The 144,179-nt window shown below is 40.6% G+C and overlaps 6 protein-coding genes across 6 annotated transcripts; 2 read left to right on the top strand and 4 right to left on the bottom strand.

Moving 5' to 3' along the window:
• Positions 1-5,126: 5,126 nt before the first annotated feature.
• LOC124274477 (cell wall protein DAN4-like) lies at positions 5,127-9,611 on the top strand. Its single transcript, XM_046709837.1, has 3 exons — positions 5,127-5,999; positions 6,596-7,961; positions 9,295-9,611. The coding sequence occupies exons 1-2, from the start codon at positions 5,127-5,129 to the stop codon at positions 7,949-7,951; spliced, it is 2,229 nt and encodes a 742-aa protein (XP_046565793.1). The 3' UTR covers positions 7,952-7,961; positions 9,295-9,611.
• Positions 9,612-29,158: 19,547 nt separating this feature from the next.
• On the top strand, positions 29,159-69,733 carry LOC124274513 (nuclear pore complex protein Nup155-like). The gene is given in 38 exon segments (XM_046709879.1): positions 29,159-29,282; positions 30,108-30,274; positions 31,372-31,509; positions 31,860-31,956; positions 32,282-32,352; positions 33,466-33,524; positions 33,527-33,560; positions 33,937-34,097; positions 34,599-34,698; positions 35,128-35,201; positions 35,314-35,405; positions 35,689-35,786; positions 36,658-36,810; positions 37,695-37,795; positions 38,450-38,614; positions 44,844-44,954; positions 46,192-46,254; positions 46,795-46,918; positions 48,061-48,159; positions 49,535-49,688; positions 50,086-50,152; positions 50,624-50,736; positions 52,091-52,164; positions 52,681-52,814; positions 54,142-54,201; positions 54,339-54,470; positions 55,185-55,262; positions 55,646-55,842; positions 56,557-56,707; positions 57,276-57,380; positions 58,903-59,057; positions 59,383-59,512; positions 60,839-60,961; positions 61,824-61,944; positions 62,902-63,012; positions 63,959-64,095; positions 65,237-65,343; positions 68,537-69,733. Coding segments are annotated over 37 exon segments (4,167 nt in total). The 5' UTR covers positions 29,159-29,282; positions 30,108-30,135; the 3' UTR covers positions 68,676-69,733.
• A 3,861-nt stretch (positions 69,734-73,594) lies between these two features.
• On the bottom strand, positions 73,595-76,503 carry LOC124274514. The gene is made up of 3 exons (XM_046709881.1): positions 76,389-76,503; positions 74,856-75,637; positions 73,595-74,705 (listed from the first exon to the last, which is right to left on the bottom strand). The coding sequence occupies exons 2-3, from the start codon at positions 75,631-75,633 to the stop codon at positions 73,822-73,824; spliced, it is 1,662 nt and encodes a 553-aa protein (XP_046565837.1). The 5' UTR covers positions 75,634-75,637; positions 76,389-76,503; the 3' UTR covers positions 73,595-73,821.
• Positions 76,504-79,177: 2,674 nt separating this feature from the next.
• On the bottom strand, positions 79,178-84,663 carry LOC124274478 (apolipoprotein L1-like). Its single transcript, XM_046709838.1, has 4 exons — positions 84,638-84,663; positions 80,371-81,083; positions 79,605-80,087; positions 79,178-79,194 (listed from the first exon to the last, which is right to left on the bottom strand). Exons 1-4 carry the CDS (start codon positions 84,643-84,645, stop codon positions 79,178-79,180), a joined length of 1,221 nt encoding a protein of 406 aa, XP_046565794.1. The 5' UTR covers positions 84,646-84,663.
• A 10,893-nt stretch (positions 84,664-95,556) lies between these two features.
• On the bottom strand, positions 95,557-98,156 carry LOC124274479. Its single transcript, XM_046709839.1, has 3 exons — positions 98,059-98,156; positions 96,571-97,355; positions 95,557-96,440 (listed from the first exon to the last, which is right to left on the bottom strand). Exons 2-3 carry the CDS (start codon positions 97,349-97,351, stop codon positions 95,557-95,559), a joined length of 1,665 nt encoding a protein of 554 aa, XP_046565795.1. The 5' UTR covers positions 97,352-97,355; positions 98,059-98,156.
• Positions 98,157-111,258: 13,102 nt separating this feature from the next.
• Positions 111,259-114,323, bottom strand: LOC124274480 (apolipoprotein L1-like). Its single transcript, XM_046709840.1, has 3 exons — positions 113,579-114,323; positions 112,390-112,541; positions 111,259-111,297 (listed from the first exon to the last, which is right to left on the bottom strand). Exons 1-3 carry the CDS (start codon positions 114,321-114,323, stop codon positions 111,259-111,261), a joined length of 936 nt encoding a protein of 311 aa, XP_046565796.1.
• Positions 114,324-144,179: the final 29,856 nt, after the last annotated feature.

Consider the following 144,179-nt stretch of genomic DNA (forward strand, 5'->3'; position numbering starts at 1 on the left):
TATAACCGGGTTGGTGTTATGAAAGTAACAGGGAAGTGCTGAAATCCCTTAAACAATACACGTGGCATTATAACCAGGTTGGTGTTATGAAAGTAACAGGGAAGTGCTGAAATCCCTTAAACAATACACGTGGCATAATAACCAGGTTTGTGTTATGAAAGTAACAGGGAAGTGCTGAAATCCCTTAAACAATACACGTGGCATTATAACCAGGTTGGTGTTATGAAAGTAACAGGGAAGTGCTGAAATCCCTTAAACAATACACGTGGCATTATAACCAGGTTGATGTTGTGAAAGTAACACGGAAGTGCTGAAATCCCTTAAACAATACACGTGGCATTATAACCAGGTTGGTGTTATGAAAGTAACAGGGAAGTGCTTAAATCCCTTAAACAATACACGTGGCATTATAACCAGACTGGTGTTATGAAAGTAACAGGGAAGTGCTGAAATCCCTTAAACAATACACGTGGCATTATAACCAGGTTGGTGTTATGAAAGTAACAGGGAAGTGCTGAAATCCCTTAAACAATACACGTGGCATTATAACCAGGTTGGTGTTATGAAAGTAACAGGGAAGTGCTGAAATCCCTTAAACAATACACGTGGCATTATAACCAGACTGGTGTTATGAAAGTAACAGGGAAGTGCTTAAATCCCTTAAACAATACACGTGGCATTATAACCAGGTTGGTGTTATGAAAGTAACAGGGAAGTGCTGAAATCCCTTAAACAATACACGTGGCATTATAACCAGGTTGGTGTTATGAAAGTAACAGGGAAGTGCTGAAATCAATTCAACAATACACGTGGCATTATAACCACGTTTGTGTTTTGAAAGTAACACGGAAGTGCTGAAATCCCTTAAACAATACACGTGGCATAATAACCAGGTTGGTGTTATGAAAGTAACAGGGAAGTGCTGAAATCCCTTAAACAATACACGTGGCATTATAACCAGGTTGGTGTTATGAAAGTAACACGGAAGTGCTGAAATCAATTCCACAATACTCGTAGCATTATAATCAGGTTGGTGTTATGAAAGTAACAGGGAAGTGCTGAAATCCCTTAAACAATACACGTGGCATTATAACCAGACTGGTGTTATGAAAGTAACACGGAAGTTCTGAAATCCCTTAAACAATACACGTGGCATTATAACCAGACTGGTGTTATGAAAGTAACAGGGAAGTGCTTAAATTCCTTAAACAATACACGTGGCATTATAACCAGGTTGGTGTTATGAAAGTAACAGGGAAGTGCTGAAATCCCTTAAACAATACACGTGGCATTATAACCAGGTTTGTGTTATGAAAGTAACACGGAAGTGCTGAAATCCCTTAAACAATACACGTGGCATTATAACCAGGTTGGTGTTATGAAAGTAACACGGAAGTGCTGAAATCAATTCCACAATACGCGTAGCATTATCACCAGGTTGTACTTAACCATCGTACACTAATGTCCACGTACTGTGAACATTCCGTTTTCTCATAGTCACCGAAAAATGTTTACGTTTATCGAACTTTAATTGTGTCTGCCTGTCCATTTATATAGAAGTTTAACATAAATCAATTAATAAAGTGTTCTGCAAAGGGCTATCGTTCTGGTGTTTTAAAAACATTGAACTATTCAAAGGACGATACACTGTCCGTCTTGTAAAATGAGTGAGTGAGGTTTTACGCCGATTTTAGCAACATTCTGGAAGTATCACACCAGAAATGGGCTTCATACATTGTACCCATGTTGAGAATCGAACCCGACCGCTTTAACCACTAATATACACCAACCTCTTCCAGAGGTTGGTTATGCCATATTACTGTTATATTACTGTTATATTTCCACAATTTTGCGCTCATTATTGAGTGGTTATCTGATTTGTTAGATCTAAACACCACCCGATCCATCTAGTGGAACCAGCGAACGGTGCACTGTTAAATTCCTACAAATTTTGGTTCTCTATAGAATCGTTATCTTTTATATTAGATCTAAAGAACTAGCCAACCCAATGAAAGTCGCAGTTCATAATAAGCATTTTTATGTTTCTGGAACTTAACATGTCTTGGCAAAACGACGGAATATGGGTCAATCTTCTGATTCTGATGATTTCATTGTCTTATACTCAGTCACTAGCAACCTTCACGTGTCGTAGGCGGGGGATGATTGGTGAGATGGACAGGCTTCAAAACGGACTATCTAAAAAAAAAATTATTTTTTTTGATATATTTTTTTATTGTTCCCAATGTGATGAGTACAAAAACATGATGAGTACAAGCATATAGAGGAATGTGTGCACATACAAGCTAGTGGGCGCAAAAGCGATATAGTACACTAAGTACATTGAATATCAATATCAGTCATATGTTTTTTGTTTAATAGTCATTCAGGGTTAAATTCAGGGATGAGAGGAAACCATTTGGATGAAAAGCTTTGAACATTATGACTATCTGAAACTTGGTTTCCTTTTCAATATCGTATACACCCGTGAAAATCAGGGTTAGAATTGGTCTTCAGCAATAGTAACGCCCTTTCATCATCAACATCGAGTAACACCCTTTCATCTATATCCCAGAGAAACTAACTTATTACCAACTAGGCGTAACACCCTTTCATCATCAACCCCGAGTAACACCCTTTCACAACCAACCTTAAGTGTTTATATGTTTCACCAAATCCGATTGACGGTGTTTCACCTGTCTTGTAGGCCGGAATAAAAATCTGAAACAACATCAGCCATCAATTTCTATGTAACCATATATCATGGACATATAGTGAGTGCTTAAGTGAGTCTAAGTATATAGGTATACTTACCCTGGTACCCGTGAAGATCAGGGTTAGAATTGGTCTTCCGTAACCCACGCCTGCCGTCAAAGGCGACTACAGGAATCGGGTGGTCAGGCTCGCTGACTTGGTTGACATATCATCGTATCCCAATTGCGTAGATCGATGCTCATGATGTTGATCACTGGATTGTATTACTGAAATATTGCTGAGTGCGGCGTTTGACAACACATAAAGCAGATGGGGTTTTAAATGAAGGAAAATTATGAAGAACGTACATTTTCACTCGACTTAAGGTCGTGAGCTTACATAACACACAGAACAGCATTCTCACTACCGTTGATCTGTATGACTGTGCTTTTTTCTGTATGGCATGTTTTTGAATATGTAACATCTCTGCTTTCTTTCCACGGTGACAGGGGCGGTGGGGTAGCCTAGTGGTTAAAGCGTTCGCTCGTCACGCCGAAGGCCCGGGTTCGATTCCCCACATGGGTACAATTTGTGAAGCCTATTTCTGGTGTCCCCCGCCGTGGTATTGCTGGAATATTGCTAACAACGGCGTAAAACCATACTCAGTCAGTCAGTCCACGGTGACACCAAGCAGACACGCTTTGACAGAACTGATAAACTGCTGAATTTGTTAAATCAAACTAAACAAACGAACAAAGGATATCTGTCGTGTTTCGGCAATACAGGCTTAATGTTTGTGACTTGTAAGTCACAATCCAAACACTTTCAAATTCCTGAGGGGTGGTGCGGTGGTCTAGTAGTTAAAGCGTTCTTCGTCACGCGGAAGGGCCAGGTTTGATTCCCACATGGGTACATGAATGAAGCTCATTTCGGGTGTCCCCGCCGTGATATGGCTGGAACATTGCTAAAAGGGCGCAAAACAAACTCCAACGCACTAAGCGTGAACTTTCTGTTTCAGATCACCGAGGTGATGATTAGGCAATTTGAGAATTATGGACGAACGAGGAACAAGTATGGATTAATATGCCCCGAGCAAATGAACAGAGCCTCTAAGAGCAAGGACATTTGTTTGCTGGAGTGAGTGAGTTTAGTTTTACGCCGCACTCAGCAATTTGGTAGCGGTCTGTAAATTATTGAGTCTGGACCAAGTCAATCCAGTGATCAACATCATGAGCATCCATCTACGCGATTGGGTCACGATGACATGTGTCATCCAAGTCAGCGAGCCTGACCACCCGATCCCGTTACGACCCTTACGATCTTACGACAAGCATGGATTACTGAAGATCAGTTCTAACCCGGATCTTCACGGGTCTGCTTCCTGGAGACAATATGTGAAATGCTGGACTTTCTCAATACAAATGTATAAATATATTCGAATCTCGCACAGAACTCAACCCCCTAAAGTACTCATATTTGTAAATACAATTCTGATAAATTGTGAGTGAGTGAGTTTAGTTTTACGCCGCTTTTAACAATATTCCAGCAATATCCCGTCGAGGGACACCAGAAATGGGCTTCACACATTATACCCATATGAGGAATCGAACCCTGGTCTTCGGTGTGACGAGCGAACGCTTCAACCACTAAGCTACCCCACCGCCCCACTAATAAACTGTAAAATTTGACACATGTCACAAAACATATTCTGTGTATGCATTAACTTTCTGATCTTAAGACCTGTCTTTGCTGAACACTGAAAATTGTTTCGGCAGAATGTGTTCTTGCACTTGAGTAATATAAAGATGTTATTTTACTCGAGGGAGATACCGATTCATAATTTCACCACTAAAGACCTACAAATATAAATTACTCTATGTAGATTTACCTTGCTGTTTGGGGAAGTAAGTATTTCGAAAATTGTCTGTTCTTTGCTTTACGCCGCATTCAGCAGTATTGCAACGGCCTGATAATTATAATTTCTATGGAAAAGTATAGCCGTATGTAAAAGGTGAAACTAGCACACTCGTGTTTTAATTACTTTAGAGTAATAATTTAAAAACCATTCAAATCTCCTACTTTAGCAATCAACAAATGAATTTAGTTGATAGCCGCACTACTCCGTCATGCCTGAGAAATACTGTTAAAAGCGTGATCCATTAGCGGTCACGCGGTTCCCCTTGATCTCTGTCTAGTTTCGTAACAGTTCATAGAGAGCGGAGGTATCAATTATTGATGGAGATCAATGATTGTAATAGCAGGGTATTAAATACCTGACCAACCCCGTGCGTGTTTATTAATACATTATTGGAAAAACAGTGTTATGGTGCTGTAGCCTGTGCGTAGGAATATTTCATGGGTTTGGCTCTTCAGAAAGAGATTCATGTAGTCATAGACACCAATAACAGGAACACTGTGGGGTCACCAACCTCACCATGGCATCTAACAAGCTGGGTGTAGTGTCGATATGTATTGTCATCATTGCTGTGACATTCTCTATGGCCCTCAATGGATCGGGAGATAGATCCACAATTTCAAGCAGAGACAATGTAACTAAACCCAACGTGTCAGCCACAGTCCCTGTAACCAGATCCACCATGGCAGTCACAGACCCTGTAACCAGATCCACCATGGCAGTCACAGAACCTGTAACCAGATCCACCATGGCAGTCACAGAACCTGTAACCAGATCCGTCATGGCAGCCACCGCGTCTCTCACAGATGCTCCAGACAGAACATCCACCGTGTCTCCCACAGATGCTCCAGACAGAACATCCACCGTATCTCTCACAGATGCTCCAGACAGAACATCCACCGTGTCTCCCACAGATGCTCCAGACAGAACATCCACCGTATCTCTCACAGATGCTCCAGACAGAACATCCACTGTGTCTCCCACAGATGCTGCAAACAGAACATCCACCGTGTCTCCCACAGATACTCCAGACAGAACATCCACCGTGTCTCCCACAGATGCTCCAGACAGAACATCCACCGTGTCTCCCACAGATTTTCGAGACAGAACATCCACCGTGTTCCCCACAGATGTTCCAGACGGAACATCCACCGTGTCTCCCACAGAAGGTAATCCTACAGCCTTGCTTGTCAGTAATCCCGTACCATTCACTACAGATTATGTAAGGAGAACGTTTCTCCCTGAAACAACCCCCAAAGAATGGTGGGTCAACACACCTTCAACAACTCCACTCTATCAGACCACGGTTGGTGGAAACTCATTGGACAGATTCTTGGGTATACACGACCACCACGGCAACCCTTGTCCCTTTGGCCAAGTCTACTACTACGGGGTAAGTTAACATTTACTTAACTGGTTACTTATGCAGATGCATATTTGTTATGGTATAACTCCCGCGTTGAAATATCACCTGAACTGCAAAGTAGATGTTAAGTTAAGGTTATCATTTGATGTGAAATATAATGTCCCGTGGAACTTCTTGGAGCAAATCACCCTAAATACCAATAGTTGGTATATATACCCCAGTAATTCACTTTCTGAGGGAATGATCAGATGATGTGTGGGATGAGGTTTGGGGTTCTGTATTGATACTACATATAGTTTCAGAAGCAAAGCCAGACATTTTCTTCACAAACAGTGGGTTCCCCTCAAAAAACATCTTGTAAGAATGCATTCTAGAGCCAGGCCACTTTTCTAAAATGTCTGGAGCATACGTTTATATTTTTGTTGATATTTTAGTCTGAAATCTTGTTTCACCGTGTAAATTATATACATTGACTCATGTCATATCGCTGAGTGCGGCGTAAAACTAAACTCATTATCTGTATGTCACTTTATCTGTATGTCTGTACGTTCAGATCGGTGATGTTCTACGGATAAATGTGCATCATATGACGAGAACAACCCCAGCTTTGGTCACTGTTTCAGAGTTGTCACGTGACATGGCAAAACACAACGCCACGACCATTTACTTCAACACAGGAATACATGTCAGCACCTCATACTGCCGGAACAAGCATCCAACCACGTTTTACAACAAAACCCCACGTGGAACCACCTCCTACCACAAGAACATACGTGCAACCACTTACGACAGGTGTTGTGGACGAGGACTTATCACACGAGCCTTCAGCAGTCACAGCATCAACCAACACATCTCCTGACCACGTCCTTAAAACAGCTGATACACAATCAACAACTTCACGGTTGCAGTGTAATCATATCACCCTAAACAACTCAACATTCAACATATATCCCAATGGATCTGTAGTTCTGAAAAGTGGTAGGGTCATAAATGAAAACGATTTTATTCTCACACCAAAAGGACAACTCAAAGTATGCGTGACAGCTCTTGGTTCACAAGGTTCAAACACAAAGTTCAAAATTGATCTTAACCGCCCAACTGTGGTGTTGACGAACATCTGTCTGGTGTCTAGCCAAGTGTTCCTGCTTCTGACTTTCATCTTTCACTGTTTCTTCTCTAGTCTGAGGAATCTTCCTGGAGTGATTCTTATGTTCTTGTCGGCATCTTTGTTCTTGGCACATGCCACCTTCTTCTTTGGGAGTGCCCAGGCGTACAATCGGACTGCTTGTATAGCGATCGGAGTAGTCATCCACTTCTTCTGGCTTGCATCCTTTTGTTGGCTCAACATCTCTTCTTTCCACACCTTCAGAGTCTTTAAGGACGTATTTGCATCTCGGAGTTTTGAATCCAACAAAATGACAATCATCCTCAAATACTGCATCTTTGGCTATGGCACTCCTGCTGTTGTTATTGCTGCAACGATAACAGCAAACTATTTCGTCTCTGGGTCTGAATCCTTTGGTTATGCTGATACCTCAAATTTCTGCTTCGTCTCAAATGGAACCAACAGTATCGTTGGCTTGCTGGTCCCAGCAGGAGTTACCATCCTGGTCAGTTTTACTCTCTTCATCTTGACCGTCGTTTATCTGTGTAGGGCCTCAGCCAACAGACGACAGGTCGGCAATGGTGACAAATGGAACATTTTAATGTACATCAAACTATCTAGTATCACTGGTTTCTCCTGGGTCTTCGGTTTTCTACAAATGGTTGACAGAAGCAGTCAGGTTTTCACATACCTGTTTATTTGTCTGACTGGGGCTCAGGGCGTGTTCATCTTTCTGGCTTTCATGGCAAACAAACGCACTTTCCTTCTCGTTAAACATGTTTGTCGAAAACAAAGCAAGGGTGGCAAATATTCCACAACTTCATCTGACACAAAGCCTGTCCCATCTGATGTGGAGGACGCAAATAAGGTATAGAGACTAACTATATATACTAGGCACAAACATTAAAGGAACCCCTTGACTTTGTGAGGTATGTATAGTTTAATCAGCACAACTGTACGTTACGAATGTTAGATATACTAAATAACGAGTGTGTCCACAATGAGCGCAATACACGCACGACATCTTGCAGGCATGCTGGACACCAACCGCTGAATTGTCGCCCTTGGAATCAAGTGCCACTCTTGCTGTAGTGGTCTGCCTAACACATCAAGATTTGCTGTTGCAGGGTCCCTGAGACGCACGCGACGCCCTTACACACCCCACAGATGTTCGATGGGGGGTAGATCTGGTGATATAGCCGGCCAGTGTAAAGTTGTAACACCTTGTTGTTGCAAGAAGTTCACGGCAACACGAGCTCTGGGAGGACGTGCATTATCTTCTTGAAAAACAAAGTTACCACCTGTCCTTTGTGCCATTGGAAGTACGTATGCCGTAAGATCTCGTCCATATACCGCTGGCCTGTCAAATTACCCAGTACAAGAATCAAATCAGTCCTCCTATTGAAAGAAATTCCTCCCCAGACCATGATAGAGCCGCCTCCATAAGAATCATGTTCCTGTACCGTAGATCTCACATAACGCTCTCCTCGGCGTCGCCATACACGCAATCTTCCATCCGTGGATCGCAAACAAAAGCGGGATTCATCACTAAACATCACATGTCGCCATTGCCGGTTCTCCTACCTCTGACGTTGCTGAGCCCACTGATAACGAAGACGTCTGTGGTTAGCTGTCATCGTCACGCCTTTGAATGAACATCTTGTGGTAAGACCTCTGCTACGGAGCCTCGTACGGTAGAGTTCGAAATCCGTGTTTCTGTGGTTCTGAAGAATTCCATCTTCAAATCCGCGGCTGTGACAAATTGATTCCTCAGAGCTATAGATCTCCGGAAGTTGTCTTGTCTTGGGTTGTTTTTAGGGCGTCTTCCTCGACCGGTCCTCATTTTAGCGCCCCTGTCTGGCGGTAAAGGTTGATGAAACTGGAAATGACGCTTTTGGACTTCCTGAAGAACCCGGCAACACTATTCTGAGATTTTGTACCCTCTATCATGCCAATGGCCTGCCATTTCTGTGTGTTTGTCGGGTACTGTCGAGGTGGAATTTTCACAATAGATTACTGTCATTTGTATATCCTAGAATGCACGTGTGGTGCATGATGCACGTGTATCATGTAAAGGTAACAGGGTGCTGACTGTGGTGTCACCCATAAGCGATTCCCGCTCTGGCTTCGAATGCAATAAGCTTGCAACGTTTATGTAGCATTGTTTCTATTATAAATTCCACTCGGGGGTTCCCTTATTTCTTGTGCCTAGTATATCTAGTTATGTGTCGTCTAACCCAAAACAAGAATAAATTATATCCATGAGATTTACATAGAAACAATGTGAAGTGATAGGCATATGGCCCTATCTATCAGTAAATTATTGAAAAGGACGCCAGCCTAGTATGAAAAAGGAAATGTTTTTTGTTTGTTTTTTTAAAATTATTTTCATTGTTCTCATCAGTACAAGTTTCGAGTATCTGTATAGTTATATGCGAATATACATTGCTGATACAGAAAAATATCTGTATATTGCACATCAAATTTCAGCGGTTGACAATGGTTTATTCTGGATCAGATAATGGGAATAGAGGAAAACATTTTTGAGAATTTATCAAAAACTTTGTTTCTTTTGGACATAAAATTTTCAACAATGAATATGTCTTTAAAATCTTTATAAAGTTTTCTAAGTTGGGAATTTTCAGGGTGAAAATATAGATGTGTGTTTTAGCGGAAAATATTGTATGATAAAGTAGTGGATTAGTACTTAGAGTACCAAACCAAATTTTGTCAATTGCACTTCTTGTATGTTTTGATTAATCCAAATTTGAAGTTCATTCCAAATTGTTTTTGTGGTATAACATTATCAAATAGCAATTAATCATAAAATTTTCTTGAACCTTCAGCTGAAAAAGGAAATGTTGTTCGAAGGGTAGGTACGTGGCAGTAAGCTCGTTTATATTATTGCCAGCTGAAGCTGTTATGGCTTCAGAGTGCGATGTGTTTAAGCTATGGCTTACTTTAAGCACACCCATGGGACACTGAAAAATGGATATCATTGTGTTTCACACTGTACGTCATTGGAGGTGTAACTTTTCAGTTGTTGTAAACGTGTCATCTTGTTTGTCCATTAGACCTTGTGGAAATCGTTGACATTACGGCTATTATAGCGCCATTACACGTCGGTTTTCATACATAAGTTATAGTATTATACAGCGAAACGCTATTTGACGAGAGCAGATCTGTTGTAAATACCGTTAGCATTGTTTGTATAGATCTGCTGGGGATTTATGTCAATATTGCAAATACAGAGGTAACAGTCAGTCACGTAGCCAAACATTTAGAACCGAAATTATTATTTGTGCTCTATATATTACTGTGAAAGGGCCTTTTTGTTATTTGTTTAAATAATACGGATTAATTATTGTACGAAGCTTTGTAAGATGACGAAAATAATGAAAGGTTAAATGCCTCCAATAACTCTACGATGTCTTCAAGCTAATGTTTATTCAGTAATATACCTTCATATCTAGTTGTATTCCAGTAATGACCAGTTATGACCTGTCGGCAGAGGCCATTTAAGCCACAGAAACATTATTTTACCTGGAAGATGCTACCTGGAATATTCAAATTCGTATCAGGCAACAGTGGCGGATCAAAGCAGAAAGTTTAACCTCGGGAAGTTCATTTAATGAATTCTATTTTCAGCTAAATACCTTGGTTTTCAAGACAGCAAATCTCAACTTTTCCAGTATTGTTTCTTGAATTTGCAACTAAAATTCTTGAAATTTTACGCCTATTAATATAATCAAACTTCAAGCATGGCCCGAATCGTTTTTTCTTCCTTAATGTTGTGTACACTGCTCCATAGTCAATTACATATATGACTTGACGTGTCCATTTTAACCAGGCTGGTGTTATAAAGGTAACTTGGAAGTGTGTAATTCCGTTCCACAATACACATCGGCTGGCAATGGCAAGGACGGCATTGTAAATTATAGTCTGTTTGCACTGAAAAAGTACCGATGAATTTCAATTTAAACAATAAAGTAAATCAAATAAAGTGAAATTAAAATTGCGAATCCTCATAATTTTACCTTGCCAAATGGTCATTTAAATTTCTGAATTTTGTTCAACTAAGGCTAAAAGTTGTTTTACAAACGATCATAGTTTCAAATCGCTGTTATGGGTTTGTATTACAAGGGGGATACGAGCAGTAGTTGGAATAGACTAATGCTAAGTCTCTGAATATAGATAAGTTTGATAGTAACAAACAAGCCCATTTAAATTGGAAAGGAGCCACAGGGAGACCAGAGATTCAGAACCTGAGGAAATCTAGACTTGCTATATTTAGGGCTTTAGCACTGCAGAGAGGGCTAGGCAGTATAGGGGAAATAATGTGGTTCAGGGGCTGTGAGACAGACTATAGTTGGAACAGCGAAATAATGCACGTGCGGTCCGTGATGAGCGTTAACTTAGACTACCGTAGAAACCAACCCTTCTTGTTCTCGGGGTTTCATTTAATGTGAATACCCCCTTGTAATAAAAAAACAATAATAGCGATTTGAAACTATGATCGTCACTGCAAACAGACTATAGTTGTACTGATTTATCGTGCAGTAATATCCACGTACTGTGAAACATTCTGTTTTAACGTATTCACTTTAAAACGTTTCACATTTTGGAAACCATATTTTTATCTGCATGTCCAGGACATAACATGATAAATAATAATTAATAAAATGTTGTTAGAAATTGGTTTCTATAATTTCATGTTAATTCTACCAGCTTTGAAATTATTCGTGACACGTTTTAAAACTACCAGAGATTATTTGTGTTTGTTTTGAATATTAAAGTTAATTGTTTTTCATTATGGAGTTATTTTCACTGTTGACGCAAGGACACATTTCAGGAGCAATAGCTTCCAATATTTCAATGTTAATTCTATTACATTTTGAAGTTCTTCATGGCATATCCAAAAAAAACAGGATATTGTTTTATAACCTTTGAAAAGAACGTTTATTCTTCTTCATTTTGGAATTATTTTCAATGTTGACGCAAGGACATATTTGGAGTTAATTTGATGTTTTGATCATATGTGATTTATTATGATATATGTTTCGATCATACATTTATATATTGCGTCGTCACAGTTTAACCGGGTTCGAATTATTTTCTTCATCAGATTACTACATATTACAGTATTTTTTTATGAGAGGGAATTTGATGTTAAAATTGCTAAGGATATTATGAATCGCTGGCGCCTGGTTTATTCCTTGCCACATAGCAGTCAATCTGTCTACTCATTTGTTGTATTTGATTGATGCTTTTAAAATAAAATGTAGAAATGCTATTGAATTGTATCAATTTGTTTCAAGAAATCGATCATATGTGTTCGTTATCAAAGTAAAGTCAAACCTTCTGTAAGGTAAACAATGTTTGTTGACATTTAATTGCCAAGGGTATACAAAGGAAAACATTAGTTTCACAGCCCAAAATACAACAAAGAAATCACGGGTGACATTAACCTCAAAGAATGATGATAACAATGCTAATAACCAACGAAGGGTCATTTGTTTTCATACGATATGCACCCAGTAAAATATCACTTTTGCATGGTGAAATGACATCATGAACAATGTTATGACGTCACGTTCCTTGTTAACGACCTAAATATCAGCATATCCCTTGCCCTGGTTCAGAAAATACCAAGATATAGGCAGTTGTGTCGTAAACATGATAAGACAAGGGCACTCATATTTATCTTCTATAAAGTCGGCTATATTCCAACCACGAGAAATGTCGTCAAATAATGTCTTATAAAAGTTACCAACGTCCCAATAATATCCATAGATTTTAGAATGTATAATAAAAATGCACAACTTCACTACTTGTTTGATAAGTGACAACCAAATTAAAAGATCTTCAGGCTTCATCGCTAGCTTTTCTTAGGGGCTGATGGAAGGTTCGAAAATGTGGGTCATAAATACATGATAGTGTTTATTGTTGTATGTTAAATATACTTCTTAGAACCACCACCCTCTACGTCTTTAAGTATGTTAGATATACCCGTTAGACCTAGCCCTTCTACATGTATGTTAGATATACCTGTTAGAACCACCACCCTCTACGTCTTTAAGTATGTTAGATATACCCGTTAGACCTAGCCCTTCTACATGTATGTTAGATATACTTGTTAGAACCACCACCCTCTACGTCTTTAAGTATGTTAGATATACCAGTTAGACCTAGCCCCTCTACATGTATGTTAGATATACTTGTTAGAACCACCACCCTCTACGTCTTTAAGTATGTTAGATATACCCGTTAGACCTAGCCCTTCTACATGTTTGTTAGATATACCTGTTAGAACCACCACCCTCTACGTCTTAAAGTATGTTAGATATACCCGTGAGACCTAGCCCTTCTACATGTATGTTAGATATACCCGTTAGAACCACCACCCTCTACGTCTTTAAGTATGTTAGATATGCCCGTTAGACCTAGCCCTTCTACATGTATTTGAGATATACCCGTTAGAACCACCACCCTCTACGTCTTTAAGTATGTTAGATATACCCGTTAGAACACCCCACCCAACCACCTCACCACCCCAACACCAGCCCGCCCCCACCCCTCTACATGTATTTAAGATTGTTTGTTTGTTTGTTTAAACATACATAAGTATTTTAGATATACCCGTTAGACCTAGCCCTTCTACATGTATGTTAGATATACCTGTTAGAACCACCACCCTCTACGTCTTTAAGTATGTTAGATATACCTGTTAGACCTAGCCCCTCTACATGTATTTGAGATATACCTGTTAGAACCACCACCCTCTACGTCTTTAAGTATGTAAGATATACCAGTTAGACCTAGCCCCTCTACATGTATGTTAGATATACTTGTTAGAACCACCACCCTCTACGTCTTTAAGTATGTAAGATATACCAGTTAGACCTACCCCATCTACATGTATGTTAGATATACTTGTTAGAACCACCACCCTCTACGTCTTTAAGTATGTTAGATATACCTGTTAGACCTAGCCCCTCTACATGTATTTGAGATATACCTGTTAGAACCACCACCCTCTACGTCTTTAAGTATGTTAGATATACCAGTTAGACCTAGCCCTTCTACATGTATTTGAGATATACCTGTTAGACCTAGCCCTTCTACATGTATGTGAGATATACCTGTTAGACCTAGCCCTTCTACATGTATGTTAGATATACCTGTTAGAACCACCACCCTCTACGTCTTAAAGTATGTTAGATATACCCGTTAGACCTAGCCCTTCTACATGTATGTTAGATATACTTGTTAGACCTAGCCCTTCTACATCTTTAAGTATGTTAGATATACCCGTTAGACCTAGCCCTTCTACATGTATGTTAGATATACCCGTTAGAACCACCACCCTCTACGTCTTTAAGTATGTTAGATATACCAGTTAGACCTAGCCCTTCTACATGTATTTGAGATATACCTGTTAGAACCACCACCCTCTACGTCTTTAAGTATGTTAGATATACCTGTTAGACCTAGCCCTTCTACATGTATTTGAGATATACCTGTTAGAACCACCACCCTCTACGTCTTTAAGTATGTTAGATATACCCGTTAGACCTAGCCCTTCTACATGTATTTGAGATATACCTGTTAGAACCACCACCCTCTACGTCTTTAAGTATGTTAGATATACCCGTTAGACCTAGCCCTTCTACATGTATGTATTTGAGATATACCTGTTAGAACCACCACCCTCTACGTCTTTAAGCATGTTAGATATACCCTGTTAGACCTAGCCCTTCTACATGTATTTGAGATATACCTGTTAGAACCACCACCCTCTACGTCTTTAAGTATGTTAGATATACCTGTTAGACCTAGCCCTTCTACATGTATGTTAGATATACCTGTTAGAACCACCACCCTCTACGTCTTTAAGTATGTTAGATATAACCGTTAGACCTAGCCCTTCTACATGTATTTGAGATATACCTGTTAGAACCACCACCCCTCTACGTCTTTAAGTATGTTAGATATACCTGTTAGACCTAGCCCTTCTACATGTATTTGAGATATACCTGTTAGAACCACCACCCTCTACGTCTTTAAGTATGTTAGATATACCTGTTAGACCTAGCCCTTTTACATATATTTGAGATATACCTGTTAGAACCACCACCCTCTACGTCTTTAAGTATGTTAGATATACCCGTTAGACCTAGCCCTTCTACATGTATGTTAGATATACCTGTTAGAACCACCACCCTCTACGTCTTTAAGTATGTTAGATATACCCGTTAGACCTAGCCCTTCTACATGTTTGTTAGATATACCTGTTAGAACCACCACCCTCTACGTCTTAAAGTATGTTAGATATACCCGTTAGACCTAGCCCCTCTACATGTATTTGAGATATACCTGTTAGAACCACCACCCTCTACGTCTTTAAGTATTTTAGATATACCCGTTAGACCTAGCCCTTCTACATGTATTTGAGATATACCTGTTAGAACCACCACCCTCTACGTCTTTAAGTATGTTAGATATACCCGTTAGACCTAGCCCTTCTACATGTATGTTAGATATACCTGTTAGACCTAGCCCTTCTACATATATTTGAGATATACCTGTTCGAACCACCACCCTCTACGTCTTTAAGTATGTTAGATATACCTGTTAGACCTAGCCCTTCTACATGTATGTTAGATATACCTGTTAGAACCACCACCCTCTACGTCTTAAAGTATGTTAGATATAACCGTTAGACCTAGCCCCTCTACATGTATTTGAGATATACCTGTTAGAACCACCACCCTCTACGTCTTTAAGTATGTTAGATATACCTGTTAGACCTAGCCCTTCTACATATATTTGAGATATACCTGTTAGAACCACCACCCTCTACGTCTTTAAGTATGTTAGATATACCTGTTAGACCTAGCCCTTTTACATATATTTGAGATATACCTGTTAGAACCACCACCCTCTACGTCTTTAAGTATGTTAGATATAACCGTTAGACCTAGCCCTTCTACATGTATGTTAGATATACCTGTTAGAACCACCACCCTCTACGTCTTTAAGTATGTTAGATATACCAGTTAGACCTAGCCCTTCTACATGTTTGTTAGATATACCTGTTAGAACCACCACCCTCTACGTCTTAAAGTATGTTAGATATAACCGTTAGACCTAGCCCCTCTACATGTATTTGAGATATACCTGTTAGAACCACCACCCTCTACGTCTTTAAGTATGTTAGATATACCTGTTAGACCTAGCCCTTTTACATATATTTGAGATATACCTGTTAGAACCACCACCCTCTACGTCTTTAAGTATGTTAGATATAACCGTTAGACCTAGCCCTTCTACATGTATGTTAGATATACCTGTTAGAACCACCACCCTCTACGTCTTAAAGTATGTTAGATATACCCGTTAGACCTAGCCCCTCTACATGTATTTGAGATATACCTGTTAGAACCACCACCCTCTACGTCTTTAAGTATGTTAGATATACCTGTTAGACCTAGCCCTTCTACATGTATTTGAGATATACCTGTTAGAACCACCACCCTCTACGTCTTTAAGTATGTTAGATATACCTGTTAGACCTAGCCCTTCTACATGTATGTTAGATATACCTGTTAGAACCACCACCCTCTACGTCTTAAAGTATGTTAGATATACCCGTTAGACCTAGCCCTTCTACATGTATTTGAGATATACCTGTTAGAACCACCACCCTCTACGTCTTTAAGTATGTTAGATATACCTGTTAGACCTAGCCCCTCTACATGTATTTGAGATATACCTGTTAGAACCACCACCCCTCTACGTCTTTAAGTGTTATGTTAGATATACCTGTTAGACCCTTCTACATGTATTTGAGATATACCTGTTAGAACCAGCCCACCCTCACGTCTTTATGTATGTTAGATATACCTGTTAGACCTAGCCCTTCTACATGTATTTGAGATATACCTGTTAGACCCACCCCTCTTCTTATGTGTATGTTAGATATACCCGTTAGACCTAGCCCTTCTACATGTATGTTAGATATACCTTGTTAGAACCACCACCCTCTACGTCTTTTAAGTATGTTAGATATACCTGTTAGACCTAGCCCTTCTACATGTATTTGAGATATACCTGTTAGAACCACCACCCTCTACGTCTTTAAGTATGTTAGATATACCTGTTAGACCTAGCCCCTTCTACATGTATTTGAGATATACCTGTTAGAACCACCACCCTCTACGTCTTTAAGTATGTTAGATATACCTGTTAGACCTAGCCCTTCATTTTACATATATTTGAGATATACCTGTTAGAACCACCACCCTCTACGTCTTTAAGTATGTTAGATATACCAGTTAGACCTAGCCCTTCTACATGTATGTTGAGATATACCTGTTAGCCCTTCTACCACCACCCTCTACGTCTTTAAGTATGTTAGATATACCCGTTAGACCTAGCCCTTCTACATGTATGTTAGATATACCTGTTAGAACCACCACCCTCTACGTCTTTAAGTATGTTAGATATACCCGTTAGACCTAGCCCTTCTACATGTATTTGAGATATACCTGTTAGAACCACCACCCTCTACGTCTTTAAGTATGTTAGATATACCTGTTAGACCTAGCCCTTCTACATATATTTGAGATATACCTGTTAGAACCACCACCCTCTACGTCTTTAAGTATGTTAGATATACCTGTTAGACCTAGCCCTTCTACATATATTTGAGATATACCTGTTAGAACCACCACCCTCTACGTCTTTAAGTATGTTAGATATACCAGTTAGACCTAGCCCTTCTACATGTATGTTAGATATACCTGTTAGAACCACCACCCTCTACGTCTTTAAGTATGTTAGATATACCCGTTAGACCTAGCCCTTCTACATGTTTGTTAGATATACCTGTTAGAACCACCACCCTCTACGTCTTAAAGTATGTTAGATATACCCGTTAGACCTAGCCCCTCTACATGTATTTGAGATATACCTGTTAGAACCACCACCCTCTACGTCTTTAAGTATGTTAGATATACCAGTTAGACCTAGCCCTTCTACATGTATGTTAGATATACCTGTTAGAACCACCACCCTCTACGTCTTTAAGTATGTTAGATATACCCGTTAGACCTAGCCCTTCTACATGTATGTTAGATATACCTGTTAGAACCACCACCCTCTACGTCTTTAAGTATGTTAGATATAACCGTTAGAGCACCCCACCCAACCACCTCACCACCCCAACACCAGCCCGCCCCCACCCCTCTACATGTATTTAAGATTGTTTGTTTGTTTGTTTAAACATACATGTATTTTACTCAGTAGTGAAATGGACTGGGCTCAAGTTATTCAACTTATTAAATCCCGGTTCCGACAAGTACATGGAAAAATACATGTGATGGACAATGAACAGAGGAAAGACATATTACACATTAATTGAAACGCTTACTACGTACAATGAATTTATGGACTTGACTAAAAACATTTTCATTTATAGTTTGTGGCAGACTAAGGCTGCCGTCCAGAAGGGTGTTAATATCTCAGCTAACTTTTAGGATTTCAAAGCCTTCTATCAAATCAAACCGGCAGCTGACACAGTTTAGACATTTTAGAAAGAAATGCTTGGCATATTCCACAAGAGCACCACAATGGCAAGCTTTACTTTCAGATAAATTGACACAAAAAAAGATCACGATTTCAGAAACTACATGAATGTCTTTACTTAGTGTGTAGAATATTCATTTTCCTTTCACCAAATTGGAAATCTTTAGGAATTTTATCATTTTTTCAGATAATTTCAATTTAAATGATGGAAATGAATTGGTATATTGTATTGTGGAGGAGAGATGATTCTATAAACAAGCACAATCATATATAAATGACTTTTGTAGAACTGTTGTTCGAAACGTTGGAATAGCCAAATTAGACTTGTTACACAAATTGTATTGAGACATAGTTTCAGTAGATGGTGGATGTAAGTCTGTAAGATAATCAGGCGCTTGCATGTTAACAATTTTGTAAAAGGTTCAAAGTTTCTTATGTGTATGTCTAACTTATAAAAGTAACCAACTTGTTTTACTATACAAACCAGCTCTTGAAGCGAATTTTGGCAGACTGGTAAAAATTTTTGCAGCTTCAAGCTGAACCGTTTGACGTTCGTCACAAAAATCTGCGGGACAATAATTTATTATCCCAGACCTCAAAGCAATATTCTAAGATAGGTCTAGCGTACATTTCATATATGTTTGATAGACTATTTCTAGACAGGACGAACTTTAACGATCGTAATGAGGAAACTATTTTAGAGGCTTTTTCTATTACAGCAGTTACATGATGAGACCACATTGTATTGTCTGATAAGATAACACCAAGATGTTTATGTCGATGTTTATGTACGCACTCCAAATGTTCATTATTGAAGATCAAGTCAGGGACTTGAGGCCAATGTCCATGGTTTTATAGCATAAATTTAGTCTTATTTGGTATGAACTTATGTAACAACTTTTCTGCTCATTTATTCAATTCTACTAAATTATAGTTGAGAGTAGCTTCTATGGATTTTACATCTTTTCCCGCAACACCGATTAATGCGTCATCGGCAAACATTCTTGTGATATTTTATAAATTTCCAGTTAAATCATTGATATATACAAGGATCACAAATGGACCAAGGGCAGATCCTTGAGGAACCCCTGCAGTAACATTTAGTTTTTCATAATGTTCCATTAACAGAGACACACTGTTGTCTATCAGATAGATAGTTAGTTAACCCACTAAGTACGTTTCCACGAACACCATGATTTTCTAATTTGTGCAATAAACCTTTATGCCAAAACCTGTCAAAAGCTTTTGAAATGTCACAAAATACCATACAGCAAAGGTGGTGATTATCTAGGACTGAGCATATATTATGGAATTTACTTAAAATGCTATGTTCATGGAAATGGTCATGCACATGCTTTACCATTATTCTTTCAAGAATTGTCCCCAGGATAGAAAATAAACTAATAGGTCTGTAATTAGTTGGGAGGGATGTATCTCCTTCTTTCAAAATAGGAGTAACATTACCCGTTTTCCACATTGTCGGAAATACATTCACAGTGATATACATGTATTATACAACAAAGAGGTTCAGCTATAACCTTTTCGGTTACAATGACATTTGTTATACCGTTAACACAGCGATGGCTAACAGGTGGCAACGTCTTGCCGCCATCATTAACATTTGAAACATATACAACATATTCATTTCATGTTTGAGGTTTATCAAAAACTGTAAAAACTGAAGGTGTCCCAGAATCATCAGTTACAAGTGAGTGAGTGAGTTGGGTTTTACGCCGCTTTTAAGCAATATTCCAGCAATATCACGGCGAGGGACACCAGAAATGGGCTGCACACATTGTACCCATGCGGGGAATCGAACCCGGGTCCTCTGCGTGACGAGCGAACGCTTTAACCACTAGGCTACCCCACCGCCCCATCAGTTACAAGAGGGGGATGGGTCCCGATGAAGTACTACCTTTCAACAAAAAATTAAAAGATCATCCAATAACCACCTGATTGAGTAGATTGAGGTGATAAACGGTTATCAAAATTAGAATAAAAGTTTACTTTGGCTATTCTCTTCAGATTATTTACTTTATTTCTTTGCTTTTGGTATCTAAGTAGGTCAGAAGTATTTAGAGATCGAAATACCTTTTTTCCTTTGGCGTTCTCTTTTCTTTTAAGTATGTTACGAGGGGCGTTGAAAAAGTAGCCAGCCTAACTATATTCTCGATGTCCAATGTTTGAAAAGCTTCCATTATTTTAAGGAATTGTTAGCAAATTCATATCCGAAATTTCACATATGGGGGTAATGTGGTTAAGAATTTGCAGAACATGGAAAATGATCTGTCATTTGGTACCTCTTGGAAAATGGTATGCCTTCAGGTAATATCATATAAAATATGTTCAGTATAGTAAATGATGACTTCCAGTCATAATCAACAGTCAGAGATTTGGATTGCTTGATTTATATTTAGACGGGGACTGTGTTTTTAAGGACACCCCCATTTTAATCTTTCAAAAACATTGTGTCCAGATATTCAAGCTGGTACTGTTTACAATATATTGTGAGCTGACACTTGTGTGACCATTCAGTATTTAGTTTGAACCCCTGGCATCATGTATGAATATAGTGAAAACATCAGTATAAGTTATGTTTTTATGATTACGTCATTCTGAAAGGGGGGTGGGTAGTGTCTCCAAAACAAGCTCTTTCAGTAGACATGAAGGGGGAGTCACTTGAACAAGTGCTTGTAGTTTCAAATTGCCTTTTTTTTGCACTTTAATATCTAAGTTTGATTCTAGCGGACTTCTACCAATCTCAAACATACAAAATGTTTCATGCACATTTTGAACCTAATAACTGACATTCAATGTGGTTTTCGTAAAAACAGAACTATCATTGATCACTTAGTGTGTTTAGAACCATTTGTCTAAAACGCTGTAATTAATTAACATCATGCAGTGTCGATCTTTTTCGATCTAGAAAAAAGCATGGAAACGGGGTATTATCAAAGATTAACATGACTTTGGATTGAGAGGCCGTTTGCCCCAATTTATAACCAATTTTTTAAATGACAGGCAAATTCAAGTGGGTTCTACCCTGTCTGATCATTATAGTCAGGATCAGGGTGTCCGACAAGGCAGTATTTTGTCTGTCACATTGTTTAGTATAAAGATTAACAGTTTAGCAAAGGTTTTAAATGATTCAATTGATGGATCGTTATTTGTGGATGATTTCAACATTTCTTGTCGTGGAAAAAATATGCATTCTATTGAAAGACAACTGCAGCTTTTAGAAATTAAGATTAAGAAATGGTGTTTGGATTTAAATTTTCAAAATAAAAAACTAATGGTATCCATATTTGTCGTAAATATAAACCTCACAAAGACCCATACTTATATTTAGATACCACACCTATTAAAGTGGTTAAAAAAGCTTTGATTTTTTAAGAGCACTTGATCTTTCGACCTCATATTAAATATTTAAAAAATAAATGCCTGAAGGCTCTTGATTTGCTAAAAGTTATCTCTAATGCAAGAGCACTTATACGCTCCAAACTGGATTATGGTTCCATTATCTACGGTGGAGCCTGCAAAAGCAACCTTAAAGTTTTAGATTCTATCCACCATCAAGCTCTGAGACTTTGTCTTGGATCTTTTCGTACTTCTCCAATCGACAGTCTATACGTCGAGGCTGATGAGCTATCCTTAAAACATCGCCGTATCAAATTATCTTTGCAGTATGTCCTTAAACTTTTTTTCCGAATCAGTCCAACCCTGCTTATAACTGTTTATTTAATCCTCTTCATGAGGACCTGTACAATAAAAAAATATGCCCTTATTCCACCTCTTGGAATAAGAATAAAACCGTTCTTTCTGCTTCTAATATTGACCTAAATAATATATCTCCTTCCTGCCTGTTTTATTCTCCTCCTTGGCAATTGGTGAGGCCACAAGTAGACTTAATACTAACCACATTAAAGAAATCTGAAACAAATGAATTACAATACAGGCAAGAATATAATCAATTAAGAAATAAATATAAAACTTACAAATTCTTATTTACAGATGGATCTAAGGATGGTGGCGCGGCTGCTTGTGGCTTTGTCATTGGATCTAGAACAATAACTTCTCGATTATCCGCTAACAGCTCAAATTTTACAGCTGATTCCTATTTACAGCCTTAAAATATATTAATGAACACCCTGAACATAAGCAATACATAATCTTTTCCGACTGTCTTTCGAAATTTGTCTTCTCAACATCCACTTTTAATAGAAATTATTGAATTATACAATGATCTTCCTTCTGGCCAATACGACATACAACGGTCGATGTAGCTGCCAAGGCAGCACTCAACAAATCTGTGACACCACTTGTTATTCCATACTCTGATTATAAAGCTATCATCAAGTAGGTATCAATGAATTACATCAAATAAAACCAAATATCGGTTACACCTACTTGGGTTGTCAGTCCAGATTTGAGGAGGTCATTATGCGACGATGTCGCATTGGCCATATGCGATATGCACATGAATACTTCTTAAAAGGTGAAGTTCTTCCGTTTTGTATCCCTTGTGATGAAATAATCATGCGCTGTCTGGCTATAAAAGCCAGATTACTTTCGGAAATCGGCATCCGTTTTGAAGCAGTTTCAAGGTCAAATCACTACGCTAGGTCTTGACGCTGCGACACGGAACATCGCCATTGAAAGAATGCACGCTGGAGATTACCAATTTCTTGTTGCCAGGGGTCTGAATGTTAGTCTGAGCACGATATCACGGTTTGCAGCTCGTTACAACCAAACAGGTATAACAAATGACCGTCCCCGTACAAGCAGACCTCGAGTCACCACTGCAGCCCATGATCGGTACACCCGGGTACTACATTTGAGTGATTGTACTGCTACGTGTGAGAGCACAGCAGCCAGGGTGGCTGGACTCCGGAGGAAATCCGGTCAAACTGTACGGAACAGGTTGAATGAGATTGGTCTGAGAGCCAGGAGACCCGATATCGGGACCAAGCTACGTGGTCACTATCGCGCTCAACGTCTCCGCTATGTAAAATTATCCACTTGGTTGTAAAGACATTACCTTCTTCTAAACTTATGTAAAAGTCATTTCTTAAAGTCTATTTGTGGACGAGTTATACATGTTTGAAAATACAACATTTTCGCAACAGATTTCCGGGTTATGCGTTTCTTTTTTGGAATACTATATATTCTCTAAATTTGTTTTCTTATTCATTTATAAATTTTACAACTTTTTTAGTCACGATATGGCTGAAATACTGCCGATGTGACTTTAAATTATAGCTCATTCACTCACTCCTAGTTAATCACCGAGGACGGCGAATAGAAAGAAAACACTTACTTTAAATATATTATCCTAATTAATAAAAATATATGCAAGTTTATGTAATCGTAAACGTCAGACATTAGAGACATAAAATTTGGGTAATGTTTGTGTCGCTTTTCTTGTTGAACAGTAATGAATCGCCACAATAGTTGCGGTTAGAAATGCAATCTATTTATCTCGTCATTTATGACGTCTGAAGGCGGCTTCTTGGAAAAGACCACTGTTCATTTGGTTGAACTTAATGATGCAACCACTGGCTAGGTTAACATGAAACGTATGGTAAACATACCTACACAATCACTATCTTATATTAAACGACGACCTCTCAACATTTTGTTATTTATCATGTGAGCTAGTTTACGTAATTTGAAAACATCAAACAATTTATGTAATGTTTGTGTCGCGTCTCTTGAGGCTCATGAGGCAGAACCGTAATGGATCATCACAATAGATCTGTTCAGAAATGCAGTCTATTTATCTCTAATGTTCAGCAGTTAACAAAGTCGAGGTAACCCAGCCCCACCAGTGGGACACGCAACAAACTCCCTCCTTGCCCAAAGTAATAACAGGGCCTATCGTGTAGAATCTGTCAGCCACAACATCAGTACGACATCTTCAACCCACCAGAAACTCTTGTCGCCTTGGAACTAGTCACAAAATGTCCAGGTTACTGACAAAAAACAAGGTTTACCCATACTGCTTGTCTCGCACAGTCCACGTCTAAGATATGAGGACGCTGGTCAGAGGTGAGGTGAGGTGAGGTGAGGTGAGGTGAGGAGGTGAGGTGGGGTGGGGGGTGAGGTGGGGTGGGGTGGGGTGAGGTGAGGTGAGGTGAGGTGAGGTGAGGTGAGGTGAGGTGAGGTGAGGTGAAATTGGGTTTATCGTCGTGCTTGAGAATATTTCGCTCATATGACGACGTGCATGCATGTGTATGTGTGGCTGCTTGTACTAGCCCAGACTGAAGCTGGTTTTATAGTGCTAGCTCACTGAGATACCATGCCGCAGTGAAGCATGAATACCCCACTCAGACACATTATACTGACTCCGAGCCGACCAGTCCTTGTTGTACCCATTAATGCCGAGCGCCAGGCAGGGACCAACAAGTACCATATTTTAACGACTTTTGGTATGATGCGGTTGGGGATCGAACCCACGACCTTCCGCTCTCCGGGCGGACGCTCTAACCACTACACCACGGAGGCGGTCTGGTCACAAGTATTCAGATTGACATTAACAGTATAAACTGCAGGAGAATGGTGCAAACTGTAAATTTACTGTACATAAACAAAGCACGAGCTTGAACATGAACCTTGGAAAGTTATAAACTACTATATTACGGCCAAAGAGAGCAGATATATATTCCCTTTAGATGAACATTTTTTAAATATGTAGCTGATATAACAATAAGTATGGATAAGTCATCAGAGGAAACAGTAAAGAGCAACAATGGCGAGTAACTTCATGTAACAACCATTCTCTCTCAACTCTGATCGATCATGTACTGTAATTAATACGTTCTTTATAAATTTGGTCGAATGAATACATAACTATGATTGCTCGTGGTTGCACATTCGGAGGGGGTTGACGCCAAAATTCGTCAAATCCAGATAGGGGCCATGCAGGTAACAAAAGTAACGTACGTCCCCATGGTCCCTAGCATGGTGATCTACCTTCAGTTGCTGGCGATCTATAGCCCGATTTTATATTGTGTTGTTTTGAAATGATTTAGCATTTTACACTGAACTCAAACTAGTTTTTATTAATGTGTGATAATATTGTCGTTATACTGTCCTTCGCTGACAGTTTATTAAAAAGTATATAATAGTCTATACATGTATATATCTATTCTTAGTACATACCTTTTTTTGTCGTCGCGATATGGCTGAAATATTGCCGATGTGACGTAAAATTTTAACTCACTCACTTGCACATTTTGTTTCCTGAAGTTTGTGATGCATTTATAGCAGATTTTGCGTTTTGTGCGAGTACCAAGATAAATAGTGAAACAAAATTGGGATCGTGAGGCTGAAACATAGCAAAACAAATTTGCTTGTGGTTGACAGATAATATGTAGAAAAATAAAACCTAAGAACAGCTGCATCTGTATCATATTCTAGGTGAGTGTGACTACTTTTTGGACGCCCCTCGTAGATATACCCGTTAGAACACTGCACCACCCCCATCTCTACATGCATCAGTGTGTTAGATATACACGTTAGAATCCCCCCCCCCCCACACACACACACACACATACACCTCTGTATTTGTATAAACCTCAACAGATATTTGCCAAAAAAAACATGATACAGAGGACATTTGGAGATTTTATATCCATTATATATCAGAATGAATATCATGTTTCGTCATTTAGCTAAGAGCACCCTTGATACTACGGTTGTTATATTTTCCATAAGTATTTATCAATCTGAAGGTCGCCCAATTCATCTTGCGTCCGCACATCGTTCAAACGCACCTGGGTACCACTTTTAAGCAAAAATTCTCAGTACTTGCTTGAGTTATCGCGCTAACAATCTTTATATTGGCAAAACCCTGAATTTTTTGCTGTGACCTTGCAAGTTATCTCAAGGTCACTAAATTCAACTGGTGTCGGTGAATCTCGCCACGACACCTTGGTACCAAATTTGAACAAAATCCATCATTTCTTTCTGGAGTTATCGCCCTAACAAGTTTAAATAATGTATGAAATGTCAACGAAAAACGAACACACGCGTATTTACGAATGATTAAAACTGTTATTACAATTTACGTAAATATTTATTACATTTTACCGCAACTAAAATTATTACAATTTACGTCAATATTTATTACAATTTGCGTATTACAATTTACGTCAGTTTTTATTACAATTTACGTTTTTATTACAATTTACGTCAAGGTTTATTACAATTTGCTGCAAGTATTACAATTTGCGTTTTTATTACAATTTACGTCGTAACAGACGGGGACGGTGATGGGGGTAACGGTGGATTGGCGGGGTCGGGGATGGGAGGGTAGGAAAGGAGACGGATTTTTCTTGCGTTTTTTATTGGATTTTTTCTAATATATTATGAGTGAGTGAGTGAGTTTAGTTTTACACCGCACTCAGCAATATGGCGGCTGTCTGTAAATAATCGAGTCTGGACCAGACAATCCAGTGATCAACATCATGAGCATCGATCTGCGCAATTGGGAACCGATGACATGTGTCAACCAAACCGGCGAGTCTGACCACCCGATCCCTTTAGTCGCCTCTTACGACAAGCATGGGTTACTGAAGGTTCATTCTAACCCGGACCTTCACGGGTCCAATATATTATGCCAGAAAATGCTAATGCAACAGATTGTCGAAGGAAATCAACAATTCAGGCTTCATATGTTCAATCTGGCTTTGTGGTTGCAGCTGGGGAAGAACATCCAGTCTGCATACAACATCCCTTCCACGGCTTCGTCGCCAAAGGAATCAACTCCTCCACGGCTTCGTCGCCAAAGGAATCAACTCCTAGATTTTTTACTTTCTACAAATGATTGACAGAAGCAGAGACGTTCTCCCGTACCTGTTTATGTTTCTGACAGGGGCTCAGTGTATCTTCATCTCTCTTAGCTTTTGTGACCAACATACGTACACTTACCTTGGTACCCGTGGAGACCTGGGTTAGAATTGGTATTCAGCAACCCACGCTTGCCGTCAGAGGCGACTAACGGGATCGGGTGATCAGGCTCGCTGACTTTTCTTCCTGAATGTCATCGTATCCTGACTGTGTAGACCAATGCTCATAATGTCAATCACTTGATTGTCTGGTAGAGGGGCGGTAGGAAGGGATCCAACGACAGACCACCGGCAATATAAAGACAACTCAATACCCTTCCATCACCGAGTCACACCCTTTTATTACCAACCCCTAGTAACACCCTTTCATCATCGGGCGGTGGGGTAGCCTGGTGGTTAAAGAGTTCGCTCGTCACGCCTAAGACCCGGGTTCGATTCCCCACATAGCTACAATGAGTACAGCCCATTTCTGGTGTAGCACCACCCCACCCCCGCTGTAATATTGCTGGAATATTGCTAAAAACAGCGTAAAACCACACTCACTCACCCTTTCATCATCAACCTCGAGAAACACACTTTCATCTTCCTCGAGTGTTTATATTATCAACCAAATCAGATGGACCGTTATTTATCTGTCTTTAAATTCGAATTATAAATCTAAAACAACATCAAGCAACAATCCTTATTCCAAAACACTTTCCATGAACCGTACGAAACGGACGTAAAATATATGCTGTCGGTATCCATGGCGTGCTTGAAAGGGTGATTCTTATCACCGTTGTGGATTGTCATCAACGGATGCTGAACTCATGGATTCGATCCCGCTGAAATGTAAGTAACATTTGTGGCTTGATTAAACATCGTCAGCTTGACAGATTAACTAGAGTAACATGAAAGAATCAGATGTTCTTTGCCATCTCTTATGTAGTATATAGATATGTTTTGATTTCTTTTCTTGTCAATTCATTAATCGTTATTTAATTTGCATCACACATCAACGAGCCACTGTGAATTATGACGTTCGCATTCATGAGTCGTGCAGGACAAAAGATTTGAAAATAACAGGATAACTGTTCTATTTTTATTTATTTATTTATTTTTTTTGACTGGCTGGCGATTAGGATCCTGACTCTGAGAGCATGAGTGTTACATTTGACCACTTTCTTAATGGCAATGTGCATTCAAATGTATTATAGCATTGTCTTAATGATATTCCTTTGAAAACCGCGTAGTTGTATGGGCAAATTTTAAATATAGTCATAAAATGCATTTCACTCGACTAAAATATCGGTTGTAATTTTTCATATAGAAGGAAGGTTTGCCACTATATATATAATAACTATGTTGTATCACGACGCAGCGAATTACTACTTTTGGTTTAAACAGGGATACTCTACAACCTTATATAGCCTTATATAGTCTCTTTGGTTTAAATCAGTGTGTGCGTGTGCTTATATGCAGAAATGGGGATGGCGAATAGTGTGTGAGTTGTTTCATGCTTATCCTAGTCTGAACTTTATAATACGATGGCAATTTTATAATACCACACGATTCCACAACTAAGTAGTTTAACATAGACACATCATGTTCAATTGTCTGTAACAATTATTAATGTTACGCTTCAGTCATTTACGGATTCAAGAGTTATCCTCATATGACTGACTCCGCAAGACGGCGCTGGAGAATTCGAAAATGGCGGCATTCAAAAGGAAAGCATGAGAATTTGATTGATATATCTCGACTACACAAACTACGCGTTATTAACACGTAAGAATGATTAGAAATACTTTGCTTAAACACCCTTTCCGTATATTTAGAGATACCTGGTGTTTTCTTGTCGATGATTGTGTTTTCATTACCGCCACACCGTTATTGTCCTGTTTTCGATATAGTATAGGCGTCCACATTACTTGAGTAGTATAAGATATTGGCAATGGCAGATCTGTTATATGGCATGAGAATATCTTAAAACTGAGGACACATTTCCGCAAAGAGACCACCCCCACGGAGTTCCTGGGTTGGGGCACTCTAACCCTGCTTCGACACAATTGACTCTGCCGGCACTTACCGTCGACTGTGAGAATGTTCGCATTTTCCTCACTTGACTGAAAAACGCAATATCGCTGTTTAATAAATGGAAAAGATTTCCGCCCGCAACCCCCGTATTTTTTAATCATGATATGCCTAAGAATATACGCCCATGGTTTTTTTATAAACAGCCTGTACCTAAACCCTAACCCAAAAATCTAAGCCCAAACCTATCCCTAAACCCTCGAAATAATCCTAATAAATAGAATACATTTCAAGCGGAAGTTACAGGCGGAAGTCTTACCAATAAATGTGGCGACTAGACTCAGGCAAATTGGCAAATCTCAAGAAATCTAAGTCTCTTGATACCCTGCTTGGCTCTCAGCATATTAGGGGCAAACAAGGACAGATCAGTGTCTGTGACTCGAATACTGTGTCAGAGTGGGGTATTCATGTTAACTGTGGTACACCAGCACTGTAATACTGTCATTAGTCCAGACAGACATACTCAGCAATGTTTCATAATGAACAGGTACATGGTTAAATAGTAACTTTTTGTCTTAGAAACCAAAGTAATTGACTGCCTGCCAACATGGTGTCCATGATGGGCAGCATTCCCCCTCTGACTCTCCAAGATGTACTGGACAGCGCTGGACGCCAAGTCGACAAACATCTGCAGGAAGACAAAAACTACCTTGACTTGTCTGAGCTGCTGAGAATTCCCTCACATAGTAAGTTAATTTATTCAGGCCCCAAAAATGGGAATGATGTTTCAACATGAGCCTGATACCATATTTGTTTGTTTCCTTTCTTTTCATTCAAATTGATAGGATCCTATTCACCTTAAAAATCTGTAGGTTTATTTTAAGAAGCAGATCGTTAGTATGCATGTGTTTATATTCAGTTATAATGTTTGCTCAGATTACTTTTTCTTGAGAACTTTTGTCACTGGCTATATATATAATTATGATAATACATGTATACATAAAAACTAGGTATATTTAATAAATCAGTGTGCCTTTATTTGAAACCATGTTGTTGGCACTAGTCTCACAAGGGTTTTTTAGTCTGAGGAATGTTTAATTATGATAATATGCTGAGCTCCAGATAAGATTTAGCTCATGTGGGTACTGTACCCACTGTATTTTTTTGGAGTGGGTATTATGAATGTTGAGTGGGTATTTCATTTTCCGTTACCCAATGCTTTCAAATATGTGCGTATTTCAGTCATTTTACTCACCTAAGTATTATGTCATTGAGTAAGTTTACTAAGCAGTATGTCCTGCCTTATATCATACCTAATCAAAACCAACTTAAATATAATGGAAATGATTTCATAAAAAAAAATCCCTTATCCTATACTGACAGTACAACACTAGTCCTATACTAACAGTACAACTTGATAGCAATCAATGTCTTTTTCATAACGCAAGCGATTTTTATGAATATATTCTGTACGCATTTGTTTTAAAGTTTTTGCGTATCTAACATTTTAAATGCGTAATTGGTACGCAACAATTATTTTTCAATGCGTAATTGGAAATTTTCTATGCGTATTTTACCCGGATACGCAGCTTATCTGGGCCTCTGATATGCATAACTACAGGGTATATTTAATAAATCAGTGTGTCTTTCAGATACCAGGATCTTTTTTAACTGTTTAACCTTTATTTGAACCATGTTGTTGGCACTAGTCATACAAGGGTTTTCTAGTCTGAGGAAAGTCATCGGTGACAGAGTGAATCAGATTTAAGTCAAGTACATGTTGGAAGTCTGGAGATGCTAAATGAGCATGGTGGCCAACAGCTATGACATATTATCATTCCAGGTCAGCCAACCCAGAGTGGACTGATGGACATTGACTATCCAAGCCTGCTGGAGGCTGGGATGGGGCTTGAGGGGCTTACTGAGATGACCAGCATCAAGAGGGTGCCCCTACCCCCAGAGCTCGTTGAACAGTTTGGACGTATCCTTTAATAGGCAGTACTGCTGATGTGATTAAAGAAAATGGTGTGAACACCTCTTTTAGGGACAGTTGTTTTTCCATGTCTGGAATTTATCTACACCTGCTTAGAGGCCCTTCTTGGACCCTAATACAGCAGGAAATATCTGCAACAAGTTTGATTGACTTGATGGTGTTATATTCCTAGCTTATGTTATGTCTTCTTAGACACGACTTGAATTTCACTAATAATTTCAAAATAAATCAGAAGTCATATATGCATAGTTAACATTATTGCGTTGAACATGTTGAATGAAATGTTGAAATTGAATGATTTCCAGACAGTTCCAATATTTCTTAACCATATAACACAGGCATGCAATGTAACTGTATGATGGGCTTGTTCCCGGACATTGAGAGGGCGTGGCTAACCATCGACAGCGACATCTTTGTGTGGAAGTATGAAGATGGGTAAGTGATCTCATTATCTGCTGTTAACTTCTGTCCTGACATCAAATTTATGAACAAGCACAATTTTGTTTTAAATATTCGATCCCTTCCTTGAAGAATGTCTGCTGTGTGACTTCTTGTCACCCCTTATGTCAAGACAGTTTTTGTATCGAGTCCTTCAACAATATATCCCTTCAATCCATCATCAATCAGTTTAATGCAGGCTGAAAATCATAGACTAAAAGTAAAATCTTCAAAGGCTGGCTGTTCTGTTTCAGATATGTACCTTTGATATAAATTAGGACCATCAATAACCTGGTTGTTTATGACTGTTTCTTATTTCCAGCACGGACCTTGCTTACTTTGATGGTCTGAACGACACGATCCAGTGTGCAGCACTTGTGAAACCCAAACCAGGTACATCTGCATGAGAACATTGATCAAGTGATCACGCTTTTGAATGTGTGCTAGACGTTGCACCCTAACAACCAATCGGAAATGTAGAGGGTGTCGCAATGCATCAATGCTGCTATTTTTAGCCTGGAGTTTTCCAAAACTGTTATTTTTTATTTGGCAACACCTCAATGTCATTGTGAAAACGTAATCTTTTTCGAGGAGAAATAAAATTGATAGATTTAATTAGAAAATTGATTTTAAAATTTGCTGCCCCCCTCCTGCCCTGCCCCTCCCTCCTGATCACTGCCCTCCCTTCCCCACCTCCTGATCCCTCATCCCCTGCCCTCTCTCCTCCCTGCCCCTCCACCCTTCTGATCCCTGCCCTTCCACTCCTCCTGATCCCTCCATCCCTCCTGATCCTGCCCTCCCTCCCCTCCCCACCCTCCTGATCCCCTGCCCTTCCCCATCCTCTCTCCTGATCCCTGCCCTCCATCCCCTCTGTCCCTGCCCTCCCTCCTGATCCCTCCCCTTCCCACTCCTGATCAGTCCTGCCCTTCCCCATCCTGTTTCCTCCCCCCTTCATTCTCTGCCCTCCCCTCTCTCCTGATCCCTGTCCTCCCCTCTCCTCCCACCCTCCTTGTCCCTATCCCTCCCCTCAATCCTGATCACTGCCCCACCCTCCTGATCCCTGCCCTCCCTCCTGATTCGTCCTGACTCTCCCCCTCCCTCCTGATCCTGTCCTGACCCTCCCCTCCCTCCTGATCCCTATCCTTCCATCATCCGTCCCTCCAGTCAGTCCCTCCTGATCCCTCCTCCTGATCCCTGTCCTGACTCCCCTCCCTGTCCTCCCTCCTGATCCCTATCCTTCCAAGCATCATCCGTCCCCCTCCAGTCCCTCCCTCCCTCCTGATCCCTGTCCTGACCCTCCCTCACTCCTGATCCGCCCTGACTCTCCCCTCCCTCCTGACCCTGCCCCTCCCTCTACCTCCTGATCCCTGGCCTCCTCTACTTGCTCCCCTCCTCCACCCCCTCCTGATCCCTGGCCTCAACCTTCCCTTTCCAATGTTTAGTTTCTTGAAGTTACATTGCCGATGGTAAGGAAGCCCATGAGTGACATGTTGGCTGTGTCGACAGGTATCTTCCAGCCGCACATCCAGTACCTCCTGTGTCTGGCCACAGCAGTGGACATCGTCCTCTGCTCGGGGTCAGCTTCGCCAGACCCTTTGAAGGTTGGTATGAGTGATTTCAAGGTTCCTTGCAGGCAATATGAGGTTCCTCAGTACTGAAATGGTGTTAAGTACATTATGTTTAGATAATACAATTAGTATTTAATTGATATTGTACCTTGGCGACTGTATTTCTCTTATAACAGGGCCGATTAAGACATTGTTAATGTAGACAGCTTTAATGGGGCATAAATGCTTCAAATTTCATGTTAATATGCAATGTTAAAACACCTAAGATAATATAAGAAGCTGATAAAAAATCCCACTTTTGACCAAAATGTGATTGTTTCCCAGTTTGCTTGGAAGGGCGTGTAGTTCAGATCCAAGTTAAATCCCTACGGGTGAGGTTTCCAATCCCATACTGATTGTGTGTCCCCAGGGAGCAGTGGTGAGCTAGGTGTGGGGGAGATGCACCTCCTCCCTGACCCCCTCTTCTCCATCCCCACCGACAACACCGGCATCTTCAACATAGCCGGGGCAGACAATGGCCGAATCTTCATGGCAGGGAAGGACGGTTGCCTCTACGAGCTAGCCTACCAGGTACAACTTCATGATTTGCTGTGTTCAGTCTTACAGTGCCATCTGGGACAGTAGTGTAGCCTTGTGGTCCAGGTGTTCGCTTGCTTTGTTGAGAACTGTTGCTATGAATGTCTTAATGCACTTTCTCTGTCAATATTTGTTTAGTTTCTTTTTTAAATATGTTGCATCACTTTGAAGAAGCTAATAAGTACAACGCCACTTCTACCTTCAACCAATGAAACTCAAAAATAATTTTGAGAAATTTTGAGCTGATGGTGTATTGGACTTTCAATTTGGAAATGAAACGAAACAACACTTGAGGTGTAAAAAAACAAGTTATGGTACCTTGTATCACTTTAACTAAATTTTCTTTAATGATTATATAGGTGATTCATAATGCCGAAGAAAGTGTTATGTCCAGTGCAGAAATCTGGTGTCTAAGGATCAGTTAGGATGAGGAAGTATCAGTTAGTTTCTGTTGTCATCAGTATTGGTGAGTATAAGACACCATGTTTATTGCAGGCTGAAGACGGCTGGTTCAGTCGCAAGTGCCGCAAGATCAACCACTCCACAAGCAAGCTGTCTTTCCTTGTACCCTCCATATTTAACTTCAGTGAAGATGGTAAGTGTTGATTCTATAGAGACACTTGTTCATTGTTGTCTTGGGGCGGTGAGGTAACCTAGGAGCCTTTGCTCATCATAACGAGGACCCGGCTTGATTCCCGACATGAGTACAATGTCTGAAGCGCATTTCTGGTGTCCCCCAGTGCTGGAATATTGCTAAAAACTATGTAAAACTAAACTCCACTCACTCACTCACTCACTCACTCACTCACTCACTCACTCACTCACTCACTCACTCACTCACTCACTCACTCACTCACTCACTCACTCACTCACTCACTCACTCACTCACTCACTCACTCACTCACTCAAACAATCATTTGTGTAACAGTCATCTGTGTTCCAGCAGCTAAAAACCTTCTTAGCTGTCATGATATAGGATGCCCTGTATGCATAGAATAGTATGGGTAAATTTCAATCTTTCCAGATCCATTGGAACAAATCTGCATAGACAACTCCAGGAACATCCTGTATGCTCGCTCTGAGAAGGGAACCATTCAGGTAAGTGATGAGTTGCATTTGATATGGCATTGAAAGAGTAAAGTTTTCCAAGCTTTAAATAATTTTAAAATGTCTGATTGAAATTATGGGCAGTAACTTTTGTTTCTGTCAGGTGTTTGATCTCGGTGACGACGGAAGGGGAATGGGGAGGGTGGCAGCACTGTCCCAGAACACAGTGATGACTCATGCTGCGGCAGTGGCCAGGTAATGTCCCAGAACACAGTCATGTCCCAAAACGGTCTTAATACATGCTGCTATGTCCAAATAATGTCCTATTAAACACACTCATGCATGCTGCAGCCATCACCATGTAACGACTGTGCCGGAGAAACAGGAGGAGGATGACCTGTTCTCTGGTCTTAAGTATTGGTGCAGTACAAGCAATTTATGCACTTCCTCTTTTAATGAAGCAGTGAACAGTATAAGCTGATACATAATCTGTGTCAGGAAATGACGTTAATGTTGGTGTGTTGTTGATGTTTTCTAGAACTGTGGAGAGGTCCAACTTCAAGCAGATAGTTCACCTGGCAGTCATCACCAAGTCAGAATCCTACAACATACACCTTGTGGCAGTCACTCAGTCAGGTAGGCAGCAGCAGCAGGGATATAGGTGATAACAACAGGGCAGATAACAGACAGGACGGTAGAGTAGCCTAGAGGATGAAGCATTCACTGAAAAACAGCTAAACACCTGAGTTCCGTTCCCTGAACATCCGGGTTCAGTAACCCATGCTTGTCATAAGAGGCAACTAACGGGATCAGGTGGTCAGGCTCACTGACTTGGTTGACACATCGTATCCCAATTGCGTAGATCTTATGTTCATGATCTTAAACACTGGATTGTCAGGTCCAGACTGCTGCCATATATGCTGAGATGTTGCTGAGTGCGGCTTTAAACAAACAAATCCTGACTGATAATACAAGGATATAGCTTAGCTTGGTATAGTCATCCACTTTGGTGTTGGTATTCTTAACTAACAGAGTCATAGTGGCATAATCTACTTGTAGTTTGATTCATGGAGGGAGTAGGTGGTCAATACCTGCATGTTTGTTGTAAGACGGAACTCAAATAAAGATTAGTTGGTCTCACTATACAATGTAGCTATTCGTCTTTGTTGGGCTTGGGCTTGCATCATAGTGTAAAACAGCCTTTAATTGGGGACTCTCCCATCGTTGATGCTTCCAACACATGAGGCTGTTAGCGAAATGCTTTCTTCACTAGACAAAGACTTTGCGACTTTGTGACTTTGTCTCTGTATTCGACTGTTTAAGACAAATAAGAAGTAAGTATGAAGTGGAGTGTAATTCAGTGCAAGGATTTTTGTCAAAAACACTTGACACACGTCTGAACTCTCCATCAAATAACCTTGATGAGGTTCATGCTTTGTAAAGTAACGCCCTGCGATTTAACCCTGAGTCTCGTGAAGTCAGAGATTATCTACATGTGTTCTTCCAGGTGTCCGGCTGTATTTCACAACCAATCAGTTTGGGTCCAGCAAAGGTCGTCCGAGCCTCCTGACCCTGGTGCATGTGCGCCTCCCCCCAGGGTTCTCAGCCTCCTCCACCACACAGAGACCCAGCAACATCCACATGGCCTACCATCACAGAGGTACTCAGATTCCTCCATTGTTACAGATGGATTCCTCCCTCATTTATCTTCAAATTCCCAGCTTATGATTACATGTGTTGTTGCTACTTGTGAAGTTCTCGGACTTATGCAGCTTATCCTTCTTGTGTTTTTCTGTTCTGTCCTTTTGAAACTATGCTGTGAATAAGAGTTTTTGCCATGATACGTTTTGTGGTACTGTTATGTCAGTAAACTTTTGTCACCTTGAAATCGGACATTTTGCAGACGCTAATTTCGGAAAAGTAAACCCACTGATTGACAGGTGTATATGAGTTCAATATAGTGATGGGAAAGAGAGTTAACTTTTATGGCTGGTCAGTATGATTTTCAGAGCAGAATTCTACCAGCAAACTGTGATTGTCAGCTTGTGCTGTTGCTTTGTTGCTCATTCTGTCAACCACTGGTCCTGATTTCTTTCTTGGGAGTAGAGTACCTTTCACTCACTCCTGATGTCTGAATCATGGCTGCTTGTTGTATGTACTGACCACTGGTCCTGATTTCTTTCTTGAGTGTAGAGTACCTTTCACTCACTCCTGATGTCTGAATCATGGCTGCTTGTTGTATGCATCAGCTTGAGCCACTCTGTTGTCCTGAGAACCAGCTCTTGGAGAGTAGAGTAGGTTCACTCACTCCTGATGTCTGAACCATCATGGAGACACAGGTAGGTTGACCACTGGTCCTGATTTCTTTCTTTGAGAGTAGAGTACACTTTCACCAACACTCCTGATGTCTTAATCATGGCTGGAGTTGTACGTACTGACCACTGGTCCTGATTTCTTTCTTGAGAGTAGAGTACCTTTCACTCACTCCTGATGTCTGAATCATGGCTGCTTGTTTGTACCTGACCACTGTTGTCCTGTGTCCAGACACTCTGATGTTAGTGGCCCCCAGAATGATGACAACGACATGTTGTGGGCCATCAGCAGCCGACTCCTTCCCCTTCCAGAACCAGCTCATGGAGACACAGGTAGGTTCACCAACACTTCCCCTTCCAGAACCAGCTCATGGAGACACAGGTAGGTTCACCAACACTTCCCCTTCCAGAACCAGCTCATGGAGACACAGGTAGGTTCACCAACATCTCACTCCACTTAAACTGCATTTGGATCACAGATTTATTGATGTTTTGTAAGGCTGGAAAATGTCTTCTTGATTGGAAACGAAAGCGAATAGTGTTTTGGAGGGGCTGCCATATTAGTTTTTTCCAAAAGCTGTACCATTCATTCAGGAATCATTATTTTCTTTCAATGAAAAAACATTTGAAACAATAGCAAATAGTGTTTTTGGATTGGCTGCTATCACAGATTTTGCCAATTGTTGTACCATGTTTTTTCATCACATGAGGCCTTCTTTCAATGAAAAAATGTGTATATGTTTGAAATTTTAAAACAATTATTGAAATGTAGTCATTTGGAGATGTAGAAGTCTGCTATAAACCCAACATGGTTGCTCATTTCTCAGTGATCTTTCGGCCTAAGTTATGAATGGGACACAGTCAAAATGCAGCTAAGAATCCTGTGCCCCATGTTCCTGTGTCTTCTCATAGCTGTGGTTGTTGCATCCTGATGTATGTCCGATAGAGGAGCTGTTAAATATGAAGCTATGTATGATTTGTCCACAGATGACGCTGCCGGTTGATGGTAAGACCTGGGCAATGTGTGAATCCACCACCCCTCTTTTACCCTTGCCAGAAGCTACAAAGTCATTGTCATCTCGGCCAGACCCTCCTTCAGTGGTCACCCAACACGTAAAACCTCCACGAAGGTTCATTGTTCTTAGTGCACAGGTGAGATAAAGAGGTTTACACAGAAGGATTGATGTCATTGTGATACGTTTGCCTCTCTGTTGAAAAACACAACTTACGAAATTACTTAAAAGTCAATGGAGCGTATGAACTAAAAATAAAAGATTCAAACAATAGAAACATTGAAAAATGCTTGTATGAAGATAACTTCACACATTCTTTTTCAGAAAAAGTCCTCCTTGGGGTACATGTAAGGATTAAAATGTCCATTTTAAAATACCTATGACAGTTGTAACAATATTTCAATAAAATATTTTACCAAACAAAAAACATGTTTTGTTTAGTGAAACCACCCCTATAGGGCTCCTCACAGGGCCCCCCTACAGCCAAGAGCAGGTAACTCGGCTGCTTACCTCATACCTCACTTTTCATGCTGTCGTTGACTAGAACGGTCGAGCATGGTCTAGAGAAGACACGTCTTCGCCTGATACTACGAGAGAAAATGAGTGAGAAAGAGTCAAATCCTGTATGTATGGTTCCTTCTTTTTCGCATGGAGCTAGCTGGAATCTTTGTATGACATTTTTCATTCATGATTTGTTGTAACTTTGCCGGCGTGTTCGCTGTCTCCAGCATTGTGGCAGGCAAGATAGCGGACCACGGGGTCCTTTTGTTATCCCTTCTGATGGCTTTCAAAGCCTTGTAGTCGGGTTGTAAGGGTTTGATATTTCATTATGTAGACTATGCTTGCCTAAATTCCTCTTTTTCAGCGATTTTTTGTTAAGTTTTGCTTGAGTGATTTTGTAGCGTGTTCGTTTTGTATCACTCACAAATGTTGCTCTTTGTTAGTTATGTACACAATTAGGCTTCACAATTGTGGCTTTATGCTAGTATTTAGCTATGCTAGTATTTAGCTATACAGCATTGCTGTAGCAGTTAAATATCACCCGTGCGACATTTGGGGGCAGAAGCCTCCTTCTAAGGATAAGGATAAAAAGCCTAAGGAAAAGAAGGTTTCTTCTTCGTCTGTATCAGGGGATACAGCGCCTTAACAGGCGAAGGGTGCGGGATCTTCGGTCACTTCACAAGCCATCCCTTCCACATCACAGGCACCTTCACCTCCACATGTCCCAGTTTCAAATACTTTAACTTTCGAATTAATCTTCAATCTCCGATCAGCAAATGGCATCAGTTCACTCGCTTATATCTGACGTGATGTCCAGTCTCTGTCAGGAGATTGGCGTCCGGGCCAGGTACTGGGGGTGTTCCGTTTCTGTGGCGGGCAGTGTCCCCAACCTTAGCTCAGGCTCTGGTGTGGACATTTCTGTCGGGAGTGCGTCTGCACCAAGCCTCGTCTCGGTTGCCGGCCACCCCTCCGCTACGGTGGCTACCACCAGTCCGAGCCTCGGCTCTGGGTCTGGGTCGGTAGTTGGTGCCGGTTTTACAGGCTCTGTCCCAGTAGTCTCTGCTACCTCCTCGGTCGCACCGTTTGCGCCGGCTTTCCGGGGCCATTCGGTGTTGGGGCCATTATGCTTGCCGTTGGGGAATCCCGTGTCGGGCTCTTCCTCGTCTCGCCACCGTGACTCAGTTTTGAGTCTTGGGTCGGGCGTACCGGGCAACTCGGTTCTGCTTGAGCCTCTGTCACTCTCCCTAGACCCCTCGGATGAACCCTCGGAGCTTTCCCTAGATACAGAGACTTCGCTCCAGGAGGATAGATTCGAGGAGGCTATGGAGGAGGATGAGGGTCGGGGAGGGTCGGGTACACCTTTTGTATCCATCGGTGGGTCCCGGAGACGGGTGCGGGAGCGTATTGCCTCTGTCCTGCCTCAGGTAGTTGTCAGTGCTGGCGCACCTGACCCTAAGGAATTTTGTCTCCCTCCACCTCGGCAAAACAATTGACGGAGGTCCAGTCACATCTGGCGTGTGACTCTATCAGGTCGTCGGCCTGCCAAATGATGTTGGCGGTTATGGGCCTCCTTCGCCTGTGGCTTTCTTTGGCTAGGTACTCTCCTGCCACACAACAGGCTCTACTGGCGCTGCCGTTCCAGATGGGTTCTACCCTGTTTCCTGGGTCAGCTACAGTAGTCCGGGAGGCCGCGGAGGCTGTATCAACCTTCAAGGACTATAAGCCCTTGTTGGAACAGCCTCACATGTCTCGCGCGCGAGCCACGGTACTTACCTCTGCATATCCTTCTGCCTCGGCAAAGGAACCTGTTAAATGGGCTCAGCCATTACAGTCGCTGAGGGGTAAGGGCAGAGGCAGGGGCAAGGGCAAAGCCACGGCGCCCCACCAGCCATTTCAGAGAAAGGGGAAGTCAGCCCCAGCTTCCCAGTTATAATTCCGGAGCCCTTGTCGGTACCAGATCCAGCAGTCAGAGTACTGCCGATGTATGGTATCCATTGCCTCATGCCACATATCCCTGTGGGTGGCCGACTTTCTCTCCTCCTGTCAGAATGGAAAAAGGTCACTTCCAATCCCTGGGTCCTGTCCACGCTCAGGGACGGCCACATGCCACAGTGGAAGCGAGACCCACCTCCCTTCTCCGGGATCCGTTGTACTTCAGTGCTGGCTGCCCTAGAGAAGGCAGAGGTGCTTCGTGCCGAGGTCCAGTCATTACTGGACAAGGCAGCCATCGAGGTGGTTCCAATGGGACAGGAAATGGCGGGGTATTACTCGACCTGTTTCCGTGTCACCTAAAAGTATGGAGGGTTCAGGTCTCTTTTAAACCTCGAATGTCTGAACGACATGATAGAGGTACCATCCTTCAAGATGCAGACACTGCGTTTAGTGATCTCATCTGTGGAGAAGGGAGATTGGCTCACGTCAAACGACCTCAAAGACGCGTACTTCCATGTCCCAATGCACCCCGAGTTCAGGAAATACCTAAAGTTTTCCTTCGACGGGAGGTGCTATCAGTTTCGTGTGCTCCGCTTCGGCATCTCCACAGCGCCAAGGGTGTTCACCAAACTCATGCTAATTCCAGCGCAGGTAGCCAGGTCACAAGGCAGGTGCTGTTACCCGTACCTAGACGATTGGCTCCTTCGTGCGCTTGCCACTCACTTGAGTTGAGTTGCGACACTTTCTGTGATGAGTATACTCACCAAGTTGGGCTGGATTATCAATCACAAGAAATCAGAACTGTTCCCACCCAGGATCTGGTTTTCTTGGGAGCGAGATTCGAGACAGCGCGAGGGGTAGTCTCCCTGTCTCTGGACTGTGTCGCCAAAGTCCAGAGAGTTGTGTTACAATTTCTCGAGTCCCCCAGGGCCTCAGCTCGGACTTGGCTCCAGTTGCTAGGCAACATGGCGGCAACGGTGGACATTGTTTGGCAAGCGCAGGTGAGGATGCGACCCATACAGCAAGCTTTGGCTCGAATGTGGGTTCACACCCGGGGTTACGAGTTAATTCTCCACTCTCCAGGGTGGGTAATTCCTCATTTACGGTGGTGGACAATGGCAGGGAATTTGTCCAGGGGGATCCCCTTGGACATCCCGCCGCCAGATCTCTTGATTCAGACAGATGCCTCCCTCACAGGGTGGGTGTGTGTGCTCGGCGATCTGTCAGTCTCAGGCCTGTGGTCACAGAGCGAGGCGCAACTGCACATCAATGTGCTAGAACTGAGAGCAGTCAGGTTAGTGTTCGAACGATTTGGGAGCGGGTTTGACCCCGTGTAGTTCGTCTAGAGATGGACAACCGAGACGGCGATGACCTATATCCTGAAGCAGGGGGTATGGTTTCCCCGTCTCTCCTGCGGGAGGCGTGGCAGTTTCTGCTCTGGTGCGACCAGTTCGACATACGGGTTATGCCTGTTTATCTCCCAGGGGCGGACAACGTTCGAGCAGACACGCTCTCTCGACGTATCCTGGCCCTGCACAAGTGGATGCTCAATCGGGAGATATTTGGGACTATCTCCCAGTTGTTCGGGTCGTTCCAGGTGGATCTGTTTGCTTCTGGGGGGACGAACCAGATTCCGGTGTTTTGCTCTCGGATACCAGATCCGAGACCCATCGCCTCAGACGCTTTCCAGCTCGACTGGATGGGCAGGGTTCTATGGGCGTTCCCAACACTACCCCTGATTCCCAAAGTCCTCTCGCAGCTTGCCACCCAACCAGCTCAACTTCTTGTGCTCCTTGCACCTCTTTGGTCGGCTCAAAGCTGGTTTCTGGTACTACTCTGGTTTCTGGCTCAGCCTCCTGTACTATTACCCTTTCGACCGGACTTACTATCCCAGAACGGAGCGCCACACCCGAATCCCAGGATTCAGTGGGTGGCCTGGCCACTGTCCGGAATCGCCTCCAAGCGAGCAGAATTCCTGCACCAGTTGCAGACACAATTCTGGCTTCGCGGAGGGATTCGACAAGCGTTCAATATGAGGATAGATGGGCCTGTTATACGCGCTGGTGTCGGCAGAGGGATTCTTGATCCCTTTTCTTCAACTGTAGTTGGAGTACTGGAGTTCTTACAGTCTCGGTTAGAGGCCGGCTTAGCTGCGTCTACTATCCGGGGCTACTCCACGGCAATCTCTGCCTTCCATGTACCTGCCGACGGTGCTCTCTTAGGGCAGCACCCTCTTGTGAAGCGCTTTTTAGCTGGCGTGGACAGAATCCGTCCGACTGTCCGGCGGATTAGTCCCCCGTTGGACTTGAGGTCAATCGTAGGTTTTGATTGGATGTGGTGGGTAGGTCCTCTCTTTCACAACCTGTCGCACTTCTCTTTCACTCCAGCTGTTAAGTTGGAAGGCTGCCTTTCTTGTGGCGGTAATGTCTCAGCGGCGGCGTTGGAAAGTGGCGATATCCATGGCGATGATCATGTCAGCGGATCCTGCTCTGACTGTCTTTCACAAAGACAGAGTCAGTATTTGGTTGCCAGACTCTTACCGTCCTAAGATCGCAGGCGCCTTTCACATAACGGCGCCTATTGAACTGCCAGCTTTCACTCAGCCTCCATCGTCCGGTACCTCTCTTCGACGTGCTCACGTCTTAGATGTCCGTAAGACTCTCAAGGCTTATATCAAACGAACGACTGCTCTCAGGAAAGATAAGCAGCTGTTCTCCTGTTATGGCGGTGGTAAGGCTGGTCTTTCGGCGAACAAGCGACCATATCTAGGTGGCTTGTCTCTGCCATTTGTATAAGTTACTCTCACAAAGGGTTAACTATCCCTCAGGGGTTAAAGGCTCATTCAATTAGGGCAATGGCGACATCTAAGGTATATGCTGCGGCACTGCCCATTGAGGAGATCTGCTCAGCGGCTATCTGGAGCCGACCGAGTATGTTCATCCGCCATTATCAACTTGACAAACACTCACGGGAACGTGCTCGTTTTGGCCAGACAGTTCTCACCAGTGGGCAGTGTCGTGATTCTCTAGCCAAATGAGCTTTCGAAGTCACGATTGTTTTTATTCCTGGTGTCGGTCTTATAAAATTCCACAATTTTTATTGGTGGCGGTATCACAATGGTTGTGGTTTTTACCGGTTTTTTTTACTATAGCGTTGTCACATGCTATATTCACTGTTTTCATCCCTGCACCTAGCTGGGTCAGGTGTTATGAATGGTATAGTGTATTTTCTCCTTCCCATTTTGATGGTTGGGGGTGGCTGTCCGCCTTTAACTGAACTAGGGAGTATGTTAGCCAGACAGAATACCACTCCTTCGACTCTCGACATCTTTTAACTGAACTAGGGAGTATGTTGTCTCTGTCTTATGCTGTATATGTACCCCAAGGAGGACTTCTTCTGAAAAGAATTGTACAAACCTGTAGAGGTTATGAATTCTTTGAAGAAAAGTCCTCCTTGGGGTACGGCCGCCCACCTCCCCTCATTCCGTCTGACACGTTCAGCATGAAAAGTGAGGTACGAGGTAAGCAGCCAGAGTTACCTGCTCTTGGCTGTAGGGGGCCCTGTCAGGGGCCCTATAGGGGTTGTCTCATTAAACAAAACGAGTTTTTTGTTTGGTAAAATATTTTATTGAACTATTGTTACAACTGTCGTAGGTATTTTAAAATGGACATTTTAATGCTTATATGTACCCCAAGGAGGACTTTTCTTCAATGAATTCATAACCTCTACAGGTTTGTACAAATTTATTTGATAAGACTCATTTCATTTCATTGATGTCACATTCTGTGAAAATCTTTCAGCAGAAGCAAAGTCTATTCAAACATCAGCTTTGTTCAATTGTTGAACTTGCAGTAACTGTGTAGGAGTAAGAACAGGTCCAAGTGATCATCTGATTGTGTCGGTCCTGGTCCTGATGGCCATGTTGTTGGTTCCAGGGCAGTCACATCCTACAGAAACTGCGGCCAATGGAACAGCTCCAGCAGCTGCTGATCGAGTGCCAGGGACCAGATGCTGATGAGGTCAAGGGATTCTTCCGGCTACATCGGGTAGGTCAGGGGTATCATACTTTATCTGTGGTGGGTAGAGATTATTCTTGGGGTAGTTCTCTTGGGATCGATCAACAGCATTTTACCTCTGGCAGGCCAATGGTTGTTCTGATGGGTTAGTTCTGATTGTATCCATAGAGTTCAGCTTGATTCTTCTCCAGGCATATATTTCGAGGCGTACTCCTACATTTGTCCTTGTTGAGACCTTGTGTTTGTCCTCCAGGGTTTAGACTTGGGCAAGTTCCCCAAGTTAAAGACCTAAGTCTAGTACTCCTGTGTTAAGACCAGGTGGTAGTTCTCCTGGGTTAAAACTGGGAGCAAGAAGCTGTCAAAGGGAAAGACTTAGGGCTGGTTCTCCTGTGGATGTCATGATCAGTTGCTGACAAACTGAACACAATTCAAAATGAAAACTATTCAATGTTACCATGTTCAATGTGAATGTCATCTCTTTCAAAATTTTCAACAAAAAGACAACCCTACCCAAAAAGCGTTAAGTCAAGTCATACAGTTTGAAGGTTAACAACATTTTTCAACCTTCCCTGTTTCTTAGTCTTAAGCTCAGCAGGGATTCTGGCTAAGTATTGGTCCAGAGCAACGTATGCTTCTTGTAAGAGGTTGCCAAATGGGGTGGATGCTCAGGCTTGGTGATTACATAACATCTTACCCTAGAGTTGTGGATCTTTGCCCTCAATATTGATTACTGGATTACTAGACTTGATTTTTATCCCCTGCCATGAAGTGGGAGGGGGATATAGGTTTGAGCTCCATCCATCCATTTTGGGACAGGTGTTCTCAAAAACCGTTATATATAGGGAAACCAGGACATAAATGCCTTGATGGAGTTCGAAAACTGAAACCGTGTTACAGAGTTATGCCCCTTGTCTTGGGTTTCTTGACTTGGTGCACGATATCCCCAATAGGGACAGATTTTTCTCAGTAACTGTTACAGATAGGGAAACCAAATTTGTTATGTGTTTTCAGGACATGAATGTTGTGGTGAAATTTTTAAAAAAAACAGGAACCAAATAGGAACAGAACACTGTGGCAGGGGATATTGATGACCATGTCCTCTTGTTTCCAGTTCATTTACATATGGCTGGTATACTGCTGATTAATGGATTAATCAACAAATATGCAAAAAGAAATGCTTTGCCTTGAATCAGATTCAATTTTCTGTACTACCGATGCATGTATGCAGGAATCATTGCTAATACTGAGTGTTCTCTTCTTGTTTCAGATTGAGCTGGCCTGTGCTACATGCTTGGCAATAGCCTGCTCTCGGCCACTAGCAGAGCAACAGGTAGGTCTTCTGATAGCAAAACATTTATGCATCCATGCATTGTTTGCCCTTAACTCTGAAAAGTTGCAGGCCCTAAGGACCCAGAACCATAAAAGGTTGTGAGTCCTTGTCAGAATGTGTATATTTTAGTATAGTCTAAACTTTGATGGGTAGTATAGTTTCAATACCGCCGGTGAACCGGATTACAGGTTACTTAAATGTAATAGTGTTATTATACATAATGCATCTTTAATAATGGTAGGTATATCATGGATGGAAACAGACTTATGTTTTCATTTGGTAAGATTTCATTACAGTGTTTAAACTCTCCCTCAGGCCTTCCACTCCAGGCCTGGACAGCGGAATGATTCTCGATCCTTGAAGCGTTCATAGCATTAAAGCATTCATAAGCCCATGATAAACTAAAACGTACAACAGATCTTAATGTTACGAACTATTTGTGGATCAGGGTGCAGATTACCGAATCTAGAATAATGGATCGTGATGTGTATTTCATTGGTTTATGGCAAATCATGATTAAGTGGCTAAACAACTGTGTAGGTTGGAGACTGGGCAAGGATGGCGTTCTTCATGTACGGAGGGGAAGCTCAGTATAACTTCAGCGCCCCCGCTTTCGGAGGTCACATGGGTGCTGCCAACATCGGTCCAGCATCCTTCTCTTCTGGTAAACCTACTCTCTTTCTTTGTTTGCATGGGCTCTTGATGATCTGAGCATGGTGAGTGTGGAAGGAAAATGTCTGGCATGTTCCGTGACATGTGACTTAGAAGGTTCTTTAACAGTACTACGTTCAGGATCTCAATTTTAAAAAATATGTATTTTTGTTTTGTTTCAAGCAGTAGTATCTTTACCATTATACACTATTATTTTAAGGGAATGTAGTTTTCATATCATAAACGAGTATGATTGTTTCATTTTTACTGACAAATTTCAAGTTTTACTGTTCAATTGAGATGTCTTCAGCATACAGCCTGTTCAACATTATAACTAGTTATGTATGTGCCTGCTTCTGTATTTAGACGCTAGATTTTGAAACGTTTGTCTTGCATGCGAACTTTACCCACTTCGCATGTTTGTGATTTGCAAACCCTAATTATTGAATGGAAGAAGTAATGTTTTGTGTACTACTGATCATTGAGTATAATTGTTTATCAGAAGTGATCTGTCAATCATAATCCTGGTATTTTGAAAGTGCAATGGATTCAAAAGTACCTGTTTTTATATAGATTTTAATGTTAATAGTATTTTGCTTGTAAATTTGGTATGCAAATTAATTATCATATTCGTGTATTGATGTGTCTTCTCATTAAAGTTTGATGAATTGTTGAACATATTAATTTAAAATTTAACATTTGAATAGCAAAGATTTGATTATGGATAATTGACAGTACAAACACATTGTATTGGTGCTGTATAAAAAATTGTTTAATTTCATCTGATCATCTTAACATCACCTTTATGTATTTTTATTCTGTATTTATAAGACAACCTGAATAACTATTTGTCCTGTAATTCAGACAGTGGTATAAGCAGGTTGATATCAAGAAAATAGATCAATTTTAATGTGATGAATTACCATTATTTTAACCTTGTAGAGTAGTCACTTCCTAAACTACTTGAAAAGAGTTAAGGAACACCAGATTCTGTCACATCAGAATCAGTCATCCCTTACTTTGTTTGAGTGATATATATCCTGTAAAGGTTAAGAAGTATCAGTCGTGATTACAAAACTTTCCACAGTAGTAGTGCAAGGGAGGTAATACTAACACCCTTTGTGTGTACGCTCACCTCCCCTGCTTTGTTCTCAGGTCCTATGGGGTCAGTGCCTGCCTCACTCAGCAGCACTGTAATCTACAGCCCCACTTCCCATGGGACCAGTTTCGCTCCTTTCGCAACCCCTATGCCAGGTGAGACAGAGTTACCCCCCTTTAACACAGCTCTGACCTTGTTTTCTTGTACTAACATTTACTAAGCTGTTTCATTTTAGTTGCATTCTGTTCTTTCTTTTCGGATGATTGCTGTTTTCTTTTGTATGACTGCTTTTTATTTGAAGTATGATTTTGTTGTGAGATCTTTATTATTAATATGTTTTATGTTATTTTACTAGTTTTAGTTTTTCTCTTTTTGATATTTGTTTTTTGACTTGACTTAGTAAAGTATCCTCTGTACACTGTTTCAGCTTAAAGTTGCATGGACTGATTTTGAAACAGCCACGAATATATTTTTAAGATTAAGTTGTAGAGTTAAAATTTCATTCATTATTTAATTAATCCTTCTCCCTAGACTGTAGTTATGTTTACCATGGAGTTATAAAGACACAGCTTGATAACAGTCACTTGTATCTGTGTGATATGTTTTTCTGGTTTCTGTTGGTGGTTGTAGCACTCTGGTCAGGCGCCGTTGTGACCATTGTAACTGTGGTGTTTTGTCAGCTTCTTTGTAGTAGTACTGACCGTTCTGTCACTAATGTTAATCACTCTTCCAAGATTTGAACCATGGAATCGGAATGTCAGGATTGCCGCTTTGGTGGATGAATGTCATTGTATCCCAGTTGCATTAACTGATACCTGTGATGTTGATTATGTGATTCTGGTCCAGACCTAACTATGTATGGACCACCATCTACATGTATTAGCAAACAAACAAAACAATTCAGGGATGTGGATATATCAAAGTTGTGAACTTGGACCTGGATAAATGGAGAGTAAAACTTCACTGGTGATTATTCCAGTCCAGATTATTGAAACAAAATAGTGTTTTTGTTATAAAATTGGTGTTTCACAGCATACATTTGTTTTTCATTTTTTGTACCTGAACATACAATGAATTTGTTATTAAACTGACATGACTGACATTTTGGATGAGATGAGTTTTTATGCCCTCCTTAAAAATGTCATAAGAAGCTGAGTTTCTCAGGGTAGATGGTAGACCATTCCAAAGTGTTGCTGCTATCTTGATGATGCATCTGTCACCACACATTACAGTTGGTGTTTTGGGCACAGTGATTAGAGATTCAGCTTGTTATTAAAGAGACCGTGCTGGCTCTTAAGAAATTCAAAAGAAAACACTGTTCCCAACTTTAAGACTTACACCTAACCAGATTTAGTGTATCAATTGCATTCTTCTTCCAAGTGTAAATGATCAAGTCAGATATAATAATAGAATCAGCTCGATAAAAACATGATATCTGTATTAATAAAAATCACTGATGTTTTTGTTAGAGAGATATGATGGCATTTGACCCCCATCCTTGTGAGCTAATCTATGTGAGGATGTACGCAGGTATGCAGCCCGCCCACATGTCCACACCAGCTCCACACAGCTTCCAGCAGTCCTTCTACCAACCAGGACTTACCTCCCTTGGCAGCCACTCCCAGGAAGTCATTTACTCCGGCAAACATAACGGCATCTGTATTTACCTCAGCAGAATACTCAGGTATAGAAGTCTGGAAGTATGGAATACTATTAGTTACACAGTGTTCAGTCATGTTTTCTACACAATATATATTGCCGCTCATCCTTTGTGTATAATAGTAGCCACAGCTTTGCATTTTGTGACCCGTAATTGTGCATATAATTATTAAATACCCCTACAGACAATAAGAGAAAGAGAAGTACCATTCTGTGAATATTAGCTAAAATGATGGTGTCATTGTCAACTGTTTCATTCAGAGGGGGTATATTGTTATTTGATAACCTCTGTTGAGGAATTTCAAAGGTAAAATTGGTTGTAATATGGCTAGTGCATGTTTGTAATTTGACATAAAAATGGTGATAGTCATATGATCTGAAAATACCATGATGGATGTTGAGCATGTTCTACACTGTTGCAGGCCCTTCTGGGATTCCCAGGTAACGACGGAGTTCCCCTGTCAGACACCTCAAGGGATGGTCACTTATGTAAGTGGTTTCACAACATTTACTATCTATTCTTTTGACATGTGTAAACAGTCATTTTAGAACACGACCATAATAATCTTCTCTAATGTGTAGAGTTCCTGCAGCCACTACTCAAGAGAATCACACTGCCATGTAAACTGTAACTCGGGTTATATTTGGGATCACACTTTCTGACTAGATACATATCAGTGTGTAGGGTTCAGTCCCATTTCGGGATTCGAACCCGCACTCTCAGTGTCAGGCACCTGATCGCCAGCACGCAAAGTCAGCCATTGTGCATTCCACAGTTTATAACTTTGTGGAAAGTTCTTGAATGAAGAAAAAACAACTGTTTTACAAATGCTCTCATACTGTGTGAAGAACAAAGCATCGCAATGTTCTTGTGCTTGTGGAATATATGACAGCCCAAGTAGTTTGTGTAATTATCTTGTATTGAAACAATCGTACCAATCAACTGTGTTGTGGATGCAGCTGACCAGCAGCTACAGCAGCGACAACATCACCACCACCCTGGAGCTGGTACGGGACCTCCTTGACTTTATGGACTTCAACTCCAGGTTTGACTCGGGTGGCCCAGTAGATAGGTAAGTGGTCCTGTAGTTAGGTAGGTGGCCTGGTAGAGAAGTAAGGGTCCAGTGGATAGGTGGGTGGTCCTGTGGATAGGGGGTCCAGTTGGTAGGTGGGTGTTCCTATGGATAGGGGATCCAGTTGGTAGGTGGATGGTCCTGTGGATAGGGGATCCAGTTGGTAGGTGGATGGTCCTGTGGATAGGGGATCCAGTTGGTAGGTGGATGGTCCTGTAGATAAGGGGTCCAGTAGATAGGCAGGTGGCCTGGTAGAGAAGTAAGGGTCCAGTGGATAGGTGGGTGGTCCTGTGGATAGGGGGTCCAGTTGGTAGGTGGGTGTTCCTATGGATAGGGGATCCAGTTGGTAGGTGGATGGTCCTGTGGATAGGGGATCCAGTTGGTAGGTGGATGGTCCTGTGGATAGGGGATCCAGTTGGTAGGTGGATGGTCTTGTGGATAGGGGATCCAGTTGGTAGGTGGGTGGTCCTGTGGATAGGGGATGCAGTTGGTAGGTGGATGGTCCTGTAGATAAGGGGTCCAGTAGATAGGCAGGTGGCCTGGTGGAAAAGTAAGGGTCCAGTGGATAGGTGGGTGGTCCTGTAGATAGGCGGTCCAGTAGATAGGCAGGTGGTCCTGTAGATAGGGGGTCCAGTAGATAGACAGGTGGCCCGGTAGATGGTCTTGTGAATAGGAATGAGGTCCAGATAAGGAGGTGGTCCTGTAGTTAGTTATGGATCTTAGTAGATATGTGGTGATTCAGGGTCTAATGAAACAATCTCAGGCTTATAGTTTTACATTTCTGCCAGCCCTTGTGTTTGTTTTAAGCAGTAAACATGGTGAATGACTCATAACACTGCTATTGCTTTGTAAATTCGGGTCCACCTTCAAAAGTATCCCGCTCATAAATTAGTCATACTTAGTAGAAACTTTGAGGTGCATAGTTGAGAAGAGTAATGAGAGCAGTTTATGTAGGTGTTACATTACTTGCTGTTGATACCATTACTGTACTGCTATAGCGCTTGCAAACAGTATTTCCTGTAACCAGTACGCCTTGTCTGTTCAAGTCGTCATATGAGCTAAATATTCTCAAGCACGACGTTAAACCCAATTTCACCTCACCTCACCTTGTCTGTTCGTCCCCAGATTTTCTAAGGCCATTTTTCGTGATGTGTTTGTGTTTTGCAATTAATATAGCAAGAGTATGTCTCATCAGCTAAAATGTTTTGGGCCTACAATTTTTTTCCTCTGGGCCTACAGTGTTTTAAATGAGCTGGCATTTAAGACTGTCAGCTTAGTCTGGTGAGTTTCAGGCACTGGTTGCCATAGTGCTACACAGTACCACTGTTTGGCAACCTGTGATGTTTGTTGGCAGCATGATGCCGATGATGCAGTTCCAGTCACGTATGGTCGGGCCACTGGATGAGCAGACAAAAAAGAAACTACAAGGTAACGACAGCTGCTTTGCCTTTGATTTCAAAACATTTTCATGTGTTTGAAACATGAGGTGACCACTTTATATATCCCATGCCATTTACTGCAGAGTTATATCCCCTGGACATAGCAGGATCTGATGTTGTTTGTTCACTTGTTTACTCACTGAATATAAAGCTCCAAGGAAAATTTAAAAGATGAAAATTATTATTGTTTACTGTACATTATCAGAACTCTTAGGCCTTGGTTGGTCCAGCGGTCAGACTGGGTGACTTTGGTGTACATTATCAGAACTCTTAGGCCTATGTTGGTCCAGCGGTCAGACTGGGTGACTTTGGTGACCACAATGTAGATTGTTGTTCAAACTTCCAATGACTGGAACGTCCAGACTGCAATATGTACAGACTGCTGTCATATGGCTGGAACATTGCTGGAGTCAGGTATTATGCAATAGACAGACATGCTTCCCACATACAGCAGAAAGCTCCAGCTGCTTCTATTGTTAACAATGTGAATATGTCCCGTGTCCAGCGGAGGCCCAGAGACAGGAGAAGATCTCCCTCCAGCACATCCAGGACATGCTGCACCGTGTGGAGGAGGTCCTGGGGCTGTGGAAGGTCCTGTTTGATCACCAGTTCCACGTCATCGCATCCGGCCTCACCAAGGTGGGAATAACTCTCATAGATAAATTATTTACAGACCACTGCTACATAGCTGGAATATTGCTGAGTGCAGCATAAAACAACAAACCAAATCTTCTACGATGTTCATTGCTGTTGTGTTAGCTCTTGAGAAATTAATGAACACGTACACATTTTCTGTATGTCAAGCCCATTCATGTTGTCCTATGTTGTGATATTGCTTGAATAATGGTAAAAACTGCATGAAAACCCACTATTGTCAGCTGAAATGGTATCCATCCTTTGTATTCGTTATTAAGGCATTTCCCTGTCTGCCTTGATCTTGCCCTATGTATAATAAATTAATATGAATCGCATGGATGTCTTTGAAGGTTCCAGGAATATTTGGCTGCTTTCCTTCCTCTAATAGGGGGCGGTGGGGTAACCTTGTCTGTGGTTAAAGTGTTCACCCGTCATGCCGATCATCCGGGTTCGATTCCCCACATGGGTACAATGTGTGAAGTCCATTTCTGGTGTCCCCTGCCGTGATATCGCTGGAATATTGCTAAAAACGGCGTAAAACTAAACTCACTCCCTCACTCTTCCTCAAATATTATTCTAGGGGCCTCCTAACAAGATGTTCTACTCGATTTCTTGTTAACTGGCACATGCAACTTAGTAGTAAAAGACAAACAATTCAATGGGTATGGTTGCATCCACTGGGCATACAAGAATCTGTTGATTGTAGTGTTGGGAATTGGTTAAAATCTCATAATTGATGATTGGTTCATTACAACCGATCAATCATCGAAAATAATTGGTTAGCGTCACTTATGAAAGGTGTTAATGCACACAAAAAATAAGGAAAAAAACATGTAGTTCTTTGGGGTTTTTTGGCAAAATTTCACGTTTAAAGGATGACTAGTATGGAGGAACATAAATTTCTTAGAGTTTTTAAGATAAATTCAATCCTGACTTGGAACGAGCTTGTAGTGCTTATGAAATGTAACAGACAAAACCAACCTAGTGAAAAATACTGTTAATGAAAACAAGTGTTCTAGAATTATTTGTGTTCGATTATGAGAAAACATGATCGATTGCTTGGTCGTTTAGTAACTGCGACCAATCTTTGATTATTTCAATTAATAGGACCACCACTAGTTGATTGTGGGTTCAGATGCCAGTTCGGAGTGATTTTGTTCCTTGTTTTATCAGGACCATGCCTCTACTCATCGGTTTCACCGAAATGGCGACAGTCAGAAACCTGCATCAGTTTGATCTTCCTCCAAACATGAAGCTCATAAAACTTGAAAACTGGTGAAAGCTTCATTAAACCAATCTCACTTACTCACTGTCAGTTATTTCCTCTCAGGATCAACAGAATCAGCTCAGGTCGATGTCTTTCAAGCAGCTTGTCATCAGTGGGAAGGAAGTAAGTATTCAATGTGTTTATGCAGTATCTTTATATAATACCTTGCAAATGCTAAATAGTAACAAAACTGGCAGTGAAGGTCAGTCAGATCAGATGTAAATGTTAAAAAATAACTGATATTTTGTGTCTATTTTCAGATGTGTAATTCCTTGATCACATGTCTTATCAATCGTTACCTTGACGACAATGCAACAATAGATGCCATCAGTAAGAAGCTGAGAGAAGTGTGTCCATCATTGTACAGCTCTGACGATGCCACATGCTCTAAGGTAGGCAGGAATAAGTCACATTCCTCTATGTGAAGATCGCCGTTAGAATTGATCTTCAGTAACCCATGCTTGTGTCAAGAGGCAACTAATAGGATTGGGTGGACACAGGTCATCAGATCCCAATTGCATAGATCGATGCTCATGCTGTTGATCACTGGATTGTCTGGTCTAGACTGAATTATTTACAGAATGCCGCCATATGTCTGGAATATTGCTGAGGGCTGCTTTCAGATCAAACTCATCCACTAACTTTGTTCAGCTCTCACCAAGTCGTTCCTGAAATTCATTAGGTTCTCTTTTCAAATAAACAATTTTCTGATTGTATTCCTAAAACTTTATTATCATGTAGTCACAATCATAATGATTAACATTAAAAAGATGTTATTTGTAATCTCATTGTCTATGGGTTTTTGGGGCGGTGGGGTAGCCTAGTGGTTAAAATGTTGGCTCGTCACGCCGAAGACCCGGGTTCGAATCCCCACATGGGTACAATGTGTGAAGCCCATTTCTGGTGTCCCCCGCCGTGATGTTGCTGGAATATTGCTAAAAGCGGCGTAAAACCAAACTCAGTCAGTCAGTCAGTCTATGGGTTAAATTAAGAACAAAGAGCAAAACATGGTTGTATTTTTAAAACATGTCGAAGGTTACTTAATGATCCTGAGGCGTCTCCTCTGTCCTCGTGTGTGGGTTAGTTAAAGCAATGTTTGTGTACAGGCCAACGAGTTGCTGCAGGCAGCAAGAGTCAACCAGAAGCAGCAGGAGAAGAGGAAGCAGCTGTACGAGGCACTCCGGGTAAGGGAGATAACTCAACAACTTTCAGCACGAACGTAACATTCCATGTTAGACTAGACTGGGAGGACAGATAACAGGTATAGAAAGGGACTCTGTTTCCACGACTCTTGGATGTGTCTTGAAATTTGATCAGTACATGTGCTTGTATATTGGTAATCATCAAGTCAAGAGTGCTTCACTGGACAGGTGGCATGGTAGTAATGTTGAATAAAAAACAGTCAGCATGGTCATTTTCTGTTGTGTGTGGCTTCTAGGGCTGTGTATTGGCAAGTAAACTGTGAAAATATTGTGAAGACTGTGAGTTGAAGCTGCCTGGAAGAGCCATTGTAAGTGTGGTATAAGTTTGTGGCTATGTTTTTGACAGAGTTCTGTTGTTTCTCCAGCTGTACAAGAATGTGAACACACCTCTGCAGCTGCCAGCTGTGTGTAGCCAGTTCGCCAATATCAACTTCTACGAGGGCATCGTTGAGATGTGTCTGACGGAGGCTCGAAAACTGGACCCGCAGGACCTAGCATCTCACTTCTATCAGAACGGGGAGCCACCTGAAGACACCCAGGGATTCCAGGCATACTACCACAGGTGAGTCGTAGCTATAGATGGAAGGTTGCAGTAATATGGCAGTGTGTGTGGGATGACAGTAAATATGGCGTCCCACTTCTATCAAAACGGGGAGCCACCTGAAGACACCCAGGGATTCCAGGCATACTACCACAGGTGAGTCGTAGCTGTGGACATAGGGTTGCAATAATCAAAATCTTACAAGCGGGGTTGCAGTAATATGGCAGTGTGTGTGGGATGACAGTAAATATGCATCAGTAGATGCAGGGTTGCAGTAAGTCTATGGGTGTAGGGTTGTAGTAAACAAAAGCACACAGCAGGTTGCAGTATGGTGCAGGTTTGCAGTAAATCTGTAGCTGTAGGTGTAGGGTTGCAGTAATCTACAGTACAGGTTGGTATAGGTTTGTAATAGTCTACAATAATAAGTCCACAATAATCTGACACTTTATGATTTAATTGCCGAACAGTTAAATCTCAGAAAAGTCCAACTTACTTTGTGAAATAAAAGTTTGAATGCATCTAATATAAAAACTTACAATGCACTCCCATTATGATCAGTAAGGACTGCAAAAGCTGATTTTGAAAAAGGTAAAAAAAATGTCACAATCCCAAATAACTTGACAAAAGATTCCAGGTAACTGTGAGTTTGGGCATGCATCTCCACATCTCCACATCTCCACATTGCTTATCCCGGTTCTGCGGTTCTGCATGATTGCCATGTGGATTGTCTTCCAGGTTGGAGTGCTACAAGTGCATCACCGAGATCCTGGGCTACTTATGGTCAGCCAGCGTATCTCACCCCCAGGCTCCCAGTGTCCCCAAGTCTCCTGGCCCACCTCCAGCCCCGGACCCCAGCCGTGTCGCCGCCCCACAGGCAGACCAATACGTGAGTATACAGAAATCTGTAAAATCTGTAAAACTCAGAATCAGTCTCAGGTGGAATATATCTGTCATGGCACATTATCTCTCAGGAATTTACATATGTTACTCAACATTAAATATTGGTGTAGGAGATTGATCTGACAGGTTGTTTGGTGCTTTTGCCAAATGAATAGGACCTAATGCATGTTTAGCTTAATTTCAAGCAATAATCAATAAAAGTGAACCTTAATACACAGTTTCTCGACCTTAATAAGCTTGTCAGCAGGCACAGTATCCATATAAGTTTTGTAAAAGTATGTGTTGTTAAAGATGAATATGACATGGATTACTCTGCCATAATGCGAAGATTTGTGGTGTGTTACTATCACCACTTTGATAAGTTGTGATACAGCATCCATTCTCATATAACCTGGAGGTGCCCCACAGACCCAGTCTTAGTATCTTGTGATTTAAAATGTTCAGAATATCTGTACCCATATGGACTCCAGAACAGAACAGGTGATGTTGCTGGCATGTAATCAAATTTACTCTTTCATGACAACTTGTATCCCTATCATTTGTTACTGCTTCAGAGGACGGATATCCTGAGGATGGCCCTCAAGTCAGAGGACGCTCTGTTCCACACGTCCCTGTACGACTGGTTCTTCATCACCAACAATTCCGAGAAACTCCTAGAGGTAGGTTAATAAGTGAAGTCTTTTAAGTAGAATGCATTGTGTCTTAGAGCTATGTCCCCCAAAACTTGAGTAAATTATATCTGTGTCAAGTCAGTAAACTGGCTGGAGTCCGTGGTCTTTGGAATATTGACAAACTTTAGGAACATGCTGTTATCATGTACTTGCTGGAAAGGGCTTAACACCAAAAGCTATCCTTGAAGATATCAGTACAACACTATGGAAGTATACCTCTTCCTATTGTAGCGACCGCTTCCGTGGTGTAGTGGTTAGAGTGTCCGTTCGTGAGCGGAAGGTCGCGGGTTCGATCCCCTACCGCGTCATACCAAAAGACGTTAAATATGGTACTTGTTGGTACCTGCCTGGCGCTCCGCATTAATGGGTACAGCAAGGACTGGTCAGCTCGGAAACAGTATAATGTGTCTGAGTGGGGTATTCATGCTTCACTGCGGCATGGTATCTCAGTGGGCTAGCACTATAAAACCAGCTTCAGTCTGGGCTAGTACAAGCAGCCGCACATACACATACACACGCATGCACGTCGTCATATGAGCAAAATATTCTCAAGCACAACATTAAACCCTATTTCAGCTCAGCTCCTATTGTAGCAACCCATGAAGATCCAGGTTAGAAATGATCTTCAGCAACCCATGCTTGTTGTAAGAGGCGACAAAGGGGATCGGGTGGTCAGATTGTTGACTTGGTTAACACATGTCTCGGTTCCCAATTGCGCAGATTGAAACTCGTGCTGTTGATCACTGGATTGTCTGGTCCAGACTTGATTATTCACAGACCGCCGCCATAAAGCTGAAATATTGCTGAATGTGGCATAAAACTAAACTCACTCACTCACTCACTCACTCACTCACCTATTGTAACAGTATGCTGTAAGCACAGCAAAGAGAGACTTCAAGACGACCACTGTGCTGGAAGGACTATCATGTCAACAACAGCTGATATTATCCAGAAAATCCTTGATATTGAGGGGGCGGTGGGGTAGCCTTGTGGTTAAAGCATTGGCTCGTCATGCTGAAGACATGGGTTCGATTCCCAGCATGGGTACAATGTATGAAGCCCATTTCTGGTGTCCCCCACATTGATATTGCTGGAATATTGCTAAAAGCAGCGTAAAACCTTACTCCCTCGCGCACTTGATATTTAGATGACCAACCAGCAATGACTGAGCGTCTGTTTGCTTGTTGAGTTGGTATTTGCTGGGAGAGCGCACATCTCTTTTATCTCAGAACCTTTATGCAATGAAGAAAATATCACCTCATTCCATTCCAGGACTTGTGACGTGAGATAAGCACAACATACCTTGTAATAAACCAGGTCTGTTTGAAGCTGATCAAGAAAGGTTCTTGCAATGATTTGTGACTAAGGATGAAACCTAGGTTCAACAGTCACATGTTTGATTCAAAACAACAATCTGCAAGTACAGAACACTGCACATTTCTCAAGTTCACAAAAGAACCCCACGCCACGCAATCCCCATCTGCACTTACTCACTCACTCACTTGTTTAGATCCAGACCCCATATGTGGAGGCATATCTGAAGCGGAAGACACAACTACACTCTGGCAATGTAGAGGCTCTTGATATGCTGTGGAAGTACTATGAGAAGATCCAGAACTTCCCCGCTGCAGCAAAGATCTTGTCCCAACTGGCAGAGAGACACAGGTAAGGTGATGTCAGAATGACACCTGACAAGTGAATTTACCCCTTAAACTTGACAATGGCTATGATTGAATGTAGTAAACTCATGCCAGTATATTGTCAAAGCATGTGGAAAAGAGAAGAGTCTGGCTGAAAAAGTGTTTCTTTAAAACTTTTATGTTGATGTATAAGGTATTATGAATAACAGGTATTGTAAAAAGCCTTCCTCCATGAAAGCTTCAAGCTGTGTATCATGATACCTGAAGAGTCTTGTAAAGTTTGTAAGTCAGTATATCATTACAAGGCCTTGTGGTGCCAGATTGGACTAATGAGTTGGTTCCTTCCCCAGCATGGATGTGCCCCTCCACCAGCGTATCGAGTACCTTTCACGAGCCATCATGTGTGCCAAGAGCTCCACATCTAGGATCATGTCTGCCGCTGGGGGAGAATTCTTGCACGAGCTTGAAGAGAAGATGGAGGTGAGATCATTTTAAGCAAAAGATCCTTGGGTATCTGATTGGACAGATCTCCTGTACCCCTGGGTCTGTGATGGGTAGGTCTCCTGTGCCACTGGGTCTGTGCTGGGTAGGCCTTCTGTACCCCTGGGTCTGTGATGGGTAGGCCTCCTGTGCCACTGGGTCTGTGATGGGTAGGTCTTCTGTACCCCTGGGTCTGTGATGGGTAGGTCTCCTGTGCCCCTGGGTCTGTGATGGGTAGGTCTCCTGTGCCCCTGGGTATGTGATGGGTAGGTCTCCTGTACCCCTGGGTCTGTGATGGGTAGGTCTCCTGTACCCCTGGGTCTGTAATGGGTAGGTCTCCTGTGCCACTGGGTCTGTGATGGGTAGGTCTTCTGTACCCCTGGGTCTGTGATGGGTAGGTCTTCTGTACCCCTGGGTCTGTGATGGGTAGGTCTCCTGTACCCCTGGGTCTGTGATGGGTAGGTCTCCTGTGCCACCGGGTCTGTGATGGGTAGGTCTTCTGTGCCCCTGGGTCTGTGCTGGGTAGGTCTCCTGTACCCCTGGGTCTGTGATGGGTAGGTCTTCTGTGCCCCTGGGTCTGTGATGGGTAGGTCTTCTGTGCCCCTGGGTCTGTGTTGGGTAGGTCTCCTGTGCCCCTGGGTTCATGATGGATAGGTCTTCTGTGCCCCTGGGTCTGTGATGGGTAGGTCTTCTGTGTCTGTGATTTGTAGGTCTCCTGTGCCACTGGGTCTGTGCTGGGTAGGTCTTCTGTACCCCTGGGTCTATGATGGATAGGTCTCCTGTGCCCCTGGGCCTGTGATGGGTAGGTCTCCTGTGCCCCTGGGTCTATGATGGATAGGTCTCCTGTGCCCCTAGGTCTGTGATGGATGTATAGGTCAACTTTAACCAATTGACCTTTCTAGGTATAATTAATAGCCCATAGACTTCCAATGGGATGATGTAGGTCCCCTGTACTCAGTGAGCCTTAGGTTGGGCAAAATAGGTCCCCAAGACAAGATTCAGGTGGTTTTGCAATTATGTGAACTGTGTCATTTTGTCATTGTTTGCTGACAGACATGTCAAATCACTATGCTTTCAACCATTATGTTAACCATTAATACTCTGTTGTTGTCAGCTCCAGATTTGTTGACTTACAAGAGGCTTTGATAGAGGTAGAGTATTACTGACACTGTCATTCAACAATGTCCATGCCCATGACTATTCTGGTGAAGAATTTGCCCCATTACACCATGCTTGTTGTAGGAGCTAGCACTTTCTTTGGGTTGAGTAGTTAGACTCACTTGGCTTCGTTTTATGACAATCTGAACTGTCCGTGTCTTGTTCCAGGTTGCCCGACTCCAGCTGCAGGTACAGAAGGCGTTGGCCAAGTCTCTTGGCCTATCCATCCCACACGGTGACACCAGGGGGCTTTTGGTTAGGCTGGACTCAGAACTGCTGGACATCACCACGGTACGAGTCTTCACAGTAGCAGTACAACACACTCAGTAGCAGTACACCACACACAGTAGCAGTACACCACACTCGGTAGCAGTACACCACACTGGAAGAATACAGGTTAAAATAGGACCCTAGCAACTTACGTTGGTCGTAAAAGTCGACTTAATTTGTCAAACTCTCAGGGTTGGTGTTATTATTCCCGCCACCAAGTGGGAGGGGGATATAGGTTGAGCTCCGTCTGTCCGAGATGATGGGGACAGATTTTCTCAAAAACCGGTATGGATAGGGAAACCAAATTGTATGAGTTTTCAGGACATGAATGCCTTGATTGGTTTTAAAAATGGAAACCGTGTTGCAATTTGTTACAGAATTATTGTCATGCATTTCTTGACTTAGTGCTCGGTATCCCCAATGGGGACAGATTTTCCAAGAAACTGTTACAGATAGGGAAATTTTGTTATGTGTTTTCAGGAAATGAATGTTGTGGTGGAGTTAAAAAACAGGAACCAAATAGGAACAGAACAGTGGGAGATACTGATGACCATGTGTTCTTGTCCTATGTTGAAAGCATGGAGCATTTGCTCATTATAACAAACACCATATTGTTCAGTTATTTTCAGGCGAATGTCATATATCTGAAATGTTACTGAGGGTAGCATTTAACCCTAAACTCTGAAGCTATGTCCAGTTAACTCAGATTTCAGCATATTTTGTTTTGACCAGTGAAGACCTACAACACTGTAACAACACAATAATACTGATATATTTTGTGGATGATCAACAGTTGTAACAATATCCTGCTATTGAATTGGTTGCAGTTAGAACAAGCTTTAAACTTCAACACCTCTAACACACTAACAATTCCTGATTTCAGCTGTACGAAGAGTATGCAGACAGGTTTGACTTATCGGAGTGTAAGCTGGCCATTGTCCACTGTGCTGGACTGTACGACAATGCGCTTATTGATAACCTGTGGCAGAGCATCATTGATAAAGGTAGGCTCTTCATCAAGGTCATGCGTGATATGGTCCATATTCTATAGGGCTTAAGGGGCTGTGGGGTAGCCTACTGATTAAAGCATTCGCTTGGTACGCCAAAGGTCCAGTTTTGATACCTCACATGGGTACAATGTGTGAAGCAGATTTTTGGTGTGCTCTAACTGGGATATTGCTGGATTATTACTAATGGCGGCGTAAAACCAAACTCGCTCACACACTCATTTACTCTAGTGTATAAACACACTTGATCATCCCTTGGGTCAGGCAGCTTGTCCTAATTCACGGTATAAATGTAGGTTTGCACTTCATGTATTTTTGCACTGATGAAAGTTCCTAGGTTTGTCAGTACCATTCTCATCCTCGACGGTTCACCAAATAGGTGAGCGACATGCATCACTTCAGGCTTTCCTGATATGCTGCAATACTGCTGTGTATTCTCATGCATCAGTGATGTGGGTCGATACTCAGGATGCCAGGGGCTACTCTACCCTGGACTGTTTACAGACAGAAGTGTAACATTCACTTAACATTGTTATCATTCACTGGTTTGACAAATGAGCACACTGCAGTACTGGTGGGGTAGCCAAGTGTTTAAAGCCTTCGTTCCTCATCCCGAAGACCTGGGTTTCAATCTGTGAAGCCCATTTGTGGTGTCCCCCGCCGTGATATTGTTGGAATATTGCTAAAAGTGGTGTAAAACCATACTCACTAACTCACTCACTCACTCACTCACTCACTCACTCACTCACTCACTCACTCACTCACTCACTCACTCACTCACTCACTCACTCACTCACTCACTCACTCACTCACTCACTCACTCACTCACTCACTCACTCACTCACTCACTCACTCACTCACTCACTCACTCACTCACTCACTCACTCACTCCTGACTGGTGTGTACTGTGTAACTCAGTGATCTCCTCGCTCAAATGTATTCATCCTTTTGCAGACTTCTCCACCAATTCAGCAGCGGCAGCCCAAGTTCGAGTGACCAACATCAGCAATCATCTCGTCAGTGTTGCTAAGATCTATGTCAACACAGAGAGGTACTTCCCTGTGGGTAAGTGACAGCTGTTTTTATCTCCATAATGCTTAGCAAGAATTGCTGGTACCTCAGTAAAGAATAGATGCTCAATATTTATCTCAATATCTCTACAAATACTCTGGTCCAGTTGACGGATGCCAGTCATCATTAATCACGGGGAGGTGGTGTACCTGGTTGGTTATTCATTGTATAAACCGTAAGGAACAAGTATGTTCCTTGAACCAGCTACCACCTCTGTGGTCTCCGTCATACAGCTAGACAGAGGAAGGTCAGTGGTTCATCCCCCACCTGTGTCATAGAAAACAAATTGTAATGTTGATACTTGATGTTTTCCTGCCTGGGACTGTTCAGCTTGTGCCAGCTTGTGGCATCCATGTCAATCTGACACGTGTTACCTCATTGGGATAGGACCGCCTCCGTGGTGTAGTGGTTAGAGCGTCAGCCCAGAGAGTGGAAGGACGCGGGTTCGATCCCCGTCCGCGTCATACCAAAAGACGTTAAAATATGGTACTTGTTGGTCCATGCCTGCGTTCGGCATTAATGGGTACAACAAGGACTGGTCAGCTCAGAGTCAGTATAATGTGTCTGAGTGGGGTATTCATGCTTAACTGCGGCATCGTATCTCAGTGAGCTAGCACTATAAAACCAGCTTCTGTCTGGGCTAGTACAAGCAGCCACACATACACATGCATGCACATTGTCATATGAGCGAAATATTCATTAGTACAACATCAACCATTTCACCTCAACTCACTTCACCTCACCTCACCTCACCTCACCTCACCTCACCTCACCTCACCTCAGTGGGATAGCACTATGTAGTGGCTTTTGTCTAGACTCGTACAAGCAGTCTAAAACACACACATGCATGCATATGTTCTATAACCATGAATGCCATGTTAAACCCCTTTTCATCTCTGTGACCATCTGTTGGTGAGTTCTTTACCATGTTTGGTTCCAGCTTTCATCATTCGACATCTCGAACAGAAGAGTTGTGAGCTGAACTTTGACCCAACCTGGGTGTTCCAGGCTATGCTGGATATCGGCGTGGCGCCACCCAAACTGCTGGAGATATATGACAGGATGTTCAAGTCACGCGTGAGTTTATCATCATCTCCCGTAATACAAGGTTTTCATCTCTCTAAAAATGAATCGTGTTGCAAATTGCTGAGACTTGGTCAGATGTGACGTGAATGATTTATTGCGTCATACCTGTTACGAGAATTGATGGTACTATCAGTAAGTGGTGTGCAAGTAGGTGTGATTCCAAGGCATCAGGGTCGTGTAGATCGATGCTCATGATGATGATCACTGAATTGTGTGGTCCGGACTCAATTATTTACAGATCGCCACCATATAGCTGGTATATTGCTGAGTGCGGCTTTAAGCAACAAACGAACCAAGGCAGCGAGTACCACCTGCATGAAAGAGCTGACTCACGATAGGGATAGTAACATATCATCTTACTCACTGAGTGTTCATACCTGTTGGGGGTGGGGGGGTGTTTTGGTGTGTGTGTGTGTGTGTAGCCTATTGATTAAAGCATTCACTCGTCACGCTGAACACCTGGCTTCGATCCCCCAAGCCCATTTCTGGTGTCCCCTGCCGTGATATTGCTGAAATATTACTAAAAGCAGCACATGACTAAACTCACTCACTTATACCTGTTGGGATTGACAAAACTGGTCCCTAGAAAATGTTGCTACTGAGATGTGCGTCAATTTGCTTGGGTGCTCAGACATTGTGACTATGAGAGATGGTACAGATTTTTGCCTGGTTTGCCTGGTCCAAACTGATTATCTACAGGCCCTTTCATGTAACTGGAAGTATTTTACTTTGGTCAGCAGCTTGACTCACTCACTCCAGAATCCAGAATCTGATTAATCCTTACAAGTCTGAAACAATGCCTCCTTACTTTGACTTGTGTATTAAAACACTGCAGTGATACAGATTTCACTCACTCAGTCTAGTTAAGAGTAAAACTGATAGGTGTAAAACAAAATTCATTCTCTCTGATTCAATGTATTATCCACTAGTGTGAAACAACATACAGTGTGATTCAATGTATTATCCACTAGTGTGAAACAACACTCACTGATTCAGAGTTTTACACATTTGTGTGAAATAGTGTTCATGCACTTTCTATGTAGAAATCTTCAGAATAAGAATACCATCATTGAGGAACCATATTGGAACATCACAAGGAACTACTCTGAGCATGTCATTTTCTTCCTCCCAGGACCCATATTGGCAGACACGACAGAAGCCTCTACATCTGCTGGTGGTGTTGATGAGCTTCCTGACTCACTACTCCAACAACCCTAACATCATCCCCACAATGGAGAGGTGAGACTATCCTGTAACCCATGTATGTCCTAGGTAACCCTCACCCTGGCCACTACTCCCATCATCATCCCCACACTGGAGAGGTGAGACCATCCTGTAGCCCATGTACGTCCTAGGTAACCCTCACCCTAGCCACTACTCCCATCATCATCCCCACACTGGAGAGGTGAGACTATCCTGTAGCCCTTTGTAGGTCCTAGATAACCCTCACCCTGGCCACTACTCCCATCATCATCCCCAAATGAGACATTGAGACCTAAAGAACACATCAGAAAGCAGGTAGAGATAACTGGCTAAGTACCCATGCCTGTATTCTAAGTCACGTTACATCCAAAAAAAATGTAACCTATATACAAGCTACAACCGACTGCTTGAGTTGTTGCTTATGTAATCAAACACCTGTTACACCGCCTGGAACTGGCAGCTAGAATATATCAATGTTTCTTTCTCTGATGTAAACAGCGTTCACTCATGCACTTACTACTGTGAAATGACAACTGTGGGGGTCATGTACGAACCTGTTACTGTACGACTGACTACTGTGAAATGACAACTGTGGGGGTCATGTACGAACCTGTTACTGTACGACTGACTACTGTGAAATGACAACTGTGGGGGTCATGTACGAAGCTGTTTCTGTACGACTGACTACTGTGAAATGACAACTGTGGGGGTCATGTACGAACCTGTTTCTGTACGACTGACTACTGTGAAATGACAACTGTGGGGGTCATGTACGAAGCTGTTTCTGTACGACTGACTACTGTGAAATGACAACTGTGGGGGTCATGTACGAACCTGTTTCTGCGACTGACTGACTACTGTGAAATGACAACTGTGGGGGTCGTACGAACCTGTTTCTGCGAACGACTGACTACTGTGAAAATGACAACTGTGGGGTCATGTATGCGAACCTGTTTACTGTACGACTGACTACTGTGAAATGACAACTGTGGGGGTCATGTACGAACCTGTTACTGTACGACTGACTACTGTGAAATGACAACTGTGGGGGTCATGTACGAACCTGTTTCTGTACGACTGACTACTGTGAAATGACAACTGTGGGGGTCATGTACGAACCTGTTTCTGTACGACTGACTACTGTGAAATGACAACTGTGGGGGTCATGTACGAACCTGTTTCTGTACGACTGACTACTGTGAAATGACAACTGTGGGGGTCATGTACGAACCTGTTACTGTACGACTGACTACTGTGGGGGTCATGTGACGAACCTGTTTCTGTACAACTGACTACTGTGAAATGACAACTGTGGGGGTCATGTACGAACCTGTTTCTGTACGACTGACTACTGTGAAATGACAACTGTGGGGGTCATGTACGAACCTGTTTCTGTACGACTGACTACTGTGAAATGACAACTGTGGGGGTCATGTACGAAGCTGTTTCTGTACGACTGACTACTGTGAAATGACAACTGTGGGGGTCATGTACGAACCTGTTTCTGTACGACTGACTACTGTGGGGGTCATGTACGAACCTGTTACTGTACGACTGACTACTGTGAAATGACAACTGTGGGGGTCATGTACGAACCTGTTTCTGTACGACTGACTACTGTGGGGGTCATGTACGAACCTGTTACTGCTACGACTGACTACTGTGAAATGACAACTGTGGGGTCATGTACTGCTAACCTGTTACTGTACGACTGACTACTGTGAAATGACAACTGTGGGGGTCATGTACGAACCTGTTTCTGTACGACTGACTACTGTGAAATGACAACTGTGGGGGTCATGTACGAACCTGTTTCTGTACGACTGACTACTGTGAAATGACAACTGTGGGGGTCATGTACGAACCTGTTTCTGTAATGAACTGACTACTGTGAAATGACAACTGTGGGGGTCATGTAACGAACCTGTTTCTGTAACGACTGACTACTGTGAAATGACAACTGTGGGGTCATGTATGAACCTGTTTCTGCTATCTGACGACTGACTACTGTGGGGTCATGCGTGTACGAACCTGTTACTGTCAACCTGACTGACTACTGTGGGGTCATGTATGAACCTGTTACTATGCGACTGACTACTGTGAAATGACAACTGTGGGGGTCATGTACGAACCTGTTACTGTACGACTGACTACTGTGAAATGACAACTGTGGGGGTCATGTATGAACCTGTTTCTGTACGACTGACTACTGTGGGGGTCATGTACGAACCTGTTACTGTACGACTGACTACTGTGAAATGACAACTGTGGGGGTCATGTACGAACCTGTTTCTGTACGACTGACTACTGTGGGGGTCATGTACGAACCTGTTACTGTACGACTGACTACTGTGAAATGACAACTGTGGGGGTCATGTACGAACCTGTTTCTGTACGACTGACTACTGTGGGGGTCATGTACGAACCTGTTACTGTACGACTGACTACTGTGAAATGACAACTGTGGGGGTCATGTACGAACCTGTTACTGTACGACTGACTACTGTGAAATGACAACTGTGGGGGTCATGTATGAACCTGTTTCTGTACGACTGACTACTGTGAAATGACAACTGTGGGGGTCATAATACGAACCTGTTTCTGCAACGACTGACTACTGTGAAATGACAACTGTGGGGGTCATGTACGAACCTGTTTCTGTACGACTGACTACTGTGAAATGACAACTGTGGGGGTCATGTACGAACCTGTTTCTGTACGACTGACTACTGTGAAATGACAACTGTGGGGGTCATGTACGAACCTGTTTCTGTACGACTGACTACTGTGAAATGACAACTGTGGGGGTCATGTACGAACCTGTTACTGTACGACTGACTACTGTGGGGGTCATGTACGAACCTGTTACTGTACGACTGACTACTGCGGGGGTCATGTACGAACCTGTTACTGTACGACTGACTACTGTGGGGGTCATGTACGAACCTGTTACTGCACGACTGACTACTGTGGGGGTCATGTACGAACCTGTTACTGTACGACTGACTACTGTGGGGGTCATGTACGAACCTGTTACTGTACGACTGACTACTGCGGGGTCGTATACGAACCTGTTACTGTGTACGACTGACTACTGTGGGGGTCATGTACGAACCTGTTACTGTACGACTGACAACTGTGGGGGGTCATGTACGAACCTGTTACTGTACGACTGACGACTGTGGGGGTCATGTACGCACCTGTTACTGTACGACTGACTGTGTTGCAGGAGGCGGTTCTCAACAGTGTGTCTGGATGCTGTGTCCAGCTACCTGGTGGAGCTCCAGGCCAGGAGCAGCGCTGACCAGACAGTCCGGAGGCTCATCAGTCAGTTCAAGAGTCTTCAGTCCAAGCTGGAGCGCTTATAGGACCACAACATTACAAAGATATATTGTACATCCCTGAGACCTGTCAAATGAGACTGCAAAGTCCTTGATCATTGAGGATGTTCACCGAACAAACTCAGCACAAGGAATATATTGTGGTTGGCAGGGGAATTATACGAAAAGAGTATAGGTGTATGCTAGGTCTGAGGCTGTGAAAGTCTCGCAACATGAAAACAAAGACATTAGCATAACAGAGTCTAAAATTCCCGATGAGAAAGGATGCATTTCAGGATGGTTCTGAACTTCTTAATCAGAATGTCATGGATAGCAGTCTGCATTTCAAATGTTCATGTTTTTATAAGAGCCTTAAACAGTACTGGATACACTGATGTTAGTTTTACAGAAGAAAACATGATGGCAGTTTTGAGTGAGTGACATAACATTTTGGTTGAAAGACGTGGTTGGATCTGTATGAACTGCAGTACTCTGATCAGGTTACAACTTCATCATCAGCATGTCATGTGGAACGAATTTAAGTTTACTGTCCTGTATCAGTATTAGGAGAGGAAATAATTGGTGAAGTATTCAGATTCTTCAAGTTTAGCAATGTCCTGTGTGATGGATGTGTCTACAGGCAACACGAAGGATACAAGGGTCTGTCTGTGTTGAATGGATGGGAAGTGTGTTGATACAATGGGACCGTAATGTGCTATTATGTTGTGCTAAGTTGTCATGTATGGTGATCAAAATATGTTACAGAACACCAGATTTTTCCATATGATGTTAATCTATCATGTGATAAAGTCAGTTGTATACATGAACGCTTCATCACTTCATATTGTGATGATCGTCATTGTGACATCTGTAAATGGTATATTATGAACCAGTGTCATTTCTTACGTAAATCATGGTTTTATTACAATCTCAATGTGAATGTTATGCTGGTGCCAACTGCATATACTTTGAAATCATGCGATTTCTTTGTTTCTCATTAACATCTTTGGTTCATGAATCACAAGGCATTATTGTGTAAAAAGAACGAAACATGTACATAGAAATGAAATGAGGTTGGTGCTCAATAAATGTTGTATAAAGACAAACTGTTGTGATGGCGTTGGAGACAAAGGCTTGGGGCGATGATTTTATTACCTCCCTTGGCTGCTTTTTATCCAATCAGGTGCCTACGCTGGGAAGTTGACTGTACAAATCACAACTCACTTTCGCTTCTTAAATTATCTAACCTCTTTAACTTGGCATCACAATTGATGCAGACAGAGGTACTCTGAAAGAAGTAGAAGGAGTGCTTTCATATATTTTTTTAAAGTTTCAGATCTGTCAATTTGTCTTTATTATTTCCCCAAAACTCTGAGTGGCACTGCGAACAAACCTTCGCGACCGCGACCACTATCTTTGTTGACACTGGCAAGCTCAGTTGTAACGGGGGCTTAGCTGATTGGCTACTGTGAGAATGCGGAGCCAGCTAAGGGAGGTAATAAAATCCTTGGATGCATCCAGGGTATAGTGAATAGTTATTGTAAGGTATACCCTGGAGATTATCAAGGATGATACAAAGGGAGAGGCTGAATTTGGACCACGAATTGTGGTCATTTTTCTTTATTGAAAATGCTAGTTCACCTTGTTTTCAAGATGGCAAGTGACATTTACTGCGCTAAATGCTTATGTGGACACATCCAGAATTTAGAAGCTGTCACACCTGTCTGAAGAGTCTTTGTCAGATGTTGACAAAGGTTAATGGAATCTGAGTGGAATACCCTATTTCCTGTAATAAGCACTGCTGTGTAAAGCAGCAGTTAAGAAATAATTTATTACACCCAGTAAGCATGGGGCCTCTAATAAGCACCGGGCCTGGCTGGAAGTCCGGCTATATGGTGTATATATATCTTTACAGAATTTATGAAAGTAAGATGGCCTTTAAACATTGTGTACAAATTGTGCAAATCAAGACAGAATTCCACACACTGGCGTAAGCAGGATAAACAGTTAAAACCAGCGAGGGTGTACTATACAAAGAATTAAAAGTTAAGTTCAAAACTAAGATGTGAAGCTGTGGAAATGTTAGGCTAAAATAATTGTGAAGACCAATCCATATTTAGAGAAGGTTCATCTGGTAACTGATTTAGGGATATCATAAACATTTGTATTTACAATTAAAGGAAATATTGTTAAAGATATGATGGCACTGCTTTTGACAGCAAAATAACTATTCCTATTCTGCTCATACAACACTATTAAACTTAGGTTTCACTTGTCAAAATGACAATCATGTGACCATATAACAGTCATTTCTGATTTTCACTTTTCAAAACAAGGTAACCTTTTTGCGGAAAACAAAATGCACGTTTCCAAAAGCGCATACATCCTGTTTAAAGTAAAAGATAATTTCCATAATGGTTTTGTTTTTCAACTAAAAGTACTAAACCAAATTATGATGGCGCTTAACATTTTATTCACAGTATATTTCAAACGTGTTTTAGCTATCATGAATATCTACGCTCGCAGACTGAGGTTTGTATTATAACATTCTTATTTTTTTCCATCTTGAGTCTGTTCTGCTCAAACAGAATGTTTATATGCACCCTTTCATCTGCGGAAATATATCAGTCAGCACTGGAAAAACACAACGAACTTCCCATTTCATGAAAAACATCCTCGTATTTAGCCCAATTAGTTTCGTAATTTATTTTCCTTGAAAACACTCAACACCAACTCCCTTTGTCAGTCACTATGAGGACGTGTTGATGAGGCCTACATTTGTAAATGTTTCCAATCCATTTTTAGAATACTAATTGTGAAACGTCATCCACATACTTAATCCACGGAACGTAAATGTAAAGTATCATGAATATCTTTGGGAATTATATAAAGTGGACACTGAGCATACAAAATCATATCCTCCAAAAAGTCTAGGTCCACAACTTTCCTTTCCTGTAGATATAATAGTACCACTCCCAACTCTGGGGGGATCATTCAGAGCTGAAAGTAACGGTATGAAGGACATCCTAACGTTCAGTACTTCCAACACAAACGTGTCGTGCTTCAAAGAAGTACAGGTCGCTCATGTGACGACTCCAGAGATTTGGACAGTCAATTCTTCGGCCAATCAGATGTCCGTCATTTTAATGGCATTATATATTGACCACATGGATATGAAAATTTCTATCTTAACACGGGAAATAAGTAAACACAACTAAACCCCAGAAAATAGCACGGACTTGATTTTATATCATTCGGAACTGCTCCTTCTTGTTGGTATTCGGAATGCAGATACGCTTCTGTGAAGGCTTCTCTCGTAATGTTAACTTTGAAGGATCTACGCTGTTTGAGTACATGGTACATCTGAAGCACCCCATGAACGGTTACGAGAACTTCACGTAGAGAGTAATTTATCGGAGTAAGAGCTGAGATAATGACATTCCATATATCATATGTCATTGCCCTCCGTGACATTTTCATACAATGGGCATTGTCAAATAAGGAAATATATGATTGCATGTTGACATCGTCGCTAATACTGAATCACAATAAAACAGACGGAAATGAATGTAAATTTACTCAGAAACCTGGCAAACCCTCGACCCGTGAAGAATTGTTCGATCCATGCTTGTGGAAAGAGGCAATTAACGGAATGGGGTAGTCATGCTCACTGACTGGTTTGTCACATATTTTTTTACCAAATGCGTATAATTATGATAAGGAACAAATTTTATGTATAACAACTTCTTTTAATTCGTGAGTGCGACGTTTCGATACTGATTCTTGTACCGTTGTCAAGCAGGAATGGAACATGAAGAAGGGGGAAGTATGTATATATACTGAATGTAACAAAGAAAACAACATAATTAACATAATTGGCTAGGCAGTAAGCTGATTATTATTTGTACATCATTGGCTTCCACGCCTGTCCTTTGTCTACTCTCTGGCTTCATCAGCTTACTGCCTAGCCAATTATGTTAATTATGTTGTTTTCTTTGTTACATTGTTACATTCAGTATATATACATACTTCCCCCTTCTTCATGATCCATTCCTGCTTGACAACGGTACAAGAATCAGTATCGAAACGTCTCACTCACGAATAAAAAGAAGTTGTTATACATAAAGTTTGTTCTATATTGTACTTCCCAACTTCTAAAATGCCACTCAAAGAAGTTATAATTATGATGTCAGTCAAATACCTGGCCAATTACTGAGTACTGTGGACTATCGATATTATTCATAGAAGGCTGTTACATAGGAAGAGTATTCCGGAGAATGGCGTTAAACAACGGAAAACATAATTATGTATAACGCTTCGAAAACGTAACCGCAATAACGATCACATAATAAACGGAAAATACATTTGTACATATACACAAAGAACTTATTTAAGCACCCCGACATATCTCACGATTGGATGAGCCCCGATCTTAACCCTTTGGAGCATATCTGGTACATGTATTAGTGGTTGAGTGCAACAAAGGGATCCTCCTGTACAGATTCTGACCCAATTGAAAGCTGCTTTATACGAGGAATGGCGTAGACTGCCTTTTCAGAGGATCAGGATGCTGACAGGGGGTATGAGGAGAGAGTGCTGGCTCTAATACAGTCACATGGAGGCTACACTCGGTATTGACCTTGAATCGTTTAAGACACGCCAAATGACATTTTGAATGCTCACATTCACCAATAAATTCAACAATAAACATTCCATGGACATACATGTACAAAGATGGTTTTTATGAAAATCAGTGGGGTTTTTTTCAAAATGAGCAATTATCATCATAAAATCTACATGGATTCCAGTCATTATGTCGTTTTTTATGTATCAAAGGGGTCAGAAAAACACTCTTTCTCCATCGTGGTACAAACATGTAGGGGTTGCTTGATTAAGTTCTTTGTGTATACAAAATGACACCAGGAAGACCAGTTGTGATAAAGAAAACATACAGTGATTTACGCTTTCAAGGTTGGGATGTATAAGGTTCTTGTCAAAAGACAACAGCAATTTTGTCTTGTTAACAATAACACAATACTGTCAATTTTACACTGGAGAACACGGGAAGGTAAATTTTCTCACATAAACAAAATATCCAAATAGAAACTCTTTAAACATTTAAAAGAACCAGAGCATATCAGTCCCCAGTTTCAAGTGATAGAAGGTCTGTACAGGCGACTAAAACATAAACAAGTTACATACATTTCATTAAAGCTTTGAGTCGGCAATTAAAATCATCAGCGAGATTTTTTAAATCTTCTACTAAGTCAGGCGTGATCGTGTTTCGCAAATCTTGGAACGACTGGAGCAGCATGAAAACAGCCATCGTGAGAGACAACATGTAGAGGTCAGGAGTCAGCACATGCATGGAACTGACACGTGGGTAAGACATTGGGAAGAACACGCCAATGACCGCTCTGATGTAAGATGTCTCTGATGGACTTCCTATGTCAATTTGATCAGAATCAAAGTCGGGGCTATATCCAAAAGGCCAAAACAAAATATAAATCGTAAGGAAACACTTAAGAGTAACGAAAAGTAATTCAAAGCAGTTTTGATTTGATATCTTATAGTCAAACGAAAATGTGCCTTGACCAGCTATAGCCTGTTGGCTTGTTTCCTCCTGTGGGTGTCTTTTGGATGGTTTTCTCGGATAAACTTTGATCATGTGTTCCATGGCATATGTGTGTTGTCTCAATACTGACTTCGCTCTGTATACACAGTAGTACTTATAGATGAGGGGCAAAAGTTCGAAGACAAGCAGAAGGACGTTGTACAACACTAAGGTTCCATGTGCAATGGCACGTACCCACCCTCCACCTTCGAAACATAAACAAACTGTAAGCAGGGAAACTACTGAAGCTATCACAGCCTCCACAAGAAGGGTGAACCATTTTGACCTCAACAAAACCTGCCTGACATATTCATACTCCATGGAAATAATTTCCATTTCAACACTGATGTCTTCTGAAATAGTTTCTTTCGACTCCTCCCAGGTCTGGGAATGTTTCTCTTGTTCTCTCGTCATGTCTTCAATTCTCTTCCTTAGCTTCAGCACTTCGTCAGACGGCTCTGAAACTGAGTTAGTAAAGGTAAGTTAGTACAAAAGTGATGTTGTGGACAATCTGTTTACAAATAATAGACTTTCTAAATATTTGCCAGTGAGATACATTGTTTCGTTTGTTAAGCCATGCATTTGAAACGAGGTAATTAGGATCGTACACTTACCCTCTTTTCCTTTTAAATTATCCGCTATCCTCCGAATTTCTTCTGCAGTTTGGGACGGAGTTTTCTTGTGAATTTTGATGCTGTTGGTGACTATTGTATGAATATCTAGCGGCACAGTCAGCAAATTCATCACCACACCTGCAGCTTTCACTCCTTTTAGTCCCGTTTCTACAAACTCTGTGGCGACTTTGGCTGTACCTAATGTAGCCCCAACACGGGCCCCAAACTTAACTGGTTCAGCACCATCACTACTTTTGGACGGTTTGCCCTTAAGACGGTTCAGTATTGATTCAAACAGATTTGGTATCAGCAATCTCTTCACCGTATTAGCGAAAAATGTTTTGAACTTGCTTGTATGTCTTCCTTCCATGTTGTCCATCAGATACAGCATATCCTTCCCTCTTTCATGAAACACTTTGGCTTCTTTCTGGGCTTTTCTTAAGGTCTTGGTATTAATGATTTTATCTGCAACCTCTGTGCATAATCCCCCTACCCCGCTGGTCACTCCAAGAGTCACCCCAGCAATGGTCAACCCAAGAGAAGCACCAAAGGTAGCTGGGGCACAAGCAATCCCTGCTATAGCAAGTGCTGCTGCAACAATGCCTCCAGATGCAAAACTGGTTTTAGCTATGTTCATTTTCCGCTGTGCTTTGTCCAGTTCATCAGCCAAATCATAAAGACTTTTCACAGTTTTATCATTCTGTGTGTTGACTTCCGCTATTGCCAGCTGTATTTTGTCCTCATATTCGTCAACAGTCATGGCTGGAGAGACCGCCATTTTCCTTTGGAATAAATATGAACATACAGGGTATGTATGGACAGACATACATCTATGAAATATAAATGCTTACATACGAATATATACTATTATTGCAGTAACAACTAATAAACGTCAATAAATACCAACTAAAACTAACTGCTTTATGTACAGTTTAAAGAATACGAGATTTTTTTTTATAAATTAATCAATTAATTGATGCATATTTCAAAACAGATTCGTTTCGAAAACCCCTGGACATGAAGGTCGCAATTCACAGTTGGATTTGGATGTTGGCATGCTGGCTGGGAGCATGATGTTTACGTGTGAATGTATAATTTTAATGTGAACAACTCAAAATGATTGTTCAGCTATCAGTTACTCATGAAACACTTTTGTTTAACTAGAGATTTAAGCATGTAGGTAATGCCAAGACTTGCTGAAAATCAACGCCTACGTGCCCTGGATAAGAATCACACACACACACACACACACACACACACACACACACACACACACACACACACACACACACACACACACACACACACACACACACAGAGATTTGCTCTTGACAGAATGTTGAGCTGCGTTAGCTGTAGATTTTTTACCGGAATTAATGTAACAGTCGCTTACAAATACAATCACAAATTTCAATGTAAATGTATTCATCTCCTATTTTCCAGCCAACCTGTCACAAAGTGACATGAGGTGAATAGGTAATGGCCAGCTATTCCAGCCCAGAGTATAGTAGTCAGATAAACACAGACACGTACCAGATAATGCTCTCGGCTTGCCTGGACTGAGTGTTTTGTCTGAGTGTTGAGTTACAGGCAGCGTTACTCACATAAGGAAATTGATAGCTTGTGGTTGTCCCATCGACACAGATTCCTCCTGTTACTATGGTGGATGATTCGGGCCATATCTATGTCGCCCGGAAACATCATCGCGATATGGCCTGGCACTAGGTTTGTCCTACTTGTTTAGGGGCAAACCGTCCATTTCATTAGAGGTATCATGGTGCGAGAGAAAGAATGAGTCTGAAGACCGAAGATGTTATAGTGGGAGAGAAATACCACGTTCAATACATAAGGTCCAAATGCGGTATCACGACGTTCTATGTTTATTATAAACCTTTCCCCTGACGGTTCCAAGTCTAAACGTTACTATTGAAACTTCCGCAGTTAGGTTACCGTGACCCGAGTATCACTCCGAAACACAACAAGAATAATATTTGACTCAAAATATCTTCCATTTAACAACTATAATGTTTTGAGAAACTTTATTTGGGACGCATCTTTTGACCGTCTGTTAAAAGTTCTTGAAAATTAGTGAAGTTCAAAATCCGGCAGCCCTGTAATATGGAATTCCCTTCAGATCACCGTATTCACTTAGGATCGTCTATATTGCTGTCTAAATTGGCATGTAATACAATTTGATAGACATATATATGAATATGAATATATATATTCATGCTTCACGGACATAGCTTGAGATTTAAAATAAGCTCTCCCAATATTAAATAACAATCGATGTATGTGAAGCATGAATATGATATAACTCACCGCCACAAGATAGCAAAGACCAAATAATGTAAGAAAACACATCTTGAGAGAGAACATGGAAAGGTGGGGTGGTTATTAGATCATAGTGATGTCTCTCAGCAAGTGTCAAACTTCGGCTTCATGACACAAAGAAGAAGATTATTCAGTACAAAGGCCACAGGCCATGTGCGTTACATACATACAGGGTGGTTATTAGATCATAGTGATGTCTCTCAGCAAGTGTCAAACTTCGGCTTCATGACACAAAGAAGAAGATTATTCAGTACAAAGGCCACAGGCCATGTGCGTTACATACATACAGGGTGGTTATTAGATCATAGTGATGTCTCTCAGCAAGTGTCAAATTTCGGCTCATGACACGAAGAAGAAGATTATTCAGTACAAAGGCCACAGACCATGTGCGTTACATACATACAGGGTGGTGATAGTTCGAAAGCAGTACAAATGAAGGGTATACTATCATAATAGTGATTAACGTATAGATAACGTTGAGTTGAGCTTGGATTTACGTCACATCGGCATTTCCAGCCATATAGTGACGAGAACAAGTTTAAGCTTCTTTGACATATTGAATATCTTTGTTAGTGTTGCAGGTACATAAAGATGACAATCTGGATTGGCAGGCAATTCGAGTAAATCAGCAGTTCTAGGTTACTTTGGAAGACATTCTAACATTGAAGAACGTGTTCCTATGACTGTTTGCGACAATTAATCGGTGGATTCTACTGTTATACATTTGAAGTTGTCTCCAAGAGGTGGAAGCCATTACCAGTTGAATCATCATCAAAGATGTTTACTTTCATTATCAGGAATGAAGTTATTCCGATTCATGGTTTGAAATACAACTGAGAATGAATGTGCTGAGTTGAGTTGAGTTTTACGCCGCATCGGCATCATCCCACCCATACAGCGACGAGACCAAGTCTGCACACATAAATATTTTAAGTACAATGCTCAAATGAGTTGGGCTTTTCAAAAGCATATTTATTCATTACGTTATTATTTACAACAGAAAATGTTATAGCACCAAGTTTAAAAACAAGTAATCCGTCATTCACATTACAAAGTTACAATTGATGGTACACGTCACGCGGGAAAACAGATCTTTCAGATTATGTTTCATAATAAGTCCGTTTTTGAAAGGTCCACACACTCAAGCATATTATGCTTGATGGTGAACACTTCATCGCAAGAGATACGCACAGGAAGCCCATCTCCATCCGTTTTCAGCAGATAGTCATGAGTGAACTGACTGTGACCAATACGACATCGTAAAATTACCTCATCGCGTCTTGACTGACAACCGAAGTAGGTTGTTAGATTGTTAAATGAATGTGTACATAATTGTGTTTCTTGTCATGTTTTAGTCTGACTAATTGATTGATTGTTGTTTAACGCCGCATTCTGCAGTATTCCAGCCATATGGCGGCAGTCAGTAAATAATCGAGTATGGATCAGGCAATCCAGTGAACAACAGCATGAGCATCGATCTACGCAATTGGGATGTGATGACATGTGTCCCCCAAGTCTGACCAAGACTGACCTCCCAATCCCGTTAGTCGCGTCTTACGACAAGCCTGGGTTACTGAATTATAGGATATCAAACGAGCTTCCCCTTTCATATCAAGTTTATGTCCCGACTGAAATAATTATGCTTTGTCACGAGCTTTAGCGAGTGACAAAGCAAAATTATTTCACGATTATATATATATCAAGTTTATGTCCCGAGTCCCGAGTCAAGGATGCTTCACACACATCTTGGAGCCTTCAGATGATTAAAAATGCAGATACATTTTGGACGCAGATGTGCCCACAGATGTTTTTGGGAGAACATCACGAATACATTATGATACGAGTTTTCGAATTAAGGATTTGAATTAAGTAAGTACGGTAAGTATATAGTAAAAAACACCAATTATATGTTCACGGAATATTTTGTATATTCTCTTCATTATGAGTATATTACCATTATATACCCTAAACAAAATGTAAAACGTGTTCTATTCCTGTTTATATCCTTCACAAAACCAGAAACATGTCTACATTTGTTTCATCAATTCCCTGAGTCTGGCTTTAAACTCAACAGGAAGATGTTGGATTTCTATCGCCACGTCAGACAGATCATCGTTCGAATCCTTATAAGATTTTACAAGCATAAAGATAGTCATTGCCAAGGACAATATGTACAAATCAGGACTCCAAACATCACTAGACTCTATTGGAATTACAGACAAGGGAAAGAGAAGGCCAATCATCAGAGAGGTGTCAGGCTTATACATATCATACTGAGCAGGAAGGCCCTCCTCAGGAACATTGTGATAAGACCCAAACAAGATATACATGGTTAGCATACATTTCAATATAATAAAAAACAGTCCAAAAAGATTTTGATTTGAAATAAAATAAAAAAATTCTCATCAAAAGTACGTCTGGCATAATTGGGGAGGGCTGTCCACGTTGTCCCTGGCTGGTTTCCACGCGAGGGTGTTCCTGGGTGTAGGGCTATCACAATCTCAATACCATACGTCTGTTGTTTCCATGTCGCTTTTGCGCGGAACAAGCAGTTGTATCCATAAAGTAGCGGGAAAAGTTCGAAACTTAACAGAAACACGTCGTACATGACTAAGGCATACTTTCCAAAATAAGGCAGCCATCCTTCATCTCCAGAGCTGAACGCAGTGAAAACTGATATAACTGCGGTTAAAATGGCTTCAACAATAAGAGCGAACCGATTTGATCTTAGGAACACTCTTCTCACGTATTCATATTCTATGGCAATAGATTCCATTTCCTCAGTGATGTCTTCTTCAATCTTCTTCTTTGCCTCATCCCAAGCCTGACAGTTTTTCTCCTGGCTCCTCTCCATCTCTTCAACTCTTCTCCTCAGTTTTTGAACTTCAACAGACGCAGCTGAAACATGTGGATGGTGTCTTAACCCATGAATCGAATAAACTCGAATATTTTAATATATTCCAGCAAGCTAATTTGTCACTTGATTTCACAAGATCAGAATAAACAGTTTTTTACTGTATATTCAAATTGGGTACAGTCCAGTTACATTGATAACATACATTTTCAAGTCTCTTCGAGAATGTAATAATAGTTAAACCATATGACCAAGGTAAAGATGTGTGCTGAAGTCCGGTATTATGCCATAAAGGCAATCACCATATAACCAAGTGTATTTTCATACCTTCTCTGTCCTTTAATTCCTCTGCGATTCTCCGAATTTCTTCTGCAGTGTCAGATGGTGTGTTCTTATGAATTTTGATGCTGTTTGCAACTATGGCATATACATTTAGAGGGATAGTCAGAGCGCATGGCGCAATGCCACCGCCTTTAAGTCCTTTTGTACCAGTTTTGCTGATTTTTTCAATGATTTTGACAGCCGTTGTTCCATGACTCGATATCGTTTCAAAATGTTTGGGTTTCAGCTTTCCTTTCACTTTATCCATTAAAAACGTTTTAAACTTACTTCCGTACTGTTTTCTCATATTGTCCATTAATAGAAGCAAAGACTGACCCTTTTCGTGATAAATGTTAGCTTCCTGCTGAGCTTTGCCCAAAACTTTGTCATTGATAATTTTATTTGCCAATTCAGTGCTCACGCCGCCGACCCCGCTGGTTACTCCAAGAGTCAGTCCTGCAATGGTCAACCCCAGAGAAGCACCAAAGGTAGCTGGGGCACAAGCAATCCCTGCTATAGTAAGTGCTGCTGCAACAATGCCGCCAGATGCAAAACTGGTTTTAGCTATGTTCATTTTCCGCTGTGCTTTGTCCAGTTCATCAGCCAGATCATAAAGACTTTTCACAGTTTTATCATTCTGTGTGTTGACTTCCGCTATGGCCAGCTGTATCTTGCACTCATATTCTTCAACAGTCATAGCTGGAGAGACTTCCATTTTCCTTCGGAATAGATATCAACATGATATTGTATATTGCATATCCTTATATCTTAGCACCTTGTATCCTGGTATCAGTATAACCAAGTATCTCAAACACTCCTTATAGCCTAGGATCCTTACAGCCTATAATGCTGATATCCGTATTACTTATGCTGATATCCTTATATCTTAGTACATATTCTGCTATCATTACTAAGCCTTGTAATCCTTATATTCTGGTATACTTTACGTCTATGTCCTTATATCTCGATATCCTACTTCCTTTAGTTTTCTGTCCTATTATCATTACATCCTAGTATATTCTGGTATTGTTATATACCACTATCTCTAAATCAGGCTATCCTGATATCACAGAGTATGTTTATCCCACGATCGTTATACAACGGTATTTTGAAATCCTACTATTCTTAGTTCCTTGTATTTTTATACCCTGCGATCATATTTTCTGTTTATTATAGTTTGCATATACATATATATTTATCACATATCACTGATATCTCCAAGTATCTTTACATCCAAATACCCTTATACCCTAGTATATACTTATCCAAAAATGTTATGTCTTAGTCTCCTGTATCTTGGTATCAATCCTTCTACCCTTATATCCAAGAATATATTTACCCTAATATGTTGTATCCTAGTATTCTCTTTACCCGAATATCATCGACTCCTACTACCCTTATATCCAAGAATACATTTATCCTAATATGTTACATGCTAGTATCAATATAACCTAGTATCACCTACCTCTACCATCCTAATATCCTGGTATATGTTTACCCTAATGTAGCAGGGCGTGGAGTCATCCCACAGATGACATCCTTACCTTGTCAGCTTGCTGACAGGGTTAACCTCTTTGGTCATGTGGACAAGGCGTCCGACTTCTGATCAGAAGATCCTTGGTTCGAATCGCAGCACGGGATTCGGAAATTGTATGGCCGCTACATTGGAGCCCAACGTGGGCTGGGCACGTTCATATGAAATTTGAGTAAAATAAGTCTCAGTACCCAACTATGCGGCTCGGGACGTGCCTTCTGTTGACGGGGGAGTATGTAGCAGGGCGGGTAGTCATCCCACAGATGACATCCTTACCTCGTCATCTTGCTGACGGTGTTAACCTCTTTGGTCATGTGGACAAGAAGTCCGACTTCTGATCAGAAGGTCCGTGGTTCGAATCCCAGCACGGGACTCGGAAATGTTATGGCCTCTACACTAATATGTTATATCCTGCATCCTATACCCTGGTGTCAACCTAGTATCTGTTATTCACTTAATCCTACTGTCCTTATATTTCTGTATCTGTTTGTTCTAAGATCTATTTTCCTAGTAGCCTTATATCTTGGTTTATGATATATCAACCCATCTATATCTTAGTGTTGAGTAATTCTCGTATCATTATGCCACAATTTCCCTATGTCAAACTTTATGTTTAAGCTTCTACCCATGTATATCCTCATGCAATTCAAATTTTAGCATCAGCACATCCCGATCAAAGCATCTGTTTGTCCTCCTTTTATATCCTGCTTTTCAGTATATTTATATCCTTGTAACTTTATATCCTTCTATCATTATATCGTAGCATATAGTGTTTGTTCTAGTTCCAGCAGCCCTAAAATCATAATGTTCGTTTGTCTTAATATCTGTGTATCCTATTATCGTATATGCTAGTAGCTGTAAATCTCTATATCTTTACATCGTATCATCCTCATATATATTACTATTTTTATAAGCTGCTGTCTGTTTATTTCCGTAATAAGACCACATGACATTGTTAAAAAGAAAACATTATTAATGCACAGACAATGCATGAACATAGTTCTGTTAGAGGTATAAATATATCATGACTTTAAACGGCCACAAAATTAGTGCGTTTCTACAAACCAGGAAATGTGTACTTGGCATGGCAGTATGAAACAGTTGATTTGATGTATGTTTTTCCCCAGAAATATCCAGGTAAAATTACACATCTTAAATTATTATAAAATGGACATTCAAACATGAAATATTCATTTTCCTATCTTGGTACAATCAATGCATACGGGATACAAGCATTCTGGGGCTCTTACGTTTTGGTTTCTACCTGCTTCAATCATTGATCTTTATATCCAAGTGTAACAAACAACGACGGAAAGTCACAAGTCACGAGTGCCCCGGCAGATGCGGACATTTATTGTACAACCGCAGCTGTGACAATATTTCATACAATGGGAAAGGATCAATTCCTTCATGGGAGCATTTTGTTCATGAAAGAGGATGTGTGTTGCTTGAAACCAATGCATCACACGCGGAAACAAAATAATGTTTTAAACAATGATTTTATACAATACGACGAAGTTCGGAAAAACGAGTGGAAAATGGATAGGCAAAGAGAGGCGTGTTTTTAAATGAATGAAATACTTGAGTTTATTAAGCAAGTGTGTGCTCGTTTTGTGGTTTCTTTTCAAAATGCCTGTTTTATGATTAAAAATGGTATCTTATTGTATTTGTAAGATGCGTCATTTGGAGGTTAGTACATATATATCAGAAATTATATGTGTATTAGTTTACATAAAGTTAGAGATTGTTTACGCAAATACTTTATGTGTACAAATATATCTACAAACATTGATAGTAACAGAGGAAGGGAATCGTTGCATTGTGCCTGTAGAGTGGCATCGAACCGATGTTGTTGAAGGATGACAGACAAATGTTCCCGTCGCTATTAACTTTGGGACTTGAGAAAATTTGCTAAAATAGCCATTCACCACAACAACACTCTTGTGATATTAAACATTCCTAGGGAAGCGTGTTTCAAACAGAGGTCTGGTGCATCTTCTTATGTTTGGGCGAGTTTTTTCGCCTTTGTACTTTATTACCTGCCTCCACCCAATGTGTCCTCTCTATTAAATGGCGTTATATTACAGTGGAATCTGTCTATTGTGGACTCGACTGGGAACGACTCATTTGTCCGGATTGTAAAGCGTATGCTATTTATACACAGGTCACTTTGACCTGGTACCATGACGGGCTAAATAAGTCGTCACAAACTTTTACGATTTTTAAGTCAATCATTCAATTTGTGCAAACGCACATTAAAGAATATTATCAAATCCTGTTCATGCCGACTAAAAAGGGACCGGGTAGTCTGTCGCGATGGTTTAGCTAATTGTGTGTGTTGTATCTGTATAGATTGATGCAGATGCCCACTGTGAAGGTGTGGTTTATAATATTCAATAACTAGAAACTCAAACCAGATGTTGCATTTATCAGAAGCCATTTTGATGGATTTCGCGATGCATTTTATTTAGTCAGTAATATATTTTAGGCAAGTTGTGTTCAAACCTGAAATAAGGACAAAACAATTCATCACTCTCTCTCAGTGATCATTATGTGAAACCGAAACTTCAATTCCTTTGTTCCAGTGAGAAAGGGCACAGGCTGGATATTTGCATATTTAGATATGTATAGAAAACTCCTGAATGCGGCATTAACATCAAACAATCACAAATCAGGCAAACAACGCCACAACAATGTAATTCACAAAACGTTTAGAGTAAATATCATCAATCTACGTACCTGTACATTGTGGCCCAGCTTGAAGGCGAGGCATCTCTAGCTCAAGTACGAACAGGAAAATACTACGGAAACGCATAAGGGAAATTTGTATTGCGCATGCCTTTTATGCGCACAATATGATCTGAGTCACATTCCGTACGACACAGCTGTGTCAAAGCTGCAAGGTCTTGCGTACATACATCGAATTATTCGATGTTCGACACACCCGCAAAATGAGAAGCTTTTTCTTCGACATATCAAAGACTCAGGTTCAATTATATTGCCAGTCATCTTGTGGCCTTCCTCCGTCTTCAAATATACCCGTGAAGGTCCAGGTTAGAATATTGATCTTCAGTAACCCATGCTTGTCGTAAGAGGCGACTACGGGGATCGGGTGGTCAGGCTCGCTGACTTGGTTGACACATGTTATCGGTCCCCAGTCGCGCAGATCGATGCTCATGCTGTTGATCACTGGATTGTCTGGATTGGTCCAGACAGACTCGATTATTTACAGACCGCCACCATATAGCTGGAATATTGCTGAGTGCGTCTTAAAACTAAACTCAGTCACTCACTCACTCACTCACTCACTCTTCAAATAATGCAAAGCATGGCGTGAAAGTCAAGCCTCTCTCTCAGACTAAGACTTATCAAGTGTTATTCTGGTACGGATTATTGGTTTGAAACTAATTCTGCCTCAGGTTTTGAACACTAAATGATTGTTACAGAATATACTATGACATTAGAATATCTTCGGCATGTTTTAGTATGAGACAGTAGCTGTCTAGCTCCCAATCAGGACGTTCAACCAGTCACCATAGCTGTAGAGGGATATTCTGAGTGTTCACGCCTTGTCGCAGATTCGATCGGGACGATGAAGCATCTGCCACGAGAGCGGAAGGTGGTGTTTTAGAATCTCTGGTCCGTCATACAAAAAGACGTAATAAGCGTCATGGGCGTTTGGGTACCCTAGTGGTTAAAGAACCACTAAACTTTGTTTTTTGTTACTCTTTTAACCATTACATATGAAAGATTTGTGGTTAGTCTTACGCGGAACACCAAATTTATTCTTTAAAAACTTGTGGTTAGTTAATACCGAGCGATTAAAAGTGGCTAAAAAGTCGCCTGCTTCCCTCCCGCCCGCTAACGAAACCACAGACAGGTTACGTAACTCTGTCGCCAGAGCACTGCAGTGACGTCATATGAGGAACGATTTTCAGTTAGTTGTATAGAAAATGTGTAGCACGCTCATCGTTTTGATGATTTCTCGACATCAACGACGACATGCCGAATCGTTGCTTTGTCGTCAATTGCTCCTAGGGGTCGGGCGATGGTGTCCCCATGCACAGATTTCCACAGGACCCCGCAGTTCGTGCTAAATGTTTGTGTTATGTTTGTGAGTGCGAAGCGAGCATTGTGGAAGCCTGAAACGATATCTTACTCGTGTTCAGATCGCTTCACGGAAGTTAAAGAATCAAAACTACTTACTAGTTGTAGTAAAATATGCATATGATTGATGACCATAAAGATTTTCTATGACACAACTTGTAACATAACGATTTCTTCCTCGGAAGTGAGGTTGTGGTCGAAGTAACAATAATATTGTAAGTAGTATTATATTGACACCCACCTCGCTGCCACGAGAGAAATTGTTATGTTATACGCTATGTCATGCAAAATCCTATTGGCCATCAATAAAATACATATTTACTACCAGTAGAAAGTAGTTTTGATTTTATATAACTCGGTGAAACAAACCTAAATACCATTTATCCTCAGACTGGCGGATGTTCCCGACAGGTCGCCGCCATTTTTAAAAATAAACAAATCTGTTAGAATTAATGAGATTATAGTTTGTTTTCATCAAGTTAGAAAATCAAGACTACTTTCTACTCGTAGTTAAATATGTATTGGAATCATAACCAAAACGGATTTTGCATGACACAACTTATAACATAACGATTTCTTCCACGGAAGCGAGGTGGGGGTCGAAGTCACAATACTGCGCGATACTTTCTTGCTACATTCCCATGGTTAATGTCCACTCACCAGTATGTAGATACTAGTCAATGTGCGTCTTTATATTTGGTCTTATAATCCTAATTAGTTTATTATCATACTTGTATGCATTTTGAAACTAAATAAAAAGCAGACGATCTGCTGATATTTATAGTGAATTTATAACAGAACTGTAATATCTAGACATTTTATAGTTTGCCAATGTGAATCATAATTCGCACACACACCCTAGTGCATGTTGTCTGTCTCATTACACTTCACGCCGAAAACAATGATTCTGATGAATGCTACGACAAATGAATAAAAACAAAATGCAAACATTAAAATTAAAACAGATTAAAGATATAGGAACAATATCAGGCCATTACCTTGTTCGAGGAATGTATCCATCAATATCCACAAAACTGTTCCAAATGATGTGTCTTTTAACAGTTTAATAAACGAAAAAGTGATAAATCTTTTCAGGTATTGGTGTATAGTCTCATTGGTCACCCAAGATAGCACACCTGGCAACTAATTGCATAATGTCCGCCTTTCATTAAAAACAGTAATTTAGTTAGCCAATAATGGGCAATCAATCAATGTATTGGCGGTTAATCCTTTGAAAGAAGGGCGTTGTTTTTACGCAGACACCGACACGACAGAGTGTATTCAGTATCAATTAGTAAATCTACATACATAAACACTACCTTTTGACAATTCCGCTGTGTAAGATAAAAGTAATTAATCAATCAGCGTGTTATCGGTTAATCCTTTGATCGATGTTTATAATGTTGAATATTTACTCCACACAAGAAATGCCAAATGGGAACCTTTGGCGGGTAATCTAAGTGTGTTACCACTAATTATACCTGTTATAAATTCATTAACTGACCATCAAGTGAATGATGACAAATAACATGTGTAGGTTTATACCACCTAACACGGGTTACAACAGGGAGTATTAATTGCTGTATTGCATGTGAAAACTTATGGGCCGACACTGTTTTGAGAATACAAACAGATTTTTACATTACATGATTAAATATCGAGGTAAAAAAACACAGAAATGGGATCAATTTGGATCAGTCATTATACAAATAGGGCCTAACGACACCAATCGATTTTGACAGAATCGTCTATGAAAACAAGTTGTAACTCGGAAACTAGGCAAAGCAGGAGACAAAATTAAATGACAGTAGATTGTGAGAACATATAGCTTTCATTTTCCACAACAATTGTCACGATTTCAGGTTTATACAAGCCTGTAAACAAGATAATTTAACCCCTAAAATGTAGATGAATTCTGCATCGGCCCTCAAAGCTATTCCTCATATGACGTCACAGAGGCGCGCCGCTCTGATTGGTTGAAATTTCGTTCGCGGGTGAGAATTGTGCACTGTTGTCAAAAAGGTCGATTTAAGTCAATTAAAGGTCGAAATGAGAAGTTTTAATGACGGGGTTTCATTTATAACGATGCCAGTAAGTGATTTATGTATTTGTACCCCCTAAGGTTTATGTGACCTTTAAAGCGTTCGCTCGTCACGCTGATTCGATTCCCCACATGAGTACAATGGTGTCCCCCGCCGGACATATTGCTGGAATATTGCTAAAAGCGGCGTAAAACCAAACACAATCACATCACATCACCCCCACCCCACCCCACCCCACCCCACCCCACCCCACCCCACCTCACCTCACCTCACCTCACCTCACCTCACCACCTCACCTCACATCACATCACCTCACCTCACCTCACCTCACATTACCTCACATCACATCACATGACCTCTCATCACATCACATCACATCACATCACATCACGTCACATCACATCACATCACATCACATCACATCACATCACATCACATCACATCACATCACATGACCTCTCATCACATCACATCACATCACATCACATCACATCACATCACATCACATCACATCACATCACTTTACATCACATCACATCACATCACATCACATCACATCACATCACATCACATCACATCACATCACATCACATCACATCACATCACATCACATCACATCACATCACATCACATCACATCACATCACATGACCTCACCTCACCTCACCTCACATCACATCACATCACATCACATCACATCGCATCACCTCACCTGACATCACATCACATCACATCACATCACATCACATCACATCACATCACATCACATCACATCACATCACATCACCTCACATCACATCACATAACATCTTCCATCGGAGTCTTCATTACTAAAGCCAACACTGTAGTTGTATAAGTATTCATGATCATACTTAAAGACAAGTGAGCCAGGAACCCGTGATCCTCGGTTTCTCCGAACTAAACAGGTAAACCTCCATGGGCTCCATCACTTCGGGTTTTCCTCCCTCATCAAACAGACATACAGTGACGTAAATGAAATGTCGATACTGTAGAGTCGTTAAACTCACTCATCCATGGTAATATTTCGGAACATTGATGACGTAACACACCAATATTGCCACAATGCCCCAAGTTGTCACGTGACTGTTATCTCTTTTTCAACCGACTGTTTCTCCTGAAATTGGAGAAATTTATTCACAGGGTGAAAGCGCTGTCCACGCGAAACAGTGAAAGAAGATTCTACGATCCTAATTACCTCGTTTCAAATGCATGGCTTAAAAAACGAAACAATGTATCTCACTGAGAAATATTTAGAAATTCTATCATTTAGAAAGTCTACAATATCACCTTTTTACTAACTTAGTTTCAGAGCCTTCTGACGAAGTGCTGAAGCTGAGGAAGAGAATTGAAGACATATCGAGAGAGCAAGAGAAACATTCTCACACCTGGGAGGAGTCGAAAGAAACGATTTCAGGAGACATCACTGTTGAAATGGAAATTATTTCCATGGAGTATGAATATGTCAGGCAGGTTTTGTTGAGGTCAAAATGGTTCACCCTTCTTGTGGAGACTGTGTTAGCTTCAGCGGTTTCCCTGCTTACCGTTTGTTTATGTCTCGAAGGTGGAGGGTGGGTATGCACTATTGCACATGGAGCCTTGATGTTATACGACGTCTTTCTGCTTGTCTTCGAACTGTTGCCCCTCATCTATAAGTACTACTGTGTATACAGAGCGAAGTCAGTATTGAGACAACAGACATATGCCATGGAACATATTATCAAAGTTAATCCGAGAAAACCATCCAAAAGACACCCACAGAAGGAAACAACTCAACAAGCTATAGCTGGTCAAGGCACATTTTCGTTTGACTATAAGATATCAAATCAAAACTGCTTTGAATTACTTTTCGTTACTCTTAAGTGTTTCCTTACGATTTATATTTTGTTTTGGCCTTTTGGATATAGCCCCGACTTTGATTCTGATCAAATTGACATAGGAAGTCCGTCAGAGACGGACGTTGGTGTGTTCTTCCCAATGTCTTACCCACGTGTCAGTTCCATGCATGTGCTGACTCCTGACCTCTACATGTTGTCTCTCACGATGGCTGTTTTCATGCTGCTCCAGTCGTTCCAAGATTTGCGAAACAAGATCCCGCCTGACTTAGTAGAAGATTTAAAAAACCTCGCTGATGATTTTAACTGTAGACTCAAAGCTCTGATGAAATGTATGTAACTTGTTTATGTTTTAGCCCTCTGTACTTTCATGTTATCGCTTGAAAATCTTTTAAAATTGACACTGATATGCTTTGGTGCCTTTACTACTAAAAGAGTTTCCATTTGGATATTTTGTTCAGATGAACAATGATCTATTCCCGTAATTTTTAATAAGGAGCAATCACCGCAAGAAAACATTTGTGAATAATATTTTTTTTCATTACTCAGGATTACACTATTTCAAAGAGTATCATACGTCTCATTGCACAAAGGTTTATGATCAAAGTTACAACATCGGAGGGTACAGGACTTTCCAACGTGGCAATAATATGGAAGATAATCTAATCTGACCAGTGACAAAAATGATGTCCCTATTTACCTTACCGTGTTCTCCAGTGGACAATTGACAGTATTGTCATTGTTAACAAGATAAAATTGTTGAGGTCTTTTGACAAAAAGCTAATACATCCCAACCCAAAATACTAGCTATTTAAAAGTGTACATATCATGTTGTTCTTTTTTTTATCAAAGCGGTTTTTCTGTTTGCATTTTGTATGTGTATGCACATATACAGTTTACATCTTTAAGGCGATTGTTCTTGCTATTACGTTTTATATATATTATTTCTGTTGTTTTACGCTACCCTCTGCCATACTCCTACTATGTGATAACCTTGTTTATATAGTCTAGACCAGACAATCCAGTGATTCTCATGTTTGTTATTTAACACAGTATTCAAAAATTAACATTCATTTCCTTGTGTGTTTTTTATTCAAAACTGGATAATGTTAAAACGTTTAATGCTTTGAAGAGTGTAGATTGGGTTTTAAAACTTCTATTCAGTTACCTTCTAGACTTTCGTTTCCACATTTCCGTTTTCATTTTTATTGTGCTTTTATAATAACCAATAAAAATCGATGTGATCGAAAACCCTTGTTATCTTGTCAGTGTCAGTGTCTGTACCTTACATGTACCAGTCAACTTAACAGTGTGTCCGAATCCGTGATAGTAGCCACTTTGGCCATATAAGGGCTGGCAGACTGCAAGAATCACCGGTCAAAATGCTCGTTATGCAGAGGATACGTTTAAACTTCAAAAGATACATGTAATATTCTTGAAAACGATTGCCTCCAGTAGGCAGGCCAGAATCTGATGATGGTGGGTCTAAATAAAGATTTGCGCTGAACCAAACAAGCGCCTGTGAGTTTGTTTCACCAAATGTTCTGGCGACCTGCGTTCTTCGGGTTTATATGAGATAGGAAGCAGCGTTTCACCCAGCTCATATCATCAAATCGTCGGTAAAGTCCACCTACTCATTACCTTGATACATGCCTCTCAACAGAGGCCACTGAACACACCTGGAATGTATTACAAAGTTTACTGAAATGTGTTGTTAAGTTAAAACGTATTTTTGAAGTTTACGTGTATCCATAAGAAGGATTTAGAACTATTCGGTCCCGCTCCAGATAGTTTTCTAGTTGCTCCCAAACAGTGAAAGAGTTTTACCCTGCTTTTAGCAATGTTCCAGCAATATCACATAGGGAGACACCAGGAACGGGCTTCACACATTGTACCCATGTAGGCAATCGAACCCGAGTCTTCATTTTTTACCACCAAACATTACATATCAAAACAACACAACTGGCACACACTGAACTATGTTCCTTGCCAAACAGGATAACAGAGTCTACTAGGAAGTTTGCGGGAAATATTGGAGTCCGAAATACTGAAATCCACCCGAAAATTTGCCGAATACAACGGAATGATGAAGTACCTTCATTCATGAATGAAGGTACTTCATCATTTTCCGTTGTATTCGGCAAATTTTCGGGTGGATTTCAGTATTAGTAATGATGAAGTACCTTCATTCATGAATGAAGGTACTTCATCATTTTCCGTTGTATTCGGCAAATTTTCGGGTGGATTTCAGTATTCAGTAAATGATGAAGTACCTTCATTCATGAATGAAGGTACTTCATCATTTTCCGTTGTATTCGGCAAATTTTCGGGTGGATTTCAGTATTTCGGACTCCAAAATGGAACGAACGTTATAGCGAAACATTTTCCAGCTCATGTGAAATCTCTTTGTGATTTTGATAATATATATATTTCATCACAATTGGACTTTATTTGATCAATGTCAATAAACCACTGACAGTAAGTTGTAACATGGAATGACGTAGTGTAAATGAATCTCGTGGGTACTGCTTTCATCTTCAGCCTAGCTTTTGGATTTTCATACCCCACGTGTACAAGGCAAAAATGGTCTCTTTCATACACATACGACTTGATCGGAACATTCCTCCTGCCTAAATCTGTCATTTCACTTGGTAAACGGAAGAAATGGTGGCTTTTTCCATTGTTCGATGACGCAGTGCATCCCCCAGCAACACAACACACCATCGTGCCATTACCCTTTGAGGTAATATCCTTGGAGTGGATGCCATGTGTGTTTTCCAAGTAAACAAGAATTACATGCCCTTGAAAATAGGTCGGCGACTAGACTATTTCTTTCTCTCTCGGTTTTTGCGCTCAGACAAAGCCACGTTCAGTAAAATGGCTACGAGAGGGGTACGAGTCTACTTTCTGGTTACGGAAAGGGACGAGTAGTTACGAATGCTGCATTCGTTTTCGCCAGCTTCCGGATAGGCTGTGCAGTAGAAGCCGTGGTTTAACGCATCGGTTCAAGAGCCGTTCTTTTTTTCATATGGTCTCTGGTGATATTAAACATTCCTAGGGAAGTGTGTTTCAAACAGTGGTCTAGTGCATGTCTTTATGTTTCGGCACGCCCTTGTATTTAATTACCTGCCTGCATATATTGGGTTCTCTCTCTGATATATCGTTATATTCAGGTCAGTCTGACCTGGTTTCATGACGTGTTATCATTCATGAAGAATATGTCCCCAGTTTCCAAATCCTGTTCAAGTGGACTGAAAGAGACCGGGCAATCAGTCACGATGGTTTAGCTGATTGTGTGTGTGTTGTATAGATTGATGTAAATGCCGAATGTGAATTTAGGTGTGGTACATAATATCAGGAACAGACATACATAGATATAAATAGAATACTGCTGATTGGGGCATTAACATCACATAATCCCTAATCACAGGTAAAGTACAACGAAATATGGCAACAATGCTCCAATAGAAAGTAGTTCTGCCTCAGGTTTTACACACACAACACGATGGTTACAGAATGTACCATGACATTAGAGTATCCGCGGCATGTGTTAGTATGAAACAGTCACTGTCTCCCTCCTTATCAGTCCTTCAGGAAGTTCAGCCAGCCTTCATAGCTGTAACGAAATATTCATATTGTTTCCCTCCTTGTCACACGTTCAATCGGGTTGACCTAGAGCGGGAGGTTGGGGTACGAATCCCCGGCTGCGTCATACGACAGACGTTATAAGTTGGTACTTTTTTTGTTGTCGTTCCTGGCGCTCTGCATTAAGGAGACAAAACAAGGAATCAGTGTAATCTGCTTGGATGAGATATTCTTGTTGAACTGCGACAGGCAGCTTGTTGAGCAAGCAGCAACATACGCACTCGCACACGCACATGCATACACACGTCGCACATGCACATGCACACACATGCACTTTGCTATTTAAGAGCAATAACCTTGACGTTTGAGTCTACTCCTTCCATCTGTACGGTAAGGGGTAACTCCAAACATCTGGACTGCTTCAGTCTACTTTTTGAAATATTTCCCGCAAACTTCCTAGTAGACTCTGTTATCCTGTTTGGCAAGGAACATAGTTCAGTGTGTGCCAGTTGTGTTGTTTTGATATGTAATGTTTGGTGGTAAAAAATGAAGACTCGGGTTCGATTGCCTACATGGGTACAATGTGTGAAGCCCGTTCCTGGTGTCTCCCTATGTGATATTGCTGGAACATTGCTAAAAGCAGGGTAAAACTCTTTCACTGTTTGGGAGCAACTAGAAAACTATCTGGAGCGGGACCGAATAGATTTTAAATCCTTCTTATGGATACACGTAAACTTCAAAAATACGTTTTAACTTAACAACACATTTCAGTAAACTTTGTAATACATTCCAGGTGTGTTCAGTGGCCTCTGTTGAGAGGCATGTATCAAGGTAATGAGTAGGTGGACTTTACCGACGATTTGATGATATGAGCTGGGTGAAACGCTGCTTCCTATCTCATATAAACCCGAAGAACGCAGGTCGCCAGAACATTTGGTGAAACAAACTCACAGGCGCTTGTTTGGTTCAGCGCAAATCTTTATTTAGACCCACCATCATCAGATTCTGGCCTGCCTACTGGAGGCAATCGTTTTCAAGAATATTACATGTATCTTTTGAAGTTTAAACGTATCTCTGCATAACGAGCATTTTGACCGGTGATTCTTGCAGTCTGCCAGCCCTTATATGGCCAAAGTGGCTACTATCACGGATTCGGACACACTGTTAAGTTGACTGGTACATGTAAGGTACAGACACTGACACTGACAAGATAACAAGGGTTTTCGATCACATCGATTTTTATTGGTTATTATAAAAGCACAATAAAAATGAAAACGGAAATGTGGAAACGAAAGTCTAGAAGGTAACTGAATAGAAGTTTTAAAACCCAATCTACACTCTTCAAAGCATTAAACGTTTTAACATTATCCAGTTTTGAATAAAAAACACACAAGGAAATGAATGTTAATTTTTGAATACTGTGTTAAATAACAAACATGAGAATCACTGGATTGTCTGGTCTAGACTATATAAACAAGGTTATCACATAGTAGGAGTATGGCAGAGGGTAGCGTAAAACAACAGAAATAATATATATAAAACGTAATAGCAAGAACAATCGCCTTAAAGATGTAAACTGCACATGATATGTACACTTTTAAATAGCTAGTATTTTGGGTTGGGATGTATTAGCTTTTTGTCAAAAGACCTCAACAATTTTATCTTGTTAACAATGACAATACTGTCAATTGTCCACTGGAGAACACGGTAAGGTAAATAGGGACATCATTTTTGTCACTGGTCAGATTAGATTATCTTCCATATTATTGCCACGTTGGAAAGTCCTGTACCCTCCGATGTTGTAACTTTGATCATAAACCTTTGTGCAATGAGACGTATGATACTCTTTGAAATAGTGTAATCCTGAGTAATGAAAAAAAATATTATTCACAAATGTTTTCTTGCGGTGATTGCTCCTTATTAAAAATTACGGGAATAGATCATTGTTCATCTGAACAAAATATCCAAATGGAAACTCTTTTAGTAGTAAAGGCAACAGAGCATATCAGTGTCAATTTTAAAAGATTTTCAAGCGATAACATAAAGGAAAAGAACGCTAAAACATAAACAAGTTACATACATTTCATCAGAGCTTTGAGTCTACAGTTAAAATCATCAGCGAGGTTTTTTAAATCTTCTACTAAGTCAGACGGGATCTTGTTTCGCAAATCTTGGAACGATTGGAGCAGCATGAAAACAGCCATCGTGAGAGACAACATGTAGAGGTCAGGAGTCAGCACATGCATGGAACTGACACGTGGGTAAGACATTGGGAAGAACACGCCAATGACCGCTCTGATGTAAGATGTCTCTGACGGACTTCCCTTGTCAATTTGATCAGAATCAAAGTCGGGGCTATATCCAAAAGGCCAAAACAAAATATATATCGTAAGAAAACACTTAAGAGTAACGAAAAGTAATTCAAAGCAGTTTTGATTTGATATCTTATAGTCAAACGAAAATGTGCCTTGACCAGCTATAGCTTGTTGAGTTGTTTCCTTCTGTGGGTGTCTTTTGGATGGTTTTCTCGGATTAACTTTGATAATATGTTCCATGGCATATGTCTGTTGTCTCAATACTGACTTCGCTCTGTATACACAGTAGTACTTATAGATGAGGGGCAACAGTTCGAAGACAAGCAGAAAGACGTCGTATAACATCAAGGCTCCATGTGCAATAGTGCATACCCACCCTCCACCTTCGAGACATAAACAAACGGTAAGCAGGGAAACCGCTGAAGCTAACACAGTCTCCACAAGAAGGGTGAACCATTTTGACCTCAACAAAACCTGCCTGACATATTCATACTCCATGGAAATAATTTCCATTTCAACAGTGATGTCTTCTGAAATCGTTTCTTTCGACTCCTCCCAGGTGTGAGAATGTTTCTCTTGCTCTCTCGATATGTCTTCAATTCTCTTCCTCAGCTTCAGCACTTCGTCAGAAGGCTCTGAAACTAAGTTAGTAAAAAGGTGATATTGTAGACTTTCTAAATGATAGAATTTCTAAATATTTCTCAGTGAGATACATTGTTTCGTTTTTTAAGCCATGCATTTGAAACGAGGTAATTAGGATCGTACACTTACCCTCTTTCCCTTTTAAATTATCCGCTATGCTCCGAATTTCTTCTGCAGTTTGGGACGGAGTTTTCTTGTGAATTTTGATGCTGTTGGTGACTATTGTATGAATATCTAGAGGCACAGTCAGCAAATTAATCACCACACCTGCAGCTTTCACTCCTTTTAGTCCCGTTTCTACAAACTCTGTGGCGACTTTGGCTGTACCTAACGTAGCCCCCCCAACACGGGCCCCAAACTTAACTGGTTCAGCACCATCACTACTTTTGGACGGTTTGCCCTTAAGACGGTTCAGTATTGATTCAAACAGATTTGGTTTCAGCAATCTCTTCACCGTGTCGGCGAAAAATGTTTTGAACTGTCTTGTATGTCTTCCTTCCATGTTGTCCATCAGATACAGCATATCCTTCCCTCTTTCATGAAACACTTTGGCTTCTTTCTGGGCTTTTCTTAAGGTCTTGGTATTAATGATTTTATCTGCAACCTCTGTGCATAATCCCCCTACCCCGCTGGTTACTCCAACTGTCACGCCAGCAATGGTCAACCCCAGAGAAGCACCAAAGGTAGCTGGGGCACAAGCAATCCCTGCTATAGCAAGTGCTGCTGCAACAATGCCTCCAGATGCAAAACTGGTTTTAGCTATGCTCATTTTCCGCTGTGCTTTGTCCAGTTTATCAGCCAGATCATAAAGACTTTTCACAGTTTTATCATTCTGTGTGTTGACTTCCGCTATGGCCAGCTGTATCTTGTCCTCATATTCGTCAACAGTCATGGCTGGAGAGACCGCCATTTTCCTTTGGAATAGATACAAACACGATATTGTTTATTGCATATCCTTATATCTTAGCACCTTGTATCCTGGTACCAGGATATGTATGGACAGGATATGTATGGACAGACATACATCTATGTATATCTAAATGCTTACATACGAATATATACTATTATTGCAGTAGCAACTAATAAACGTCAATAAATACCCACTAAAACTAACTGCTTTATATACAGTTTAAAGAATACGAGATTTTTTTAATGAATTAATCAATTAATTGATGCATATTTCAAAACAGATTCGTTTCGAAAACCCCTGGACATGAAGGTCGCAATTCACAGCTGGATTTGGATGTTGGCATGCATGATGTTTACGTGTGAATGTATAATTTTATTGTGAACAACTCAAAATGATTGTTCAGCAATCAGTAACTCATGAAACACTTTTGTTTAACTAGAGATTTAAGCATGTAGGCAATGCAAAGACACACACATACACACACACACACACAGATTTGCTCTTGACAGAATGTTGAGCTGCGTTAGCTGTAGATTTTTTACCGGAATTAATGTAACAGTCGCTTACAAATACAATCACAAATTTCAATGTAAATGTATTCATCTCCTATTTGCCAGCCAACCTGTCACAAAGTGACATGAGGTGAATAGGTAATGGCCAGCTATTCCAGCCCAGAGTATAGTAGTCAGATAAACACAGACACGTACCAGATAATGCTCTCCGCTTGCCTGGAATGAGTGTTTTGTCTGAGTGTTGAGTTACAGGCAGCGTTACTCACATAAGGAAATTGATAGCTTGTGGTTGTCCCATTGACACAGATTCCTCCTGTTACTATGGCAGATAATTCGGGCCATATCTATGTCATTGCGATATGGCCTGGCACTAGGTTTGTAATACTTGTTTAGGGGCAAACCGTCCATTTCATTAGAGGTATCATGGTGCGAGAGAAAGAATGAGTCTGAAGATCGAAGATGTTATAGTGGGAGAGAAATACCACGTTCAATACATAAGGTCCAAATGCGGTATCACGACGTTCTATGTGTATTATAAACCTTTCCCCTGACGGTTCCAACTCTAAACGTTACTATTGAAACTTCCGCAGTTAGGTTACCGTGACCCGAGTATCACTCCGAAACACAACAAGAATAATATTTGACTCAAAATATCTTCCATTTAACAACTATAATGTTTTGAGAAACTTTATTTGGGACGCATCTTTGACCGTCTGTTAAAAGTTCTTGAAAATTAGTGAAGTTCAAAATCCGGCATCCCTGTAATATGGAATTCCCTTCAGATCACCGTATTCACTTAGGATCGTCTATATTGCTGTCTAAATTGGCATGTAATACAATTTGATAGACATATATATGAATATGAATATATATACATTCATGCTTCACGGACATAGCTTGAGATTTAAAATAAGCTCTCCCAATATTATATAACAATCGATGTATGTGAAGCATGAATATGATATATCTCACCGCCACAAGAAAGCAAAGAAGACCAAATAATGTAAGAAAACACATCTAGAGAGAGAACATGGAAAGGTGGGGCGGTTATTAGATCATAGTGATGTCTCTCAGCAAGTGTCAAACTTCGGCTTCATGACACAAAGAAGAAGATTATTCAGTACAAAGGCCACAGACCATGTGCGTTACATACATACAGGGTGGTTATTAGATCATAGTGATGTCTCTCAGCAAGTGTCAAACTTCGGCTTCATGACACAAAAAAGAAGATTATTCAGTACAAAGGCCACAGACCATGTGCGTTACATACATACAGGGTGGTTATTTGATCCTAGTGATGTCTCTCAGCAAGTGTCAAACTTCGGCTTCATGACACAAAGAAGAAGATTATTCAGTACAAAGGCCACAGGCCATGTGCGTTACATACATACATACAGGGTGGTTATTAGATCATAGTGATGTCTCTCAGCAAGTGTCAAACTTCGGCTCATGACACGAAGAAGAAGATTATTCAGTACAAAGGCCACAGACCATGTGCGTTACATACATACATACAGGGTGGTTATTAGATCATAGTGATGTCTCTCAGCAAGTGTCAAACTTCGGCTCATGACACAAAGAAGAAGATTATTCAGTACAAAGGCCACAGACCATGTGCGTTACATACATACATACAGGGTGGTGATAGTTCGAAAGCAGTACAAATGAAGGGTATACTATCATAATAGTGATTAACGTATAGATGACGTTGAGTTGAGCTTGGATTTACGTCACATCGGCATTTCCAGCCATATAGTGACGAGAACAAAGTTAAGCTTCTTTTGCTTACATATTGAATATCTTTGTTAGTGTTGCAGGTACATAAAGATGACATTCTGGATTGACAGGCAATGCGAGTAAATCAGCAGTTTTAGGTTACTTTGGAAGACATTCTAACATTGAAGAACGTGTTCCTATGACTGTTTTCGACAATAATCGGTGGATTCTACTGTTATACATTTGAAGTTGTCTCCAAGAGGTGGAAGCCATTACCAGTTGAATCATCATCAAAGATGTTTACTTTCATTATCAGGAATGAAGTTATTCCGATTCATGGTTTGAAATACAACTAAGAATGAATGTGCTGAGTTGAATTGAGTTTTACGCCGCATCGGCATCATCCCAGCCATACAGCGACGAGACCAAGTCTGCACACATAAATATTTTAAGTACAATGCTCAAATGTGTTGGGCTTTTCAACAACATATTTATTCATTACGTTATTATTTACAACAGAAAATGTTATAGCACCAAGTTTAAAAACAAGTAATCCGTCATTCTCATTACAAAGTTACAATTGATGGTACACGTCACGTGGGAAAACAGATCTTTCAGATTATGTTTCATAATAAGTCCGTTTTTGAAAGGTCCACACATTCAAGCATATTATGCTTGATGGTGAACACTTCATCGCAAAAGATACGCATAGGAAGCCCATCTCCATCCGTTTTCAGCAGATAGTCATGAGTGAACTGACTGTGACCAATACGACATCGTAAAATTACCTCATCGCGTCTTGACTGACAACCGAAGTAGGTTGTTAGATTGTTAAATGAATGTGTACATAATTGTGTTTCCTTTCATGTTTTAGTCTGATTTGATTGATTGATTGATTGTTGATCATCGCACTCAGCTAAATTCCAGCCATACGGCGGCAGTCAGTAAATAATCGAGTATGGATCAGGCAATCCAGTGAACAACAGCATGAGCATTGATCTACGCAATTGGGATGTGATGACATGTGTCCTCCAAGTCTGACCAAGACTGACCTCCCAATCCCGTTAGTCGCGTCTTACGACAAGCATGGGTTACTGAATTATAGGATATCAAACGAGCTTCCCCTTTCATATCAAGTTTATGTCCAGACCGAAATAATTTTGCTTTGTCACGAGCTTTATCGAGTGACAAAGCAAAATTATTTCACGATTATATATATATCAAGTTTATGTTCCGAGTCCCGAGTCAAGGATGCTTCACACACATCTTGGAGCCTTCAGATGATTAAAAATGCAGATACATTTTGGACGCAGATGTGCCTACAGATGTTTTTTGGGAGAACATCACGAATACATTATGATACGAGTGTTCGAATTAAGGATTTGAATTAAGTAAGTACGGTAAGTATATAGTAAAAAGCGCCAATTATATGTTAACGGAATATGTTTTTATATTCTTTTCATTATGAGTATATTACCATTATATACCCTAAACAAAATGTAAAACGTGTTCTATTCCTGTTTATATCCTTCACAAAACCAGAAACATGTCTACATTTGTTTCATCACTTCCCTGAGTCTGGCTTTAAACTCAACAGGAAGATGTTGGATTTCTATCGCCACGTCAGACAGATCATCGTTCGAATCCTTATAAGATTTCACAAGCATAAAGATAGTCATTGCCAAGGACAATATGTACAAATCAGGACTCCAAACATCACTAGACTCTATTGGAATTACAGACAATGGAAAGAGAAGGCCAATCACCAGAGAGGTGTCAGGCTTATACAGATCATACTGAGCAGGAAGGCCCTCCTCGGGAACATTGTGATAGGACCCAAACAGGATATACATGGTTAGCATACATTTCAATATAATAAAAAAACAGTCCAAAAAGATTTTGATTTGAAATAAAAAAATTCTCATCAAAAATACGTCTGGCATTACTCGGGAGGGCTGTCCACGTTGTCCCTGGCTGGTTTCCACGAGAGGGTGTTCCTGGGTGTAGGGCTATCACATTCTCAATAGCATACGTCTGTTGTTTCCATGTCGCTTTTGCGCGGAACAAGCAGTAAGTTGTATCCATAGAGTAGCGGGAAAAGTTCGAAACTTAACAGAAACACGTCGTACATGACTAAGGCAAACTTTCCAAAATAAGTCAGCCATCCTTCATCTCCAGAGCTGAACGCAATGAAAACTGATATAACAGCGGTTAAAATGGCTTCAACAATAAGAGCAAACCGCTTTAATCTTAGGAACACTCTTCTCACGTATTCATATTCTATGGCAATAGTTTCCATTTCCTCAGTGATGTCTTCTTCAATCTTCTTCTTTGCCTCATCCCAAGCCTGACAGTGTTTCTCCTGGCTCCTCTCCACCTCTTCAACTCTTCTCCTCAGTTTTTGAACTTCAACAGACGCAGCTGAAATATGTGGATGGCGTCTTAACCCATGAATCCAAAAAACTCGAATATTTAAATATATTCCAGCAAGCTAATTTGTCACTTGATTTCACAAGATCAGAGTAAACAGTTTTTTACTGTATATTCAAATTGGGTACAGTCCAGTTACATTGATAACATACATTTTCAAGTCTCTTCGAGAATGTAATAATAGTTAAACCATATGACCAAGGTAAAACTGTGTGCTGAAGTCCGGTATTATGCCATAAAGGCAATCACCATATAACCAAGTGTATTTTCATACCTTCACTGTCCTTTAATTCCTCTGCAATTCTCCGAATTTCTTCTGCAGTGTCAGATGGTGTGTTCTTATGAATTTTGGTGCTGTTTCCAACTATGGCATATACATTTAAAGGGATAGTCAGAGCGCAATGCCACCGCGTTTAAGTCCTTTTGTACCAGTTTTGCTGATTTTTTCAATGATTTTGACAGCCGTTGTTCCATGACTCGATATCGTTTCATAATGGGTTTCAGCTTTCCTTTCACTTTATCCATTAAAAACGTTTTAAACTAACTTCCGTACTGTTTTCTCATATTGTCCATTAATAGAAGCAAAGACTGACCCTTTTCGTGATAAATGTTAGCTTCCTGCTGAGCTTTGCCCAAAACTTTGTCATTGATAATTTTATTTGCCAATTCAGTGCTCACTCCGACGAACCGCTGGTTACTCCAAGAGTCACCCCTGCAATGGTCAACCCCAGAGAAGCACAAAAAAGGTAGCTGGGGCACAAGTAATCCCTGCTATAGTAAGTGCTGCTCCAACAATGCCTCCAGATGCAAAACTGGTTTTAGCTATGTTCATTTTCCGCTGGGTTTTGTCCAGTTCATCAGCCAAATCATAAAGAGTTTTCACAGTTTTATCATTCTGTGTGTTGAGTTCCGCTATGGCCAGCTGTATCTTGTCCTCATATTCTTCAACAGTCATGGCTGGAGAGACCGCCATTTTCCTTTGGAATAGATACAAACACGATATTGTTTATTGCATATCCTTATACCTTAGCACCTTGTATCCTGGTACCAGTATAACCAAGTATCTCAAACACTCCTTATAGCCTAGGATCCTTACAGCCTATATTGCTGACATTCGAATTACCTATTATGCTGATATCCACATATCTTAGTACATTACTTCTGCTATCATTACTAAGCCTTGTAATCCTTATATTCTAGTATACTTTACGTCTATGTCCTTATATCTCGATATCTTATTTCCTTTAGTTTTCTGTCTTATTATCATGACATCCTAGTATACTCTGGTATTGTTATATACCACTATCTCTATATCCGGCTATCCTGATATCACAGAGTATGCATCGCTAGCGTTAAACCCTGGTATCATTACATCCTAGTATACTCTGGTATTGTTATATACCACTATCTCTATATCCGGCTATCCTGATATCACAGAGTATGCGTCACTAGCGTTAAACCCTGGTACCACTACATCCTACTTTTCTTATTTCCTTGTATTTTATACCCTGCGATCATATTATCTGTTTATTATAGTTTGCACATATATTTATCACACATCACTGATATCTCCAACTATCTTTACATCCAAATATCCTTATATCCTAGTATATACTTATCCAAATATGTTATATCTTAGTATCCTATATGCAAGTATTAATATAAACGAATATCAGCTACTCCTGCCATCCTAATATTCTGGTATATTTTACCCTAATATGTTATATCTTAGTATCCTATACCCTGGTATCAACCTAGTATCTGTTGTATCTCTGTATCTGTTTGTTCTGAGATATATTTTCCTAGTAACCTTATATCTTGGTTTATGTTATATCAACATATTTATATCTAAGTGTTGATTAATTCACGTATCCATCATGCTATATTGTCCGTTTGTCAAAGTTTATTTTTAATCTTATATGTATATGCTCATGCAGTTTATGTTTTAGCTTCAGCAAATCCCGGATTTTGTTTCTCCAAGAATCCTTATGTCTTAGCATCTGTTGTCCTCTTTTTATATCCTACTTTTCAGTGTATGTTTATTCTTGTAACTTTATACCCTTCTATCATTATATCGTATAAAGTGTTTATTCTAGTTTCAGCAGTCCTAAAATCATAATACTTGTCTGTCCTAATATGTGTGTATTCTATTATCGTATATGCTAGTATCTGTAGATCTTATCATCCTCATTTATGCTACTATTTTATAACCTGCTGTCCTTATCCTTGTATCGTTATATCACAGTACAGTTTTGTCTATTTCGGTAATAAGACCAAAGGCCATTCTTGAAAGAAAACATTATTAATAATACATAAACACCACTAGTTCTGTTAGAGGTGTAAATATATTATGATTTTAAACAACCACATAATTCGTACATTTCTTCAAACCAGGAAATGTGTATTTGACATGGGCGTCTAAGACAGCTGGATTTGATGTATGATGTTCGCAGAAATATTTAGGTAACATTACACATCTTAAATTATTCTAAAAAGGACATTAAACATAACATGTTTTCATTTTCCTGTCTTAGTACAATGCATATAGGACACAAGCATTCTGGGGCTGGTACGTTTTGGTTTCTACCTTCTCCAATCATTGATCTTTATATCCAAGTGTAACAAACAATGACGGAAACTCACAAGTGCCCCGGCAGATTGTCAGCTGTGCGGACATTTATTGTACATACTCAATTGTGACAATATTTCATACAGTGGGAAAGGGAAAACTACCGAAACTTCTAATTATAAACCGATCACAGTTTCCTTCATGGTAGTATTGTGTTCATGAAAGAGAATGTGTATAGCTTAAAACCAACCCATCGCACGCGGAAACAAGATAATGATTTTTCACAATACGACTAAGAAAAACACAAAATAATCATCATGATGAATACATTATAGTTTATCATTTATGTTCATGCTATCAAGTTTAGTGGTAAAGTAAAAAGTGAGTTAGGTGGGGAGTGGAAAATGGATAGGCAAATAGTAGTGTGTGTGCAAATGAATGAAATACTTGAGTTTATTCGGCAATTGTGTGCTGGTGTTATTTTTCAAAAGGTCTTTTTGATGATTAAAAGTGGTAGCCTATTGCATTTTTAAGATGCGTCATTTGAAGATAATTACAGATATATCCCAAGTTATATGTGTAATATTTTGTGAAAAGTAAGAGATTGTTTATCCAAATACTTTATGTTTACAAGCATAGGAACAAACATTGATAGCACAAGTGGAAGGGAATTGTTGCACCGTGTCCCTTGTGGCATCGAACCATTTGACCGATGTTGTTGAAGGATGACAGACAGATGTTCCCGACGAAAAGTAGACTATTATCTGAAATAGACATTAGCCACAACACTCAGAGATCATATAATAAAGGGACGGCCCTCCCCAACAGTTTATCACTAACCATCAGCGCTACGGTCTGGCATGTAACTGATACACATCGACACCCTGCTGCTAGCTTCCCGCTACCGGTACACTTGCGCAACAGATGCGCAGACATTCGCAATTGAGCACTCTGGTTACTACGTAAACGATATTTCGTAATATCCGGGTTGAGAGTTGATTCCCTTAGCGGGATTTTTCCAGCTACGACGAGTGGCAGTCAGACATTACACGGACAGCTCTAATGAGCTGATTACAATAATCCTAATCTCTATCTTATCTCTTACTGACACATGTCAACTGACAACATCTCTGAACATGTGAATCTTTCACTAAATGCGGGTCGTTATAAGCGCGGAATACATGTTTCAACGAACATTCGGCATTGCAAAGGACGCCTTCAGTCACTGGGATGATTCCGACTTAGACCTCGATACTTTACTAGGAGAATTCACAAACTACGACCAGGATTGTGTTTCGGATGATTCTGAGTCTGAAGAAAATGACAGTGCTTCTACTGCTACCAGAGACCATATAATATTATATGGTCTCTCTGCTACCAAGACGCCTGTTAAAGCTCTGAAAAAGTATCAGTCAAAGAAAAAGATAGGAAAAGAAATTACGAGTGCCCCGAGTGTTGCAAAACCATTGTAGGTTTCCGAGGGCATATGAAGAAAACGCACAACTGATCAAGATATCAAAGGGAGCAGATTTAGAGAAGAACCCACTAGGTACGAGTTAACGAGTCTATAATTTTACGGTGGACATATTTCCCGTAATCACTCGTACCTCATGGGTTATTCTAGTTATTACCCATTCTGTAAGTAAACCGAGAAAACCTGTATTTATTAACTCAAAGCCGCATCTTCTTACGTAAGTGTTCACAGCTAAATCGGCTGATCTGTATTAATCCGCAGATGAAACCAAACTGCTCAAGCTTAATGGAATCGCATACGAACCACAATATAGTACTGCAGAAAACGGTATTGAAAAACAACACAATTCAACAGTTTCCAAATTCGTTTGGTGGCGATTTTATTAACCACACCCCCTTGTAAAGTTGAAGTTTATTTTCATCGGGTACAATCACATATTCAGTATTTAGTCGTAGATCGCAAATGTGTCGACATGGATGTGAGACCGTATCAATACGAGCCGATTTTACATCTTGCAAGACAAGAAGAATCAAGCGAAGGGGAGGCACCACTTCAAAATGTCAAAATTTTCTTTAAAATAGACCATATATTTTACCAAGAATATTACTTGTCAGCAAAATCTGATACATTTCCAGTCAGCACACCCACCCCAATAATACATGACCACTTCCTTAGAAAACATATTTTGAAATGTGATTGCAGTTCCTTTTTTTTTGTCAAATGGGTGACAGCAGGGATTTTTCAAAATATAAATATTTTTCAGACGGGGGGAAAATAGAAATTGTCTGCTACAAAAGTTACTCTGTTGCAAAGAATTCTTTCGTTGAAAAAAAATAAGATGAATCCTAGTTCTCATCAATAAATTATCAAGTCTCCATACTAGATCCCAGCCTGGTCGAACAGAGATAATATATGCGACGCAGATAAATTATGCCCCCAAAACAGGTGAATTATAAAATGCTCGTCAGGACAATGTATATTTCCCTAGTTTTCGCTTATGGAAATGGTTATGGTGCTCGGTCAAGCCTTAGAATGATATCTTGTCAGCCAATGAGAATACAGAACAACTTTACCGGCACACACTACTGGCAAATAGCTAGTCTGATGTCGACGTGCGTAATTCGACAAAATGGAAAACAATGAATGAAGGTACTTCATCATTTTCCGTTGTATTCGGCAAATTTTCGGGTGGATTTCAATATTTCGGACGAACGTTATAGCGAAACATTTTCCAGCTCATGTGAAATCTCTTAGTGATTTTGATAATATATATATATTTCATCACAATCGGACTTTATTTGATCAATGTCAAAAAACCACTGACAGTAAGTTGTAACATGGAATGACGTAGTGTAAATGAATCTCGTGGGTACTGCTTTCATCTTCAGCCTAGCTTTTGGATTTTCATACCCCACCTGTACAAGGCAAAAATGGTCTCTTTCATATACATACGACTTGATCGGAACATTCCTCCTGCCTAAATCTGTCATTTCACTTGGTAAACGGAAGAAATGGTGGCTTTTTCCATTGTTCGATGACGCAGTGCATCCCCCAGCAACACAATACACCATCGTGCCACTACCCTTTGAGGTAATTTCCTTGGAGTGGATGCCATGCGTGTTTTCCAAGTAAACAAGAATTACATGCCCTTGAAAATAGTTCGGCGACTAGACTATTTCTGGAACAAGTTTTTATGGATAACAACTTCTTTATTTGGTGAGTGCGACGTTTCGATACAGATTCTTGTACCGTTGTCAAGCAAGAGTGATACATGAAGTGGAGGAGCTGCATATTTATACTGTGTATAACAAAGAAACTACATACATTGTAATAATTATGGCAATTATGTTGTTTCATTTGTCAATTACAATGTATGTAGTTTCATTGTTCATTGCTTGACAACGGTACAAGAATCTGTATCGAAACGATGCACTCACCAAATAAAGAAGTTGTTATCCATAAAAACTTGTTCCATATTGTACGTCTCAACTTCTAAAATGCCACTCAAACAAGTTAGACTATTTCTTTCTCTCTGCGCTTTTGCGCTCAGACAAAGCCACGTTCAGTAAAATGGCTACGAGAGGGGTACGAGTCTACTTTCTGGTTACGAAAAGGGACGAGTAGTTACGAATGCTGCATTCGTTTTCGCCAGCTTCCGGATAGGCTGTGCAGTAGAAGCCGTGGTTTAGCGCATCGGTTCAAGACCCGTCCCTTTTTTCATATGGTCTCTGGTGATATTAAACATTCCCAGGGAAGTGTGTTTCAAACAGTGGTCTAGTGCATGTCTTTATGTTTCGGCACGCCCTTGTATTTAATTACCTGCCTGCATATATTGGGTTCTCTCTCTGATATATCGTTATATTCAGGTCAGTCTGACCTGGTTTCATGACGTGTTATCATTCATGAAGAATATGTCCCCAGTTTCCAAATCCTGTTCAAGTGGACTGAAAGAGACCGGGCAATCAGTCAAGATGGTTTAGCTGATTGTGTGTGTGTGTGTGTGTGTGTGTGTGTGTGTGTGTGTGTGTGTGTGTGTGTGTGTGTGTGTGTGTGTGTGTGTGTGTGTGTGTGTGTGTGTGTGTGTGTGTGTGTGTGTGTGTGTGTGTGTGTGTGTGTGTGTGTGTGTGTGTGTGTGTGTGTTTTGTATAGATTGATGCAAATGCCGACTGTGAAGGTGTGGTACATAATATCAGGAACAGACATACATAGATATAAATAGAATACTACTGATTGGGGCATTAACATCACATCATCACTAATCACAGGTAAAGTACAACGAAATATGGCAACAATGCTCCAATATAAAATCCGTCCACAAACGTTTAGAGTGAAATATCATCCACTAACATACTTGTACAGTGTCGCCAAGCTTGAAGGCGAGGGATCTCTGGCTCTGGGACGAACAGGAAAATACTACGGAAACGCAGTAGGGAAATCTGTATTGCGCATGCCTCATATGCGAACAATATAGCACTGAGACACATTCAGTACGTCACAGTTGTGTCAGGCTAAAGGGACTTGTACATACATCGAGTTATTCGAGGTTTTCGACAAAATTATGAATAAATTAAGAAATATTTTCTTCGACATATCAAAGTTGAACACAGAAGAGCATAATCATGTATTTTGTTGCAATTGATTCTGATATTAGAGAAATAATAAAATGTACCCAGATGATAAAACTAATGTTTACTTAATGGTGGAAGTAGCCCTGTGGTTCAAGTGGTTGCTCGTCACGCGGAAGACCCCGGTTCGATTATGCTACCAGTCATCTTGTGTCCTTCTTCCTGCTTCAATGATGCATAACACAGACACAGACCAAGACTTATCAAGTGTTTTTCTGGGACGGATTATTGGTTTTAAAGTAGTTCTGCATCAGGTTTTACACACACAACACGATGGTTACAGAATGAAAAGGACATTAGAGTATCCGCGGCATGTGTTAGTATGAAACAGTCACTGTCTCCCTCCTTATCAGTCCTTCAGGAAGTTCAACCAGCCTTCATAGCTGTAACGAAATATTCATATTGTTTACGCCTTGTCACACGTTCGATCGGGTTGACCTAGAGCGTGAGGTTGGGGTATCGATCCCCGGCTGCATCATACGAAAGTCGTTATAAGTTGGTACCCTTTTGTTGTCGTTCCTGGCGCTCTGCATTAAGGAGACAAAACAAGGATTTGTGGTCTCAGAATCAGTGTAGTGTGCTTGGATGAGATATTCTAGTTGAACTGCAACAGTCAGCTTGTTGAACAAGCAGCAACATACGTACACATGTACTTTCCTATTTAAGAGCAATAGCCTTGACGTTTGAGTCTACTCCTTCCATCTGTACGGTTAGGGGTAACTCCAAACATCTGGACTGCTTCAGTCTACTTTTTCAAATATTTCCCGCAAAATTCCTAGTAGACTCTGTTATCCTGTTTGGCAAGGAACATAGTTCAGTGTGTGCCAGTTGTGTTGTTTTGGTATGTAATGTTTGGTGGTAAAAAATGAAGACTCGGGTTCGATTGCCCACATGGGTACAATGTGTGAAGCCCGTTCCTGGTGTCTCCTTATCTGATATTGCTGGAACATTGCTAAAAGCAGGGTAAAACACTTTCACTGTTTGGAAGCAACTAGAAAACTATCTGGAGCGGGACCGAATAGTTCTAAATCCTTCTTATAGATACATGTAAACTTCAAAAATACGTTTTAACTTAACAACACATTTCAGTAAACTTTGTAATACATTCCAGGTGTGTTCAGAATGGCAACAGTGGCCTCTGTTGAGAGGCATGTATCAAGGTAATGAGTAGGTGGACTTTACCGACGATTTGATGATTTGAGCTGGGTTAAACGCCGCTTCCTATCTCATATAAATCCGAAGAACGCAGGTCGCCAGAACATTTGGTGAAACAAACTCACAGGCGCTGGTTTGGTTCAGCGCAAATCTTTATTTAGACCCACCATCATCAGATTCTGGCCTGCCTACTGGAGGCAATCGTTTTCAAGAATCTTACATGTATTTTTTTAAGTTTAAACTTATCCTCTGCATAACGAGCATTTTGACCGGTGATTCTTGCCGTCTGCCAGCCCTTATATGGCCAAAGTGGCTACTATCACGGATTCGGACACACAGTTAACAAAGTTGACTGGTTAGAAACATATAAGGTACAGATACTGACAAGATAACAACGGTTTTCGATCACATCGATTTTTATTGGTTATTATAAAAGCACAATAAAATATGAAAACGGAAATGTGGAAACGAAAATCTAAAAGGTAACTGAATAGAAGTTATAAAACCCAATCTACACTCTTCAAAGAATTAAACGTTTGAACATTATCCAGTTCTGAATAAAAAACACACAAGGAAATGAATGTTAATTTTTTAATACTGTGTTATATAACAAACATGAGAATCACTGGATTGTCTGGTCGAGACTATTTACACAAGGTTATCACATAGTAGGAGTATGGCGGAGGGTAGTGTTAAACAACAGAAATAATATATGTAAAAGGTAATAGCAAGAACAATCGCCTTAAATATGTGTATGTGCATATACATACAAAATGCAAACAGAAAAACCGCTTTGATAACAAAAAGAACAATATGATATGTACACTTTTAAATAGCTAGTATTTTGGGTTGGGATGTATTAGCTTTTTGTCAAAAGACCTCAACAGTTTTGTCTTGTTAACAATAACAATACTGTCAAATTTCCACTAGAGAACACGGGAAGGTACGGTGTGCATGTAGTGCAACTGAAAATAGGGACATCATTTTTGTCACTGGTCAGATTAGATTATCTTCCATATTGTTACCACGTTGGAAAGTCCTGTACCATCGGATGTTGTAACTTTGATCGAAAAGACAAAGAGACGTATGGTACTCTTTGAAATAGTGTGATCCTGAGTAAAGAAAAAAATATTATTCACAAATGTTTTCTTGGGGTGATTAAGATCAAACTAAATTGCTCCTGATTAAAAATTACGGCAAAACATCATTGTTCATCTGAACAAAATATCCAAATGGAAACTCTTTTAGTAGTAAAGGCACCAGAGCATATCAGTGTCAATTTTAAAAGCTTTTCAAGCGATAACATAAAGGAAAAGAACGCTAAAACATAAACAAGTTACATACATTTCATCAGAGCTTTGAGTCTACAGTTAAAATCATCAGCGAGATTTTTTAAATCTTCTACTAAGTCAGACGGGATCTTGTTTCGCAAATCTTGGAACGACTGGAGCAGCATGAAAACAGCCATCGTGAGAGACAACATGTAGAGGTCAGGAGTCAGCACATGCATGGAACTGACACGTGGGTAAGACATTGGGAAGAACACGCCAATGACCGCTCTGATGTAAGATGTCTCTGATGGACTTCCTATGTCAATTTGATCAGAATCAAAGTCGGGGCTATATCCAAAAGGCCAAAAAATATAAATCGTAAGGAAACACTTAAGAGTAACGAAAAGTAATTCAAAGCAGTTTTGATCTGTTATCTTATAGTCAAACGAAAATAAGCCTTGACCAGCCATAGCCTGTTGGCTTATTTCCTTCTGTGGGTGGGTGGATGGTTTTCTCGGATAAACTTTGATCATGTGTTCCATGGCATATGTCTGTTGTCTCAATACTGACTTCGCTCTGTATACACAGTAGTACTTATAGATGAGGGGGCAACAGTTCGAAGACAAGCAGAAAGACGTTGTACAACACTAAGGCTCCATGTGCAGTGGTACGTACCCATCCTCCACCTTGGAGACATAAACAAGCGGTAAGCAGGGAAACTACTGAAGCTATCACAGCCTCAACAAGAAGGGTTAACAATTTTGACTCCAACAAAATCTGCCTGACCTTTTCATAACCCATGGAAATAACTTCCAATTCAACACTGATGTCTTCTGAAATCTTTTCTTTCGACTCCTCCCAGGTCTGGGAATGTTTCTCTTGCTCTCTCGTCATGTCTTCAATTCTCTTCCTTAGCTTCAGCACTTCGTCAGACGGCTCTGAAAGTAAAAGTAAGTTTGTACAAAAGTGATGTTGTGGACAATCTGTTTACAAATGATAGACTTTCTAAATATTTGCCAGTGAGATACATTGTTTTCTTTCGACTCCTCCCAGGTCTGGCAATGTTTCTCTTGCTCTTTCGTCAAGTCGTCAACTCGTTTCCACAGCTTCGACACTTCGTTAGATGGCTTTGAATCTAAGGCACGTCATAAGCAGCGAGTTAGTGATGTTTGATATTTGCATATAGATAACCTGTTTACAAATGACAGACTTTCGAAATATTAGCCAGTCAGAGTTAGTGAGTTAAGATCTAAAGTCACATCGGCAATACTTCAGCCATATCGTGACTAAAACTAGTTCTAAATTTATAAAAATAATATATAAAACTCTGTCAACGAAGGACAGTAAAATTACTAGATTATCAAAAGATGAGTTAAAACTAGCCAGCATATATCTTTAAAAGTATAACCTTATTTTTGGACAATACAATGTAAAAATGGGCTAATGATCGCCAACAACTGAAGGTAGATAACCATACTACGGACCATGGGAATTAAAAGTATCATCAACTCAGCCGCTGGCGATTGTAGTCGAATTTAGCCATAAATTAAAATCACAAAAATACTACGTTTAAGGAATCTGGAAAGTTGAAATTTACTTTAACTGTTTTGGGACTCTCAGGAGGACAATAATTTTACAATACTTTAACCCCCTTTGAGGGTACAGCCACTAACAATCTAAGTTACTATTTTTTAATAATCTAAACTACCAATCATTAAAATACATCTATCTACATAACATACTAATCAAAATCCATCAATTAAATCAATTTATTTTAAAAAAGCTAATAATTAAATGAAAATTAACAGTGGTAAAAAGATCCTTAACTGTTTTCACATTGAAATATGTATCCCTTATGATGGAGAATTCAACACACAGTCAAGCAGGACATGCTTGACTTAGCCAGTCAGATGCATTGTTGGTTTCATTTTTAAGCCGTGTATTTGAAAGGAGGTTATGACAGTCTTACACTTACCCTCTTTCCCTTTTAATTCATCCGCTATCCTCCGAATTTCTTCTGCAGTTTCAGACGGAGATTTATTGTGAATTTTGATGCTATTAGTGACTATTGTATGAATATCTAGAGGCACAGTCAACAAATTCATCAACACACCTGTAACTTTTACTCCTTGAAGGCCAGTTTCCACAAACTCTGTGACGACCTTGCCTGTAATTAAAGCCCCAACACGTGTAAAGATCGTAGTCGATTTTGTAAGAATGATCTGTATTGGTTCAAAAAGTTTTCGTTTCAGTTGTCTCTTCACGGTATCATCGAAAAATGTTTTGAACTGGCTTGTATGTCTTGCTTCCATCTTGTCCATCAGATACAGCATATCCTGCTCCCTTTTATGAAACACTTTGACTTCCTTCTGGGCTTTTTCCAAAGCCTTGTCATTGACTATTTTATCTGCAACCTCTGTGCACAATCCCCCTACACCGCTGGTCATTCCCATTGTCACACCCACAATGGTCAACCCCAGAGAAGCACCAAAGGTAGCTGGGGCACAAGCAATCCCTGCTAAGGTAAGTGCTGCTGCAACAATGCTTCCAGATGCAAAACTAGTTTTAGCTATGTTCATTTTCCTCTGTGCTTTGTCCAGTTCATCAGCCAGATCATATAGACTTTTCACAGTTTTATCATGTTGTGTGTTGACTTCCGCTATGGCCAGCTGTATCTGCTCCTCGTATTCCTCAACAGACATGGCTGGAGAGACCGCCATTTTCCTTTGGAATAAATATGAGCATACAGGTTATATATGGACATACATATATCTAAATGCTTATATACAAATATATACTATTATTGCGTTATAAAAGCCAATAAATACTTACAGGAAAAACAAACAAATGTTATTTATACAGTTTAAAGAGTAAGCATTTTTTATGCATCTTTCGAAGCAGATTTATCTTGAAAACCCCTGGATATGAAGGTTGCGATTCACAGTTGGATTTAGATGTTTGCGTGCTGGCTGGGAGCATTGCGTTTACGCGTGAATGTATATCTTTAATGTGAACAACTAAAATGATTGTTCAGCAATCAGTTGCTCGTGAAACACTTTTGTTTAACCGGAGATACATTTAGCATGTAGGCAATGCCAAGACTTGCTGAAAATCAACGCCTACATACCCTTGTTAAGAATGACACACCCATTTAAAAGACATATTAACAGCAAAACACAATATCAGCTCATTGAGGAGGCTATCTACATAATGGGTGACACTCATGACGTGTCTTCTACGTGTGACGTTTAGTCATGAAGATTTATTAGTGTTTTTCAAAACAAACTATGTACATTCTGACATCTCATACTGCAGACTGTGGAGAGAGAGAGAGAGAGAGAGAGAGAGAGAAGAGACAGAGACAGAGAGAGACAGAGAGAGAGAGAGAGCGAGAGAGAAATCCAGTTACACCCCTCCCCGTGTGGACCCGAGTTAGAATGTGTCCACAGCACCCCATTGTTGGTTGTAAGAGCCGACTGAATTGGGCAACCTGTTTGCCGTGTATTACGCCCCTGTGTCGGTGGAGTATGGTAGTCTGGTGGTTGAGGGCACTGGTTCCAGGAATAGCGTCCTTTGCCCAACACACCACTTCGGCCCTGACTTCTCCTAGACGGGTGATAGAATGGGCCCGGTTCTATCAATCGGTTGGTCATGCCAAGACCTGTGCATGTATGTATAGTGTGCTGCAATATAAATCTATTATACTATTAACTGTTATTGGCAGATGTCTTGGGTTAATGACGTTTCCTTCGAAATTCAAATTATAACATTCATTTGTGAATTGCCCAGAATCTTATGCCCAGAAGGCGGTGGCTCATGGACAAATCTGGTGGATTTACTATTTATAAGTCTTCTGCTGGAGTATCCTTGGTGCCGCAAGTCAGAAACCCGCTTGTTTTTAGCACTGTCCTTGTGATACTCCGTGGACTGACTGAGTTTGGTTTTACGCCGCTTTTAGCAATATTCCAGCAACATCACGGTGGGGGACACCAGAAATGCGCTTCACACATTGTGCCCATGTGGGGATTCGACCCCGGGTCTTTGGCGTGACGAGCCAATGCTTTAAGCATTAGGCTACCCCACCGCCCCGATACTCCTCGGAGGGTGGTGAACTCAGATGATGAACCATATTGTACTAACCGTGGGCTCTGGTTCCAGGAATAGCATTCCTTTGCCCAACACATCACTTCGACCCTCTCTTCACCTAGACGGTTGGTAGAATGGGCCGGATTCTATCAATCGGCTGGTCACGCTGTGCCCTGAGCATGGTTAATAATAATTTATGTACATACTCACTCATATGTTGAATATACTTTTACATCATGGCTACCCACCTACCCACTAAAACTAAAAGGGGGCACATTGACAATGATGTTGCAACATCTTCCGGTATTGATTCTTGGCCACGATTTCTGGTTGTCGATGGGATCAATGGTGCACCCCTCAAACTCAATTGGTTCACAATTTCGAGAGGTGGTGGGGTAAACCAGTGGTCAAAGTGTTCGCTCGTCACGTCGAAGTCCCAGGTTTGATTACCCACATGAGTACAATGTGTGAAGCCTATTTCTGGTCGTGATGTGGCTGAAATATTGCTAAAAGCGGCATAAAACTGTATTTACTTACTTACTTACTCGTTATTTCGAAATCTACTGAAGGCATCTGTGGATCCGGTCCGGATACCTTCTTGTGGAATGTGCTAAGAGACAACAATCTCTAAATCTTCAAAAAGCTCATCATTTTGCTAATACTGAGATTGTAATCTCTGTCCACAAGACTCGCAATTCATGTAGAGGCATTGTATGTGATCCCTGATATGTCTGAAGATGGGATTGTGACAGAAATTGAATCTCAAGAAGTAATTTCGGTACAACGTTTCACTAGAAAAGAAGGTGACAACATCTTCAAAACCAACTCATACCTTTCCACGTTTAGTCTATCCAAGATTCCTTCTTCTTTCAAAGCAGGGCACTTCAACATCAGAGTGGATTTGTACATTTGTACCAAATCCACTCTGTTGCTTTAAATGCCAACAATGTGCTCACTGTACTAGATCATGTAGAAATGCCCAAGTTTGCACTTGGCGCAGTAAAAATCATGATGACACGGACTGCACTGGTGATATCAAGTGTGCAAACTGTAATGGTGACCACCTGACCTCTGCCAAAAGATGTCCCTGTTTTGTAAGACAAAAAAAATAATTTTCCTTTGCAGAAGCAAGAAAACTGGTTGATCAAGAGTCACCTGCTCCTTCTTCTACAAATCATTTATTCTGCTGCAGTCCCCTTTTCTATCAAAGTTGATACTGGTTGCCAAACCGCTATCAACTGGACCACAGATAAGCAGATTCCGTGGGAGGTGATGATGGTTTTTATGGAGAAGCATGTATAATGTGAATGCCCCCCCCTCCCCTAAAATATATGTACAAAATAAGTGCCCCCCTGCATGTCATGTTCAAAATCAATGACCTCCCTCCCTTTCCCACAATTGCTAAGCATAATTTTAAAAATATCTGCATGTACAAACTTGAACTGACAATCTAAGTTACTAATTTAAACTACATATTATTAAAATACATCTATCTACAGAACATATTAATCAAAATTCATTAATTAAATTAATTTCTTTTAAAAAAACAATAATTAATGAAAATCCACAGTATTAAAAAGATCCTTAACAGTTGTAACATTGAAGTATTTATCCCTTATGATGGAGAATTCAACACAATCAACAGGAGATGCTTGACTGTGACTCTCTCATCACAAGGGATACAAAACGGAGGATCCTCACCTTATAACATATATTTGTGAGTATAACGCGTATAGCCAATGCGACATCGTGGCATAATGACCTCCTCAAATCTGGACTGACAATCCAAATAGGTGTAACCATTATAAGATTTTATTGCATGTAATTTATTGATATCTACTTGGGTATCCCACTTCTTCTGCATCAGATCACGGATGTAAGTTCTAATGCTAGCTCTGTAATCAGAGTATGGAATAAGAAGTGGTCCCACAGATTTGTTGAGTGCTGCCTTAGCAGCAAGATCAGCCACTGTATTCAAAGAAATGCCAACGTGGTTGGGTAACCAACAAAAGATGATGTCGCATTGCCAGTAGCAAGCTCATTACACAATTCATTAATTTCTAATAAAAGTGGATGTTTACAAGAAAGATATTTATAAGGCCTGAAGACAAGAAAGGGAGTCAGAAAAGATTATATATTGTTTATATTTAGGATGTCTTTGAATGTATTTAAGAGCTGTTAATATGGCGTTTGCTTCAGCTGTAAAAATGGAGCTGCTATCCGGTAATATAGAAGATATTGTGCTGGATCCAATGACAGTGGTGTTATACAATGGAATTGCAGAGGCCCTAAGAACAATTTTAACGACCTACAATTTTTATCGCAAGATTTTAAACCATCAGCTTTTAGTATACAAAAGACATACCTGAGAAGTACAGATAAATTTGAATTTCGTCAGTACAATCAATTTCATTGGTTTTCACCTCTGAGTGATAAAACCACCAGAGGCGTTTCTGTTTTGGTAAGTGTGTTATTCATAGTCCTGTCTCTCTTAAAGGTCACATGCTACGTAAAACACTTACTTTGCAGATTCTGATACCTTTCGGTATGGACTTACAGTAACAAATGATCAAAAATGAAAAAATAGCATCAACGTCATCATTTAGCATTGTCAGTATTTCTAACTGTGATATAGATAAGCCTCTGTCACAGACAAAACTCGGTGTCTGTTTTATTGACACCTATGTGTCTGCCTGCCTGTCTGCTAATGACAATTTGCAATACACAACTTTGTTTTTGTGTTTTTGGGTTGCATGTGACCTTTTAAAGCAATCTTCAGGCTATTGTTCTTGGCTTTTTTTAACGAATAACCTTCACTCTTTGTTCCCTGTACATCTTCGGCTTTTCAGCAGTCCGATCTTCAGGATATATTCGATCAATTTCCCAAACCCTGTTTTATCATGGGTGATCTTAACGGACATAACCCTTTGTGGATAAGTATCGCTACCAACAATAAAGGGAACACACTTGAAGACTTCATATTATATTTTACAGATTAAAGATGAAAATGCAACAAAGAGGGTTCGGGTGATCCTGGCACAGTCAGGCTGGTAAGGCTTATCATATTATTAATATTATTATGTTTTACAGATTAAAGATGAAAATGCAGCAGAGAGGGTTCGGGTGATCCTGGCACAGTCAGGTTGGTAAGGCTCATCATCAGCTCAGACCCAGCCCCCTCTACACGCAGCCGTGACAGCGAATGGGACTTCTCCAAGGAAACGCTGCCTAGTCGACCCACCAAGAACTTTTCGGATAATATGAAGGCTCCCCAACACTGCCGCCTTCTGCATTACCAGAAGGGCTGTTCTCCCAGTGGAGAACCCGGGCACTCTCCTGATCTGCGCCAAGAAATCAGGAGGTATCAAACCAAGGGCACCGAGAACAATGGGGAGCCTGACGACAGTGTACTTGGGATGCAAGCGAGACATTTCAAAGGCGAGGTCCGCATATTTGTCATGCTTTCCCTGAATCTTGCCAATCACATTGCTGTCAAAAGGGACAGACAATTCAATAATATAAAAAAATTCATTAGCTTTATCAAAAAGCACAAGATCAGGTTTGTTGGCAGGAATTCTTCTGAGGCTGTATATGGGCCCATTCCACTGAAGTTTGAAAGTATCATTTTCCATGACGCCCTGGACATGTTCAGGGTCGTACCATGGATGCACCTCGGAGTAAAAGCCACAGACATAGCAGAGACGGTAGAGAAAGAAACGAGTCCACTGACAAGGTGTTGGACAGTCTATGTAAATTTATTACATAGTCGACATTACATTTTGATTTCTTCTTTAAGAGTCACATTTTGGCGATTACGAGTGGGAAGTGACTGGTCCTGAGCAGCAACAAGGAAGCCCTCATTTTCACTTTTGAGACCAGCCCACTTCATCCAGGCGAAGGAGTTGGTGGGATTGTTATTCTGTTCCACGCACTGCATGTACAAACGATGCAATGGCTTCTCAGAAAGCTTCTCCACAAAAGACCGACTCTGGGCAGACTTGGTGAAGGACCTCACCTGATTTACTCCCATCGCCGTACCGTCGAGCAGTACAGCGCCATCAACAAAATGAACCTCAAATTTCAGATTCTGTCCAACAACCTTGGCACGCTTAAAATAGCTGTGGAATTCCTTGCTTTCATCATGAGTTTTGACATGCATCATCAGGGATCATCCGATAAATAAATATGTGCAAAAGTACACAAAAGAATTCTATCATGAAGAGCCTCCACATTAAACAAACCCCGATCTCCAGAGTTAATTGGCTTATATAAACAATTGAGAGAGGAAAGAGGATGGTGGGCTCTGTTATCAGACATGATCCTTCTGGTCAGGCGGTCAACACTGGATATCTTGTTTAGTCCAATCAACTACTCCAAAGAAATAGGAGAGGACTGGCACAGCAAAAGTATTTGTAGCTTTGACATTGTTTCGAGGATTCAGCTCTGAGCTCCAGATTTTCTTTAAGCGAGATTTATACTCAGCCCGAAGTTTGTCTTGAATCTGGGCACTCTGGAGCATGTCTCGAACTTGCATTCCAAGATAGGTGTAGGCCTGTCTTTCACAAGACGCTCAATAACTCTTCCCCCCTGTAACTTGACCGATCCATGATTAATTACCTTGCCACATTTCAAATGAAGAGTATTACATTTGTCTAGTCCAAATGTCATGCCAATATCATTGGAAAAGGACTCGACAAGGAGAACCTGTTCTTTCAAATTGGCAACTCCTTTGATAAGGGGCTCGATGTCATCCATGTAAAGGAGATGAGTAAGCAGTGTTGGGGATTTGTGCTGAGGAGGTCGGGGATGGTAACCTTCCACTTTATTGAGCAGAAAATTCAAAGGATTCAGAGATAAGCAAAAAAACAAAACAAAGGACTAAAGGAGTCCCCCTGAAATATTCCCCTTCTGATTGGAATAGATTCCGAAGTCTGCACCTGCCCTTGCGAGTGCGTCTCAAGTTGAGTCCACCAGCAACTCATTAAAGACTTGAGTAAATCAAGTAGTCGCTCAGGGGAGGTCAATACAACAAAGAGACTTCAGAATCCATTTATGAGGGACAGAATCATATGCTTTTTTGTAATCAATTCAGCACATGGAGAGGTTTCGGTGATATGTTTTTGTCTCTTCCAAAACATTTTCTGTACAGGAAGTTGATCCTTGCACCCCAACATCCATTTCTCGCCCCCTTCTGTTCTCTATAAATTATCTCATTGAGGGAACAGTAGGATGACACGAGGTTTGTCAAACACCCTGTGAATATTTTATATTGAGTATTCAAACATGTGATAGGGCGGAAGTTTTGGGGATCAGTCAAGTCTCCTTTCTTGGAAAGGAGTATTGTGCGACCTTTGCAGAACCATGTAGGATCATCACCTATGTCCACAAAAGAGTTGAAACAGTGAAGTAATGGTGTTTGGACACAGGGGAATAATTTCCAATAACGGTTTCGAATTCCATCCGGCCCTGGAGTTGTATTAGATTTGGATTTTTTTTATAACACTTTTCAGGCAATCTAGTGAGATATATTCGTCATTCAAGGGGCTATTTCTAATACTTACAAGAAATATAACAAACAAGATGTATGTTTAGTCCAAAAAAGATACAATTTATCATCCAATTAATGAAATTAATTAATGATCAGTCATGTGACATCATTTTGTTAAACATTGAACTCTGTGATTCTGAAGTCTCCTTTAATAGTTCCCACTCAAGTTACAGAACGATGTGCACAGAAGCTGTGAAGATTTACAAATGCACTTTTTTGAGCATAGAGGTTGAGACTTGCAACCACATTTGATAATGTTGTTGATGATTGTACCAGCGGAAAAACTATTTCAATAGACACTATTTCAAGCTCTTCAAAACAGTTAATTGCCTGGAACTCACACGCATCATCAAACCTAAAGAAGTATCTTGGATGAAGCACTGCATAGGCCTTCTTGCTAAAGAATATTTAGAAAAGGGTGAGTTTATTGCTTGGTGCATTTCATGCTTCTCGTCAATCCCAGGAACAGGTTGCAGCAGGAATAATTCCTCTCGTTCCTCTCTTTAAGGACAAAACAGCAGAGTCTTGCCATGATTAGGCATGGTATGTCTATTGTCAAGACAGTCACAGAACATTGCAATCCAGGACAACTCACAGTCATGGCTTTAGACCAACCACGTTTTGCGCTAGCAAAATATGTTCAATGGAGATGGCCTAATGTGTTTAGTGAAGACGTGTACACTACCATGCTTGGAGGTCTTCACACTGAAATAGCCTTATAGAAAATGGTTTGAGACTTGTTTGAAAATTCTGGGTGGACTTCAGCACTAACAGAAGTAGGTATTGCCTCAAGTAGAACAGCTGAATCTTTCATTTCGGCGTCTCATGTTACAGAGACATGCTCATTTATCATCCAATTAATGCAATTAATTATTCCCACTCAAGTTACAGAACGATGTGCACAGAAGCTGTGAAGATTTACAAATGCACTTTTTTGAGCATAGAGGTTGAGACTTGCAACCACATTTGATAATGTTGTTGATGATTGTACCAGCGGAAAAACTATTTCAATAGACACTATTTCAAGCTCTTCAAAACAGTTAATTGCCTGGAACTCACACGCATCATCAAACCTAAAGAAGTATCTTGGATGAAGCACTGCATAGGCCTTCTTGCTAAAGAATATTTAGAAAAGGGTGAGTTTATTGCTTGGTGCATTTCATGCTTCTCGTCAATCCCAGGAACAGGTTGCAGCAGGAATAATTCCTCTCGTTCCTCTCTTTAAGGACAAAACAGCAAGTCTTGCCATGGTTAGGCATGGTATGTCTATTGTCAAGACAGTCACAGAACATTGCAATCCAGGACAACTCACAGTCATGGCTTTAGACCAACCACGTTTTGCGCTAGCAAAATATGTTCAATGGAGATGGCCTAATGTGTTTAGTGAAGACGTGTACACTACCATGCTTGGAGGTCTTCACACTGAAATAGCCTTATAGAAAATGGTTTGAGACTTGTTTGAAAATTCTGGGTGGACTTCAGCACTAACAGAAGTAGGTATTGCCTCAAGTAGAACAGCTGAATCTTTCATTTCGGCTTCTCATGTTACAGAGACATGCTCATCAAATATCTGCCATGTCACTAGCAAAGCTACAAAGAGATGCTTACATGTCCTCACTGAAACTGCATGTTCATCAATCGTTAAAAGACTGACTGGAAACATTGGATGTCAGAAAAGAGTCCAACATTGAAATACTGGGATTTGATTCTTTGTGAGGTCCCATCGTGAAAGAAACATGTCTCTGTACATCCAGGTAATGGAACAACTTACCAACGTATCCCTTGGTTCTTTGCTCTTGATCACACCAACTATCCACGCTGGCTGTCAATTCACATCTGAGATATAAGAGGTTGGGTTTTCACAAAAAAGGAAAAAATGGTGATTTCCAAAAAATTCCAATTTGGAAATATCATATTTCAAAAAATTTCCAAAATTGGAAACATGATGTTTCCAAGGCTTGGAAATTTTTGGAAATTTAGGAAGGATTTTACCACTTTCTCCTTTTCCCAAGGATCCCCGTGAGTGTATGGACTGTGTATTCGTCCTCCTAGGAGTGTATTCGTCCTTCTATCCGATCAACTAGGAACCAATTCTATATATTAGTATAACCAGGGAGACTATAAGACGTTGTAGATTATCCCTGGTATAACTTCACTCGTCTGCATCCTTGATGTTCTAGGTGTTAAAAAATTGATATTGACTGTCATATTTGCCCTGATATGGCTAGCATTTTCCAAAATACCGTTTTAAGTGTATGTTTTATTTATTATCCACAGAAGCGCAAAAAGTTTTAACCTTTCACGGTTTGCATAAACATAAATTACATAGACCTACGTTACATCATTGATTAAATAAAAGTTTACCGGACCCACTGACTAACTGGACAGGGTTTATTACATGTCATAAAAGTGAACCCTTGCCAGGGAATAATAGGTTTATTGTAGTAGAATACATTCTTTAATGGTACCCTCTAATTAACACCTGTCACAAGGGATGGACCGTTTGGGTGGTTTATCATTGCGAAATCAACAGTCAAGACTGTTGTTTTAAGACTGTAGGCGAATAGAGAACAACCCATTTGGGTTTGTGGTCAGAGACGGTGTTATGCAGTTGGTGTATTCACGAAATATCATGAACTTGATAATAGATAATTGGTTATATTGTCCACACACGGGCGGACTGAGGCAAAAGAACCCAAATGAATTCCTTCTTAAAATCTTTATAGTGTAACTATTAATTTGGTCATATACAATAAAAGGTGACTAAATGTTTAATTTTAGATAACGTTAAATAATTTCTAGAGAAATCACTACATAAGTTCATATCACAGATGATTCCAGAGACAAATAGTTTATGAGATTCTAGTTTATGAAAAGCATTAAATTCCAAACAAGCCAATCTGTTCTCTAATGCTCAGGAATTATTACCACTTACATGAAAATAGTTTGAGATGTCGACTCAGGAAGCCGACCTTTCAATTTTTATAAGGCTCAGGACGTTGACAAGGGGTAGGCTTTGAAGTTTGTGTGTTATTTTAGCACATGGCTAATCTCATGTGACGTGTTATTATAAGCTGGTGGTTGATGGAAGTGAACACATCGCACACGGAAGCCGACCGTGTAAAAACATGATTAAAACAATCATATGATGAACACATTTAACAAGGCACTGATCCAGAGCAATTTCCGCGCACTGGTTGTTGCTTTTGTTATTGTTTTTCTCCCCTGAGCACCCGGATGATATCCCAGTATTTTCAATGGGTTCGTGACCTTTGCTGCGCCACCCGCATGCGCAATTGATCGTATAGGTATAGATTGATCAACAAAATGAAATCTTTTTTACTCGATAATATTTCCATCTTCATTTTTATTATAACAAATGAAAACAGTTTGAAGTTTAATCATCTGCCAGTGGTAAAACATCATGACTGAAAAATAAGGAAGTCAATGTATGTCTTTGTATTTTGTCTTATAATCCTAATTATTTTATTGCCATATTTGTATGCATTTTGAAACTTAATAAAAGCATACGATCTACTTATACTTATAGCGTATTTATAACATGACTGTAATATCTAGACATATTATAGAATGCCAACATGAATCATATTTCCCACACGCCCTAGGTATGACCTAGTGTATGTTGTCTGTCGCATTACGCTACACGGCGAAAACAAATTATTCTGTTGAATGCTACCACAAATGAATAAAAACAAAATGCAAATATTAGAAATAAAACAGACTAAAGTCTGCAACAATGTCAGGTTATTACCTTGTTCGAGTAATGTATCCATCAATATCCACATAGGTTTAGTCCCGATTTTGACAGCCTCAAATTTGACAGTGAAATTTCTCACTTCTGTAATTTATCTAGCCAGTTATCCCAATTTTGACAATGAACTTTGGTACCCTTGTCAGCTCTTCTCGTGCCCGTTTTTTTTACATTACTGGTAAGGATATAGGAACCAATAGAGCTTTGGTCTGGATGTGTATGCTGTTTGTCCCCTCTTCTGACAACAGTCCCATCTGCTGTTGTAGTGACTGAGGCTGTTTTCAGGCACTGACATCTCCATATAATGGTACCATTCCTGTTGGCAGTTCGTCTCAGATACCTATATCCATCCAGCAACAATTCTCCACCTGGTCTCCTACCATCTAACTTTGTACCTTTCTCAGCCATGATGAAATATGATAAGGAAATGTGATGTATATGTGGGCATATATACTTTGCAAGTAATTGGTAAAGCTACTTCTCCCATCCTGCTCATGACGTAACCTTTTTTAAATATTGCATTCATACATCTCAACGGATAATGCTGCTTCTCGCATCCTTTTCCCTCAGTTGATTGTGATATTAGTGTTCAAGAATGTTACTTGTTCTGTACTTCTCTCGGGTGATTGCATTTACTAGTACATAACTACCCTTAATTGGTGCAGCTAGTTATCCCAGGTTTGAGAGCGAAACTTCATGAAACTTTCTTTAAAAGGTAATTTAATTAGCCAATAATGAGCAATCAATCCACTTGTGTTTTTCTTGGTCATCTCCTCCCCCCACAATCCCCACCCACCCGTACCATTGTCTTGCTAATTAACATGGTCTGGTGATCCTCTTGCGCCTTAAAGGTCATATGCAACCAAAAAAATCAAACATAATTAAAACACAATTATCACTTATTAATGACATATCATATACATTGCTGATTATGAAAAAAGATATAAACAAAATTATAAGCGTACAATCGCAAATCAAAAGTGCAATATTTTGTACTTGGGTTTACTTCCCAAGAAACGAAGCAGCCGGGATACCGAACCCAGTCAGAGCGGGTGGGTGTGCACTCAAGTGTAATGGCTGGTTCATTTGCAGATGCCTCACGTCTCGTGTGTGTATATATATATAGATGTTAGGTTTTGTAAAAACATGCTCCTTTCTTGTGTATAACATTTTGCAATCAACAGACATCATAACATGTCATGTGTACAAGTATCACCTGCCTGTCTGTGTAATTACATAATGTGACAGAGACCGAGCGCGGGCCATAAATCGATGCTTTTTGCTTATGGTGTGTAGCCTGATTGGTGTTAAGTTCAATTTGCATGTGGTCAGTGATCGAAGTTGTGTATTGAACATTGTCATTAGCAGACAGGCAGGCAGACACATAGGTGTCAATAAAACAGACATTGAGTTTTGTCTGTGACAACGACATATCTATATCACAGTTAGACATTTTTGCTAAATAATCACATTGCTTTTAAGTATCAAACTGAGAAAGTGACTCGGTAAGAAGAACGTGTGGTGAAATAGACAAATGAAATTATATAAACAGTTATATCGGTAATCTACTGTCATAACATATAAAATGCTCGCACCTGTGAAATATCAACAACACATTAGAAATATAGCTCACACCAAAGCCTTCACCGAGTATTCACCGGACAACCCGCTTCCAAGCTGCGCTAACCTATTTCACAGCCCAACTGTTGAAACCACTTTTCCCCAAAGCGCTGGGGGGAAAATTATGGAATCGTTTGAACTCCGATTTCGCGCGGGTTTTTTCATCGCGTTATTTTTCAACTTTATAAGTTGAATTTGCATTTTTGATGATTTGTTTCGGTAAGTCCATACCGAAAGGTATCAGAATCTGCAAAGTTGTGTTTTACGTTGCATGTGACCTTTAAATAAACAACATGCCCGACTAGCAAAAGAGGAACTCCCCCATCAACTTACTGGTGGTTAATACATTAAAGGAAAGATGTTGTTTTTACACAGGTAGTTTACGACAGGGTGTAATCAGTATAGATTAGTAATTCTACATACATAAACACTACCTTTTGACAAATCCGCTGTGCAAGATAAAAGTAATTAATCAACCAGCGTGTTATCGGTTAATCCTTTGATCAATGTTTGTTTTGTATCTCAGCTGATAATTCGTCTTGCTGCACTTCCATGAGCATATTACATAAAATGTAATACATTTGGCACATCAGACCTTAATTCATAATGCTGAGTATTTACACAAGAAATGCGAAATGGGAACCTCTGTCGGATAATCTGAGTGGTTTTACCATCATACCAGTTATAAATTCAAACTGGAAAAAAAATCCACAGTTACAAGCTTGGAAATGTCTTGGAAAGATGATGTTTCCAAGACATTTCCAATTTTGGAAAGATGAGATTTCCAATTTTGGAAATATCCGCAAGGGGAGATAACTGGTGGGTGATGGTAAATGATTGTTCTGCATGGGCTAATAGCGGCATGGGGGCGGCATGAGTGTTTCATGGGGGCGTTAAGGCGACTGGCGGTAGTCTTTGATGTTTGGTGTTGTTTTAGTAATGATTGTTTAAGGGATTAACGAAAGGATTATCGACTTGACTAGTCGAAATTGCAGTGGTGAACACATTTTAAATGTTCAATGTTTAACTGACCATCAAGTCAATTATGACATATAACATGTGTAGGTTTATACCACCAAATACTGGTTACAGCAAAGGGGGTAGTAATCGCTGAATTGCATGCAATGTTAATTGACCCTGAAAAACTTATGGGCCGACACTGTTTGGAGGATACGAACGGAACTTCATTGTTGCATAAGAAATACATATAAGCATTTGATGTGTACTGAAGTTAAAATTGCAGATACCTAAGTAAATTTTCATTTGTCATAAATATAATATGTAATAGACATCATATGTTTACGTGGCATGATTAAATATCGAGGTAAAAAAACACAGAAATAAGATCAAATTGGATCAGTCACTATGCCATCTATGCATTAGAAAATCCGAAAAGCATACACTGCTGGTATACTTTATTGCAATCAGACAGGAACTGCCGGGGGTATTCTCAAATAACAGCATCTGATGACCATCCACCCTTCCTAATGTCCCGCTGTTTGGGTTGAAGAAATTTTGTCAAGGTGGCCAGAAGCCCAGTCCCTGTGTCCGTCACGGTCGAGGGAGCAGATACCGACAAGCTTGCAGTTTGGTTTGGAAATTAGACTGTTGGCGAGAAACATTAATCGCTCTGGATCAGTTCCCCTCTAATTACATGGGGATATATAATGAGAAGAAGCATGAAAGTGTACATTCGACTTCGAAATGGCTAATGCTCAACTTGAACAGAAGTTCATTCCTACACCTCGTTGGTGCAATATGCCGAAGGCCAAAGACAACCCACGAAGAAGAAATACCGATACCTGGAACGTCGTCTTCAAGAACTGAGACACCAGTTTCAAAATGGAATTTTAACTGTTAGACAGTTTGCTGATTCAGCGTCTCTTCTTTCTCATCTTTAATATATTTATAATGTACTTATAAATGTGTATGTATATTTAAAATTTTGTAATATTTTGAAACATTTCATAATATGATGTAATATAACTATTTATAATTCCTGTAAAATTTAGCATGTTGTAACATGATTAAATAAAATATGTCCATATAGTCTCCCGTTACCACTCGTGGCTTACGCCTTCTATGTTTTTATGTGTTTTATATTTCAATGTATATATGCTAAGTGAAATGAGACTGAAATAAAACACTATCTTTATACATATTTTTGGCTCGTTTTCTCATTAGGTGTGCTCTCATTCGCATAATCCGGAATATCCTCTTCTATCAACACGTAGGCCTATCATTGTCTCTATAATCCAATGTTAATTTGCTAACAGACGGGCATCAACATTTCTCTTAATTCAACCGTTTGGACCATGTATATTCTCACGCCGTTATCAAGATAAAAGTTACTACAACCAGGTGAATAGAAGTATATATGCATAGTGACAAGCAGCAAATTAACAACAGGTAATTCAGCAAGTAGCACATCGTTGGGGCCAACAGGAGAGTAAGATCAACAAGTCGAAATCCACTCCATTGTCCAAGTGATGGAATCAATCAACATTCAATCAGCTTGTTTATCCTGAACGTTGTAGCTCTATGCAATAAACAGGGAGTTGTTATCACGTAAGTGGTATGTTTCGTTGTGTATCCCCATACTGTTTACTGCAGTATAAGTGAGATCTGCTTCACTTTGCGAATGATCAATCTTTTGAAGTTGATTTAAGTTCTACTTTAGTAAACTGCTACCTAACAGATTGATCTCAGATTAAAACATCTCATCCCAAATTCGTGTTTTATATTTCAGGTACTAAGAAAATTTACTACTGAATTTTTACGTATTAGATATATGATCCATTTCATCATACAGCATTTATTTCATTCAATGTTTTGAAGCTCATATGAAAACATGAGAAATGTTACTGTTCCAGTTCCTTTTGAAGAGTGAAATTATTTTTGTTCCTCAAGTGTTCCAACCAATATAGTCATTATGGTTACAAACGACCTGATTTTAATACCTATCAAGTTAGATGTTATACACGCGTGCATGCACACACACCCACACAAAACATATTTAATTTGTGAATCATATATAAATTATGTTCCCTTACTATGAGAGAAGCATGGCATTATTCGTTCACTTTTTTTAATAATTTTATCTGCATAAAGAAGGTATTATCAGAAATGTGAAACAAACTTTCGTATACTACCATATCACTAACATTGCGATATTGACCATGGAATAATGTTAAGCTTAGTCTGTTTTCAATGTCATAATATGTGAGACCCGTGAAGATCCGGGGTAGAATAGGTCTTCACAAACCCATGTGCTTGCGCATAAAAAGGCGACTATCTTGTCGTGACTAACGGGATCGGGTGGTCGTTTCACTGACGGTTGAAAACTAAAAACGGTTCCCCAATTGCGCAGATCGATGCTCATGCTGTTGATCGCTGGGATTGTCTGGTCCAGACTCATTTACAGACCCGCCGCCATAAAGCTGGAATACAGTGCATACTAAACTCACTCACTCACTCATAATGTGAGGGTTCCTCATTCACATGCATACAACTGAAAGCATATGCAATATGCAACCCAATGTAATACAATACTAGTTTCAACGCCTGTGCATACCACACTGTTGACGAATCTCTCAGGCGTGTTAGAGCGATAATCACATCGCGACATGATTAACAAGCCTACAGCTCAGCAGATTTTAATAACTTACCTTTTTAATAAGAAAAGCAAGATTTATGGATGTCAACTTCTTTATTGTGAATAACACGAAGTTTCGGAGCATATGCTTGCTCCGTCATCAGGTGAAAATCAGGTCACAGTAATGCATTCCACTTCCTAATGCCCATCAAAGATTTAACTCACTTCCAGGGGCTTCTTTAAGAGGCATAAAAACTTGTTAATTAACAAGGCGGTAGGCCCTGTTAATTGGTGACTATTAACGGCCTTGATTCACTCATCAATCAACAAGGGATTAGGTCCCATCACCCACCAGTTATCTCCCCTTGTGGATATTTCCAAAATTGGAAATGTCTTGGAAACATCATCTTTCCAAAATTGGAAATGTCTTGGAAACATCATCTTTCCAAAATTGGAAATGTCTTGGAAACATCATCTTTCCAAGACATTTCCAAGCTTGTAAACATGGACTTTTTTCCTCTTCCAGGTCGTGCAGCTGGATTAACAGAAAATGTTGCCTAAACTATACTGAGTCAAAAAAGAAACTTCACAAAATGTAATTTGAAAAATAATTAATAATTTTTCTCTGATGATACATCTATGTATCCGAAATGGGATCCCTATCTTTCGACTCTAGAAAAACGTTAGCAAGACCCACTCAAACCCATCCTTTCGTCGTGGAAATGAAGTTAGTGCCAAATCAGGTTTTGCACGTGGAGTCGATCACGTGATCTTCGCATCGAAGTTTTCTTCTTATGCACGTGTTTGCATTGGCCACACAAATTGAAAAAAACCTTTTAAACCACAGTTCTAACGGTATTTGAAATGCCATGATTGTCAAATGTGCAACGTGAACGTGCCGTTGGCATGTTGCAAGCGGGAAGATCAGTTATTGACGTCGCAAGAGCAATGGGATGCAGCCGTCGTACTGTGTATGACTTGCGAGGTCGTCTACAACAAACTGGCACCACTTCTGATCGCCCAAGGTCGGGTCGTCCATGTGTGACGTCACGAGCAGAAGACCGTCAAATCGTCCTACGTCACCTACGTGACAGATTTCTGCCGGCTACACGAACCAGGGCTGAGATGTTTAGAGGTCGACTGTCCTCACAGACCATTCGAAATCGGTTGCGGGCTGCCAATCGCCATTCTCGACGTCCATATCGTGGGCCAATATTGACGCCGTTTCATCAACGTCAACGTCTGCTTTGGGCCCGTCGTCACCTCCGATGGACCCAGAGAGACTGGAATCGAGTCGTTTTAGCGATGAATCCAGGTTTACCCTCAGATTCGCGGACGGCAGGCATAGAGTCTGGAGACGACGTCGTGAATGGTATGTCCAATGTTGTGTACAGGAAGTCGACAGATTCGGGGGCGGAAGTTGCATGGTGATGGTTTGCTTTCTGTGGGAACAACCGTTCCAAAGTTCTGGTCATTCTGGCCATTGAAGTCCCCTGACCTTAATCCAATAGAGCACGTTTGGGATGCCCTTGGGAGAAGGCTTCGTGGTCTTAGGAACCAACCTCAGAACTTGGCGCTGCCTTGCAAGAGCAATGGTGCAGAATCCCCAACCATGTGTTCACAAGCATCAGGCAGTCGATGAGGAGACGGTGTTTGTCAGTGGTGAATGCGCGGGGCGGCCATACACAATATTGAACTGAGAAATTTCGCATTTGTATTCTTGTGACTTGACATTCTGTATACCCATGTTTTGGAACGGCGGTGTAGCCTAATGGAACTGATTATGGCACTGTCAGTGTATCGAGTACATCACACAGATCTCAGCAATGAACTAATAACAATTTAACCATCTTACCATCTCTTGTTCTTTTATAGTGCCCTGAAGAAAGAATGTGAAGTTTCTTTTTTGACTCAGTATAGATGGATGATATCTGGACCAGAACAAGCAAGAATTCTGCAAGAGTTTGAGAAGCAAGAAGAGAAGGTGGATACAAGAAGCAATGAACAAGACTTTGCCATACAGCAAACATTAAAGACAACTTATGTGGCACAGTTGCTTCGATGGGAAATCCTTTTCTGGAAGAGCCTCCTGAACTGATGACCCTTGAGAAGCATCAGTATGTTGGTGAAGCTGTCTTAGCATCTATGAATCTAAAGTCTGCTGTTCAGCTGTCGGTGTCAATAGGAAAAGGGAAACACTTCAGATATTATCACATCAACAGAATATTCCAAGATCTTGGTTGTCGAAAATGAGTGGCGCTTCCCTCCTTCCACGCATTCACTGGCTCTGACACAACATCACAGTTCAGTGGAAAAGGCAAGAAAACTACTTTGAAGACTTGGATATCCCATGAGGATGTGACTGAGAGATTTCCTTTTCCTGCACAGGATCCATTCCAAGCTGTGGACAAAGACTCAGAAGTGTTATCATAAGTTGAGTGATTCACATGCATCATGTCAGACAACACTGTACATCAGTGAACATAGCCAACGAACTGTGACAAGAGATGTTCTGCCACTGAAGCAAGGACCAAGCTGATGCAGAACCTTCCTACCACTCAGGATGATCTGCTACACCACACAAACAGGAGCTTGTGCCAGGTCAGCATATCGCTTCCTTGTTTACTTTCCAGACAGAAAGCACCAGAGACAGATTTGTTTGGTTGGATAAGGGACAATGCATGGCAATCAGTGTAGATGACACTTCAAGAAACTTCACAAAGTTGTCAAAAACTTATCAAATGTGGCAGCAAGTCTCAACCTCTATGCGCAAAGAAGTGCATTTGTTAATCTTCTCATCTTCTATGCACATCGCTCTGTAACTGCAATGTGAACTGTAAATTAGACTTCAGAATCACAGAGATCGATGTTTGACAAACTGATGTCATGTGACTGATCAAAATAGTAACGTTTTCAGTAATTGGATAATGAATTATATCTTTTACTACTCAACATAAATCTTGTTTGTTATATTTCTTGAAAGTATTAGAAATAGCTGTTTGAATATATCTCACATATTGCAACAAATGAAGTTTTTTTTTTAGTCTGCGAACATTCTGGGTGGACTTCAGCACTCTTTGATTTTTGGCAGCCGTCTTGGGTTTTGGGGAAAAAGGAAAAAAAAATCGGGAACACACCAAATTATGTTTTATCATGATATTCCCTAGCACCAGGTTTTCTGGTTTAATCCAGAGGGGAAAAGTCAGCATAGTGTTTCTGATGGTCATCTTGGGCGCCATCTTGGATTTTTCGGAAAATGGGCCCCAAACATCAGGCACACCAAAAAAGAATATGTTTTATCATGATGTATCCTAGCACTGTGCAAGGTTTTCCGCTATAATCCAGCGAGGGAAAGTCATACTGTTAAAATTGAAAATCCTTGATTTTTGGTGGCCATCTTGGATTTTTCGGAACATGGGCCCAAGAAGTCGGGCACCCCCATAAAGATGTTTTATCATGAAACTCCCCAGCACTGTGCAAAGTTTCATGCTTTTGTCTGGCATGTAACGATCAACCCCAACGTCAGACCTAAACCACTGCACTATAACAAGTTCGACTATCACACTCGTGTTTGCCGGGCTGGAATAAATACCTCACACTGACCCGGCCTGAAAGTTTTTGCTCTTTACCCCTGCGTGGAGCAGATGATTCGGCAGTCATCGATTTCATTTTAACGGCATCGGATGTTTTTAATCGATTAATCTAGTCACTTTATTATTGATCGCTGACACAATCAAACGTGACACTTATTCTGTTGATCATTTATTGGGCATAACCATTTCACGCGCGTACTGGTGTCCGAATAAACATTCAGATAAACTTCTCCACGATAGATTGACTGCAATGGGCCCCTGCCGTACCGTGCCTGCCTCGACCTCGTGCCACAAATCCTATGAACTCGCGTCCTTGGTCAAATTGCAATTCAGCGTGTTTGAACGTTCGTCTATCAAACAGGGCCTCTTTGAATTGTTCGTGTTTGATTTGTTTTCCCACAACGCATTTCTTCACACCCTTGGCCTTTCTGATTTCCCTGCTGTCGGCTCTCTTGATGGAATACATCTTAGGCCTCAATCTGACATAGTTGGCAATCGGGGCCCCGGCACACTCATCTTTCATTTTCCTGATCACCTTTTGTTCACTTGTCTGTACAGGGCGTGGTATTTAGGGTAGTCACTCGTATAACTCAAAGGCCTGTTTGCGATTTTAGAATCGGCTGGAAACTTGTGTGCTCTCGTCACCATTCTTAAACAGTTGCCGCATTTAGTTTTGATGTTGAGCATGTTTGTTTTTTTCGGCATGTAGTTCGCTATGTCCAAAAAGGCGTCAATACCTCCCACTATTCCTGTGTGTCCATCGTCCATCGTTCAGCATCGGCGCATTGATGGTCAAATCGATCGAGTTAGGTTGGGTTATGATGCTCTGTTTGCCTCTGAAGTAGGGCTCCAAATACTCGGTGCTGTCGTCTGCCGGTTGTTGTTGTTTGTTGAGCAACATTTTTAAGGTCAACTGGTATTTGATGCTTTTCAAATTGTCCAACTCCTTGCTGATCTTGCTGGCGATCAGCGGTTTGACCTTGTCGACATTGATATTAGACTGGACAGTCATCTGCCAGCCTTGCAGATACTTACCAACAGCGTGCTCTGTGGGCACGAATCTCAACTCCACTGGTTTGCTGTCTTGCAGCAATGTTAACAGTATGGCTTTCCTCATTCGAATAAATCCAGTCAACCCGCATTCCCTCGCTTTAGCTTTGAGTTCTTGCATGGTAACAGGTATGATGGGTTTGATGTTCAGCAAGGCTTTTGATACTCTAAGGCATGATGTTCTTCTAAAGTCACTTTATGAAGCTGGTATACGAGGTAAATTTCTTATGCTGTTAACTTCTATGTATAGTTCTTTATCAGCTTCAGTCAGGACATCTAAGGGTATATCAAATATTTTTCATTGTAACATCGGTACTCGCCAAGGCTGTGTTTTGAGCCCTCAGATTTTTATTATCTTCATAAATATGGAGTTGGAAGGAGGTCAAGGTATTACAGTTTCTTCTTCTATTAGCAATCTCTGCTCTCTCGTGTTTGCTGATGATGTGTCAGCAATAGCTGACACATGTGCACAGTTGCAAAAAAAAGATCAATGTACTTGGTAACTTTTGTGAGCAAACTGGTATGAGCGTGAATCTAAAGAAAACTAAGATTATTGTTTTTAGAAATGGTGGTCCCTTGCGCTCATATGAAAATTGGTTTTATAATGGCAATGTTATTGACACTGTATCTTTTTACAAGTACCTTGGAATTATGTTCACTCCTAAATTATCCTGGAGTAAAGCTACATCTTGCCTTGCATCACAAGCTAGTAAGGCAATATTCTCTGTTAAAAATTTCCAAAGGAAACATGGCAGCATTAATTGTACAGATTTATTTAAAATCTTTGATTGTATGATATCACCCATTCTCTGTTATGGGTCTGAAATCTGGGGCACATCCTACTGTAATACCATTGAATCTGTCCATATTAAATTCTGTAAATATGTCTTGAAACTTGGGAAATCCACCTGTAATAATATATGGTCTTGGGTGAATGTGGAAGAGTGCCTTTACAGTTTACTTATACAACCAATGCAGTGAAATACTGGTGCAGACTTCTAAACATGCCTGACTATAGATTACCAAAACAATGTTATTTTATGCTATTATCTTTAGACAGGGTAGGACGAAACTCATGGGCAACTAGAATTAAAAATATTCTTTTTCAATTTGGCTTTAGATTTGTTTGGATAAGTCAGGAAATTGGTGATCACAAAATATTTATGGAATCATTCAAACAGAGACTACGTGATAATTTATTTCAATCTTGGCATTCATCTTTGGACAGTAACCGTAAATGTCTTTACTATAAGCAATTCAAATCTTTGTTAAATGTTGAGAGCTACTTGATAAATAAGGATATCCCTCAATATTTAAAAACTATATATGCCCGATTTCGGTGCTGTAATTTTAAACTAGCAGTTGAAATGGGCAGATACACTGACGTTGCATATAATGAAAGGCATTGCCTGTTTTGTAAATTAAATGGTATCTTTGTTGTTGAAGATGAATGGCATGTGTTTTATATCTGTGATGCATATTCTCATATCAGAAATAAGTACATATCAAAATATTAGTAAATGTCCATCAATTATTAATTTTATATCAATATTACAGAGTAAAAATGTTAATATTATCAAGGATGTATGTCTATTTTTATACTTTGTTGACAAGAAACACAAATCTAAATGAAATATATATGTGCTCTACTTATCATCAATTTATGTACATGTATTTTGGGCCGGAGGCCTGTTACTGAAATAAAATTCTGTTCTGTTCTGTTCTGTTCTGTTCAGCAATGTCAGCAATTCGGCCTTTTTCATTCGAGAATAACAACCAATCCACGTTCTCTTGCAATCACTTTTAGTGCTCTGATAGTAGTCATAGTCACTATATCCACATGCAAAGTCAAATGACTAATTGATTCGCCATATCCACATGCGAAGTCAAATGTCTAATTGATTCGCTATATCCACATGCAAAGTCAAATTACTAATGGCTATATTCACATATGCGAAGTCAAATGTCTAATTGATTCGTTATACCCAAATGTGAGAACAAAGTGCGCGGTGGGCGAACTGTCCAAAGCGCCAGTCTAGAAATCCAGCCTTCACGGCTGTACGTGGATTGAATACTCGCCTTTTTCAAATTTGTATTATGAGTAGTCGGTAATGTTCGTTGAGATTACCTTTTTTCTTGCCGTAAATAAGTCGACCTCGAACCACGTCTGCTCTGTGGGCTTTGCACAAACCGTAATGGCATTTCACTCCCAATACCACATACCAAACACGTGTTGTTTACGAAATCCCTTTCTGATAGACATCATGTGTACTCTGCCGTGCATTTCCTGCCGCAGGTCTTGGCCTTTCCCAGAAGCAAGTATTTGCAACGATACTGATCCGGTCTCATTTTTGATGTTATGTATGCACCTAGATGTACCTTAATCTAATTGTTTGGCGATTAAGACTGTTTTGGTATGGCCTTGTTTAGGTACTTAAACGTTCGCACGGCGTGACCTTCTCGTTGGAGTTGGTTGTGAATAAAATCCATTCTTTGCATTTGCTTGTAATTTCTCCATGGCTAGTTAGTCTAGAAATCCAGCCTTCACGGCTGTTTCTATTTCGGTTGCATTGGGATGTTTGTTTTTAAATATTATCAATATATACCTTGAATTAGTCACGATATGGCTGAAATATGAACCAGATGTAGGCATACCTACATCCAAGATGTCTGATGGATTCTTGAACCATATGTAGGCACACCAACATCCAAGATGTCTGATGGATTGTTGAACCAGATGTAGGCATACCTACATCCAAGACGTGTGTGGTGCATTCTTGAAATTTATGCATTCACCAAACTTATGAAGCCACACGAAGATCACCCAAAGTTCAATAGCTGGGGTGAGTGAGTGAGTGAGTTTACTTTTACGCCGCACTTAGCAATATTCCAGCTATATGGCGGTTGTCTGTAAATAATCGAATCTGGACCAGACAATCCAGTGATCAACAGCATGAACATCGATCTGCGCAATTGGGAACCGATGACATGTGTCAACCAAGTCAGCGAGCCTGACCACCCGATCCCGTTAGTCGCCTCTTACTACAAGTATAGTCGCCTTTTGTGGCAAGTATGGGTTGCTGAAGATCTATTCTACCCCGGATCTTCACGGGCCTTCAATAGCTGGAAATCAAACAAGCATGATAGTGTATGTCACGTGTATATTCCAATTCAAATATTTGAGTGTGTCGAATGCCTGATTAGTATCGAGATAAATTTTGTTAACCCTCGTAATCTATTAGTAAGGTTTTCTAGTCCCGTAATTTTGAAGATCATAATACGTTTGGAAACGTTTTTCTGTGATTATACTTTGTTCGTGCAATCTGATAAAACTAATTACTTCCTGTGAATATTGTTAAAAAGTTACAAAGGTTCCACGATTTAATAGCACCCGTGAAGAGCCACCTACTCGTGGTGGGTGCTGGGTAACGATAAGAGCTCTTCAACCCCCGTGTGGACCTGGAGACATATTGGTCCACAGCACCCCCTTGCTGGTCGTAAGACCGAATTGGGCAACCTGGTTGCTGTGGGTTGTGCCCCTGTGTCGGTAGAGGACAGGAGTCTGGTGGTTGAGGGCACTGGTTCCAGGAATAGCGTTCCTTTGTCCAACACACCATTTCACCCCTTACTTCTAGATGGGTGGTAGAATGGGTCCGATTCTATCAATCGGATGGTCACGCTTGCTACAACTATGGACTGTTACACAAAAGCTTGAGAATTATAAGATGATATTTCATGCATGTTTTTGTCAAGAGCAGTATGCCTAGAAGGCGGTGGCTCATGGGCCAATCTGATGGAATAGTTACTTTTTGATTATTCTGCTTGAGTGTATCATCCGGGTATCCCTAGTGCTGAAGGTTTGAACTCCACTTGTATTTCGCCTTGTCCTTGTGTTACTCCGTGGTGGGTGGGGAGGTCGGATGACGAACCAATATAACCTCAAAATGGAATACGAAACCCTCTGAGAAAAGACCAAACGTCCACTTGATAATGACGATGAACAGAGATCTTCAAAAGAAACAGAATATTGGCCACGTGCTGACAATATTTTAACCTATCATACTCTACTAAGGCTTCTTATGATCGTGACACATCACCTTAGTCAACTCAAAGGTCTCAATCTACGACAAACGTTCAACAGAAAGAAGAAACAAAGTGGCAGAGCTCCAAAAGGGTCAGGCGATACAATTTTATTATTTAACAAATATGGATGTGTCCAAAAACGTCCATTCAAAGGCGCACAGCTTGTCACCCTCCAAAAAGGTGCGGGGTAGATCACCTATCAATCCACCTAAAAGGTGCAAAACATATCGTGCAGTAGAGGACTACGGACCAATTTTAATGAAATACAGCTAATAGTCCAGGATTTAACACCATCAGCATTCTGTCTCCAAGAGACGTATCTGCAACAGACAGATAATCTTAACTTACGTCAGTTTAAAGCCTATCATTATTTTCCTCTTCCGGGTGTTAAGGCCACTATTCTTATACGGCAGGATGTTATTCACAGCCCTGTTACACTTAACATTAACCTCCAAGCTGTTGCAGAGAGACTTACTCTGGGTGTAGCATTTACATTATGCTCTCTATATATTCCGCCTATAAATATATTAATAGACACTCAAAATATAAACAATACATAATCCTTTCTGACTCTCTTTCTTGCAAACATTCACTTATAATTGAAATTATTGAAATATATAATGATCTGGCTACTGGCCAATGCGACATCGAGTTTTGTTGGTTACCCAGTCACGTTGGTATTTCTAGGAACACAATGACCGATCTTGCTCCTAGGGCAGCACTCAAAAACTCTGTGACACCACTTGCTACTCCATAGTCTGATTATAAAGCTGATAACCGTGATCTGATGCAAGAGAAGTGGGACACCCAAGTAGGTATAAACAAATTATTTCACATAAAACCCTATACTTGTTACACCTACTTGGGTTGATGTTGACTAACGCCCCACCGACCATCATTGCGATCATGGCCATCTCTATGTTATTATTATTTAATTATTATTTCAATATGTTTTCCGGGATGATGCCTTGCTTGACGAGCATGCCTCTGGTGGCCATTGCCAGTCCAAAGTGAAATATGACTTGCAGGTTGAAATTGAATTTGGATGCGGGTTGTTTGGTAATAATTTGCTAAATCGAGCATAACCTATGGCCAGTCCACTGACCACGGCGGCGTGATACGCATCGCAGACGAATGTTTTTTCCATCGGTGGTCGACATCGTTGTACAAAATATACACAAAATTTCAATTATAACATGATATGAGGGTTTTCTTCTAATTGTTGTTGTTGTGGCGGTATCCTAGGCAGCAGCAGTGGTGGTGGTGGTTGCGGTTACAATGACGGTTTGAATTTGAATCAATGCAGTGATAACGGTGATGCATGCTGTCCCTATGGCGTACTGGGCCCATTGAGGACGTAAGGTTTATTAATTTTTTTCTGCTTTTGGCTAACCCGCCTTTTTGACCGGCAACCATTTTCTTGTGGTTCTTTTTTCTGGTTACAATCACTGGTTGATCCTCCGTCATCGTCAACTGCTGTTGATGTTTCGTCGGGGGCAGCATCGTTCATCGCCACTGACATCTTGTATATAGTATTATTCTCATTTTTTAAATCTTTAAATCGGCAATGTTTCTCTGTGTGATCGCTGCAGTCAGTGGAGCCAGGAACATGCCATACCAGTGGTACAACTTGCAGCTGATGGCGTTCAAGGCGTAACCGACGAACGGATCCACGTTGAGGTCTTCGTACATGTACAGTCGACATTCCGGCAGAATGGAATAGAGGTACGAAGTGATGTTTTTTAATCTAAAATAACAACATCTCACGCAGCTGAGACAGAAGAAAGGAAAGTCAAGTGAAATAAAACGAGAGTTTCGAATATCATTTTACTTAAGCCTCGATTATGTCTTGCTAGTAGTTTGCTAGTAGCCTGCTAGTATGCTACTGCGTATGCCACGGGGATGGTCCGTTTTCAGTATGAGTTTTGCGTGTTTCGTTTCTGCCAGGGTGACCCATCGTGTCTGTTCCCGCAGGTCTTTCAGCACCGAGATGAATTTTTGCGTCAGGACCCACAAACTGTATTTTGCATGCCAGCCGTTAAAGGCTAGGTATGACAGCATGTCTCGTTTTGGGACCATTTTGTTTGTTGGCGCAGCAGTCGTCTATGATGAACAGCATCGACTCTCCTTTAAACTTGTAGTAATAAGCTCCCAAATAGTACTGCAGACAGGTTCCCCGATCAATTTTGTGCACGTCGTCGTCATTCATCAACCACGCTCTCTCTGTGTAAGTTTTGTTCACACACAACATCAAGCAGAAAATGACGACGTCCGCAGTGCGGATGCGAGGCTGATCAATATCCTAAATAGAATGAGTTGCGCGTCGATAATCACGTACAAATATAAATTTAATTTGCCAGTCGGATCTTGCACCTTCTTGGTGATTTGGATCGTGATCCTTTCGCTCCTGTTGTCGATGCGTCCAGCCACAGCACGTACTTGGTGGTCAGGTATTGTCCAATCGACACGTCGCCGAGTTGAAGGTCCTTGACGACTGCGTTGATTTCCGGCACGCACTTGATGGCCAGCAGTTTTCGGATCTTGTCCCACTGTTGGTGGGCTTGCATGCCTTGCCTGAACAGCTAGTTGGGCCTGCCTTCGATGGTCACTTCCACTTTCGTGATCTCGGGGTTCCAAGTGACTTTGCTGTCTCTTCGAAACGGCGGGTATTCCGCCACGTGAACAATTACAATACCTTTCATCGATCGGGCCAGCACGTTCAGGTTGATGTTCCAAAGGGCGTCGTTCTTGTCCTTGATGATCTTACGGTGCCGCAAAAAGTGATTGACAGGATGGACAGCTTGCTTGAGTACTGGTTGCGAATCTGCCGGGCAAGTTCCGGGCTCGTTACCATGTCAAACTCCAGCGAGAAGTTGTCGATGATGTAGCTGGCCTCGGTGCCATCCCGTGTGAAGATCACTTTGCCGTATTCGTTGAATGTGGGTTAGTATTCCAGCCTGTTGCCCAGCGCGGCCTGGTAAAAGAGCATGTGCCCCACGAGCAGCTCCAAATCTAGCGGAATGCAACACCTGTTTCTGTACCCTTCGTCAACGCCTTTTCCCTCACTGGTACTCAACCGAGCTCGTCTTGCTCAAAAGCATATGCCACACGTAAGTTATTCGCATGTCAGTTTTGATCCTTACAAATTCCTTGATACGACATGTTTATGCATTTGCATCAGGGTCTCCAGGGGGTCCATGAAAGTGAAAAGCACATCGCTGTCGTCGATGCTGATCACCTCATTGCCGTTGATTCTGATGGTAGTTTTCTTGACAATGGTTCGACCCAGGTTATACTTGATCATGCGTTTGTCGAAGATGGCTACGATTTTGAAATGGATGATTTATCCACGCTGCGCAATGAACAAGACGCAGAAGACACCTCGTTCATGGGTGACGAACTCTTAAAAACGACCATAAACGATTATTACGATGCTTCAACGTGAAATAAAAATTACGTCAAGCCTCCGTATCGCAATCATTCAAAAATCGATGACGAGGGCAAGCTGTTGGTGAAAGCCAAGCCAAGGGTCGATATCAGTAAATTTGACAGCACCATTCAACTATTGCTAATACCGGGTCACACAGGCAACATGTTAGCTACAGTCAAATCTAATGCATCGTTGCTGTCCGACATACCAAATTACCAACTTTATTTTTTTCAATTCAAACTGCGTCATAAAGCTACACATTATGCTCATAATAGAAGTGCATTTCATCAACATTCCTTCGGAAGGATCTTGCCCTCTTGAATATGTTGACCATAAACAGGAGCAATCGTCACATGGACAAACATTGCTGCATTTTCTTAAGACCTAGGAAGATACCATCAACAAGACTCGATGGGGTTCGTGCTCACGAAACGGCTAGATGGAAAGGCTATAACGTCTATTTACCCAGACAAAACCTGAACTTTATCAGCCTCAAGTACATCAATCAGCGATTGACTGAAAACCAATTAAATATTATTTTCTAACTTATATTAATATATGAAAGATGGGATTGTAAACTCCCAAAAGTTTAGCTCTTGGCATGGCTGTTCGCCATGTAACAGGTTCAACACACCTTGGGGGAATATTACACAAACTACGGCACTGTGCATCTACAGAGACAATACTGACTTTTCAAAGAAGTCTTGCACAAAGGCAGTTGTCAAATTTTAAATATGCAGATCAACTATCTTGGTTTGGGATCATATCGACTTTGGGGAGGAAACATTATCAGGCAAGGGAACAACTCATCACACAAATGGAATAATGATACAGGGATTGATAGATAATCAACTGGAGGAAATTGTTGAAATAGAGTCGCTGAAGCGGATCCGTTCTCTGACACCGCAAACTAGTGGCATTGTTCCATACTAACAAAAGAATAAGCATGGTCCAAAAAGCAGGTCAGACATTAGTTAGGTGAAGTTCCATTTCATGAGGTGTTAAGACCTGCTTTGAAATATGATGTTGCTTATGCAATACTTAAATGCTTCGAGAGACAAATGTTACCTTTCAATCATAGATAAGAGAAAGGGTTTACTGCATTCAAAACTAAGAATACTAACTGTATTCTGAAATGAACTCCTAATTTTACACTATACTGCGTGAAGTAATTTTCATCTATGATTAAAAATCATTCAAGGTGATATTTTGTATTTATGGTTTTTAGTCAAGAGTATTTATTTTGTGTATTGACAAGCAAAAGTGGTGCTTTAGCTCAAAGATTTCCATAGTGCATTGCTATGAACTTTTCTGATATATATACTCATGAAAGAAAGTCAACGAAAACATTTTATTCCGCTAAAAGACTACAACTTGTGCGATAAAGGGGGTCACCTTTTAGGGGCCATAACTTTTGATTCTCCAGGAATTGACTTGGAAACTTTTGGCTCCCAAAAGAATATACATGTATTTCAACTTTCAAAAAGTACTTCCATGGGGGCGGGAACGAAAGTCATTTTCTAGCCACTTTTCCAGCCACAGCCGACGGCCTATTAGGAGATTCTACTCTGACCCTGAACCTATGGAAAATCGAAACGTGTTTCATTTAGGCTCATTAAATGAGAGCTGTGAGGGAGGATTATTATATGGTTCAGGGAATAGGATACACATTAGCTAGTAGGTTCATTGTTTACCTGCCATAAATATAAATTGTATGAACGGTGTGCATTAACACAACTCATTTTTGTCAACAAATCTACAGTGAACAAACAAACTAACTTGACACACTTTAGCCGTTT

This window comes from Haliotis rubra, unplaced genomic scaffold (assembly GCF_003918875.1).
Source record: "Haliotis rubra isolate DU_JTF1 unplaced genomic scaffold, ASM391887v1 Scf191, whole genome shotgun sequence".
In the NCBI taxonomy this organism is placed as follows: Eukaryota; Metazoa; Mollusca; class Gastropoda; order Lepetellida; family Haliotidae; genus Haliotis; species Haliotis rubra.

Excerpts from the sequence above, each read along its gene's own strand:
- LOC124274477 (XM_046709837.1), top strand. The coding sequence starts at position 5,127 with ATGGCATCTAACAAGCTGGGTGTAGTGTCGATATGTATTGTCATCATT. Across the intron at positions 6,000-6,595 it reads GCCAAGTCTACTACTACGGG|AGTTGTCACGTGACATGGCA; the intron begins GTAAGTTAACAT and ends TCACTGTTTCAG.
- LOC124274514 (XM_046709881.1), bottom strand. The coding sequence starts at position 75,633 with ATGGCGGTCTCTCCAGCCATGACTGTTGACGAATATGAGGACAAAATA. Across the intron at positions 74,706-74,855 it reads TAATTTAAAAGGAAAAGAGG|TTTCAGAGCCGTCTGACGAA; the intron begins GTAAGTGTACGA and ends TTACTAACTCAG.
- LOC124274478 (XM_046709838.1), bottom strand. Across the intron at positions 80,088-80,370 it reads GGAATTAAAGGACAGAGAAG|CTGCGTCTGTTGAAGTTCAA; the intron begins GTATGAAAATAC and ends CACATGTTTCAG.
- LOC124274479 (XM_046709839.1), bottom strand. The coding sequence starts at position 97,351 with ATGGCGGTCTCTCCAGCCATGACTGTTGACGAATATGAGGACAAGATA. Across the intron at positions 96,441-96,570 it reads TAATTTAAAAGGGAAAGAGG|TTTCAGAGCCTTCTGACGAA; the intron begins GTAAGTGTACGA and ends TTACTAACTTAG.
- LOC124274480 (XM_046709840.1), bottom strand. The coding sequence starts at position 114,323 with ATGGCGGTCTCTCCAGCCATGTCTGTTGAGGAATACGAGGAGCAGATA. Across the intron at positions 112,542-113,578 it reads TGAATTAAAAGGGAAAGAGG|AGCCGTCTGACGAAGTGCTG; the intron begins GTAAGTGTAAGA and ends TTTTACTTTCAG. Across the intron at positions 111,298-112,389 it reads TTTCCATGGGTTATGAAAAG|TTGCACTACATGCACACCGT; the intron begins GTCAGGCAGATT and ends CCCTATTTTCAG.